This window comes from Microtus pennsylvanicus, chromosome 6 (genome assembly GCF_037038515.1).
Source record: "Microtus pennsylvanicus isolate mMicPen1 chromosome 6, mMicPen1.hap1, whole genome shotgun sequence".
NCBI lineage: Eukaryota > Metazoa > Chordata > Mammalia > Rodentia > Cricetidae > Microtus > Microtus pennsylvanicus.
The window spans coordinates 1,040,527-1,176,913 of record NC_134584.1 but is presented as its reverse complement, the minus strand read 5'-3'; the positions used below and the strand labels follow the sequence as shown (position 1 = coordinate 1,176,913).

Below are 136,387 nucleotides of genomic sequence, written 5' to 3'. Positions count from 1 at the left end.
TCAAGTATCAGCCCAGGCTGACTCACATGGAGGTGCCTGTCCACATACTGATGCTATTTATAGACGCCAGGCCAGGCTCTGGGATCAGGAGCCACTGGAGACAGGCTCGGTTCCTGTCTCCTCCCACAGCAGGGCTCTGTGGCTGGCTGGGACTTGGGGTATTGCGTTCTGCCCCACCTTGCAGAGCTGTGTAGGGCAGGTATCTGGGCACAGGAGCTCAGGAGCCCTAGAGGCTAGGCAGCCCACACCGCAGTCTGGAGTTCTAGTCTGCCTACCAAGTCCTGCTCTGCCCCCACCAGCAGAAGGGGCTGCAGAAAGGGCCTGGGGAGATTGCTCAACCATGAAGTCATGAAGTGTTTACCAACAGGACCTGAAAAAGATTCTCAGAACCCAAATCTATCTAGCAGCATGGTTCGACCCTGCCAGGGCAGCACCAGGGAGGCTGAGGCATTGCAACTGCAAGCCCCACTGTGCTGATGCAGCCTGAAACATCAAGGAGAGGGAGGGCAGTGGGTAGCTCAGTGGTTAGTGTTGGCCCCTCTCAGAGGACATGGTGCCTCACAACCATCTGTTACTCCTGACGCTACCTTCAGACCTCTGCAGGCACTGCAGACACACACACACACCAGCCACACAAAGAAAATCCCAAAATACATGGACTGGCATTTTGGAGCCCAGTATTTTGTCTGAGACAGCAGCTAGACGTGCTGCCCCGACCAGCCTGGACTCTGTGGAGACGGATGATGTCATCTCCTGGTCTCCTTGGGGACTGGAGACACACGTTGTGCAAAGACAACATGGATGCAAAACATCCACTCACAAAAACAAAATAGACCAAAAATAGTTCAAATCCTTATTTTATTTTTTTCTTTATATTTTATGTGCCTTGGTGTTTTGCCTGCATGTATATCTGTGTGAGGGTGTTAAATTTTCTGGAACTGCCATGTGGGTGCTGGGAATTGAACCCGGGTCCTCTGGAAGAGGAGCCAGTGTTCTAACCACTGAGCCATCGCTCCAGCCCCACTAATTGTATTTTTTGAGACAGTGCTCACTTTGTAGATTAGGCTGGCCTGGAACTCACAGATATCCACCAGCCTCTGCCTCTGGAATGCTGGGATTAGTCATGGATATTATGCCCGGTTTAAAAACTATTTTCTTAGCTGGGTGGCAGGCGGATCTCTGTGAGTTCGAGGTCAGCCTGGTCTACAGCACGAGTTCCAGGACAGGCAGGGCTACAAAGAGAAACCCTGTCTCAAAACAAAAACAAAGTAAAACCCCCCAAATCAAAAAAACCCTCATTTTTTTTACATGGGGGGAGCACACACCTGTGCCTGCACAAGTGCCACTGAGCACCTGGAGGAGCAGGACAATTGGCAGGAGTCAGTTCTGTCTCAGGCTTAGTGACAACTCCCCCCTGCCCACTGAGTTCTTTATCAGCCTTGTCCCTTGACATTTCTCCCTTCTGTGGGGACAGTACCTGATGATACAACTCCCCCCTGCCCACTGAGTTCTTTATCAGCCTTGTCCCTTGACATTTCTCCCTTCTGTGGGGACAGTACCTGATGATACAACTCCCCCCTGCCCACTGAGTTCTTTATCAGCCTTGTCCCTTGACATTTCTCCCTTCTGTGGGGACAGTACCTGATGATACTGACGTGTTCACTTCATTCCTCTCAGCTGAATGGCAGCTTCCTAAGTACACGGGGGCATGGGGACAACTTACATGTGTGACCCCCCCTCCCCTGGAAGACTCAGGGAGACATCTGGGACACGTGTTTGTCCCAGATCAGGGAGCTCCTGGGTAAGGGCAAGTGGAGTCTGCCGACACACAAAAGGCCCCAACCCCCATGGGGGAACCCAGACTGAGGTGCTTCCTAGGGCAGGTGGAGTCCTCAGACACCCAGAAGGCCCCAGCCCCCCCACCATGGGGGAACCCAGACTGAGGTGCTCCCTTGGGCGGGTGGGATGCAGGCAATGGCTGTCCTGGCCCCCTGCAGCAGCGAGAGAGGCAGGGCGCCAGGAGCTGCCTGCTGATCTCGCCTGCTGCACTAATAACTTCTGTTAGTGGAACACAAACACGCCCTGAGAGGCTGACATGTTATTACAGATCAGCAGTGAAGTTGGGCCGCCCTCCCCACCCTCTCCTCACATCCCGCTTTCTCCCTGCTGTGTCCCCACAGGAGGCGGTGTGTGTGGGTGGCCATGGGCGGTACCACCTCTCCAGTTATACCTGCGCGGTCAGAGGGACCACCCCGGGGAGGGGTCAGTGTGGTGCCAGGCAGGATGCTCACCCTGCTTCTTTGCACTCCAATATGAGATGTGACTGGTTTCACTGACATAAGCTCCAGACCGTGACCTGCTCGAGTCCTAGTCCACAGCACGGGGAGCCCGAGGGCCTCGTGAGTTCCCAGGCCCACTTCTTTGCCCACTACACCCGTGGCCAGGCAGGCCTGAGGAGTGATGGCGGATGTCTCCTGGGCCTGGGATCCCCACCCCTCCAAGGATGCTGCTACCTGGACCCGAAGGTCTGTAGGGGAGGCAGAAGCTCCCACAGTTGCCAGGGAGCTGGTGCTTGGGATGACTCTCAGAGATCAGAGGATTGATGGGGAGGGGACCAGGTCCATGGTGACAGGCACACAGGCTTGCTGGTGTTACCAGGGGCAGAGTAGTTGGTGCTGGGGAAAGGGTCCCACTTAATGCAGCCATAGGGGGTACAGTCTTCCTGCTGGGATGGTCAGACAGGGATCAGGCACGTCCTACTCGGTCGGGTATGGTCTTTTGTCACCTGCGCTGGCACAGTGGCTCCATGGGGCTCACCTGGGCTCAAGGGAAGATGTGGAACACTTAGATGTCCTATGGGTGTTATGTGGAGGGCGTAAGAAAAGCACTAGGGGAGTGCCAGGTGGCACTGTGGGCGTGTCCCCACACCTGCAGGGACGGGGTTAGACTTCATGGTATCAACAGTTGGTTCCTCCCTGGAGGCACCAGGTCCCGCACGCCCTGATGTCTGGAAGTGCCATGTGAACCCTGGCTTATTACAGCACTGAGGTGGCCCCGGCCCTGGGGCTCTGGGGACACCGCCTAAGGCCCGGTTGTCCCCAAGGCCCTGTTTTTTTTTTTTTGCTTTTTGTTTTTAGAGACAGGGTTTCTCTGTGGTTTTGGAGCCTGTCCTGGAACTAGCTCTTGTAGCCCAGGCTGGTCTCGAACTCACAGAGATCCGCCTGCCTCTGCCTCCCGAGTGCTGGGATTAAAGGCGTGCGCCACCACCGCCCGGCAGGCCCTGTTCTTTGTACCTCATATCTTCTGAGTAGGACCCAGGCAGGGGGTCACCTTGCCATGGTGATGGGGCACTAGGTAGGAGTCTGACATCCAGCCACCAAGGGGACAATGTTGAGGTGGTGCCTGGTGGACAGAGCCAAGGTCATGAAAAGGGGTAGCCTTAAGTCCCCAGAGGAAGAGTTCTCACTCAGGTTGTCCCAGGATGCTAGTGTTGCCATGGCGACAGGCACCATGGTTGCTAGGAGCTGAGTTCCTGCCTGCATCCTGGGAGTCTTCCCTTGTGTCTTTTGGAGACCCCAGTGGTGAGGACGTAACTCAGACATGACCACCAAGCCACTCTCCACGTCCCACTCCCTCCCAGGAGACCACACGCTTGGCCCTGGAGTCGCGGCCCCCATCCACTCTGGGAGCAAGAGTGGGTTCCTGAGGGCCCGGCCAGTGCTGGGCCGTCCCCTGGGAAGGAGGTCCTTGCTCATTTGATGCACCTGTCACACGGCATGCTGGAGCAACTGGAAAAACTCGGGTGACAATGGTGGGCAGGGCCTGCGCTACACAGAACATGTTGGGAACATGGGGTGGAGGGTGCAGCGGCTCCCCATGCTCCATCCCTGGTGGCTCAGCAGTGTTGGCAGGGACAGGTGGAGTGACGGGGACATGAGGTGACATGGCCACAAGGCTTTGGTAAAGAACTTTAAGACTTCTTTTGAAAGCATTATCAGTGGGTGGAGTGCGGGAAGCCCCGTGTGGGCCGTGGCCCTGGAGTGTGGCTGGCGCAGGACGTGACCTGTGTGTCCTGTGGAAACCCACAGCTCGGGTGGGCAGCAGGTGACAGGCAGGCTAGTGTCACCACTTGAGGAAGACCATGCCGGCCAGGACGGCATAGCCCAGCACGAGGAACAGCACCTTGAGCAGCTGCTCGCTCCTCTCCTCCAGCTCCTTGGCCAGGATTTCCAGGAAGGTGACGAAAAGGAAGGTGCCACCGGCCAGGCCCTGCAGCAGCGCCGAGGCCACACTGCTGCCCACGCTGCGGGCGCTCTCGATGCCCAGGCCCAGCCCGATGCCAACAGGGATCATGGCGCTCACGGTCACTGCCAGCTTGGCTGCGTCTCTCAGCGGCACTGCACTGCGGGCCATGCTGATGCCCAGGGCCACGGCCACCAGCGTCTCGTGGACAGCCACACCCACAAACAGGCTGATCACACGCTCACCCTCCTCCTGCAGCCCCAGCGCCAGGCCCTCGAACACCGAGTGTGCCGACAGCGCGAATACCAGGCTGAGCAGCCGCAGTGGGCCGGGGCGTCCTAGCTCCCGCAGCCGCAGCCCTGCACCATGTGTGTGCGCTGTGGGCTCGGGGAAAAGCCCGCGGCCGTGGCTGCCCGCACCTACAAACGGGCTCTCATACTCCGAGTCGCTCCCGGCGTCCGAGCCTGCGTTGAAGGTCTCCAGGTCAATGAAAGGCGGCCGCTCCCGGCGGAAGGTCAGCACCAGCTGCTCCACAAACACGGTGAGGAAAAAGCCCACCATCATGAGCGTCTCGGCCAGCGGGTAGTCTGTGCTGATGTGGCCCAGGCTCAGCACCTGCCGCAGCTGCGGGAACGGGGCTGAGTCAGCTGCAGGCCTCCCATTCCAGGCAGGGGACCCTCGGGAGGCGCTCAAGGGCAGCCTGGGCTGCGTGGAGACCCGGCCTGAAGGAGTCACTCGTGTGTGCCACGCAGAGCTGGTGTGGTGGCAGGCAACAGAAGACACAGCCCAGGTCACACCAAGGCTGAAACCCAGGGGGCCCAAGTGTGCCTGAGCATTTCCTCGCTCAGGTTCTGACACCAGCACCGCCAAAAACAAAGCATTTTTAGAAAAAAAAAGGGGGGGGGGAGGGGGAGGTGGCAAGACGGCCCAAGGGTGATGGTACTTGCAGCCAAGTCTGAAATTCTGAGTTCAAATCCGTGGGACCCACTGACTCCAGAAAGCCTCTGGCATCCACAAGCACTGGCACACACACAATAAATACTCAACTACTCAGGACACACATGCAAAGCTGCCCTCCGCCCTCCTGGGCTGCTGCAGCCATGGGACAGGGCGCCCTCTTCCCTCCCAGCAATGGATCCGACCACGAGAGGCAGCATCTGTGAACTCTGCTTGAGCCAAAGGATGCGTGGGGCCTACACCTAATGCGGTGAGGTGTCAGTGGACAGGGACTAGCAAGGCCACTGCACAAGTTCAGGCCTGGAGGAGGGGAAGGTACCTGAGGGCTGGGCGAGGCCAGGTCACACACTCACTGACAAAGAAAGTGGCTTGTGGTTCAGAAGGCAGAAGCTGGCCCTGATGGGCTGGGGCTTCGCAGAAAGAGCCAAGCCCCCCCACGCCCCGGAGGAGAACACCCCAGCCCAGGACTTCCTGAGCTCACTGTGGCCTTGAAAGAGACAGCCCAGGCTGCAGGACTGAGTCCCCAAGTCGCTGATGGTGAGGCAGCTGCTGGAAGGCCACGCCTACCCAGGCCCTTCTGTGAGACAATCCTTCACATGTGCCCAGCAGGGAGCCCCCACTAGCCCTCCGTCCAGCCCACCTGCAGGGTCTCACCTTGTCTCTCACTGCAGGCAGCAGTGCGTTGAAACACGTGGCCAGGAAGACACCACCCCCGAAGGTGTTACACAGAGAGAGGACCTTTTTCGAGCGGTGTGCCTTTTCGAAGTCGGCCTCAATGACCTTCACGGGCAACAGCGAGCCCAGCAGCATGAGGAAGAACATGCCCACCATGCAGAGGAGCTTCGCCACCAGGAGCTTAGTCATGGTGGCCACCAGGGTCACACCGGTCACCGCAGGGCCAAACCACACATGGAGTCACACACCAGAGCTTCAGGGGCTACCGGCCCCAGCCACAGGGCTGGGGGCTCATGGCTCTGCCCGGCAGCTGTGAGGACAACGGCAGCCACGTTAGCCATGGGAGTCACTAACCGGTCAGCCATGCTCGACTCACAGGCGGTTCCCGAGACCCTGCCTCCAAAACCAAGATGGCGAGGGGCTGAGGACAACACATGCGCACACACATGCACACTCACACAATTCACACTCACATGTGCACACACGCGCACACTCACACACACGCACATGCACATGCACACTCACGCAGGAAACATGAAACTCAATACTATTTAGCATATGGCCCCTGCTGCCATGTGCCTGGTAACCACCTTGGCCGAGTGGCTTCTGTGCTGTGCACAGGTACAGAATGCTCCCATCGGTGTCAGGACACTCTCAGGGCACTCTCTGGGGTCCTGCTGCCCTGACAAGGGACTCAGTCTGTTACCAGGAGGTTAGGCCTCAGCTCACCTCACACCAGTTTGCCTGTCTTGAACGACAGGCCTGTACCAGCCCCAGGGCCTCTGCACTGACCACTCCCTATATTCTGGAAGTTGGAACAGCCTCCTCTAGACACCTAAGCCACGCTCCCGACCCCTGATACCCACCTCAAGGCCTGGTGCAGAGCAGGCGTGAGGTGACAGGTGGCTGAGCGGATGTGGTGGCCAAAGTGTAGGCTGTTCCTATGTGATTCTGTAGATCCTGTCTCACAAAACATCAACACCGTCGTCCTGGCTGCTGACCGCAGTCCCCAGCTCTCCCCTGCAGTCAGGGCCTTCCCAGGGCCTGTCCAGCCCCGCCCCCTTCCTACGGCACCAGAAGGAACTATATACTTGGAGTTGTCCGGTACCTTGATGGCCAGGACGTGGTGCACACACATTGACCCAGTCAGGAGTTCTGGACTCAAGTGTGAGACCTTGCCCCAGTGTGCAAACAGAGGCTGGGAAGGATGTCAAAGTTAGGGCACCGGCTGCACCCACAGCTCTGGGAAACTGACGCCCCCTTCTGGTCACATATGGGATGCACAGACACGAATACAGAGAACACCCATTGTTTATAACTGAAGAAAGATCAATGAAGACACCGACACGGATGTCTGGACTATATACATGCGCACTCTCACAAAACGACCAATTACAAACTGTGCTGGGCCAGCCGGGGCAGCGCACACCTTTAATCCCAGCACATGGGAGGCAGAGACAGGAGGATCTCTGAGTTCAAAGTCAGCCAGGTCTACAGCGTGAGATCGAGGACATGTACAAATCTCAGCACAAGGGACAATGAGGTGGGAGAATTACCACCAAGTCTGAGATCAGCCTGGAAAACTCAGCAAGATCCTAATCCAAAATAAAATAATAAACCATAAATTCAGTTAAAAATTAGATAATGAAACAAAGCTCAAAGTGTAAATAAAGGTGCCACACCAAGTCTAAGGACCCGAGAAGACCCTGAGAGACGCGAGGAAGAGAGAGAATGGATCCTGCACGTTGTCCTGACTTTGCACACACCACTCTCCACAACAAATATGCACACTCCTTTAATCCCAGCACTTTGGAGGCAGATGCAGGCTGGTCTCTGAGTTTAAGGTCAGCCTGCTCTAGGTAGGGAGTTAAGTTCCAGGGCAGCTTGGGCTATGTAGGAAGACCCTGTCTCCAAAAGAAAAATAATTAAATGAAAAAATAATAAAATAGGACTGGAGAGACGGCTTAGCAGTTAAGAATGCCTGCATTCCACCCAGCCCCAGGGGATCCGACCCCTTTTCTGGCCACCGCCCACATGTGATGTACAGACAGACAGGCACACACCCATATACAAAATAATTTGAAACGAATTTCTTTTAAAGAAAATAACGAAATAAAATTAAGTAAAGTAAGATGAAATAAGGTAAGGCTAAAATTAACTTCGATTTTAAAATATTAAAAATGAATGATATAATTAAGTAAACTTTTAAAAAACCGAAAACAAATAGACCTTCCCACCGTGAACACAAGGCCTAGCGTATACAACAGGCACCCAACAAATGCCTGCTGTGTGTGGATGGCCCAGAGGCCATGCGGGCTGAGAATTGCTCGGGCAGCCGCTCCCTGGGGCCGACGGGGCGGGGTGGGGGCCGACGAGCTCCTTCTCTCGCTGAGCACTTATTGAGCGCCTACTGTGTGTCCCGCGCAGCCGCGCTAGGGAGCGCGGCCCCTCGGCCCCGCCCCGCCCCGAGCCCCTCGTACCTCCGCCAGGCCCCAGAGCCTCCGGCCGGTGCCGCCTGCCGCCTGCCGCCAACCGCCGCGCCGTCCGGACCCCGCCGCAGCGGACCAGCCGAGACCCCCGGGCCTGCAAGCCGCTGCCCACGCCCCGCCCACGCCAGCGTCTATTGGACGCTGTCAGCGCCATTCGACAGTCCCCTGATTTTATTGGTCCTCCCTGCTGCCAATCGTTCTGCAACGCCTACCGGCTCCGGAAAGCAGTCCACCTCCCAGCTATGAATGCAACTACCAAATGCTTCCGACAGGAAACAGGAAAGTGGACATATAGTTCCGGAAGGAGCTGCTTCCGGGAGCTGTCCAGGGGTGCATGGTGCTGAATGCCTGTGATTGATAGCGATTTCCTATAGATAATGAAACTTTCTTGAAGCCTCTCATGATGACTTAAGAAGATACGTGAGACCACCAAATAACTGTTGACAGCAGGCATAAATCCAAGCTCAAGAGATCTACTGTGCCCCGTAACAACCACAGTTAATGACAAGGTACTCCCTCTCACACACCTGCAGCCCAGGAACTGTCTCCTGAAATGCCGTGGCGCACCTGAACAGACTATAGATGCCAACAACATGGGCACTACCCATATGCTTTATTACCTTTTTCTCTTTTTTTTCCTTTTTTTTTTTTTGTTCAAGACAGGGTTACTCTGTGTAGTCCTGGTTTTCCTGGAACTCACTCGGTAGGCAGGCATGTCTCAAGCTCAGAGATACTCCTGCCTCTTCTTCCAGAGTGATCAGAGTTGTGTGCCACCACCACACAGCGATTTGATTTTACGTGTATGAGTGCTTTATCCACAAGTACATCTATGCGCCGTGTGTGTCTCTGGTGACCAAGGTCAGAAGAGCTGATCCCTGTGCACAGCACACCAAACATGTGTCCTCCACAGGAGCCGCTAGTACTCTTAACTGCCAAGCCATGTGTTTAGTCCTGGTTTCTTTTTTTATTGCTGAGTGTTATTCCATTGACTGGATCAATTAGATCTGCTTAGCTGTTGTTGGAGAGTCGGGATGTTTCCAGACAAAACCCTCTCTAAAGAATCTTACCTGCCATCACACGAAGAACTTCCCTCCATGGCTAACAGATGCGGCAGATGGGGCCTGCAGCACATCCTCGCTGCTGGGCATCTCCTCGTTAGAGCCGGAGTCACTCACACAATGACGTTTAAGCAAATAAGGTTGACAGCATCATTAATAATAATCTGAGTTCAACTTCTTGTCACTACAACAGATTCTCTGAACTGATCACCTTACTATTTAAAAAGATTCAGCAACCTGGAAAGTGTGTGGGGGGGTGAGGATTTCAAGGTCGGCCTTTTACTTTCTATGGTTAAGATCTGGTAAGGCCACGTGATGGCTACAGGGCAGAGAGATGGGGGCACTGAAATCTTCAGTGGGTCAAAGGATCTTGGCTCACAAGAATGATGACCTGAGGGCTGGAGAGATGGCTCAGAGGTTAAGAGCATTGCCTGCTCTTCCAAAGGTCCTGAGTTCAATTCCCAGCAACCACATGGTGGCTCACAACCATCTGTAATGAGATCTGGTACCCTCTTCTGGCCTGCAGAAATACACATAGACAGAATATTGTAAACATAATAAATAAATATTAAAAAAGAATGATGAGCTGAGTGTGATCCCTGGTCCCAAAGGTAGAACTGACTCTATAAGATTAACCTCTGGGGGCTGGAGAAATGGCTCAGAGGTTAAGAGCACTGACTGTCCTTCCAGAGGTCCTGAGATCAATTTCCAGCAATCACAATGTGGCTCACAACCATCTGTACTGGGATCTGGTGTCCTTTTCTGCCTTGCAGACACACAAGCTGGCAGAACACTGGATACATAATAAATACATCTTTAAAAAAAAAGATTGACCTCTGATCTTTATACATGCACCATGTCACACAGACACCTGCACACCGATGGTGCACACATGCACATCCTAAAAATAATAAATTTTTAAATGAGAGTTGGGATAAATCAGACAGAGTAGCACACACCTTTTATCCCAACTTTCAGGGAAAATAGGTGGATCTCCAAGTTCAGGCCAGCCTGGTCTACAAAGTAGGCCACGGCTACTCAGAGAAATCTGTCTCAAGAACAAAACAACAACAACAAAAAAGAAGTTGCCGTGGTCACGGTGCCTCTTCACAGCAACAGAAACCCAAACTAAGAAAACATATAAAAGAAACAAACAAAAATGACATATAGGGCTGGAGAGATGGCTCAGAGGTTAAGAGCACTGACTGCTCTTCCAGAGGACCCGGGTTCAATTCCCAGCATCCACATGGCAGCTCACAACTGTCTGTAACTTCAGTTCCAGGGGATCTGACATCTTCACACCAATGCACATAAAATAAAAAAATTAAATAAAACCATAAAAATAAATAAGCAAATTTTATAAAAAAAATGACATATATTACAAAGTTCCCAAACTTCTGTCAGAGACAAGATTCGAGAAAAATACCACTTACCAGGGCAGGGGCACTGGGTTCAGAAGAGTTAGTAAAGGATACAAGACGCAAGTAAAAATAATAAAACAGAAGCATAGGATAGTATTAGGAGGGAGTTACAATGAGTACTGAAATCGCCTGTGTTTAATTTCCAATTGCTTAAAATACCCCTGATACCAAAAGGTAGGAGTAGATGAAAAGAAACATGCATTAGCATACATAATAAAAGGAAATGAACAGACCAATTGAAGGTTTCAGGCTACCTTCTTAGATAAACACTCTGTTGCTACAAGAGGGCAAGTCACACTCACACCCTAGACCAAAACATCCTGCAGGCAAACCACTCCCTATGTCATCTCCCTAAAGAATAGGAACTTAGTGGATCCTTGGACTTTCTATCCCTGAAATACAAGGTCTGGATATTAGCCAACCCTATCGACAATAATCTCTCCCTCCAAATCTAAGTGGGACCTCTGTTTGAGAAACAGACAATAACCTTGAAGGAATATAAGTTCCAGCTCTCTGACCTCTGCTCAAGGTGGAAATAGGCTCACACACCTGGGACTCCACAAACTCCAACCCCGAACATTGATGAGCGGATAGAAATGTCGTGGTTTGTCCATACAGTGCAGAACCACGCAGCAATCAAAATGACTAAACTGTGTGCGATGACATCGTGTTAAGAGAGCCCAAAGGATGCAAAAGAATGTGCTAGGACCACAGCTCTAAAATATCCCAGGGAAAGGCAGCATTAGCTGAAGGAAAGCAGTTCATGGTGTGTTAAGAGAGCCCAAAGGATGCAAAAGAATGTGCTAGGACCACAGCTCTAAAATATCCCAGGGAAAGGCAGCGTTAGCTGAAGGAAAGCAGTTCATGGTGGGTCTGTAGGAGGTGAACTGTAACAAGCACCAGGGAAGTTTGCGGTGAAGGGTTTTGTTTTTTGTTTGTTTGGTTTTCCGAGACAGGGTTTGTCTGTAGCTTTGAAGCCTGTCCTGGAACTAGCTCTTATACACCAGGTTGGCCTCAAACTCAAAGATCCACCTGCCTCTGCCTCCCGAGAGCTGGGATTAAAGGCGTGCACCACCACCACCTGGCTGTAGTGAAGGTTACAGGAATGGTTTTTTTGTTGTGGTCCCCAAACTTACATAGCAATGGGAGGGAGGGAGGCCCCTCCTAGCCACCAGCAAGCGTGCAGACCATTGGCCTTTCTTGTCTGAATTCTTGAGACAGGGCCTAGCTCTATAGTCCACTCTGGCCCTGAACTTCTGATCCCTCTGCCGTTAGTCTTCCTAGTGTTGGGATGGCAGGAGTGAAACTGGTTCTGTGGTTTGGATCTTGAATGGAACAGGAGAAGCAGGAATCAGACACCCCTGAGAATAGGTCTAACCCAGTGGAGTTTGGGAGCTCCTTGCAGCTCCATCTGCAGCCCCAGTTCCTCGGGGAAGGGCTTTGTCTGCCCACTTTGTGAATGAATGGCCCACACCAGAGTGCTGGCCCCAGCTGAGACTCAGGGACATTTCATCCTGTTCCTGCAAGGAGAACCTGCAAGGCTCACATCGGGGCTGGTCAGGTCACACCAGGGTTGTTTCCAGGCTGAGGGCCTGATGCTGCAAGCCTTGGGAGCTAGAGACAGCAGCGTGGGGCTCCCCCTGCTGGCCACGATTGGAACGGTGCCGACCTCTCTAGTTTGATCTTAAATTCTGAAAACAAATTTTGTCAAACTTTTAAAAATAAATTTTGCCTGCAGGAAGGAGACACAGGAAAATCTACACAACCTCTGGTCATTTTCCCTTTTCTCTCTGTGTGTAGCCCTGGCGTCCCTGTAATTCACTCTGTAGACCAGGCTGTCCTTGAACTCCTGCCTCTGCATCCCCTGGGCTGGGACTCAGTTTATTACTTTTTGCCAGCATGTGTCTATGCACCATGTGCAGTGCTGTAGGAGGCCAGAATGGGACATCACATCCTCTGGAACTGGAGTTACAGTTGTGAGCCGCTGAGTGGGTGCTAGGAACAGAACCTAGGTCCTCTAGAACAGCCAACGCGCGTAAGCACTGAACCATTTCCTGCCCTGACATTGAAAGCCACTTTATTCCCAGCACTTGGGAGGCAGATATGTTTTATGCCAGCCTGATCTACATAGAGAAATCCTGTCTCAAAATAACCAAACCAAACCCAGCGCTGGTGTATAACATGCTGGGGATGGGCCAGGTTAGCACAGGCTCAAGTTATTCTCTGTGGGTTGTTTGGGCCCTGCAGTGTCCCTGGACCACACCAACTCTAGGCCAGGAAAGGACACTCAGTGTCAAGTAGCCATGTGTCCACACACACGACTTGAGCCCCAAAGTGTCATCATGTCACCACAGGCACAAAGTACAGGCAGAAGATAGCTGTGCAAATCCATACTACCCATGCCTTACTACCTAGCTATAGCTGGCCTTGAACTGATTCTCCTGCCTTCTCAAGGGCCAGGATAACAGGCTTGAGAGTCCCTGCCCCATTATTTAGCCCTTTTGTGGGTTGCTTGACTTCAAGGGTGCCATGGGCTATAATGGAGAGCGTGCACATAGTGAAGAAACCACCCAATGACATGGAGTCACGTTTTCCATAAGGCAAGGCTGAGCCAGGGTGTGATCTTGAAATCCTGTGGACCATTCTTCCAAGAGACAAGATGCTAAATAGAATGGCATGGCTGCTTCCTGGCTACACACTTTCTCTGAAACAGCGTTTGTTTGTTGTCCCTGGCTGTCCTGGAACTCACTCTGTAGCCCAGGCTGGCTCCAAATTCGAGATCCACCTGCCTCCGCCTCCTGAGTGCTGGGATTAAAAGCGGTGCCACGACCTTCACCCAAGGGCACACAGCTTGTTTCTGAGCATATTCTACTCCACTCCCCTCCCCCCATCAAAAATGAGGATCTTTATATAGGTGAATCAGTGTCCACGATGGCTGGCCTGGTACATACCCCCGAATTTGAAGAGTCTAGTTCCATCACTGAGTGCCACATGATAGGAGACACCTGACAGACATCACATGCATGTTGTGGCATGGACACACCAGAGAACCCCCCACCCTTTTTTAAAATTTCCTACTCAGGATTTTTGTGTGACCCTGGCTGTCCTGGAACTCGCTCTGTAGATGAGGCTGGTCTCCAACTCTCAGAGACCTCTGCCTCCCGAGTGCCAGGATCGCCACCATGAAGTTCTCACAGTTGCTAGCTCTGATGACAAATGAGAACGGCTGTCTTGGTAACAGGCAGACAGGTAGAAGTAGGTGTCTGTCGTCACCTGCAAGTCTCTCTCCAATACTAAGCACTACACCCCAAAAGCATGGCCTCCAAGGCAGATGATCACCAACACTGGGGACTATACAGTCAGGCCCTGGGGTTACTCACCCTGAAGACTACAGAACAGGCTAAGGCCATTCTCTGCAGTCACTCAGAAACACACAGAGATTGGTCCTAAAGGCCTGTGCCTCCATAGCCAAGAGCTTGCTGGGTACCGGCCTCCACCTGCCTCCCTGACAGGGCTTGGTTTCCTGTTGCCTGTGAAGCTGATAGCAGGGAAGGGACAGGGTAGCTGGCTGCAAGGCTGGGTCTTCAGGTCCGAGGGCAGGAACCCTATTTCCCATGGGTGCAGGCCCCACTCCCACGGACCTACCAGTAGCCTGCATCCAACTCTAACCAACCGTTTCCCATGTGTACAGTATCTGAGGGGCCTTGCCATGTCTCCTGTGTGCCAGGGGGACAGACTGACCCTCCAATCTGTGGTGTGTTATCAGGGGGACAGACTGACCCTCCAGGCTGTGGTGTGTCATCAGGTGGACAGACTGACCCTCCAGGCTGTGGTGTGTTAGTTGTCAGGTCCATGGGATTCAGGCTGACACGGGAGGCCAAGTATCACCCTTGTCTCTTTATTACCCAGGAGTTCTGTGCCCAGGTGGGCACTGCTGCGGCCTGCAAGTAGACGGCACTGGCCACAGGGCCCATCTTCTTCCTACTGGCTACCTACAACACACACAGCTGTCCTGTGATCTTGCCTCCCGCTCCTGGAGATGAGAGCGGGGGGTGGGGACAGCTACATGGCCTCACTCACTGTACAGACTGCCCCTGAACAAAAATGGTTCTGGTGGCTGTTTCAGGGCTCATCACATGGCACGGGGCCAACACCCCCAGACTGCCCACCAACCCGAGACACTGAATTCCCATGAGATGGAGGACAGGAGGGCACAGACGGGGCAGGATGCCCATGTCTTCTGTCCGGGCTGAGGATGGAGCAGGACTGCTGATGGCTATGAAGAAGAGACACGGACAGTCCACAAGTGGGGCAAAAGTCACAGATCTCGCCTGTGTGGCACAGGCCACTGAGATAAGTCAGGCAGGGGCACCTGTTGGGACCTGCAACCCAAGTGTGGGCACAGAACGCTGGCACCTGGCTGGGGCTGGCAGTGGATGCTTCCCAGGGGGCTGAGAGTCAACCATTCAAGTCCCTTTAAACCAGGCAGGGTAGGGCTTGGGACCCAAGGGCCCAGAACACACCCGTGGCTTCCGTGCTGCCCTGCACCCCCAGCAGCTTCCCTAGGTGCTGAAGGAGAGGGTGCTGGTGTGTGGCTGTCTGGTTGACTCTTCGGGGAAGGGATGGGAGCAGAAAGAATACAAAAAACGGAAGTGGGGGATTGGGAATGAAGAGAAACACAGGGGGCGAGTCCGTCTTAACATGCAGGTCCAGTCTCTCTCTCTTGGGCAGCCTGACGGAGGAAATGCTAAAACACCAGGAGGCCGAGGAGCGATGGGATCACCACACAGATGAGCTGTGGACAGAAGCCAGGGCAGTGAAAGCCAGGACCAGACTAGGGGTCCAGCAAAGGAGGCCAGACGGGGACACCCGGGTGCAGTATGGCTTCAGGGAAACTACCAGCAGTTGAATGTGGTGGCAGACACCTGTTGCCTGGTCTCTAGTTTGGGGACAGCTTTGGCAACTTGAGACCAAAAACCAAAATACAAAAACTAAACATGAGGGCTGGGGGACGGCTCAGCCTGTGAAGTGCTCACTTCTCTCACACCTGAGGACCTGAGTTCAGTCTCCAGAGCCACGCAAATAAATAATCAAGCAGCATGGAACGAGCCAGCAAACCCAGCAGTGTGACGCGGGAACTGGAGATAGAGGGAGCCTGGAGAACCTGACAAAGCTCCAGGCCAGTGACACCCCAAAGGCTGAGGTCTGAAGACCAACACCCGAGGTTAGCTCTGGACACAGACACTAATTCTCATGTAGACAGCAAATGGGGAACTTCTTATAGGCACTGACAAGCAGGGACAGGACAGCTCCACCGTCGGCACAGGTAGCACCACTGGCTTTACCGTCACTCTTGCTGCTCCTCGTGGCTGGCGCTGGGTGTCCGGCTGCGCACCACCTGGCTCCGGATCTGCTCCACAAACTCTGGGTTCTGCTGCTGCATCTGCTGTGCAAATTGCTGGCCCCTGTGGACACCCAGGAGACCAACTGTGCTTCCTGCAGCCCCCCTCTCTGGCCTGCCCCTCCCACCCGCGCAGCCTCTCCCTACCCCTCCTAGACCCACAGCAGCACTCACGCCTGGATGAGGCTGGCCAAGTCACTCTGCGATGAACTGCTGCCCGGGGTGCCCAAGGGGTTATGGCCGCCAGAGATCATGCCTGACATCCTGCAGGAGAAAGGACTAAGCACACGGCCTGTGCAGCCCTGCCTCTGTCCCAGGACCCATAGACAACTCGTCGGGTGAGCAGGCCCTTCCCACAGTTGTGCCCCCTCCTCTCGGGCTGTAAGCTGAGTCCACATGTGTTTGCCATGACTGACAATGTGGGGAGCTGGCAGGAATTGGAGGAGACCTCGGACACCCTATAGAGAATGAGCCAGCACCACCACATGCACAGCTGCATGGCAGACAGCAGTCAGGACAAATGGCTCCTGACAGCTCTCAACAGGAGGCTCTGACCCACACCATAGCGCCAGGGGACCCAAGGGATCTATGTCATTCAAGAGTCGGACACAGAGGCCCAGACACGACGCCATACGGGAAATAAATGCCCACAACTGGCCCACAGGGTCGAGAGGTCAACCTGTGGGTGCTGAGATGGGGAGAGAACGGGCTAAGCAGGCAGCAGTGCAGCAGCTGTGTGACAACCTGATGACACGTGACCTCTAGGACAGCAAGGCTGCATTTAATTCAGCACAGAGGTCAAGGCTGTTTTGGGTTACACCAAGGGCTCCAGCCCAGCTGGAGCTACACAGTGGGACCCTGCCTCAAAACATAAATACTAAAGCAGCCTTTGGATTTCTCTTATACAAATACAAACTAACAAACAAAAGCAACAACTCTGGCTTTCTCATAATAAAAAAAAATTGTAACAGGATGGAGAAATGATTCACAGTTAGAACACTGGCTGCTCCCATCAAAGTCCTGGGTTCTGTTCCCAGCACCCACACGGCAGCTCACAACCAACTCCAATCCCAGTTCCAGGGGATCTGACCCCTTCTGGCCTCACTGGGTCACGCACACATGTATTCCAAGCAGGGAAGGACAGCGGGGCAGTGTCACTTACAGCTGCTGCAGCTGGGGACTGTTCATTAAGCTGGAAGCCTGAAGAGGAAGAAGACAGACGCATTAGGAGGAGGCCAAGCCGGGGCCACAGTGGCCCCAGAGGATGGACAGTCCCAACAGATTTCTGACTTGACACAGGTTCCTTCCTTTGCAAGGCTGAGGAGGGCTCCAGGCCTCACACAGGCCAGTCCCCGCAGAGCCACACCCAACCCCACTATGTTCTCAGTGTCACTGCATAACAAGCGGGTCTGGAACTCCCTGTCCCAGCATCCCAGTGCTTGGCTTTCAGGCCTACACACCATGCCCAGGTACGATGAGCCTTCCAAGGTGAAAACCACTGCTCAACCCCAAACAGCCATGTTTGCCCGGAGACCACACATGGCTGGCGGGGGGGGGGGGGGGAAGCGGCAGCAAGGCCCAACCCCTTCTCCAAACGGCATGCCCACAGAGCCAGACACCCCAGAAGTGACACGTTCAGCAAGAACTGCAAACAATCCCTGCTGGCTGAGGCTGCAGTGCCCACAGTGCAGACACAGCGCACCACAGCCTCCTCACAGGGGTAGGCTTGGGGCGGGAACCCTGGTCTGGTCTGTGGAGGCTGAGCTGTGTACCTACCATGGTGATGAAGTGCGGGTTGTTCAGCAGACCGGCAATGTCCAGGCTGCCCACGCCTCCCGTCTGAAGGAGAAGCATCAGTTAGTGGTGTCTGGAGCCAGCCTAGCCACTCTGGGGAAAAGACAACTGGCCGCAGCCCTCAGGGTCTCGGAGGCTCTACACCATTCAGGGAGGGTCCTGCCAGGAGCCCCCAACAAGCCTGCCTGTCACTGTGAACCCCTGCACAGCCTGCACCCCACCACCTTGTCTGTGACCTTCAGACCTGTCACCATCACACAGACCACAGAGGGTCCTGCTCCATGTCCTCAGCTCCTCTATGACCTACATGGCCCCGGGGCCTACTCTGCCCCGTGTTCCTGAAAGCCCTCCCAGAGCAGGGGCTCCAGCATGGCCTCCCATCACCCCCTCTTGTAGAATAGGCTCACGGGACTCGGCGCCTCCCGCAGCTTCAGCTCCGCGATCTTAAGGTTGGACTTGTATGTGTCATTCTCAGGGTCGAGCTCCAGGGCCTTCTTATAGTAAGCCACGGCCTCAGCATGTTTGTTCAGGCTGGAGAGAGCAAGTCTGGAGACAAGCAGGTCAGGAGAGCTCAGCAGGCCAAGGAGACTCAGCACCAACCCTCTCCTGTCTCCTTTACGGGCTAGGCCAGGGCACCAGGGCTCCACAGAGGGTACTCCTCCTCTGGGGAGACTGAGGTGACACATGTCCAGCACTCAGGAGGCTGGGGTAGGCGGATCTCTGTGAGTTCGAGGCCAGCCTGGTCTACAGAGTGAGTTCCAGGACAGGCTCTAAAAAGCCCTAGCCTACATCTAAGAATGCTACTGAGGATACCTGGAGAGCCTGAGGCTGGTCTCCCAAAAGAACAAAGGGATGGGTCAGTGATGGCACACATCTAATCCCAGCACTAGGAAGAGGCAGGAGGATATCTAAGAGCTTGAGGCCAGTCTGGTCTACAGAGCAGATTGCAGGACAGCCAAGGCTATACAGAGAACAGAGAAACTCTGTCTCAAAAATAAAAAAAATTGATATTAAAAAGAGGGAGGGGCGGTGAGTGCTGGAGAGATGGTTCGAAGGGTAAGAGCACTGAATGCTCTTCCAGAGGTCCTGAATTGTATTCCCAGCAACCACATGGTGGCTCACAACCATCTGAATGAGATCTGGTGCCCTCTTCTGGCCTGCAGGCAGATATGTGGACAGAACCCTGTATACACAATAAATAAAATAAATCAATCTTTAAAAAGAAAAAAGAAAAACAAAAAGAGGGATGGCGACATACATTTTGTTCACTGCAGGAAGGCCTGCCTGGCTGCACTGCACACAAGGACAGGTGCTCCCAGGCACCTGCCTTGGCAATGAGCACACGGCACAGGTATCCAGTCTCCCTGTGCTGCAGCTGCTCGAGGAACGTGGTCCTGACCCTGTGGCACACACCGCAGCACCAGCTGCACTTACCCCATGCGGCCATAGGCTTTGCTGTAGCCTGGGTCGATGCCGATAGCACGTTCGCAGTCCTGCACGGCCCCCACGTAGTTCCCCAGCTTGCTGTAGGCTGCAGCTCTGGAGAGAGGGGTCAGTAAGCAGACACTCTGGCCCTCCTCACAGAGGACAGGCGCTGGTCACGATACCCCACTCCACTGGGGCCACAGAGGCTCCAGAGCCTACCACAGACCTTGACAGGGACACACGGCTATGTGTGACTCTGCACCACATAACGAAAAGCCAAAATAAAAAGGACAATAAATAATAGGGTGGGCTATCTGAGTCTCCAGCTGTCTGGTGCAGGGCTGCGCTTACCCAGCTCAGGGTCCTAGGTGAGAATCATACCATCTCAAAAGACACCAGTGTGGACTCTTCCCACACCCTGGGAGACCACCTGACCCTCGCTCTTCACTCGGAGCCATAGTTCAGCACAGTCCACACCTCCCAGATCCCCCACAGCTGCAACCATGCCCCTGGCCAGACCAGCACCTGTTACAGAAGTAGACGGCATTGGAGGGGTTGAGATCAATGGCTTTGCCGTAGAGGTGCACGGCTGCCTCAAAATTCTCCAGCTTCATCTGCTCGTTACCTGCGGAGCGAGAGAGGAACATAGGCTGGCCTTTGCTGCTGCAGGCTGACCCACATTGCCACAGGTTAGCCCATGCTGCCATCAACCCCTAGCTCCTCTGGGCTAATATTCCAAAAGGGAGAGCCGATGCCCAGGTGACACTGGGACTTCTTTTCAGATAAAGGGTCACGTATCCCAGGCTGGCCTCAAACTTACAACATAGGCAACTCCTGGCCCTCCTGCCTCTACCCCAGTGCTGGAACGAGAGGTGTGGCACTATGCCTGGGAAATGCGGTGCTGGGGGTAGAAGCCAGCTTCACGCAAGCTGGGTGGAGGCTCTGCCCACTGCTCCAGACAGAGGCAGTGCTGGGTATATGGCAGGCCCACTTGACAAGAATGCAGCCTGCACAGGCTCGTGTTCCAGCCAAGTGCATCTCACACAGAACCAAAGACAGGTAGGGCCAGTCACCTCCTAGGAGCCACAGATGGTTGCCTGTAGGGCCTGTGGTCTACCTGAGCTTTTCCTGAAAGCCATGGTTCACGCAGATCATTAAGTTTTATCCCCCCCCCCCACTTCCTGAGTGCTGGGAGTAAAGGCATGCTCCACACCGTCCATTTTATTATTATAATACATTAAAAAGGGCTGGAGAGATGGCTCAGCAGTTAGAGCACAGGCTGTTCTTCCAGTGGTCCTGAGTTCAATTCCTAGCAACCACATGGTGGCTCACAGCCATCATTTAAAGAAATATGGTGCCCCCTCCTGGCCTGCAGGCAGATATGCAGGCAGAACATTGTATATGTATACATAATAAAAAAAATCTTTAAAAAAACTTAAGTTTTGCACTCGGGAGGCAGAGGCAGGCGGATTTCTGGGAGTTCAAGGCCAGCCTGGTCTACAAGAGCTAGTTCCAGGACAGGCTCCAAAACCACAGAGAAACCCTGTCTCGAAAAAAAAAAACAACAAAAACCAAAAAACTTAAGTTTTGTTTTTGAGGGTTTTGCAATGGAATCCTGGCTGGCCTGGAACGCACCATGGGGACTGAGCTAATTTTGAACTCAAAGATGATATGCCTCTTGAATGCTAGGATAAATACATATTTTATTCCGAATTATTTGTGTGTAAGGGCATGCGGGTGCAGTGTCCACAGAGGCTAATGGATCCCCAGAGCTGCGCACAGAGCCAGCACGAGCTAACTGCTTGACAAAGGCACTGAGAACCGACCTAGGCCCTGCAAGGACAGTGCGAGCACCGTCCCTCCCGCCCACACAGGCTGCACCATCCCTCCAGCCCACACAGGCACTTTTAACATGCCCATGCCCCTGCCCCTCCCACTGACCACTCCCTCCGGCACCTTGCAGAGGCTCCCATGAGATATCTGTCTCTCTTACCTTCAGTTTTGAGGCGCTCTGCTTCAGCGGAGTCCTCCTCAGAGGGTGGTGTCCTGTCAGGGTCCCTCGGGTCCTGTGGCGTCTCCTGCTAGGGGGAAAACAATCCCACTGTGTCTAACTAAACCTGCCCTTGCAGGATGCTACCCAGCTCAGACGGCCGGGTGACCTGGGTAAAGTACCAAATGCCCACACACTGCCATCAGGGGAAGCCCGGGCTCACCTTGCTGGCAGCAGCTGCTTCAAATATCTCTGGCAGGGTCTGGGGGAGAGCTAGGTCACTGTCCTCCATTGTCACCCCAAAGGCTGTCTCCAGACACTGGATGGCAACTGTATGGTAGGGTAGATGAGCTGGCCCCTGGATTGTAGGGCTACCGGGCATGGGCCGGGGCCTACAGGTTCAGGCTGCCCTCTCGCTTCCAGCCCCACACTGAGTTCTGGTAACAGGTGTGCACCAGCACACCTGGTTTGAACCCGGGACTTCAGACAAGCTAGGTTGCATGTTCTACCCACTGAGCCCCTGCCCAGCACTCACGTGTCTTCAAACGTGTATCTAAAAACCCCAACCACCTATACCTATCTTCTCAGTAACCTTCAGTCGGCCTCAGGCATGCTCGCCTGACAGCAGGAGGCACACACGGAGGCCTGAGGGGGGAGACCTCTGGGAACAGTGCCTGTCTCCCCAGGGTGGGACCCCTGCTGTGGAGCAGACCGGTGCAGCAGGCTGGGCTCCTCAGGAAAGGACACTCCGGGCCACAACTGGGGAGCTGTCACCCATGCTGGGGTGAACTCTGGTGACACAGCTGTCTGAGTCATTTCTGCTCCTGTGAGTGACCTCACTGGCTTACAAGCTGGGCTATGGTGGTGTCTGTATTTGGCTTATCACTCCCTGTCTCAAGTGGACAAACATTGGTCACATCTCCCCAGGAACAGTGCCACACAATGAGGAAGGCGAGGAGGTCCACACAGGAGCCCAGCAGCCACGGAAACTGCCCGGAACCACTGTCCTCTACAAGACATATGGTACCAGGGAAGCAGAGGGAAGGATGCTGGATGCTGGCATCTGGGAGGCACAGTAAGGACAGCCATACTAGGGGCTGAACCTCGGCTGCCAGTAGGGAGATGATTAGAGCACAGTCACAAGGAACAGCAAAGGGAACCCTGGGCACCAGTGGGGTGCGGGGCACCTGCCACTCCCCTCATGAGCCATGGAAGGGAACAGATGCCCAGGCCGGGTATGCTTGCTGGCTACCTCCCGCTTCTGTGGTTGACAGGTGGGGGTATCGTGGCTCTGGACAGAGGCTGGCAGGGCATCAGCCACACCTACCCTCTAGGCTCTCCTGGGCATCAGGCGAGAGCCCGCCATGCCGCAGCTGGCCATGCAGGAACTGGATGATGGCATACGCCAGGCGCTTCCTGTTGTCCATCTTGAGGCTACTGAGGTGACGCTGCCTGCTCAGACCTGTGGGGACAGTCAAAGTGTAGGATGTGGGACTGGTGGTGGAGACCTGGCAGCCGACCACTACCAGAGCTGCTAGAGATCACCAGCCAGTCCTAGTCACAGTTGGTGACACCATGGCATGGAGCCACAGACCTATCTGCCACACGGAAACGACTGTCTCACAGGACACAGTGCTGGGGATGGATGGAGAGCAAGCCCAGGGCAAGTGTCATCTCTGAGCACTCTTTTCACAGCCCCTCCCGGGGTCAGGTGAGCACAGCTGTTTTCTGGGACCCAGGGTGAGGTGTCTAGTTCCTTGACCACCCATACACACCCAGAGCTTGGCAGGTGCTTCAGCTTACCCGTCCCAGTCCCCAAGACACCTGGTGACACTGCACAGTGACACCAGGACATCTCTGAACACCAGAGGGACCACGGGATGGGGCATTCCTGACCACCTTGGGGCTACTTCAGCCCAGGGAATCTTTGGAGGCAGTAATGAGCTCAGTCCCCTGGGGTAGGGTATTGAGGTCACGTCTCTGTAGGGAGCCGCGAGCACTGGCAGCACTGACAGAAACCCTCAAAGAGGGTGTGGCACCACAGCAGACACCACATGACAGGGCTACAAGCAGAGAGACCAGGGCAACAACAGCCCAGAGGTGAGGAGGGCAGGAAGAAAGATAGCTGGGGCATGAGGCTCTGCCATCAAAGTTCAGACTTGTGGTCTCCAGTCCAGGACAGAAGCTGCTAGAGTCTGGCACTTGGCGTGTGATCACATGATAGCCCTGCAAGTAATGGAAGGCCATGTGACTCTCAAAGCCAATGAGCTGGTTGCCCTGATGATCTCTCAGTTCCTACACCTGTCAAGTGGGGTAGACAGAAACCTCACAGCCACTGCACCACCAGGACAGTCCTCGGCCAGAGCAGGACCCACACTTGTCCCAATGTCACGATCCCTCTACACAGACCCAGACTGATAGCACTGTGAGGCCCCCAGGGACCAGCTCAGTATCCCGAGCCTCAGTTTCCTCCTGTGTCACTGAAAGTGGCACCAGCAGGCCTGGTGGTGCGTAAGAAGGGAGGACCCAGATCCTGGAATGGAGGAGGCAGTGTAGGACACATCCCTCTGCAGGCTCACAAGGTGTCCCTTGTGCCTGCCCGTCTCAACAGGCTGGGCAGCTCCTGCTTGAGAAGCCACTGCTGGCTATGCCTGATAGCACCCATGGGCTTTCTATGCCATCTCTCTTCTCCACTCACCACGACCACAAGGGCAGGGCTGGCCAACCTTCCCTTCCCCAGCATACACTGGTCCCTTCTGCCATGACCTTCATCCTGACACCCGACACGGGGTGCTCTTAGCAGTGGTGGGTGCTGGACACTGGCCAGGCACTCCACACATGCCTGCTGGACACAGACACCCCGGCCTGAGGACACACATGCTGGCTGCACCACAGTGATTGGCACTTTGCCATGAACATTCTAGAAGGCAGCCTCAGACCATGATCTGAAAGGGGCAGGGTCAATCTGGATTGAAGACTGAGACATGAAAACAGCACGGTGGGGGGCCTGCTCCCAGGCTGGCACCCAAGCCACAGAACCCACAAGCAGATACACTTTCCCCTTCACCTCTACACAGACCCCTGAACCCCGGAGCCCAAGTATGACTGACTGCCTTTGAAGACAGGGTCTTTGTAGAAGTGACCAGGTTAAAGTGAGGCCAAAGTGGGTCCTGATTCAGGGAAAGATTTAGGGCAGAGACCACAAGCCTGTGATCCTGGTACCCCTGTGGCTGAGGCAGGAGAATGACGCGTTCAAGGTCAGTCTGAGTAGACCAGAGGTCAGGGATTGAAAGTCCTGGCTCACGCTATTATTCCCAGCACTGAGGAGGCAGAGGCCAGCCATAGCCAACAAGGAGTCTCTGTTTCAAGATAACTAAATAAATATGGGGGCTGGGGAGATGATCTGATCCCCTCTGCTGGAGGGATGGATGGGGACACACACACCTTTAAACTCCGCAGGGGTTCTGCTCAGCTCCAAGCTCTTGCCTAGCATATACAAAGCCTGGAGCCCTAGTCACAAAACACTAACATGATGAAGATATGTGAAGACAGTGGTGGCAATAGTTGCCCCGTCTCAGAAGAAGCCATCCAGGCTCTGGGACGTCCCCTCACCTGAAAAGGACCCTTTCTCCTCTTACCAGCACCAGGGGAGAGAGGTCGCTGTGTTTAACACAGCCGGCTCAGACCTAGGCTTAGGGTCTGACTCTAAGGACAAATGGGCCACTAGGGACACAAACCAGGGACCAAATGACAGCGGTAGGCTGCGCACGGCAGAAAGCTAAGGCCGAGCAGGACCTCTGGCTTGTCCCAAGGGGAGCCTGGAATCCACACACCCACTCCATGCCTACCTGTCAGGCACGGGAAAGCCACTTCCCGTCCTAGCACTCTGGAGCTGAGGTCTGAGGACAGCACATTCCATGCTGGCCTGGGCTCTGACGAGACTCTGACTCAATAGACAAGTGAAGGGGTGAAGCAAGCTTTTAACCCCAGACTTGGGAGGCAGAGAGAGTTCAAGGCCAGCCTGGCCTACAGAGCGAGTTCCAGGACAGCCAGGCTACCCAGGGAAAGCCTGCCTTTAAAAAAAACAAGAAATACAAACACAAAACAAACAAATGAATAAAACAGGACCAGGGGTCAGCAAACTGGCTTAGTAGTGGAGTTTGCCACCAAGCTGGTAAACTAAGTTCCATCTCTGGGCCCACACGGAGGAAAGAGAGGCGGGACTCCTGAGCTGTCTTCTCCACAGCGCCCACACGTGCCCAGAATTGTAAACTACAGCTGGGAGATGGCACCGTGAGTGCAGTGTTTGCTGCTCCGCAAACGTGAGGACCCGAGTTCAAATTCCCAACGTCCATGTGAAAAGCTGAGCATGGTAACGCACTGTACTGCAGGGCTGGGGTGGGACGGGGATCTCTGGAGTCCACTAGCAGGGTTGCAGAAGGAAAACGTGGCATGTGGCCTCTGCACGAGCCTGCCTGCTCCAGGGTGACCTCCTGGAGTGGAGTGGGTGGAGACCAGGATGGCCCCACAAAGAACAGGTGTCTCCATAGTACAGGATGACTGGATTAGAAGACAGCTCTATGACAACATGGACCTGTCACCAAGAGGAGCAGCAGTGTCTGCCTTAGTCCCTCAATGATGGCTGCCTGGAATGTTGAATATTCTTGTCACTCAGCACCAATCCTGACAAACAAGCCCCCACCCCACCCAGCTGAGAGTCAAGGTCGCTTTAGACCGTGAATTCCCTCCCCACAGCCATTGGCCTTCCTCTGTGGCGCGTCCCAGGCGTGGAAGGTTGGGGAAGGTTCTGGCTGGAGGACGAGGCTCTCAAAGGCCCATTTCTCTGGAACAGTGAACCTTGAGTATAGCCGCCCACCATCCAGGACATAGTCCCAGGGTGCTCTAAGTGCCATCTCCACACCACTCTCCCCCACAGCAACAACACTATGAGTGTGCAGCACCAGACCCAGCTCACCCAGGACCAACACACCCGTGCACATCGCCGTGCCCGCTCACCCCTTCATCTCAGAACCAAAACCAAACCTAGGGTGGCTGAGTGGAAGGACCTGAGTTCAGATCCCCGGTACCCACCTAATGGCTGGTTGTGGTCATATGTGTGGGTTACCTGGTGCCAGGGCATGAGTGGAGACAGGAGGATGGCTGGGTCTTGCTGGCCACCAAGCTAACCCCAGGGTCGGGGTACCCTGCTTCAAGGAAAGAAGATGGCAAAGCCTTGCAGTTAGCCTCATCCATACGGCAAGTTCAGGACCAGCCAATAAGACCGTCTCAAATGAACTAAACCCACACCCAGCATAGCAGAGCTCACTAGCGTCCCCCCCTTACCTACGCTCCTGTCCAGGACAAAATGAAGGGTGTCACCTCTGAGCCCTACACAGGCCCTGCCCAACCTCACTACCCACAGCAGCTCCAAGAAGCACAGCCGTGCTCACCTGCAAAGCAAGCAGACGTCGCAGCACACATGAGCACTGTCTAGGCGTCAGGCAGGCCCTACGAGCACAGCTGCTGTGCATCCCAAACTTCCCAAAACTCAAGGGCAGCCCCCGCCCCATAGGTCCGCACCTACAAGTTCTACCTCGGACCTCATCTTGGGCTGTGCACCCCAGAGCACTCTGGACAGTTGTCAGCTGTCTTCTAGGCCGAAGCTCCAGGCGCCATCCACACAAGGTGGCAACCTGAGAGGGAGGGCCTATCTCCAAGCCATGCAATCCAGTCCCCCTTCTACGGCTATTGGTTTTCTTATAGAAACCTGGAGAGATGACTCAGAGGTTAAGAGCACTGGCTGCTCTTCCAGAGGTCCTGACTCCAATTCCCAGCAACCCCATGGTGGCTCACAACCATCTGTAATGAGATCTGGTGACCCCTTCTGGTGTGCAGGCATACATGGAGGCAAAATGTTGTATACATAATAAATAAAGCTTTTAAAAAAGAAAAAGAAACATAACAGAGCCAGGGTTGTGATCCCAGCATACGCAAGATTGCAGGAGACTGCTATAAGTTCAAAGCCAGCTGGGCTCCATCCTCAAAGAACAATGCAGGTGGCAGGGACAACACCGCATAGGAGCAGTGTTGCGGATGGTCAGTTCTCAGCACCCAGATAAGCCACTCACAGGGGCCTGAACCCCAGCTAGGGATGATCCGATGCCCTCTTCTGGCCTCCATGGGCACTGCATGCATGTGCACACACAGATGTGTACACAATTAAAAACCAATCTTTAAAACAATGAAAAACAATAAACAGAGTAGAGCATGTGGCACACTCTCATCCCCCCCAGCACTTGGGAGGTGGAGGCAGGAAGACCAGGATCAAGGACATTCTCCTACACAGTCTGAGGGCAGCCTGGGCTATCTGAACTCCTGTTTCAAATATAAAAATATGAAAATGTAGAGCTGACTCCCACATGAGGACCAAGAAACACAGAGCAGGACTCTGGCAGGGTGGCGAGTTTGTGATGTGAGTGGGAAGTAACCAGCCGGAGTCACGCTCCCTGCCAGGAAGCACCATGATAAATGCTTGGCTCAAGACCTTGGCAGGGCCGGGCGGTGGTGGCGCATGCCTTTAATCCCAGCACTTGGGAGGCAGAGGCAGGCGGATCTCTGTGAGTTCGAGACCAGCCTGGTCTACAAGAGCTAGTTCCAGGACAAGCTCCAAAACCACAGAGAAACCCTGTCTTGAAAAACCAAAAAAAAAGGGGGGGGGGGCTGGAAAGATGGCTCAGAGGTTAAGAGCATTGCCTGCTCTTCCAAAGGTCCTGAGTTCAATTCCTGGCAACCACATGGTGGCTCACAACCATCTGTAATGGCATACACACAGACAGAATATTGTATACATAATAAATAAATAAGTAAATATTTTTAAAAAAAAGACCTTGGCAGGGTCAGAACTTTCACATGCTAACTTACACGCACAGTGTGCACTACAGGATCCCTGGGAACACTCTGGACAGGCAAGGCTTGTCCTCCAACTCCAGCCAGGCCTCAACTCAAGCTGTCTGTCACCCAGCATATAGCAGGTTGCAGGACACTGCCAGAATAGAAAGCTAGCCTGGGCTAAAGTCCTCCCTGCCCCAACAAGTCCACAAGCCAAAGGTCAGTGTGGCAACTTCTCGGGTCTGGTGAGGCGCCTGGGGTGAGGGAAACCCCGTTTCAAAACAGAACTACAGGAAGGGCTTGAACACAGCTCAGCTAATGGAGCCGGTCCAGGATACAGAGTCCAGTGGGAAATCCTTTACCTTGCAAAACTGAGTGCACACACAATCTTGGGACCCACGTAATCTGCGCAGAGGCCTCAGTGGTGAGGAGAGACCGGACTAGGGTTTTAACACTAGTGCTAACTATGTAGCCAGGCTGGCCTCAAATTTAAGGCAATCCTCCAGTGTCTGCCTCCTGAGAGCTGGAATCATAGGCATGCTTCATCATTAGCATGCTCATGCATGCATGTGTGTGAGCATGTGTTCATACACCATCAACCTAGCATGTCCTTCCTCCAGCTACCACCTCGTTCTTTAGAAACAGCGTCTAACTGGGTGGTGATGGTGCTCACCTTTAATTCCAGCACTTGGGAGACAGAGGCAGGAGGATCTCTGTGAATTCAAGGCTAGCCTGGAACACAGGACTGAAAGACAGGCAAGAGGGCCCAGGGAATCTGCCCGTCTCTGGCCTCCTGGACCAAGAGGACAAGATTATCATCACTTGTGGCTTTTTACATGGGGGTGTAGGGACTCGAACTCAGAGCACAAACCCATCACTCACAGAGCTGTTTCCCCAGCCCAGCAGGAGCATCATTCATCTGTACAAGGTGTCTGACCTCTCCTCAGTGCAGAGGTCAGACCCTGCGGTCGCAGCAATCACAAGAGTCCCCAGACACTGCCCAGGGTTCTTGGGGACAAGAGTTGCCAGGGAGAGGAAAGATCACTCAAACAAATAACCACAGACAGGAACTGAGCAAAGCGGATTACCCGATGGGGACCCGTCAAGGCCAACGGGTCGGCAGGCCCTTGCAAGTGACAGACAAGGACATTTACAACCATTTCAGGGACTTGTTTTGGTTTCGCTGTTACTGCTGCCATTTCATTTTCTTGTTTGGTTTGATATGGTTTTCCAAGGCACGGTCTCTCAGTGTAGCCCAGCCTGGCCTCAGACTCAGAGATCCACCTGCCTCTGCCTCCCGAATACTGGGAATAAAGGCAAAGGTGTGGGCTGCCCCGTCTGGTTTCTGAGAGAGAAGAAACTCACTACATAGCTCAAGCTGGCTTTGAGTATCACTCCCATCCACCTGCCTCAGCCTCCCACAAGCTGGGAAGACAGCCAGCAAACCCTGTTTACACCTAAACTACTGGCTACGTTAACATCCTTTTCAAAATGAATTATGATGCCGGGTGTGGAGGTACACTTTAATCCCGGGCAGAGGCAGGAATCCGAGGCCAGCCTTGTCCACTCACTGAGGTCGAGGACAGCCAGGGATACATAAACACTGCCCAACAAACTGAGCTGGTCTCACATTGTGGTCCACATAACTTCTTGCGTAGTCCAGGCTGGGCCTTGAAAGTCTCTAGGTAGCCCAGGCTGGACCTGAACTCGCAGTGATCCGACTGCCTCACTCCCTCAAATGCAATACCGGATCATAGGTTTTGGAGCAAGCAGCTGTACTAGTCTTCGGCGCGACGGTTTTGGTTGTCGTTTCCTTGTCTTTGAGTGAAAAGTACAGAGTCCTGGCTGGCAGGAACTCACGCAGATCCTCCTGCCTCAGCCTCCACAGCGCTGACGCGACGGCAAGTGTGGCAGCAGCACTGCCTTACCGCTGCTCAGAGCGGGCAAGCCCGGCAGGCACGCCCCCCACCCTCACCCACCTCGGCGAGCGCCGAGCACCAACACCGCCCGCGCGGACAGCAGTGACGGCGTCCGCTGTCTACGAGGGGAAACTGAGGCTGAGCAAGGTCACCAGCGTGGCGAGCGGCGAAGCTGGGATGACATCCTGGCCCCGAGGGAACCCCGAGGATGCTGAGGTGGCCCCCACACCTAAACGCCCGCCTCTTCCTGAGAAAGCGCTACGGTGGACGCCGCCTGACTCAGTTTCTCCACTGCCGCCCGCTCACGTGACCGGCGGGGCGCAGAAGTTCGAAGCCCGAACCCCCTTTGTCTTAGGATCTCCCGAGCGCTGCGCAGCCCGAGCCACGGACCCCCACGGCCCCGGGGCGCGGCGGAGACCCCCGACTCACCACTCAGTAGACCGAAGCCCCAACCCACCGTCGGCTGCGCCTGCGCACCGCGGCGCGGCCAGGCCCCGCCCTTAGGCCCATGACGCCTGCGCAGGAGGAACCCATTGCTCCGCGATCGCGTTCTGCGCGTGCGCCTGAGTGCCGGCTGGGGTACGAGACGGAAGTGATGTCACACGGAGGCGGGCACAACCGGGTTGTTGGAAAATCTGACCTCGGAGGCGTAACGAAGGCCGGAAGTCAGTCTGACAGACCGAGGCGGACACGTGGTCCGGACCGGTCACGTGGCGCAGCGCCCCGCGTCGCGGCTCTGAATTTCCGCTACCCGGAGCCGCTAGGCTGTTTTGTCTGCAGCTTTGGAGCGTATCCTGGAACTCGCTCTGTGGACCCCGCAGATCCGCCTGCCTCTGCCCCCCGAGTGCGCCAACACTTGGTTTTTTTATTTAAATGAGAGTCTTTAACTGAACCTCCTCGGAAGTGCTGGCACACAGGCACAACCCGTTTTCTGTGCGCTTAGCCACTGACCAATCTATTTTGGCCGCTATATATATTTTTTAAAATTTTTTTAAACTTTATTTAATTTTATGTATGAGTACTCCGCATGTACACCTACGTGTCAGAAGAGGCCATCAGATCCCGTTGTAGATGGTCAAGAGCCACCATGTGGGTGCTGGGAATTGAACTCAGGACCTCTGGAAGAGCAGCAGGTGCTCTTAACCGCTGAACCGTCCCTCCAGCCCCCTTGGCCACTCTTATTTTATACATGGTCCCTTTTTAAAGATTTGCCTTTAACTTTTAATTTATGTATTGAAAAGTTTTATGTCCCAATAAACCTCTCCACCGACACATTAATCCAAATCAGACCAAATCAAGCCGAATTAGAAAAGGCCCAGGTTTCCTGGATGACAGCACTCAGGGTGGCCTTCCAGCCCAGCCAGGGAAGGAGATGGGAAGGAAGCCCGCGGAGACCACCTGTTCATTCTCTGGTGCACTTTAAATACCCGGGGTGGTCTTGAGCATCTCTGAGGAGGGGCCACCGTTTAGCAGGCTTCCTTGGAGGTGGAGTCTGGACTGAGGCAACTGGGGGCGGGACTTGTAATGGAACTTTCCACCCAAACATTGTAGACTCCTTGGCTATGTGGATGCCAGGGGCTCGGGTGAAGCCCTGACCCAGATATGTATGTCTTTGGTTGGGCGTGTGCATGGAAGTGCAGTGTCTCTGCACTGAAACCGAAGCGGGAGCTGGGAGCTGCTCGGATCCTCTGGAAGAGCTGCATACACTTTTATTTATTTATTCATTTATTTATTTTTTAGTGTTTTCAAGACAGGGTCGCATTAAACTCTGAGATCCTGCCTGCCTCTGTCTCCCAAGTTCAGGGATTAAAGGCGTGCACCAAGACGCCTAGCTTGCTATACATACTCTTAACTCTTGAGCTATCTCCTCTATTTTTGTTTCACTGTGTGCTCAAGCTAGCCTCACACCATCACAGTCTCTGTGGGCGATAACGACGATCACGTCTTTAATCCAAGCATGCAGGAGACAGGAAGGCAGATCTCTGAGTTCCAGGACAGCTTGATCTAAACAGAGAAATCCTGTCTTGGAAAATAAAAACATATGGCAACCCCCCTGCATCAGCCTCCAAATACTGAGATGTCAGACTTCTGCCATTCCCCCTATATACACACACGCCACTTTCAATATAGTGTGGTTATAATTACCAAACTGAGTGTTCTGGAAGTTTCTCCCCTGTCTGCCAGTTCCTGAATAACTTTGAGGCTTAATAATAGTTATAAACCATTTGGTCTATTAGCTCTATTAGCTCAGGCTTATTAATAACTAGCTCTTACAACTTAAGTAACCTTTTTCTATTATTCTTTATTTTACCATGAGGCATGTGGCTTGTTACCTCACATCTTGCTTCCCTGGTGGCTGCTGGCATCTCCCTGACTTTGCCGTCGTTCTCCCTATATTTAGTTCCACTTTCCCTCCTAGGTATTTTCTGCCCTGCTGTAGGCTAAAGTAGCTTTTTCTTTTTTTTCTTTTTTTCAAAGCAGCTTCTTTATTATTAAAAATATTCACAGCGGCCAGGTGGTGGTGGTGCACGCTTTTAATCCTAGCACTCAGGAGGCAGAGGCAGGTGGATCTCTGTGAGTTTGAGGCCAGCCTCGTCTACAAGAGCTAGTTCCAGGACAGGCTCCAAAGCCACAGAGAAGCCCTGTCTCAAAAAACATATATATTCACACCATACAAAAGGTTATCCTACATCATTTTCCCCCTTTCCATTGTTCTCTCTAATCAAAAAGGAAGGTATTAACTTTAACATGGTACAATTACATATAGTAAAACAGCTATCAAGCATGAATTACAATTACAATATTCAGTATATTTGTATTTGGCAAAATTAAAGAAAATACTCTATCATTTATCCTATCTTTGTGAGTCTAAAGTTTCATATCTAATTTATCTTCTTTTTTTTGGTTTGTCAGTCCATTTCTTCTATGTCCTGCAGAATGTCTGGCAGACTCTTCCATGAAGTAGGAGCCCTGAAGGACTGTCCCATCTTGTTTTGGCAAGTTCAGCAGTCATTTTCCTGTGGGTCCTGTAGACATGTGTGGTAGACAGGATAGAAAAACCAGGTATCTTTGAGGAATTGTGATGTGGGAGTGTCATCCATCTGTTGCTTTCATTGGTTAATTAATAAAGAAACTGCTTAGCCTTTGATAGGCCAGCCCTTAGGTGGGTGGAGTAGACAGAACAGAATTCTGGGAGAAAGAAAGCCGAGTCAAGCAGTCGCCATGATTCTCCCACCCGACATAGACGCAGGTTAAGATCTTCCCTGGTAAGCCACCTCGTGGTGCTACACACATTATTAGAAATGGGTTAAAGCAAGATGTGAGAGTTAGCCAGTAAGAGGCTAAAACTAATGGGCCAAGCAGTGTTTAAAAGAATACAGTTTCTGTGTAATTATTTCGGAGCATAAGCTAGCCATGCGGGCAGCTGGGCGCCAGGAACATAGCCCGCTGCTCCTACTACAGAATTGAGAAAAGGGAGGAAAAGCTGAAGCTGTCTTTAGCAGAGACTTCCCTGGCAGTTACCAACTGTTTAAGGTTTTTTTCCTACCAGAAACTGGAATTACAGGGAAAGTATACAAACTTACCTAAACCCCTGTGCAGCCCTGTGGCTTCTGCTTTCCCCCATCAGATTAGTTTTCACTGTCAACTTGAGACAACTTAGAATCGCTTAGCAAGAGGCTACATGGATTGTGTAGATCATGAGGGCTTGTGGGTCTGTCTGTAGAGAACTGTCTTGATTAAAACTAAGAGGTCTGAGAAGACCCAACCCACCGTGTGTTGTGGAATATTACTTTAACTGGGCAACAATGTGGTACATCCGTTTACACCGCATCTTTTTAAAGATGTGTTGCATTTTTTAAATTATGTAGAGATGTGCTGCCTGCCTAGGGCAGCTGACTTGTCTAACGAAAAGCTGAACAGCCAATAGCTGGGCAGTGGAGGGACATGTGGGGCTAGGGGGCAGAGAGAATTAGGAGGAGGAAGTTGAAGCGAGAGAGAACAAGAGGAAGAAGAAAGAGAGGGAAACGGGGGGGGGGCTGGAGAGATGGAAGAGCACTGGCTGCTCTTCCAAAGGTCCTGAGTTCAATTCCCAGGAACTACATAGTGGCTCACAACCATCTGTAATGAGATCTGGTGCCCTCTTCTGGTGTGCAGACATCCATGCAGACAGAATGCTGTATACATAATAAATAAATAATCTTAAAAAAAAAAGAGGGAAATGCTTGGGGCCAGCCAGGCATGGAGCATGACATACAGAATGAAAGGCAAAAAGGCCTGAGGCAAAAATAGATGAAGAGAAATAGGATAAAATAAGACTGAGAGCTGGTGAGACAGACCTAAGATGAGACTGAGACTCCGTAATGAATAATAAGTCCCTGTCTCATAATCTGGGGGCTGGCACCATGGGTGACAACATTCCCTAGGTGAGGTGATGTGAACACTAAAGGGGAAGAGCGGGGGGGGGCAGCCTACAGCTGTCTCTTTCTGCACACTGGATGTGGTGTGGATGGTGTCACCTCGTCACACCCAGCTGTGCTCCACGAACTAGCCATTCCCGGATTCTTCCCACGTCCAATTCATAAATCTCTGTGTGATCTGTAGCCATGTCCTGGGGCTGCAGAGCGGGACGGTGTGGCGATGGCGTCTCTGACTCTTCACAGCTAACAAATGGAAAAATCTGAAAGGAAAAAAAATAAACTAAACACCCAAGGCGCAGGGAACAGAATCTGAGAATACAATCTAGGACGAAAATTCTCAAGCTATGGGGGAAAAGAAGTCCCAAATTGTGGCCCATATGTACACTGGGGGAAACTGAGGCAGGATGATCATTAAGCCAGGGCTACTGAATGAAATGATGTGTCAAATGCCACATACACACATACATAAACACATACACACATATGCACATACACACATATGCATATACACACTCACACACACGTTCACACATACGCACATGCACACATACACATACACATAAACACATACACACATATGTATATACATACATACACACATACGTATATACACACATGCACACATGCACATACACACTCACACACATACATAAACACATACACACATGCATATACACACATACACAAACATTCACACATATACACACATACACACGTGCACGCATGCACATACACACTCATACACATATACACATACACACATGCACACATACACACTCGCACACATGCACATACACAAATGCACACACACATGCACACATACACATATGCACACACACACAGATAAAATTATGATGAGACCTTCCCAGTGTTGAAGTTGCTGACTAGGGGGCAGTGGATAGAGCCCTGGGCAAGCATGTGCATGAAGCACTGGGTTTCATTCCCAGGAGTATAAAAACCAGATGCATAAGTGCATGCCTGCCATGAACACTCTGGGGATGGAGGCAGGAGGGTAAGGAGTTAAAGGCTATCCTCATAGCAAATTCCAGGTCAGCCTGGGCTATTGAGACCCTGTCTCAAAGACAACAAAACAAACAAACAAAAAGCCCAAAACCAAAGACAAATGAACAAATAAAGAAAAAAAAACCAGCAGGGCAGGACTGGAGAGATGGTTCAGTGGTTAAGCACACTGGCTATTCTTCCAAAGGACCTCTGTTCAAGTCACAGCACCCAGAAGGCAGCTTACAGCCATTTGTTCACCCCAGTTCCAGACGCCCTCTTCTGACTGCTGTGAGTACTGCATGTAGGTGGTGTGGCAGACAAAACACCAGATCCACAAATGCACATGAACATGCATACACACAGTCACCCTGGGGCATGCACACTCACACCAGGGCTGCCAAGGGGTCTTAACTGGAATGGTAAAAACACTTGCCACTCTTCCTTCCTGCTTGCAGCCTGAGTTCCTTCCTTTTCTGTCTCCCTCTCGAAGAGGCAGCTTCTGTCTCTCCCTTTTCTCTCCCCTCCTCTCTCTTCTCTCTCTCTCTCTCTCTCTCTCTCTCTCTCTCTGCCTCTCTGTTCTTCTACTCTTCTCCCTTACTCCTCCATAACCCACTAAATAAATATTCAACCTCACTCTGAAAAAACAAAACAAAACAAAAAACACTTGCCACCGACCCCACAGACCCTAGATCCGTTCCCAAAACCACATGCTGATGGCAGAGGACTGACTCCCACAAGTCCTTTTGCTGCTTTCGACGCCCTTCCTGCTCCCCCCATCAGCAGGTCCCGCGTTGGTCCGTGGGTTGTGTGTGTGTGTGTGTGTGTGTTGAAGCATGTTTAACATGCTCATGGCAGCCCGAGGTTGAGGTTGCTCTCTATTTTGCATATTAAGTAAAAAAATCTCTCAGGAGAGATGGTTCAGAGGCTGAGAGCACTGACTGTTCTTCCAGAGGTCCTGGGTTCAATTCCCAGCACCCACACGGCAGCTCACACCTGTCTGTAACAGTTCTGTTCTGCAAGGGCATGCATGCGGTGCACAGACATACCCAGGCACAACACCAAACACATAAAATGATACAATTAAGAGAAAAATCTCTGGCTTAAAGCCAGATCCTGGGCTGGAGAGATGGCTCAGCGGTTAAGAGCATTGCCTGCTCTTCCAAAGGTCCTGAGTTCAATTCCCGGCAACCACATGGTGGCTCACAACCATCTGTAATGAGGTCTGGTGCCCTCTTCTGGCCTGCAGGCATACATGTAGAAAGAATATTGTATACATAATAAATAAATAAATATTTAAAAAAAGCCAGATCCTGCAGAGTCTTCTGGTCTAACCTTGGCATTTCCTCCAGGGTTCTCCTATATAACCCCCTCCTGTTGCCCTTTGTGGGTGCTGGGGCCTGCAGATCCACCCACCACGCCCCAGGCTGGTATTTTCTGTAGGTAAGCGTGACGATCAGTGTGACCTATCAAGCTGATTGGATCTCGAATCCCTAGGGAGATGGCTCCTGTGTCCTCCTGGGAGGATTAGATTCATTACGCCATTGAGGAGGACTCTGAGCAGTCCGTTCCCTGGGTGGGAATCCTGAACTGTGCAAAATGGAGAAAGCGAGCAGATCAAAAGCTCGCAGACCTTGCCATTTCTAGGCGTGCACGTGCTTCGGGCTCCCGTGCCCTTGATTTCCCCAGGGAAGCTGTGCCGTGAGATGGGAGCTAAAAATGGTCTCCCTTAAGCTGTGTTTGTGTATTTATTTATTTATTTATTTAGGTTTTCCAAGACAGAGTCTCTCTATGTAGCCCTGGCTGTCCTAGAACTCGCTCTGTAGATCAGCCTGGCCTTGAACTCGGAGAGATCTGCCTGCCTCCGCCTCTCTAAGCTACTGTTTAAAGGATGTATTTATGATTGTGTGCATGTGTTCCACGCGCACGCAGTGCCTGCAGAAGCCAGAGAGAACATCATGTCCCCTGGAACTGTGAGCTCTGTGGGTTCTGGGATCTAAAGTCCTCTCGATGTCACTGCTCTTACCCCCAAGCCAGCTCCCCAGCCCCTGCTTTATCACAGCACTGCGAAAAGACACTGTGTATTGCTAGAGATGATTCATTTAAGTTTTATTGTTTTTTTTCCAGACAGGATATGTAGCTCAGGCTACCCCTTCAGGTTGCAGTTTGGCCCGCTTCTACTTAGCTAGCACTAGAACTGCGTGTGTGTGCCATCACACTCAGCTCAGGAAAAGAAAAAGCAGACGGATCTGGAGTTCAAGGTCATCCATGGCTACGTGGCGAGTGTGAGGCTAGCCTGGGCTGCACGAACCGAAGAACGTAAAGAACTAAAATGAACAGGGTAAGGGCAAATGCACAGGGTCTGCACGGGGCCACATCCGAACAGAAGAGGGCGGTGTTAGGTTTCCATAGAAACAGCATCCCAGCAGCTTTGCGGCCCCGCCTACCAGCCTTTGACAGCCAATCACGGCCTCAGTGGTGATGTTCGTGCGCAGAGCCGCGCGCATGCGCGCTCCCGACGCCCGCGCTCAGGAGCTTTCCCAGCGTGCCCCGAGCGCGCGGGCGGCTGGCGCCTCGGTGCGGGAGCTGAGGCGAGGCGGCTGGCAGAGGCCGGGAGCTTCCGAGGAGACCGGGCGTCCGAGCTGAGCACCGGAGCAGGGCCGTGCGCGCGCAGCACTCCGCCATGAAGCCCCCCGCAGGTACCGGCCCCCCCTCGTCCCGATCCCGGGTCCGCACACCTCCCCCCGCGGGTAGAGCCCGTGGGGTCCCCGACCCCCTCATCTGCAAAATGAATGACCCCACTTCCCGTGACTTCATCCGCTTGGCAGACAGGATTTAAAAAGATTAAAACAACTTTTCTCGTGCTCGCTCCCTGCAGCTCTAACTAGAGTGAGGGGAGCTGCCGTGCTTTCTGGAGGGCTGCGTGGAGACGGTGGCTTGGGAACCCTGGTGCCAGGGCCGTGGGCCGTCTATCATCTAGCGATGTCAGGGGACCTCCTCCAATTAGGTCCTTTTTCTTTCAAGGATTTATTATGTGTGATTATGTGTCTATGTGTGGGTACGTGCACGTGTGTGCGGCACCCACGGAGTGGCCTTTCAGTGGTGCTGGGACCCGAACTCGGGTTCTCTGAAGAGCGGCACGCACGCACCCTTCACCTCTGAGCTCCTCTCCTACCCAAGCCTCTTAGCGCCGGGCACGAGGGTGCGTGCAGGCCCATCGGGAGACTCATCTTTCTCTCCTAGGCTCTGAGGAGGAGCCGCCAGGCCAGGATGGGGGCAGGGATTCCAGTGACAGGTGTAGACAGCGCAAAAAGTTTGATTTAAAAAAAAAAAGCATTATTTAGTCTGTTCGTGTGGTGAGTCGGTGTTCTCTTTCCACCTCGTGAGTCTGGGGTCCTCAGGGTTGGCCACAAGTGCCTTCAGCTGCTTCCGTCTGGGTGTCCCCTGGATTTGCTTAATCCAGAAAACGGACTGGTTCAGCCGGCGTAGATTGCAAGACTAGCCAGGGCAACTTGGCAAGATCCTATCTTAAACAGTCCCGAGGGCTGGGGATGCTGTGTGGCCCCTGGTGTGTGGCAGCTCCTTTGCATTTTCTCGTATCTGCACATAGTCCCCCAGTTGTGATCGTGGTAACAGGAATAGAGTTACTCTTGCCTCAGCCAGAAGGTGACCTGAAATGGAGGCAGTAATCCAGATGTTTACAGAAAGATGTTGAAATCCTAGCTTCTCCAGAATTTTAGGACTCTCTCGGTTCTCACAGCTGGCCCCGCCCCCATTCCTAAAGCCCTTTGCTTCTGTGTGCCTGCGCATAGGCGTGTGGAGGAGGGGTTGATATCAGTATTTTCCTCAGTAGCTGCCCACCATATTTATTTTTGCTTTTGAGGCAGTGTTTCTCACAATGGTGGCACACGCCTTGATTCTCTGTGTAGCTGGGGTTAAAGGTGTGCACCCCTATACCCATCCATGGTTTTGGATTTTGAGACAGGGTCTCTGTACCCCAGGCTGACCTCATACTTGATATGTAGCCGTGGATGACCCCAAACTCTTTGTCCTCCTGTCTCACTGCACACCAGGCAAGTGCTCTAACCCGTTGTAGCTCCTGTCCCTAATTCTGTCTTTATTTGTGAGAAACTTGACTGTGCTATGGTCTCTCTTTGAGCCTCAAACATTGAACCATCCTGCCTCAGCCTCTTGAGCGCTGAGAACAGGAACGCGGTCTACCTTTGTGAAAACACAGTTCTGGTGGGCCGGCTCCTTGCTCGTGCCTTCCCACCCCATCTCCTGAGAGCCAGCCCATCTTTGTTTTACATGGCCCTGAATTATAGATGAATTATCACAGGACACAGAGCGCTATGGCCCTGCCCAGCTGCCTCACGTTGTCACGATTGAACAAATGTTGGGGCTGTTGGGTCAGTGGGTGCTGGCAGCAGCTGGTGTCCACTGCCCTGTTCAGGCCACAGCACCTGCCATTGAGCCCTTCCCCTTCTGGTCATCCCAGTGCCGCCTGCCAGCCCCACCTCCACACCTTCATTTGTCGGTGAGGCCTGATGTGGGCAGGAATGGCCTTAATTATATCTTGGCAACACTGGGGGGGGGGGTTGTAGAGGGCCACACCTAATCCAGAATGACAGGCTGCTAGATGACAGTGTGGTGCAACCATTCCGTGGAGAACAGGGGACCCCTCAGGGCTGACCTCTCCAGACCTTGAGAGGGTGAAGCTGGCCAGAACCTGTGTGCTTACATTTCCAGGACAACATTTGCCTCAGCAGTAGAACCCCTACCTAGAGTCCCAGTGAGAGGCTGGGGCGTGGTCAGGGTGGAGCCCCACCTAGAATCCCCAGTGAGGGACTGGAGGCGTGGCCAGGGTGAAGCCCCTGCATACAGTATCCCTCCACACATGAAGGTTTGGACTAGGGTTCTGTCCTTGGTCTGCACATGCTCCCTGCAGGTCCTGGGAGGAGGATGGTGGGCTAGCTCTTCTGGCTAGAGACTCAGTGCTTCCCACAAGCCCCTGGGCCTCTTGCTTATGACCCTGCTGACCAGTCGTCCCAATCTTCTCTTTCCTGCAGCCTGTGCGAGGGACGTCGTGGATGCGGCGTCCCCGTGCTCCAAGGTGAATTATCTACGCTGGGACCTGAATGCACAGCAGATCCAGGCCCTGACCAAGGAGCTCATTGAGCAAACCAAGTGTGTGTATGACCGTGTGGGTGCCCAGGACTTCGAGGAGGTGTCCTACGAGAGCACACTGAAGGCCCTGGCTGATGTGGAGGTGACCTACACGGGTGAGCTTGGTGACGAGTGGGAGGCAGTGGGGTGGCCTGCTGAGGTGGATGTGACAGGTAGACAGGTGGGCCAGCCTCTCTGCAGCGTGGGCGGACGGAGCCAGCTCAGCTGTCAAGTCCTGCCTGAGCTGCCCAGCAGGCCTCGTCTAAGTTTGTTTTCTTTCTTCTAAAGATTTGTTTGTTTTTAGTCTGGGCTTTGTGGCACACACCCTTTAATCCCAGCACTTAGGAGTCAGACTCAGGTAAATCTCTGAGTTTGAGGCTAGCCTGGTCTACCTAGTAAACCTGCAACAGTCTGGTCTACATAGAAAGACCCTGTCTAATAAACAGAAGCAGAAAAAAAATACACAACAAAAATATTTTTATTTTTTGTGTATGGATATTGCCTCTGTGTGCGCGTGTGCACAAGCGGTACCCACTGAGGCCAGAGGGGGGCATGGGTCCCCTGGAGCTAGAGTCACAGACAGTTGTGAGCCACCATGTGGATGCTGGGAATCAAATCTGGGTTCTCTGCAGGGGCAGCCGCTGCACTGACTGCTCAATCGCCTGCCTGTTTCTTTGTTTCCTTTCCTGAGACAGCATCTTACAATGTAGCCAGTGTGGCCTCAAATTTGCGGTCCTCCTGCCTCAGCCCCTGCATGCTTGGATGACTAGTGTGTGTCCATGCTTGTGTGTGTGCAAGCACAGCTGTATCTGTGCTCGTGTGTGTGTGTGTGTGTGGAGCACAGCTGTGTCTGTGCTCGTGTGTGTGTGTGTGTGTGTGTGTGTAACACAGCTGTGTCTGTGCTCGTGTGTGTGTGTGTGTGTGTGTGTGTGTGTGGAGCACAGCTGTGTCTGTGCTCGTGTGTGTGTGTGTGTGTGGAGCACAGCTGTGTCTGTGCTCGTGTGTGTGTGTGTGTGTAACACAGCTGTGTCTGTGCTCGTGTGTGTGTGTGTGTGTAGCACAGCTGTGTCCGTGCTCCTGTGTGTGTGTGTGTGTGTGTGTGTGTGTGGAGCACAGCTGTGTTCGTGCTTCTGTGTGTGTGTGTGTAGCACAGCTGTGAACTGTGTCAGTGCTCGTGTGTGTGTGTGTGTAGCACAGCTGTGTCCGTGCTCCTGTGTGTGTGTGTGTGTGTGTGTGTGTAGCACAGCTGTGTTCGTGCTTCTGTGTGTGTGTGTGTAGCACAGCTGTGAACTGTGTCAGTGCTCGTGTGTGTGTGTGTGTGTGTAGCACAGCTGTGTCCGTGCTCCTGTGTGTGTGTGTGTGTGTGTGTAGCACAGCTGTGTCTGTGCTCGTGTGTGTGTAGCACAGCTGTGTCCGTGCTCCTGTGTGTGTGTGTGTGTGTGTGTGTGTGTAGCACAGCTGTGTTCGTGCTTCTGTGTGTGTGTGTGGAGCACAGCTGTGAACTGTGTCAGTGCTCGTGTGTGTGTGTGTGTGTGTGTGGAGCACAGCTGTGTTCGTGCTTCTGTGTGTGTGTGTGTAGCACAGCTGTGAACTGTGTCAGTGCTCGTGTGTGTGTGTGTGTGTGTAGCACAGCTGTGTCCGTGCTCCTGTGTGTGTGTGTGTGTGTGTGTGTGGAGCACAGCTGTGTTCGTGCTTCTGTGTGTGTGTGTGTGTAGCACAGCTGTGTCCGTGCTCCTGTGTGTGTGTGTGTGTGTGTGTGTGTGTGTGTGGAGCACAGCTGTGTTCGTGCTTCTGTGTGTGTGTGTGTAGCACAGCTGTGTCCGTGCTCCTGTGTGTGTGTGTGTGTGTGTGTGGAGCACAGCTGTGTTCGTGCTTCTGTGTGTGTGTGTGTAGCACAGCTGTGAACTGTGTCAGTGCTCGTGTGTGTGTGTGTGTAGCACAGCTGTGTCCGTGCTCCTGTGTGTGTGTGTGTGTGTGTGTGTGTAGCACAGCTGTGTTCGTGCTTCTGTGTGTGTGTGTGTAGCACAGCTGTGAACTGTGTCAGTGCTCGTGTGTGTGTGTGTGTGTAGCACAGCTGTGTCCGTGCTCCTGTGTGTGTGTGTGTGTGTGTGTGTGTGTGTGTGTGTAGCACAGCTGTGTTCGTGCTTCTGTGTGTGTGTGTGTAGCACAGCTGTGAACTGTGTCAGTGCTCGTGTGTGTGTGTGTGTGTGGAGCACAGCTGTGTCCGTGCTCCTGTGTGTGTGTGTGTGTGTGTGTGTGTGTGTGTGTGGAGCACAGCTGTGTTTCTGCTCATGAGTCCGTGCTTGTGTGTGTGTGTGTGTGTGTGTGTGTGTAGCACGGCTTGTATTCTTCCACTCCTCTTCTCGTGGTCTGGATCTTGCCCAGTCTGTCGGACCTGGTGACAGACACATTATTCACTTTCCTAGCTCACTGGCCCTTATTTTATTTTGAGTTGACTTCTCTGTGCCTCCTAGACTGTTCCCTGCCTCAGTGTGTCCTAGAGCAAACCTGCACATTCTCAGTGGGGCGTCTGCTTTTGTTTTCTGTTACTAGGCAGCATTCCTGGTGCTGGGGGTTTATGGTCATCCACATGGAGGCCCCTCAAAGCTGAGCCCTCGCCGTCGGTGTGGATTTGGGCTGCTCACAGCACCCCTTTTCATGTCTCCACGTGGCACCCCGCCTCTACTCTTTGTCTCTAACATGATGCTCGGTGTTCTGTTGCCACCTAGCACGGCAGCTGACCCAGGATCCGAGGGCCACCGTGTCCCGGTCCCCTCCATGTGGAAATGGGCAGGAAAGGCATGTTCAGGCCACGGAGGCCTCTGCCTCAGATCCAGCAGGGCTCTTCCTCCTACATCCAGGTGTGGTCCAGATGGGCCTGCCACCAGCTTCCTGCGGCTCCCCCAGCTGGCTCTGGCCTTACCTACCCCTTAGATGCAGCTGGCTTCCTTTCCCTCACCTGCGCTGGTGACCCTAGCCTCAGTTTCCCCTCATGCATCAAGCCATGTCTTCCTCTGGTCAGGTGGGAATCTCACGCAGTGGTGCCCCTTGGCACCCCTTCCCTTGGTCTGGCGTTGCTGTACCAGGCGCTCTTCGATATCCCTGCTGGCCTGTTCTGCACGTCTTCCTTCCGCCCAGTGTGGTGGCTCTCGGCATGCTGAGGCAATAGGAATACCACAAGTTCAGGCCTCACCTGGGCTGTAGCAAGACCTTGTTCAAGAACAAAGAGAGAAACAAGTGTGTCTGGGCTGTCCCATGAACTCTGCGTGGAGGTCGTGTCCTTTGTCCTCCCCTCTTAGGCCTCTTGGTCCTCCAGACCCTTCCCACCCCTGCGCATGTGCCGGGGCTCCAGTCACTTAGTTTATGGGCAGCTAAAGTACTCAAGGGACCAGGTTCCTTCCTGCACTGGCTAGTGTCAATCACTGTAAACTAGGACTCGGTATGACCTAAGCATACAGGGCCATCACCGCCTGGAATGACCCTCCATCCTTTTGCCAGAATGTTGTCTCTTTCCCATCCCGCACACACATCCACACATCCGCTTTGTCTTGGGATGTTTCTTGTTGTGGAGTCCCAGTGCCCTGTGAGTGTCAGGCTCACTCCGGCATGCGAGCGGGATTGCAGGGTTTCCCTCCCTTTGGCTGTTGTGGGTCCTGCAGTGGCGCGTGCACAAGACCTGATAGACCTGTGCTCTTTTTTTTTTTTTTTGGTTTTTCGAGACAGGGTTTCTCTGTGGCTTTGGAGCCTGTCCTGGAACTAGCTCTGTAGACCAGGGTAGTCTCGAACTCACGGAGATCCACCTGCCTCTGCCTCCCGAGTGCTGGGATTAAAGGCGTGCGCCACCATCGCCCGGCTAGACCTGTGCTCTTATTCCTCTTGGCTTCACGCCTGGGCAGGGGACTGTGTCACAGGGCAAGCGTGTGTGACCCCACACTGGCTCCAGATTCAGGCATGCTCCTGCCTCAGCTCTATGGTACTGGGATGGCAGGCAGAAGCACCAGCCCCGTGAGTGGGTCAGCCATGGAACCATTGTCCTGAGGCTGCGGGTTACTGCACTCCCTTTGTCTCCAGTGCCTCAGCCTGGCTGGCCTCTCATCGTGTCCCCATATCTCACTCTCAGTACAGAGGAACATTCTGGACTTCCCCCAGCACGTGTCCCCGTCCAAGGACATCCGCACAGCCAGCACAGAGGCCGACAAGAGGCTCTCGGAGTTCGATGTGGAGATGAGCATGAGGCAGGACGTGTACCAGAGGGTCGTGTGGCTGCAGGTGTGTGTGGGGCTGCTGGCTCTTCACTGGTGTACGACTCCTTACTGCCCACGGCAGCCTGTACACACGAGTCCCGGCGTGCTGAGGCTTTGCTGTGGTCGAGGCTGTCGGTGAAGGACTTGTAACAATCACACAGCTGTAAATGTGAGGCAGGGCCCGGTGTGTGTGACCCTGGGCTGTCACTGCAGCGCTTGGCAGGCTGGGGAAGCACGCGCTCCAGGGTAGCCATGCCACATGGGATACAACATGCTGTCATGGCACACCCTTCTCACCCCAGCACTCAGTGGGCAGAGACTGAGTTCAAAGCCTTCCCGAGATCCTGTCCACAGTGGGAAAACCTGCTAGAACCCCCAATGAGGGGCTAGGGGCGTGGTCAGGGCGGACCCTCCTAGAGTCCTCCAGAGGGAGGCTGGGGCGTGGTTGTGAGTGAAGTGCCTGTCCTCCAAGATTACATCCCACCACCAAAAGAAGAAAAAGAAGGTGCTGGCTCGGGTTCCCGCCAACCTTATTAGCCTCTGTCCACTGCACAGATTGGTACCTTTGTACACCCAGGAGCACCATGGCCACACCTGAGGCAGCCTGTGGTTGATATTGGGGTTCCGTGGTGTTGGTAGAGGGGTGCTCTCTGTAGTCTGTGCTGACTGGGAACTAGGGTCCTCCCTCTCTGTCTCTGAGAGCCTGGCTCTTTCCCGGGGATGAGAAGCCTCTGGAAGCATTCTTCTCTCCCACCGTCTGTGTCCCAGGGACTGAACTCTGACTTGACCGCGATCTCCTCCTTTGCCCTCGGAGCCGTCTGTCTTGTGATCAGATCATGGGGGGTTTTTTAATTCATTTTAAGATGTTTGGGTTTTTGATTGCGTGTATGTTTTCCTGTCTGTGTGGGTGTGCTCACATGTGCTCTGCCCGTGGAGGCTGGAAGCAAGCGCTGTGTTTCCTGGGCTGTTGCCCAGGGTTTGACGTGAGCTTCTGATGGGCTCTTCCAGGAGAAAGTCTCCAAGGATTCCCTGCGGCCAGAGGCAGCTCGCTACCTGGAGCGGCTGATCAAGCTGGGACGGAGGAATGGGCTCCACTTACCTCAGGACACGCAGGAGGTGGGTTGCTCTCCCAAATGCACTCAGTCAAGGCCCGCATTGTCCCCATCCTCTGGGGCCTGAGCCTAGGGAAGCATGTCTGTCTGTGCACGGTGCTTGGCAGCTGCCTGCCCATCTGCTTGGCTGGGCCTGGAGTGTCTCGTGGCTTTCATCCAGACCCCACGTAGGCCACACATGGTCCCCAACACCTGTCCCGGTAGTCCCTGTTGAGTAAGCTGTGCTGGGGTTTCTGGAGCCCTACTGCCCTTTTGCTGACAGCAGGGTAAAGTCACAGCCTGCAGCCTTGATTGTTGTCCCTGTCCATTTGACAGCATGTCCCTGAGCTGATTCCCACCCTAGACCTGGCTCTAGCAGACATAGATATAGCCCCGTCTGCTCGGCCAGAACTCAGGCTGCAGGCTGACAGCTCGGAGGCCTGGGGTGTGGGAGAGGCATGGCAGCGCCTCCTGTCCTTTGCTTGGTGGTTGTAGGAGGGGTGGCCTGGAGGTCTGGCAAGGCTGGTGCCCCTTCCCCCCATTGCCGTGTGGGGACGGCCTGGAGGTCCAATGGAGGTCAGCGTCCCCCTCACTGCTCTCTGCAGAAGATCAAGGAGATCAAGAAGAAGTTGAGCCTGCTGTGCATCGACTTCAACAAGAACTTGAATGAGGACACCACCTTCCTGCCCTTCACACGCGAGGAGCTGGGTGAGTGTGCTGTGGGGGAGGGTGTCCTCACAGCTGCCAAGGACACTGGGGACATCCTTGGGAGGTGAGAACTGGGTTCTGCTGGCCCAGATCCTGTCCACAGCAGGAGCCCTGAGCTGGGCGGCAGCTGGGGCCCTCCTAGCCTGGCACTGTTAGCGGTTCCCCTGGACTCCACAGGCCCCCGCCACACAGCGTGGGTTTCAGCTCAGGATAAGGGATGGTGAATCTCTGCCCAGGCCTGGAACCTTGGTGGATTAGCACCTTCATGTGGTCTCTGGGCTTTCGCCCTGTGGCTGTGATGCCCCTGCCTCTCTGGTGCCCCCATCGTCTTTGGTGTTGAGGTCCTCAGGAACCTCCCCGGCATCTTACATGCCTGAGACGGTGGCCCAGTGTTCCCCACCACTCTTCAGCTGTCCCCACACGGGGTCAGGGTTGAGTATCCTCACTGCATTCACAGGCGGCCTTCCCGAGGACTTCCTGAACTCTCTGGAGAAGACAGAGGATGGCAAGCTGAAGGTCACTCTCAAGTACCCGCATTACTTCCCGCTGCTGAAGAAGTGCCATGTGCCTGAGACACGGCGCCTGGTGGAGGAGGCCTTCAACTGCCGCTGCAAGGAGGTAGGGCTGCAGCACTCACAGCCCCCCAGGCACCCTGCTGCAGGCTGTCCCTCTGCAGCTGCCCATGGGGCCCTGCGCTTGGGCGCTCACTGTCACGAGGACACCTGGTAGCCCTGGTGTGGGTGTGGGCAGTCTGCACTTAGCTCTTGAGCAGGTGAGGGGTCTGAGCTGAAGGGGGACAGAGCAGGGAATGGAGGTAACTTGTCACTTCCATGGGCTTTAGGGTGACTGCAGCCTGGGTGCTTCACCTCCTGTGGCTACAGTTTGAGGTGGGCACCTGACTTCTGTGGACGGCAGACGCACTGTCCATGAACTGTGGGCCGTGGATTGGAGAGGGACTTTTACCCTCGTCCTCGGGGCTCCTCACCCCTGAACTCCTGAGGGCTCTCGTATGTGGCTGGTGCTGCCTCCAGCAGGCCTGCTGTCCACCCTCCCGGGCAGTCCGTCCTCCCCAGGCACAGTCCCTGCTGTCTGTTGTACCATCTCTGTGGCAGGTCCGCCTTCTGTGTGATTAGGTTTGTGGCGCCTCTCTCTGTACCCGTGGTCCTGTCTGGGTGGTGCAGAGGTGGATCCACCTGCTGTCTGTGTCCCTGCAGGAGAATTGCGCCATCCTAAAGGAGCTGGTGTCCTTGCGGGCACAGAAGTCCAGCCTCCTGGGGTTCCGTACACATGCTGACTACGTCCTGGAGATGAATATGGCCAAGACCAGCCAAACAGTAGCCACCTTCCTAGGTAGTGCTCGCCCTGCCCTGGCCATGGACTCCCGTCCCGTACACACACACTCGCACTCTCGTGGCTCCTGGGCTCTGGGTGACCTTGGTGCCTCTGCAGATGAGCTGGCGCAGAAGCTGAAGCCGCTGGGCGAGCAGGAGCGCGCGGTGATCCTGGAGCTGAAGGAGGCAGAGTGCACCAAGCGGGGGCTGCCGTTCGATGGGCGCATCCACGCATGGGACATGCGCTATTACATGAACCAGGTGGAGGAGACACACTACCGCGTGGACCAGAACCTACTGAAGGAGTACTTCCCTATGCAAGTGGTCACGCGTGGGCTGCTGGCCATCTACCAGGAGCTGCTGGGACTGACCTTCACGCTGGAGGAGGGGGCTGCCGCCTGGCACGAAGACGTGCAGCTCTACTCGGTGCGCGACGCTGCCTCTAGAGAGGAGATTGGCAAGTTCTACCTCGACCTGTACCCCAGGTGCGCTCGGTCCCACACGGCACCCAGGTCACTGTTGCTCCACTGTCTGCAGGGGGGTAGAGGAGGAGGGACCCAGGGCGACGTGGAGCTCGCTCTGGCTGTCTGGGTGTCTCTTGTCCCTGTCCTGACCTCACCGTATCATCAGGGAAGGGAAGTACGGCCATGCGGCCTGCTTCGGCCTACAGCCTGGCTGCCTACGGCAGGATGGTAGCCGGCAGCTGGCCATCGCAGCCATGGTGGCCAACTTCACCAAGCCGACCCCTGACACGCCTTCCCTGCTGCAGCACGACGAAGTGGAGACGTACTTCCATGAGTTTGGCCATGTCATGCACCAGCTCTGCTCCCAGGTGAGCGACGTGGGGCACCTGGGGCTCAGTGCGAGGCTGGGCCAGTGCCATGGACAGGCACATTCACCCCTCTTGGCACAGGCTGGCCTTTGGCCTTCTGGTCTGCGTAAGTTGATTTTACATTTGCTGCTTTTGTGGGGCGGGGGGCTGTGTGCATGCATGGGCCATGCCTTGCGTATGCAGACAGAGGACAGTTGCTCCCTTACCCGCTACACCGTCACTGGCCCACCTCTCCCTCCTGCCCTGTCTGGTGTAATGGTGGCCTGCAGTAGTCCCGCGCCCTCACCACGCTGCCGTCCACCCACATATCTGAGATGGCTTTGGGAGTACGGTGCAGCCCAGCCTCTCCCAACAGTGAACTCTTGTGTGTGCCTGCAAGGACTGGAGGCATGGGCGGAGCCGGGACCTCGTGAGTCTTAGCGTGAGGCCTAGGGACCCAAAGACATGAGCGGCACAGTCTCTGGCCTCAGCGGCTGGTGTGCAGGAGCCTGTGGAGCTGGCAGCTGCTGGGACTGCCCAGGGGCTGAGGCCTTTCCTGCTTGTGCCCTGTGTAGGCGGAGTTCGCCATGTTCAGTGGGACCCATGTGGAGCGTGACTTCGTGGAGGCACCATCGCAGATGCTGGAGAACTGGGTGTGGGAGAAGGAGCCGCTGATGCGCATGTCTCAGCACTACCGCACGGGCAGCGCTGCTCCCCAGGAGCTGCTCGAGAAGCTCATCAGGTCCCGCCAGGCCAACGCGGGCCTCTTCAACCTGCGGCAGATCGTCCTCGCCAAGGTGGACCAGGCCCTGCACACACAGACAGACGCCGACCCGGCTGAGGAGTATGCCCGGCTGTGCCAGGAGATCCTCGGGGTGCCAGCCACACCAGGTAACTGCAGGGGGCTGCCTGACTGCACCTTAACCCATGTTCACAACCCAGTACCTGCCACGGGCGTCACCCCAGGGGCTGCACAACCTCAGAGCATCTGGGACACGTCACCAGAGGCCCCACACTGTCCCCGCCCAGTCTGTCCTTCCCCGGGGGTGGACACTACAGCCTGCACCTCACTGTGTCTGTCCAGGGACCAACATGCCAGCTACCTTTGGCCACCTGGCTGGCGGCTACGACGCACAGTACTACGGCTATCTGTGGAGTGAGGTGTATTCCATGGACATGTTCCACACGCGCTTCAAACAAGAGGGCGTCCTGAGCCCCAAGGTGAGTCTCAGTGCACTGCCCTCGGCTACCTGTGGTGGGAGCCAAGGACGGGCCCTACTGCATGCGCTCCCAGCTAGGCAACCCCTGGGGTCTGCCTCTGCACATGCGCTCAGCCACTGAGCCTCGGCCTACAGAGCTTCCCCTTGGCATAGGGAACCCCAGTGCCAGCCCCACCCCCTCTGACCCTAATCTCCTTTGCCCCCAGGTCGGCATGGATTACCGGACCAACATCCTGAGGCCGGGGGGCTCTGAGGATGCCAGCATCATGCTGAAGCGGTTCCTAGGCCGTGACCCTAAGCAGGATGCCTTTCTCCTGAGCAAGGGCCTGCAGGTGGAAGGCAACGAGCCGCCTGCCTGCTGACTGCAAACCAGCCCGCTGCCCTGTGCCTTAGCCTAGCCCAGGCAGGGCGGCCTCAGCAGCTCAAGGTCCCCCTGTCCTCAGGGTCTGGCCTCAGGCTGCCCTGTGGCCTCCTTCTTGCACTAGCCCCTCTCCAGTACCTGGTGTTGGACATGGTTCTCTGGTGCAGCCATTAAACTTCACACAGGGCCCCTGCCTGCTCCTCCCTCCGCTGCTCTGCCCGCAGGCTTCGCCTGCCACATCCCAGAGCTCAACTGTGACATTCTTGGGTCACATTACAGTCCAGCTATTTGAGGGTGCTAAGGGACAGTGCCAGGGTCACCTGCTCAGTGTGTCACTCAGGGTCATTGTGTCTGTTCTCAACAACCAGCTGGACCTTTCTAGGGCAGGTGGGGTGAAGACGGAGAGGGCTCTGCCACCTGCTGGCTGTATGCAGTATTGCAACCTCTAGCCACCATTAAATCTACATTTAAAGAAAAAGACAGGACCTCGTGTAGCACACAACTGGAAAGCTACTAGCCATGGCAAAAGGGAGCCAGTGAGATTAAAACCCCAATCCTCAGTTCACACAAGATGCCATACTAGTCACATGAAGACACGGAGCCACCCTCTTCAGACAGTGACACAGCCGGTGTCTCACACACACAGGCCTGCTGGCCTGAGTTAATCCCCAGCACTGTGTGAATGGCTGTGCCGGATGTCCTCGTTAGAACACTGGCTGCTCTTGCAGGGTACCCCGGTTAAATTTCCAGCACGCACAAGATGGCTCATGACCACCCATAACCCCAGTTCAGGGGGGAATTAGTGCCCTCTCCTGGCCTCCAAGGGCACTGTTCTCACACATCTCCATGCATGGGGGGGGGGGGGGGCTGGACAAGTTGCTCACTGGTTAGAGCACTCACCAAGCTTGCAGACAGGCTCAGGACTCCTCTTGCTGTAGCTCACCTCACCCCCATGGCACATAAAGACTGAAAGAAGGGATGGCTACAACTTTCAGATAGGGTTAGATGCAGATCGTGGGGCATGTCCAAGGGGATGAGGTATCGCAGACAGTGAGCTGGAGCCCTGAGTGGACTCAACAGATGTACCCCAAAAGAAAAAGTACATGGGATGCAGGGGCTGCATGTTTCACCCCAGCATTGGGCGGGGGGGGGGGTAGCTCTGAGTTCCAACCAGGCAGGGCCACACGTGTGTTGTGTGCGTCCATGTGTGGGCTAGTGCAGGCCCCTGTCTCTGTCCAGACCCCTTTTCCTTTCCCTTGACTGAGGATCTCTGGCTTTGTCTGACGCCTGCCCTTCCATAAGGCTGGCCAGTCCAGGCACCTCAGGCGCTGCCCACGCTGGCCTTGAACTCACAGTGATCCTCCTGCCCCTGAGTGCTGACTGTCTTTTCAGTGACCGCCACATCCCTGGCTGTTAGACAGTCCACAACACCAAATGCCTCATTTATTCTAACGCTGGGCTGGCTCATTGCATGCTCCAGCTTCTTCACTGTAAACACAGCAGAATGGGCAACCGAGATCCAGGGGTAGGTGGGCTCCGGGAGATGGGCGGAGGCTCTGCCGGCCTCCCTGCCGCTCTCCAAGGTGCTGAAGTCACCTAGGTCTAGGAGGCCGGTCAAACCCCATGTTAGGCTGCCTGCCAGAGCCCCAGCCTCTGAATTAACATACACTATACCACTTATTCTCTCACAATACTGTGTGTGTAGACAGGGTCTAGTGTAGCCCAGGCTAGCCTCAAAGTCCCTGCAGACCCAAAGATGATCTCGAACTCCTTTTTTTTTTTTTTTTTGGAAGTGTGGTCTCACTCTGCACACCAGACACCTGGTGGTGCCTCCTGAGTCTCGGGACGACAGGTGTGTGCCCACCGAGCCACAGCCTATATATTGTCAAAATACTTTATTGATGGTCACAACAGTCTTAGAAAAGGGGGTGTTTGGGTGGTGGTGGCTCATGGCTTTAACTTGGCACCCAGGAGGCAGAGGCAGGAGAATCTTTGAGTTTGAGACCAGCCTGGTCTGCAGATTAAGACCCTGTCCCTACAAGAAAAAAGGGAGGTGGATGTCTGTGCGCTGGGTCCACTGTAAAGTTCGCATGCTGGTGTTGGGGAGCCCAGGTCCCCAGTGATCAGGGGACAGGGAAGGCTTCATGGGTTGAGGGGTCATGGCTCAGGTGTGAGTGCCTGTCAGGGTCAGTATGAGTAAAGGCATCTAGTTCTTGTCCTGCGCAAGGGTCTCTGCCTGAACCTGGCGGCCCCACTCTGATGAGATGTGTGGGGGATCAGATTATGGAGGAGGCGCTGTGAGTCTGGGCCTGCTACTGCCGGTCACAGCACCTCCAGGGAACCCCGCACCAGAGGAACCCTGAGCCATCTTGGTACCCAGGACAGCCACATCTCCACCCCTGGCATCTCCAGCCCTACCCGGCCTGGGCTGAGCAGAGATTCCAAAGCGACCCAGTCCAGCAGGGTGGCCGCGCCCAGGTCCTCCGTGGCATTGACCAGCACCAGGGTAGAGTTGTCTAGCTCTTCTGTCGAGTTGCTCAGCATTGGTATTTCCAGAAAATTCCCCCAGTCTGCACCAAGGCTGCTAGAAGGAGAGCCTTTGTGGGGTGTGCCAACGTCTGGCCAGGGTCCTGGGCCCTCGGAGCCTGGGGCGCTGTCGGGAGCCACGCGGGATGCAGCGTGATTGTGAAGGGTTCTGGAAAACACTGGAGAGAATTGCGGAGTTGGGAGGAGAACACGGAGGCAGAGTCCCGGGCTTCATTCCCTGACCCCAGCTTTGGGGGCCTCTCCTGCCCCAAGTGGCCAGGATGCAATGGGGACTGTGTCCCCTGGGTTTGTCACACTCATTTCCATTGTGTGCACTGTAAATTTGAGGAGTACCACAGCACCCCTGTGTGGGCCTGAGGCCAGCTTTGCATGACTTTGTTCTTCCCTTGTGGACCTGGGAATTGAACTCAGGTCGTCAGCTTGGCAGCAGGTGCCACTCTACCCCGTCCCCTGACGGGATTTGGTTTTGGTGCATGTGTATTTATTTGTTGGCATTTTTGTCAGGGGTCTCATGTAGCCCAGGCTGTCCTGGGTAGCCTAGAATAACCCAGAACTGATCCCCTGCCTCTACCTCTCTGATGACAGGCCTGTACCATCATCTGATTTCTACGGTGCTAGGGATGGGAGCCAGGGGCTCCCATGCCAAGCCAGCACTCTGCCCACTGAGCCCCGCCCTCACCCTGGGACCAGGGGGCGGGGACCACCTACCTCGCACTGGCACAAAGTCTCCAGGGCTGTCGGCCTTGTTGGAGTCGAAAGGGCTGATGGAGGGGAGGATGATCAGGACGAAGGACAGCAGAAGGACCTGCCAGACATGGGGCGGGGTCACCCCATCCTTCCCCTTCCCCTGTGAGCACACCTGAGCTCACAGGCAGGGAAACTGAGGTCCCACTAGCAGAGAGTGGATGTGACTTTTTTTTTTTTTGTTTTTTGTTTTTCGAGACAGGGTTTCTCTGTAGCTTTGGTGCCTGTCCCGGAACTAGCTCTTGTAGACCAGGCTGGCCTCGAACTCCCAGAGATCCGCCTGCCTCTGCCTCCCTAGTGCTGGGATTAAAGGCATGCGCCACCACCACCCGGCTTGGATGTGACTTTTTATTTTATTTAGACGGCAGTGGGTTTATTGAGACAGCGCCTTCTTCGTAGCCTAGGCTGACCTGTAACTCACAGCAATCCCCCTGTCTCTCCTTCCTGAGGTTTATGACAACTAGCCTGTCCCCCCATGCCAGGCTCCAAGGTTCTACTATTAAAGACACTCATCTCCCCCACTACCCATTCGACTAAGGCCAAGCACTACCACAGCCCCAGTCTTGGGGACTCCATGAGCGCCCGCAGATGGGACTCACCGCTATGCAGGTGCCTGCATGGGCGGACTTGCTGGTCGACTGGACCACAAGAGCCTGTAGGTGTTTCAGCTGCTCCAGAAGAGACCTTGCAGGGAGATGACATTCAAGCTGAGCCCTGCAGGCCTCCTTGCTCCTTGGCCCTTTCTGAAACCCCTCAGCCTCCTTGGTGCACTAAGTCCACCCTTGCTAGGATACCCTCCCTGCCTCCCTCCTGCCGCTTTGCCCTGTGTTCCTCTATCCTGCCACACTGTAGACTCCGTCCAGCCTCAGGGTCTTTCTCCACGCTTTGCCCCCTGCACCAAGGACATTGTTTCCACAGACAGGTCTGAGCTGGTTTGTTCTTGCTCACCCCACAGGACTTTGTATATGCCAATTCCTCTCTAAACAACTCTTTCTTTCTTTGTTTTTGCTTTTCCTTTTCCAGACAGGGTTTCTCTGTGTAGCCCTGGCTGTCCTGGAATTCACTCTTGTAGAACAGGCTGGCCTTAAACTCAGGGAGATCCATCTGCCTCTGCCTCCTGAGTGCTGGGACTAAGGTGTGCACCACCACCCGGCTTCTAGCCAACTCTTACACACCTGTCACAGCCCCAACACAAATCCCCTCCTTGGCAAACAGAGGTCTCATTCCTGATCTCCTGCAACTGCTATGGGGTTTTGTCCCTGGAGCTCCTCCGTGGGCAAAGCGTAGGACCCTCCCGCTCTCAGTACACTCACAGATTCTGCTTTTCTAGATGCAGGACCTTCCTCTGCAGCTCCTGGTTCTGGGCGGTACACGCTGACATCCTGGAAAGACAAGGACCCGGTGACACTGAGACCGTGCCTGTCACCCACCAGCCCCACAGACACTTCCCACTTTACACACAGGGACCCGGTGACACTGAGAGCTCAGCCACAATGCCGCTGTAACATGTTTGTTACTTGTGTGTCCTCTGGTGTGTGCATGCCTGTGGAGCCTGGAAGGGACTCGGAGTGGCTCCTTCAATCTCCATGGGTTTTGTTGTTGTTGTTCTGTTTTGTTTTTGATTTTTTTTAAAATAAGAGACATGGTTTCTGTGTGTAGACCAGGCTGCCCTTGAACTCAGAGATCCGCCTGCCTCTGCCTCCTGAGTGCTGGGATGGATTAAAAGTGCGTGCGATAACCACCTGGCTCTCTCGGCTTTATTTTTTTATTTTTTGGTTTTTCGAGACAGGGTTTCTCTGTGGCTTTGGAGCCTGTCCTGAAACTAGCTCTGTAGACCAGGCTGGTCTTGAACTCACAGAGATCCGCCTGCCTCTGCCTCCCGAGTGCTGGGATTAAAGGCGTGCGCCACCATCACCCGGCTCGGCTTTATTTTTGTTTTAAAATATGTGTTAGCCGGCGGTGCAGGTGCTCATAGCAAAAGCAGCATGGTGTCCCAGTGGCTGTGAGCCTCCAGGTGCTGGAAATCAAACTTGGGGCTCATGAGGAAGCTGCAAGCACCTGTACACGGTGAACCATCTCACCGGCCTCACCTGCTCAGCTAGGCTGGCTAGCCAGTGAGCCCCAAAGAATCCCCTGCCTCGGTTTCTCGAGTGCTGGCATGGTGGGCATGAGCCCACACACCAGGCTGCAGTGCCCCGCCTCCTACCTGAGCCCATCCTAACATCCTCTGTCTCATGCTAAGGCCTCATGACACTCAGGCAAAGACAGAGTGCCCTGACCACACACAGCCCCCTCCTTCATCAGCGCCATTTCCCCTACCCCCCCCCAGCCCCTGTCATTCATACCCTCTGACTCCTGTCAGTCAATTCCTCTGACTGCTATCATTCCCACCCCTCAGTGCATGCAGACAGCAAAGTCTCCTGACCCAAGTGTGACTCCCACAGACCCCCATGCGAGAAGCAGAGAGCCGACCTCCACAGGTGTATGGTGGTGTGCCTGTGTCCACGCCCACAAACCAATCAGTCACTGCTCAGGCCCTCCCTAGCCATCCTTGGACTCCTGACATTTGTTCCTAAGTGGGACACCAACCCCAATTTTGTTAAGCTGTAAAAACTTGGACTATCTCTGCCTCAGTTTCCCTTAGGCTTGTGTGGCCGTGGTGCCCACCTTACCGGTTCTCCAGACCATCGATGTATTCCTTCTTCTTCTTCCTGCTTTCCTGAGCTGATTGTTTATTCCGGATCTTTCTGCGGATTTTCTTCAACACTCTCTCCTCATACTGCAGAGTGAATGGGGAGGGGTGTCCTGTCAGCCTAACCCCATCCCCAACCAGTGATCTGCTTGTTTGCATGAGACAGGGGCTCATGTAGCCCAGGCTAGCCTCTAACCCACGTGACGTTGAACTTCTCATGCTCCTGCCTCCCCCTCCTGAGTGCTGGGGTGATAGGCCTGGGGCACCCTGCCTGGTTTCTGTGGTACTGCGGATGGCGCCCAGGGCCTCGTGCATGCTAGGAGAGCTGCATGGAGCTGCACGAGCAACCCTCCCCTCCCCTTGCATTCTTGCTTCATCCCTAGAGTATTCCAGAGCTCTGATGCTTTCCTGGCTGCGCGCACAGTGGAGAGACCCATCTGAGAAAATGTGTGCTCACCATCTTGACGCTGGCTCAGGCCACATCGCCACCTGGTGGCAATGCTTGGGAACAACGCTTTACCGTCAGTGTAAATGGAAGGTAGGCGGATCTCTGTGAGTTTGAGGCCAGCCTGGTCTACAGAGTGAGTTCCAGACCAATCAGGGCTACATAATGGTTCCATCTACAGGGTCACATACCCCAGGCATGGTAGTGCACCCCTGTCAGCACTCATGAGGCGGAGGCAGAGGGATAAGAGTTTGAGAACAGCCCCAACTATAGGGTGAGTTGTAGACACAGCCCACAAACCTTGGTGAGAGGCAGCTGGGTGGAAAGGGTCACCCCCTCTTTAGCCAGCAGCTTCTTCTCGTCCTCTGTCAGTACCAGCTCCTGGCAGTGCCCACTCCCAGATCCCAGCAGCTGGGAGGAAGCCAAGGAATGCTGTTGCTGTGGAAATGAGGGGATGTCCATTAGAGATGTACAGACCCTGAACTGTCACCTGCCGGGGAAAGTGAGTAAGACCCTGTCCCCCAAAATAAAAAGAGGGGTGTGGCTCAGGGCTGGGAGTGGGGCTCAAGGCTGAGGGTGGGGCTCAGGGCTGGGAGTGGGGCTCAGGTCTGGGGTGGGGCTCAGGGCTGGAGGCGGGGTTCAGGGCTGGAGGTGGGGCTCAAGGCTGGAGGTGGGGCTCGGGGCTGGAGGTGGGGCTCAGGGCTAGGAGTGGGACTCAGGGATGGGGGTGGGGCTCAGGGCTGGGAGTGGGGCTCAGGGCTGGAGGTGGGGCTCAGGAATGGGAGTGGGGCTCAGGTCTGGGAGTGGGACTCAGGGCTGGGGGTGGGGCTCAGGGATGGGGTGGGGCTCAGGGCTGGAGGTAGAGCCCAGGGTTGAGGGAGGCCCAGGGTTGGGGGTGGAGCCCAGAGCTGGGAAGGATCGATTGATTGGCAGGTGCAGCGATCCTGCTTCATCACCAGTAAATGAATGTTGTCATTGCTTCCAATAGTTTCTCTCCTAACGCTGTTTCCAGGCTCCTGAACTCACCGTGGCTTCCCCACTCCCTCTCCCTTTACTGGAGAGTATACTAGCCCGGGAGAGCAGACAGGACATTGCAGGACTGTCTGGGAGCAAGGTACGCCCAGGTCCTCTCTGCCAGGTCCCAGGCTGTACGAGGCAGACAGGAGGGTGACCTGAGGCAACGGGGCGGGGGTGAAGGTGCCTACCAAGTCCCCGCCGCCGGAGAGCAGCAGTTCCTTCACTGTGAGGTTGAATCTGGAAGGCGAACCGGACTGCTCCTCCGGGTACAGTGTGTCTGTGCTCCACATGTCTACCAGAAGGGGAGGGACAGAGAGGACATCAGGCCCTCAGTCTCGGTGCCCAGCCCCCAGCAAGTCCTGGATGGCAGCCTGAAAAAGCCTTTTTTTCCATATTAAAACAGGGTCTCTCTGTGTAGCCCTGGCTGTCCAGGAACTAGCTCTTGTGGACCAGGCTGACCTCGAACTCACAGAGATCCACCTGCCTCTGCCTTGCTCCCAAGTGCTGGGATTAGAGGTGTGTGCCACCATGCCCAGAGCCTGAAGGGGAGGGTACATGATCCCACGTCTCAGTTTCCCTCTGGTATAAGACACAACACAAACTCAGTGTATGGATCTGGGTCAGAGACACAGGGTATTGTAGGGGACTTACAGCCAGTACAACAAGGAGTGGCTGCCACTCAGGGGTACAGGACTGGGACAAGGTCCATGTCATATCTGGCCTGTCCCTCTTGATGGCCTACACGCCATAGGCATGCTATTGAACACCACAAATATTGTGGCAGTAAACTCTGGCTTCTGATCAGACAGAGCAGAGCTGTGTGACCCTAGGAAAGGAGCTTCACCTCTCTGAACCTAGACTTTATCAGGAACAAAGACTTAATGGGAGAAATGAGCACCTTGCAAATCTTCAGATACAGAGCTTGGAGATGTGATCAAGGTAGAACCCCGAGCCGGGCCGTGGTAGCGCACGCCTTTAATCCTCAGGAGGCAGAGGCAGGCAGATCTCTGTGAGTCTGAGGCCAGTCTGGTCTACAGAGCTAGTTCCAGGACAGGCTCCAAAACCACAGAGAAACCCTGTCTGGGGGGGGGAGGGAGGAGTAGAACCCTGCCTAGTATCTCCCAGTGAAGGGCTGGGCCGTGGTCAGAGGGTAGAGCCTAGCCAGTTGCAGCCCCGCGTCCTCTTGCTGGCTAGGGGTGCTGATCGATGTCTGGAAGTCAATCATTGATCTGTAGGGGTGGCCTCTGATAAGCTGTCCTTCAGGGCAGAACCCTCGCCTGTGCCAGGGGCTCTGGACTCTCCCATGCTTTCACCAAGCACCCTGCCGTGTTAGCCACACTTGGACAAACCAAGATCCAGGCCACTCTCTGGCCTCCACCCTGGCTGCCTGGTGTCTGAGTCACCCGTGGGAGATCGTGGCACTGGACTGAGGCTGGTGACACCCTCATCTGTGAAATGGTCCCGTGGTGTCCCCCACCCCAGAGGTGTTTCTCTGTCCCGTACTCACCCAGGTCAATAGCCACCGAGGACTCCAGGGCCTGAGTCCTGGCAGGTGCAGGACACGGGGCGCCGGGCAGGTAGGAGGAGCAGGGCCCCTTGCTGTGCCTGCTCGGATGATACCTGGCTGCAGTGTTAGCCGCTCCGGGGCTGCTACGAGGAGGGGTGTCCTGGGGATCCGAGGGTAGATCCTCAGACAGTCCACTGTCACTCTCAGCAGGGGACCATATGGGGGAGCTGGGGTCAGAGTCTCCAGGTCCCAGGATGGAATTTAGGAAGTCATCAGAGTCAGAATGTGGTAGAACCTTATAGAAGGGACGTGGATTGAGAGACACATGCTTATTCAGAGCGCTGTGTGAGTCTGGACAAAGCCCTGACTCTCCCTGTGCCTTAGGGACACTGCCATCCTTTCTCTCTGAGCGTCCAAGATGCAACAGCAGAGAGGTGACAAACAGGGAAAGACGCCTCTGAGTCCTGGGTTTGAATCTGAACTCAGTTCAAAGTTGGCTGTGTGACTCAGGGTGCACGCCATGCCCTCTCTGAGCCTCCACCCTGACCCCCATTAGAAGGAACTTCTAACCACACATTAAAAGGTTGAATAAGAAGCTATGGGCTGCCCAGTGCCCCCCGCCAGCCCCGCACTGTAGCTGGAAGCGTTACCAAGGGGACCCTCACTTGCTCCTCCCCGGTGTGGTTCCAGGCCTCAGCCAGCTCTACATTTCTTAGAATACCATCCTGCTGGTCAAACAAGAGGTCTAGGAGTTCCAGACTGTCCAGAGGACCCATGCCACAGGCAGGGGACGACATCTGAATGAGGAGAGAGAGGGGGGCAGGTCACACTGCATCCTTCACACACAGTATCCCACCTCCTTCTGGGCTCCCGGCCCCTGAGCAGTCTTCATCTGCAAATCTGCCCCAAGGGCTGACAGAGTTGTGTCGGGATAGCCTGGAGCCTTTAAACAGCCACGGTAGGAGGAGGCTATGATCTGAGTTCTCAGGAAGCTGAGGCAGGAGAATGGCAGGAGGATCCAGGCCAGCCTGGGCTACCACTAGCAAGACTCAAAACCACCAAGCAAACATATGAAATCTTGGGACTCGTATGGCTAGTGTGAAGCGGCCCACATTCTACTATAATTTAAAATTGTTAATATAGATGTTGTAAAAACTTCTGGAGGTTGGAGCCTGGATCAAACCTGTCCTGAATTCCCTGGGAGACTGAGGGGTCCCACTGCACCCCTCTCCAGCCGTCCTCCCGCCGGTGTGAGGGAACCCTGTCAGCCTGGGACCCTCCTCAGCTAACTCCCCCATGGCCCCTCACCTTTCCCGTCGCTATGTCTCCATCCATGTCCCGACCTGTGGCAGCCCCTTCCCGGGTCCCTGTCGCCGCCTCCTGCTCCTTTTGCCACGTCTCCACCCCCAAAGGATGCTGAAATACCGGGCCCGCCGCTCCCGGCCCAACCCTCGCTGCAACTGGGCGCCGAGGATGACAGACAGGACCTCGGGCCAGTGGCGAGCGGCGGCGGGAGAGGGCGGGACGGCCGTTATCATTCTGTTTTGTGCTTTTCCAGGGAGCAAAGAACAAAGTCTGGGACGGTGGGTCTGCGTGACCTCTCCCCTACTTACAGCCACTGCGTCTGTCTGGCCTCACCCGGTGCTGGGTCCGCAGCAAAACCCAGGGTTCTCTGTGGGTCGTGCCTGCCCCTGCGACAGAAGACAACATTACAGCTGCCACTTGGGCTGGGATTCTGTCCCCTCAAGAATGGTGACAACTCCTCACCTGCTGCGCGTCCTCCACTGTCCCACGTGGGTAATCAGTTCCTGTGGGAATCACCTGGCCTGCATGTATTTAGCCAACAAACATTTATACAGACTGCACTTTCCGGGTGGCAGGGCCTTTGCTCCTACGACAGTTGCCCTGTCGCGTGAGCAACTCTGTCACGTTGCTTCCTTGACCAACCTGAGCTCCCAGTCATTCTGCAGCTAAGGATGATCTTGAACTCCTGATCCTTCTGCCCCCCACCTCCTGGGCTGACAGGTGTGTGGGTCGCCACACCTGGCTTCTCTAGGACTAGCAAACTCTCCACCAACCCCTTCACAGCCTTCAAAGGAAGTCCTGTCTGCGACATCCATCTGCTTCCTGCTTCCCTTCCATTTTCTGTCTCCCTTGAGCTGCAGCCCCTACCCCACCCTGCCCCGGCTCTTGCCACAGCAGGCGCCATTGGTGGCCAGGATAAACTCTCTAGGTCGTTGCTAGCTGCTGGTGTCCAGAGAAGGGTCCGTCGGTATACAGTTGATGCTCAATCCATGCTTGCTCACTGAACACCTCCTGTGTACCAGCAGCTGGTTTAGGCATGACCAATCCAGTCCGCGAGGGCCCGGACTGAGATGGGAAGAGAGATGAGTGACAGCCCTGTTATGGACTTGCTGAGCCCGAGAGACAAATGCCACCAAGAAACCAAAGAACTCATAGTAAGAAGCAAGGGACCCCGGAGTCCTGAATGGCAGACTGAGTTAGCTGAGGGGAGAGCGGCTGAAAGGTGCTTGCTGCTGAAGAGATCATCTGTGCAAAGACCCTGGGGCAGGATAGAGATGCAAGCTGAGGACCCTCCTGCGAAGGGGGGATGGTGGACTGGGAGGAGAGGGAAGAGGAGGGCAAGAACCTGCCCTCGAGATAACAATCTGGGATGGGGGCGTGAGTACTAAGCAATGGGTAGCCAGGCAGTGATGGCGCACGCCTTTAATCCCAGCACTTGGGAGGCAGAGGCAGGCGGATCTCTGTGAGTTCGAGACCAGCCTGGTCTACAAAGGGAGTTCCAGGACAGGCTCCAAAGCTACAGAGAAACCCTGTCTTGAAAAACCAAATAAATAAATAAATAAACTAAGCAGTGGGTAAACACACAGGCTACCGCTAACTGCTCCGGAAAACACATATGCGACCGCTAACTGCTCCAGAAAACACACAGACTACTGCTAACTGCTCCAGAAAACACATATGCGACTGCTAACTGCTCCAGAAAACACACAGACTACTGCTAACTGCTCCAGAAAACACACAGGCTACCGCTAACTGCTCCAGAAAACACACAGGCGACTGCTAACTGCTCCAGAAAACACACAGGCGACCGCTAACTGCTCCAGAAAACACACAGGCGACCGCTAACTGCTCCAGCAAACACATAGGCCACTGCTAACTGCTCCAGAAAACACACAGGCGACTGCTAACTGCTCCAGAAAACACACAGGCGACTGCTAACTGCTCCAGAAAACACACAGGCGACTGCTAACTGCTCCAGAAAACACACAGGCGACTGCTAACTGCTCCAGAAAACACATATGAACTGCTCCGGAAAACACATATGCGGCCGCTAACTGCTCCAGAAAACACATATACGACCGCTAACTGCTCCAGAAAACACACAGACTACTGCTAACTGCTCCAGAAAACACACAGACCACCGCTAACTGCTCCAGAAAACACACAGGCGACTGCTAACTGCTCCAGAAAACACACAGGCAACTGCTAACTGCTCCAGAAAACACATAGGCCACCTCTAACTGCTCCAGAAAACACACAGGCGACTGCTAACTGCTCCAGAAAACACAGGTGACCGCTAACTGCTCCAGAAAGGCATAAAGCAGAAGGCTGAACCCCCAGGCACAGCTTGAATGAAGAGGTCCAGGAGAATTCTCTGGGGAGGGACATTTGAGTTGAGGCCTGGAAAGAGAGGGTGGCAGAGCCAGAATTAGCGGAGGGAGGAGAGGAGGAAGGAAATGGCTGCAAAGGACATGCAGGACTTTGAGGGTCACCAAGGAGTTTAGCATGGACTGAATCTAGCAGGAAGTTGTTGGAACCAGGGAGTGGATGAGATGCCAAGGGCAGCACCAGGAGAAATGGACTCAAGTGAGTGGAGGCCAGGGACGTGCTCTGTGCCCTGCAGGAGCCAGGATGTACCGCAGAGCACACAGACCTTCTGGATGGCACGACCACAGACTCCTTGGACTTGATTTTCTCACAGTCCCCAGAGGCCTGTGTGTTTGTCTCCTTGGGTTTGGTTTGGCCAGAAAGTGAGATCTCCAGTGAATGACATTTAGTCGTCTGTTTGATGGGTTCTTGCCACACTGCTTCTGCCAGAGGATGAGGTCGATGTTCCCAGCTCCTTCAGAGGAGGAGACAGGAAGATTTTAAATGCAGGAGAGCCTGGCATGCTTGGGACTCGCCTTTAATCCCAGCACTCAGGAGGCAGAGGCAGGCGGATCCAGGACAGCCAGCGCTACACTGAGAAACCCTGTCTCAAAAAAAGAAAAAGAAAAACAACTAATTAACTACTAAAAAAATTAAAGCAAAAAGAGAGCCTGGGGCATAGCGTAGCTCCAGAGCATACCCCTCCCCAGAATTCCCCACTGAGGGGCTGGGGGCGTGGCTGAGCTCTTCCCCATCCTACCCAGGCACAGAGCTCTGTGCCTAGTTCTGCAAAAGTTAAAGCCAGTAATTAATTAATTTGTAATTAACTAGGTTTGTCCTTTGCTGGCTACTTTACGAGAAGGTGTGTCTGTCAGAAACTCACAGCCGCCGTCTCGTGACGGTGACTCTCGGGGCTGTCTCTGTCCCTCCTCAGTCCTGCCGGGTGCTGGGTGTGTCAGGACAGACTGCACTGTAGGAGGGACAGTGGACCTGACTCACCCTGGCCCCTGCTGCCGGGCCAGGCCACACCCAGGTCCGCTGTATTGAGCTAGTCGTCCTGGTCTGCTCACCTGAGCTTCCCACCTTTGCATCTGGGACCGCTGCTGGGGAGGATGGAGAGTCCAGGCCACCAAGACCTCCCTGCCCCTTCTCCTTCCCCTCCAGGTTCCCTCCTTGGAACACTGCTGGGTGTGAATAACCCCCTTGTGATAGTGACAGGGGTGTGGCTGAGTGGCCACAGGGGACTCTGCTCTCTCTTGGGTAACTCTATCAGGCTTCATGGCTCCAGGAAGGCGTGTGGCGTCCCACCCCCCACTCTGCGGGAGCTCTGGCTCTTAATTTTATTCTACAAGCACTTTACCAGCTAAGTCATTCCTCTGACCCACGGGCCACTTCTGGGGACACAGAAGACTTAACTAAGAAATTGTTCCCCATTTCCCATGCCTGTAGATGACACAGATACCCCCAAAAGATTCATGGTAGAGCCAGCGTTCCAGCACTCATGAGGTGGAGGCACAGGGATCAAGGGTTTGAGGGATGACGGTGGGAGGCCTGGCCCTGTGGCTGTCACAGGCATGAGCCAGGTGGGTGGAGGAGTGTCTAGATCCAGGAAGAGCCTGTGTGAAGGCCCCGAGGCTTGAGGATAACCTCAGAGACCCGTGGGGTTGCAATGGGTGAGTTGGGGACAAAGTGCTGGAGAGGACAGGGTGGGCAGGTGACCAAGGGTCTGGTGCCAAGGACTACAGGATTGTAGAGGGGTCCTTCAGGGTCAGTCCCATGACGGGGAGACTCTCACTCCTCCTAGCTGAGAAGATGAAGGGGGTGGCCAGCTTCTGCCCAGGTCAGCGCTGCACAGGGGGAGCCTCAGGTCCACCTCCCAATCCACACCCTGCTGGCTCTGCTCCAGCCCCGCGGCACCTAGCTGTCCTCTGGTCAGTGATTGCTTCATGGCTGAGGGGTGAGAAGGCTACAGTGAACCCCGATGCCAGGCAAAGGGGGCCGCAGGGACCAGATGCTGACTCTCAGGTGCAGCTGGGCCCTGGTGCCGCAGGGGCGTGGGGCCACCTGGGGGTCGCCTGGCGGCTTACAGACGGGGCACACTTATGTTTGTTTGTAACAGGGACTCACTCTTCCTGCCTCAGCCTTCCAAGTGCTAGGGTGACAGACATGTGTCATGACACCTGCTAAGGTGAGATTGAGTTCTACACCACTTTAGAAGGACCTCATTTTGCTAGGCGGTGGTGGCACACGTCTTTAATCCCAGTTCTCGGGAGGCAGAGGCAGGCGGATCTCTGTGAGTTCGATGCCAGCCTGATCTACAGAGCTAGTTCCAGGACAGGCTCCAAAGCTACAGAGAAACCCTGTCTCAAAAAAAAAAAAGGAACAACACACACCTTCTAGATTTATGTCTGCACACCGTGTGCGTTCAGAGTCCCTGCAGGGGCCAGTAAGAGGCATCAGGTCCCCAGGAGCTGGAGTTATAGACAGTCTGGATCCTCCGTGAGTGCTCTAAACACTGTGCCCTCGCTCCCCGGTTCATTGGTGCTCAGTTTAGAGCACCTCTGTGTCTGTGCATCATGTGTGCACCTGGTCTCCACAGAGGGCACTGATTCCTCTGGAGCTGCAGATGGTTGTGAGCCACCATGAGGGTGCTAGGAACTGAACCTGGGTCCTCTGGAAGAGCAGCCAGTGCTCTCAACTACTGAGCCATCCCTTCAGCCCCCTCTTTTGTTTGTTTTTGACACTAGGTTTCCCTATGTATCACTGGCTCTCCTGAAACTTAAACTTATAGACATCCACCTGCATTTGCCTCCCAAGTAACAGGATTAAGGCCTGAATCACACCTAATGGTGGGGAAGCTTAGAGGCAAAATGGGAACCCCACTCTCCCTGGCCACCCAGGTCCTCACACTCGCCCTGGCCACCCAGGTCCTCACACTCGCCCTGGCCACCCAGGTCCTCACACTCGCCCTGGCCACCCAGGTCCTCACACTCGCCCTGGCCACCCAGGTCCTCACACTTGCCACTTCAAAAGTTCCAAAAATCATGTCAGCCCTGGACGTGGACAGACTTACCCCTCCTTGTTAATATTCTGTAACCAGTTGGGTGGTCTGAGTTATTATCTAGACATCTTTACAATTTGGAGCGATGGGACAGCTCAGTGGCTTACACTGTGTCTGCAAAGGATCAGAGTTCTGTTCCCACGTGCAAACACACACACACACAAATGAAGGCACCAGGCAGTGGTGGCGCACACCTTTAATCCCAGCTCTTGGGAGGCAGAGGCAGGAGGATCTCTGTGAGTTTGAGGCCAGCCTGGTCTATAAGAGCTAGTTCCAGGACAGGCTCCAAAGCTACAGAGAGAAACCCTGTCTCAAACAAACAAACAAACAAAAGGTAAATATTTTAACTGGTGGTGTTAGTGCATACCTTTAGTCTCAGTACTCGGAAGACAGTGATTTCTGTGAGTTTGAGGTCAGTCTGGGTTACAGAAAGAGCAGGATCATGTCACCAAATAAAATAAAATAAAATGTAATTGGAAAGATGATGTCCAACTAGTTAAGTCATTTTTCAGAGAATCGTGTGTGAGTGTGTGTGTATGTGCGCGTGTGTGAGTATGTAAGCATAAGTATGTGAGTGTGTGAGTGAGTGTGTGTGTGTGTATGTGTGCGTGTGAGCGTGAGTGTGTGGGTGAGTGTGAGCGTGTGAGTGTGAGCTTGTGAGCGTGATCGTGTGAGCGTGAGTGTGTGTATGTGTGCATGTGAACGTGAGCGTGTGAGCGTGAGTGTGTGAGTGAGTGTGTGCTCATGAGACTGTGTGAATATGAGTGTGTGTGTGAGTGTGTGTATGTGTGCATGTGAGCGTAAGCGTGAGCGTGTGAGCGTGAGTGTGTGTATGTGTGCATGTGAGCGTGAGCGTGTGAGCATGAGCGTGTGAGCATGAATGTGTGAGTGTGTGTGCACACGCGTGTGTATGAGTGTGTGAGTGTGTGTGAGTGTGAGTGAGTGTGTACTGCCCACATACCAGCCGGCCCCCTGTCTCCACTAGGACTGCTGGGATTGTGCACACTCCACATGGACTTTATGGGCCTGCCAGGGTTTGAACTCAGGTCTTCAGGCTTGTGTGGCAAGTGCTCACCCACAGAGCCCTCTCCCCAGGCCTCGTATTGAAGAAGTAACTCACAGCAGAGCAGCCATCACCCACAGTTCACCACATCCAGCCTGGCTCCCCTCCTCCTCTCCCGGTACCTGTTGGTCCAGACAGACACAAGCATGAGCCAGGAAACAGACAAGTGCTTCCTGTCTGTGGTTCAGGACAACTGGACAGACGCACGGCACAACCTTCAGGGCTTAGTCGCAAGCAGGCAGTCTTTGCATATTCTGTTCCCTGCCCCCATTGTTCCTTCTGAGCTGGCCAATCTCAGGGTGCACTGACCCAAGACAGAGCTGGGCCTTTGCATCGTGTGACATGATTGGTGGGGAGCCGTACGCCTTAGGAACAACCCCTGCTGTCCCAGGGTGAACATGACGCAAATGTTTGCTGACTGGCTCTTCCAGACGGTACAGAGACATGTCCCTTCTCCACTGAGTAAACCGAGTGGGACATGGGTTTCACCTAAGGATTGGTCCTAGGAACCGGAACTGTACCTGTGTCTGTGTGTGCTGGGCAATGAAGCCTATGTGAGTGTGCCCACATGAAACAGGCTTGGTGGCACATGCCTGTCATTCCAGCACTCAAGAGGATCCTGAGTTCAAGGTCAGGCTTGGCCACCTAGGGAGTTGCAGGCTAGCCTGGTCTGTATAAGACTCCATTGCCAGGTGTGGTGGCCAAGTCTTTTCTGGGGAGTCAGAAGCAAGGAAATTTCTTTCTTTCTTTTTTTTTTTTTGGTTTTTTGAGACAGGGTTTCTCTGTAGCTTTGGTGCCTGTCCCAGAACTAGCTCTTGTAGAACAGGCTGGCCTCGAACTCCCAGAGATCTGCCTGCCTCTGCCTCCCGAGTGCTGGGATTAAAGGCGGGCGCCACCACCGCTCGTCTAGCAAGGGAATTTCTGCAAGCCCCTGACCACCCTGGTCGACACACAGCTCTCGCGATGCACTACGTGAGAGCCTGCCACTGTCCTCGTGTGTCCTCTGTCTCAGAGGGAGGCAGGTCTGAAGCCTGAGCGAGGGCCAGTGAGCGAGCAGCAACCCTCAGGGCTGACATCCTATAATGCATGTGTCCATTTGCGAGCACGTAGTTTCTCAGGGCAGGAACACGTTCACATCAGACCCCTCCCTCTCTCATCTTTATCCAGTTCAGGACCCCAGCCCACCCCAGCCCACAGGATGGGGCCCTCACATTGCCTGGCTCCACCCCTTATCAACTCAAACAAAATGGGTTTTTGCTTTTCCTTTCAGACAGGGTCTCACTTTATAGACCAGGCTGACCTCAGACTCAAAGAGATCCTCCTGCCTCTCTGTCTCTAGTGCGGGGATTAAACACCACCAGCAGCCTGTGGCCATCTCATCATACAAAATGCATTCAGTCCCGCTTCAAAATCCCCATCGCCAGCCAGCACTCGGGAGGCAGAGGCAGGAGGATCTCTAAGTTTGAGGCCAGTCTGGTCTACAGAGTGAGTTCTGGGACAACCAGGGCTACACGGAGTAACCCTTTCTGGAAAAGAGAGAGTTTTCATGGTCTGTAAGTGTCTCAACACAACTCAAAAGTACAAAGCATCTCCTGAAGTTGAACGCAATTTCCTAACTGCAACTCCCTGTGAGGTAAAAACAGTGCACAGAGTGAACATCCTCCTGATTTGATGACAAATCAGAACACAGCAAAGAATTAGCCAACCAAAGCAAGACCAACACCCAGCAGGGCAAACCCCAAATCCTGCAGCTCCATGTCCTGCCTCTGTGACTCACGATAGAGTCATCTGGGCTCCTTGGGGCCTGGGGAGCCCCACCCCTCTCTGCCCATGCAGCCCACGTGGGTTCTCCTTGCCGCTTGTCTGCTGCTTACCTCAGCAGATGCACAGTCTGGCGTCACCGTAGCGCGGGGCATTTTGTCAACTTGACACAAGCTAGAGTCAGCTGGGAAGGAGGGAGCCTCTCGGGATGATTTGCCACAGATCTATGGGAAAGTCTATGGGTCTTGATTGATGATTGACACGAGGGTCCCGCTCATTGTGGGCAGGACCATTCCTGGGCTGGCGGTCCTGGGTTCTGAACAAGCCATGACAAGCAAGCCAGTGAGCAGCATCCTCCATTGCCTTTGTGTTCACTCCTGCCTCCAGGTTCCTGCCCCACTTCAGTTTCTGTCCTGACTTCCTTAGACGAAATAAACCCCTTCTCCCAAGTTGTTTTTGGTTCGTGTTCTATCACAGTTGTGGAAACCCAACCATGGCAGCCTGGGTCCCCACTGTAACCTAGGCCTCACCCACACCCTCCTTCACAGAGTGGACTCTCCAGACTCCATTTGTGGACTTCAGCCTGCCACACCTTCCTTGGCCTCAGTAGCTCTTGATCACCGTGCAGCAGGACACCATGATCCTTTCAAGAAATGTCGCAGAACTGGTACCAAGTGGGAGAGGCTGCGGAGGGCAAAGGCATGTCAGGAAGGCATCTGGTCACCTGGGGCCACAGCCTCAGCCCGTCTGTGTGCTGGTCCTGGGCTCCTGAGGAGCTTGTGTTTTGGCGGGGAAGGGACAGGGACAGTTTGGAAGGAATGAGTCATTCAGCTTCTGGGTTTTCACAAACTGGAGCCTTTGCCGAGGTGGTCCGACCCTCGGGACGCCTTCCCGCTGTCCTGCGGCATAATGTCAGGTTTCATTTCAGTCCTGTCCTCCGCAGCATCTGAAGCTTTGAACGTGCCTCACATAGAATTCCTCCCCAAACTGTGCCCTTTTCGGCTCTTCCTCACTGAAAATCTAAACATGGTACAGAGGGCAGCAACCATGCCACTGCCAGAATATTCTCCTGCCTTGAAGTCCCCTCACCCGGCGGGTTATTCCATCACGGTTCCAGGACACACTTCTAACAAACAGTCGCAGTGCGTGACAGCTAGCCCCATCCTTGATGCCCCCTCCTCTGAAAAACCATCTGTGTTTCTCGGCCCTTACCCTCCCCTCCCATCAACACCCGAAAGTGAGCGGATGGCGTTCAAGTTTTAATTTTAAAAATTATTATTTCTGTTATTATTTATTATTACTATCAAGACAGGGTATCTTTATATAGCATAGCCCTGGCTGTGCTGGAACTCACCATGTAGACAAGGCTGGCCTCGAACTCACAAAGATCCACCTGCCTCTGTTTCTCAAATGCTGTGATTAGAGACCTGTGCCACCACCGCCTAGCAAAAAACAAGTTTTTTTTTAATAGAAGTGTTAATTCTGACTTAGTGCAAGGATACAGTCCATCGTGGTGACTGGACAAAGGACACAGGACACAGTCCCCCGTGGGACTGGACACAGGACACAGTCAGCCGTGGGACTGGGCACAGGACACAGTCCGCCGTGGGACTGGGCACAGGACACAGTCCGCCGTGGGACTGGGCACAGGACACAGTCCCCCGTGGGACTGGGCACAGGACACAGTCCGCCGTGGGACTGGGCACAGGACACAGTCCCCCGTGGGACTGGGCACAGGACACAGTCCGCCGTGGGACTGGGCACAGGACACAGTCCCCCGTGGGACTGGGCACAGGACACAGTCAGCCGTGGGACTGGGCACAGGACACAGTCAGCCGTGGGACTGGGCACAGGACACAGTCCGCTGTGGGACTGGGCACAGGACACACAGTCCATGATGGTGACAGGAAACAGTCTGTCATGGTGGCCTGAGCTACAGGAGACACTGCCCCCCCTACTTACTTACTGAAGACAATCTCTTGCATACAGGCCCAGAGGCTTGTCTCCGTGGTAACTCTAGATTCCATGAAATTGATGATCAGTGCCAACCACTACACTGTTTGCTGCCATTTTGTGGAGATGGCTTGCCCGTGTGACCCACGTTGGATCCAGATCACGAGCCTTAGCCTCCCCTATGCTGGGTTGATGCCCGAGCTGCAAAGGCGGGAGTTTGCATATGTGTGTGTGTGTGTGTGTGTGTGTGTGTGTGTGTGTGTGCGTGTGTGTGCGTGCGTGTGTGTGCAGTATGTGTGTGCGCTGCTGTGCGTGTGTATGTGTTCACACGTGTGTGCCACACTGTTCCTATGGAGGCTGGACAATAACTCCCAGGGCTCATTTCTCCCTGTGTGTGCCAGGGACTGTACTCAGGCCCTTGAGTTGAGGGTCAGTGTCTTTGTCCTCAGAGCCAACCCTAGGTTCTATTTGTTTTCTTTCTTTCTTTTTTTTTTTTTTTTTGGTTTTGGTTTTGGTTTTTCAAGACAGGGTTTCTCTGTGGCTTTGGAGCCTGTCCTGGAACTAGCTCTTGTAGACCAGGCTGGTCTTGAACTCACAGAGATCCGCCTATCTCTGCCTCCTGAGTGCTGGGATTAATTAAGGCGTGTGCCACCACTGCCTGGCAGGTTCTATTTTTTTCAAGCAATTATTTTAGGGCATTCAACATTTATTGACAACCAGGGTCTCTTTCGTGTCGTGAGGTGGTTCCTGGGTGTGGAATTCAGTCCTTACACAGATGCGCGTGCAGTGCATGTGCCCACAGATCCACTCTCACCCTCCAGTAGCCCTTTGCATCTGATTAACTTATTTCTTTCAGCACCGAGAAGCAAGCTAGAGCCTTACGTATGCTAGTCAAGCCCTCCGCCACCGAGTCCTGCTCCAGAACCATCAGAACTACTTAAAAATAGACAATGAATGTCACAATCCAGCTGGGCAATGGTGGCGCACACCTTTAATCCCAGCACTCGGGAGGCAGAGGCAGGCAGATCTCTGTGAGTCCAAAGCCAGCCTGGTCTACAGAGCGAGCTCCAGGACAGTCAGGAGTACACAGAGAAACTCTGTCTTGAAAAACAAAATAAGTTGGGCTGTGGTGGTGCACACCTTTAATCCCAGTACTTGGGAGGCAGAGGCAGGGGGATCTCTGTGAGTTTGAGGCCAGCCTGGTCTACCAAGGCACAATCCCCATGTCTGTACAGCTATTGTCACCACACCATTCCAGGATTCTCCACCTTGCCATACGGAAGCTGTGTTCCTCTTCTGCAACTGCATCCCAGGCTCCAGAACTGGACATCCCTGTGTCCTTGGAGTGGAGCCTGCTTCCTGCGCCTCGTCCTGCCACTGAGCGCTGTCTCCCTGAGGCCCATCAAGCTCCACTAAATGTGTATTTCCTTTCTTTTTTCGTTTCTTGTTTATTTATTTTTGAGAAATGGTACTTTTCTTTTTAAAAATGTTTTTATTGAGCTATACGTTTTTCTCCACTCCCCTCCCTTCTTCTCCACTCCCCTCCTACCCTCTCCCATGGTCCCCATGCTCCCAATTTACTCAGGAAATCTTGTCTTTTTCTACTTCCCGTGTACATTGGATCCATGTATGTCTCTCTTAGGGTCCTTGTTGTTGTCTAGATTCTCTGGGATTGTGAATTGTAGGCTGCTTTTTTTCTTTCTTTCTTTTTTTTAGTTTTTTGAGACAGGGTTTCTCTGTAGCTTTTTGGTTCTTGTCCTGGAACTAGCTCTTATAGACCAGGCTGGTCTCGAACTCACAGAGATCCACCTACCTCTGCCTCCCAAGTGCTGGGATTAAAGGCACGCGCTACCACCGCCCGGCATGTTTTTTTTTTCTTTATGTCTAAAAGAGAAATGTCTTTCTACATTGTCCTGGCTAACCTGGAACTCACAGAGATCCTCTTTCAGAATTGTGAGCCACTGGGTTCGACTCCTTGCTGTTTGTTTATACCAGTGTCTCCTGTAGCTCAGGCTATCCGCTCATTAGATAACGAGGAGGACCTTAAAATTCTGATCCTCCCACGTCTACCTCCAGGGTGCTGAGGGGCACTTGTCACTACTGTACCTGGCTCATGGAGTGCTGGGTTAGAACCTAGGTTCTTGTGTGCTGGGTGAGCTCTGCCCACTGGGCCCCACGTCCTATACCTGTCCCATTTGGAGCTAGGTTTCTGAATATTGCCTAGGCTGGCCTGCAGCTGGACAGGTGCACACACCTTCTCCTCAGCCTTGCTGCCTTCTGAGCATCTTCTCCCAAATGGTGAACTGTGTCGAGTCATTTTCATTCAATACGAATGGGGGCCGGAAGAGCAGTGTGGGAGATCCTCACAGGGCCCTCCAACCCCCACACACACTCTGTGGTGTACGCATGCTCACCCATATGTCTACAAGTAAGAAAGTGGCGATGATGGTACACACCTTTAATCCCATCACTCTGGAGGTGGGAGCAGGCGGCTCTGTGAGTTTCAGGAAAGACAGGCTGCACAGAGACATCCTGCCTCAAAGTAAAACAACACAAGCAAACCGTGAAACCTTGTATCTTCTGTTTATGTTCAGGAATGGATTTAGCTGGGGCGTTAATCACTGCCCAGCAGGGTCCTTCAGTGTCCAGACGGGAGAAGACGGTTTTCCAGCAACCTCAGCCACCACACAGGTGAGTCGTTCCACGTTCCACTTCAGCTCAGCAAGACAAGGGTCACCTTGAGTTAGCGCTATCAGGAAAGCCATGACACAATTATTCCTCGGAGTGTCTGGAACAAGGTGCCCGGAGGATGTTATTGGGGCTGGTGATAAGTCAGATATGGGCTGGGAAAGATCAGAGGTAAGGCAGGCAACAGCGAGGTGAGACGCCCTGCGCCCTCAGTCATATAAACCTGCGAAGGGCTGAAAGGGCTAGAAAACGGGGGAGGGTCAGCACACAGCCACCGGAGACAGGAGTGCCCAGTGCACACACCATTCCCACATCCACCGTGTCCACTGAGCTGGATAGAGGCAGACACACCTCTGACATCCCAGTTCTCCCTTAGACTAGTCAGAGCCACAAAACTCGGCTAACAGGAGCCTGGCCAGAGGTCCACAGCAAGGACCAGTGATCTTCAAAGGCATAACAGCAGTTCAGTTTTTGTTATTATTATTTAGTGCCAGGCATTAAGCCCAGGGTTTTCTAGAGCTCCACCCCTGAGCACGTCCCCAGCCCCCAAAGGGGATTCTAAGGGGGGGGTGGGGGGGAGGGTTTCCACCCTGACCACGCCCCAGCCCCTCACTGGGGGAATTCTAGGTGGGGCTCCATCCTGACCACGCCCCCAGCCTCCTCTCTGGGAGGATTCTGGGCGGGGCTCCACAATGACCACGCCCCTATCCCCTCACCGGGGATTCTAGGTGGGACTTCCCTGACCACGCCCCGGCCGCCAGGTATACTTTTGTTGTTTTGGCAGAGGACACAGCTGGTCTGCAACTGACTACGGTAGAGCAGGCTGGCCTTGAATTCTAGGAGCTCTGTCAGCCCCTACCTCCTAAGTTCTGGAACTTAAGGCATGGGCCACCACACCTGACCGCTCTTTGCTGTGACAGTGTCTGTATTTATTTGCTCTTTGTAACCTAGAGGCCTTTGAACTTGTTAAGTTCCTGCTTCTGCCCTTCAGGGTCCTTCCTTAGTGCAAGTGCAGTGATAATCTCTGACCATTGCACCACTGCCCGTCATGGGCAGAAGTGGAACAGCCCAAGAGACAAGACTCATCCAGCTTGGGGCGGAATGGCTCCATGGGTGTGCGCTGCCGTAAAAGTTCCTGAAATTACACCTTCCAGAGGCTGCATTTATTACAGTCCATCAATAACAGAGTCCATGGAGCTGAAGTTCAGCTGGAGCTGCGGGAAGACACGCGTTGCGTTCCTGTCGCGCAGCCTGAGATCCCAGCCTGGAAGTGCATCTGTGTTTGGCTACCAGGGAGGAGGCAGCTGGAGATGAGCCTGAGGGTCAGCAGGTAGAGGACCCGAGTTTGCTCCCCAAGACAGAGGGAAACAGGAACCGGGTCCCAGACCTGCTCCAGGTGGAGCTGCTGGAGGACTTCCCGCGGGGCACCTGTGGCGACGTCACTCTGAGCGCAGTACTTTCCTACGCAGCACCTGGGCCTGTGAACGACTTGACAAACTTATAAAACAATAACTGAGTGTGTTGGGGTGGGGTGGGGTCTCATGGGCTGAGCGCTCGTCTAGGTTCCGTTGCTGGGCTGGACCCCAACCCTTGATTGATTTCTGAGACAGTCTCAGTATGTACCCCAGGCTAGCCCCTTCTTCCTCAGCCTCCTGAGGGTTGGGGGACAGGTGACTTCTCTATAGTCTGTGACTGAGCTCTGTTGGATTTACTTCTTTATCTATTTAGAGACAGCCTGACTGCATAGCCCTTCCCGTCCAGCATGGAGCTCACTGAGATCTTCCCAGGCGTGTGTCACCACGCCGGAGCCTTTGGTTTAACAATGGCATGGTGGCCGGGCAGTGGCCGCAGACACCTTTAATCCCAGCACTCGGGAGGCAGAGACTGGCGGATCTCTGTAAATTCAAGGCCACCCTGGCCTACCGAGGAAGTTCCAGGACAGCCTGGGCTACATAGACAAACCCTGTCTTGAAAAACCAAGAAAAACAAAAAAGTCTTGAATTGATTCTCAAAAACATGAAAGTGCATGGAGCTGGGGGTGCGGCTGGGAGGTGGTGTGTCTGCATGGCATGGTGGAGCTTCAGAGAAGGCTGTGTGACACATGTCTTTGTGCCAAGTCATAACAATACCTAAATCAATAAACAGAAGCAAACCTGCAACCCTGATTTCCATGTGGCTGCTCAGAAGAGGCAAGAGCAGGGGCTCAATGAGGCATTTGTTCACTCCCAAACACCAGAGCATGACCCGAGACAAATGAACAAGCCCCCAGCAGGACGTCCACTGCGATGGAGTATTATTCTATCCTCTGGTCTCTGTGAAATGAATCAGACAGAAAGTGACCCTAATCACAGGCCGTCGTCCGATTCAGACGAAAATTGGAATGGTTGGCTGCCAGGGACTGGGAAGGAAAGTGGAGTTCATGTTTTAGCCCAACAGGAGCTTCTGGTGAGGCGATGGGGAAGGTCTGGGGTGTTAGCCTTCAGGCATTGTGTTGGACTGACCTGCTGGGTCCTGACAGTCATCAGCAAAGTCCCCTCAGAAAGGGCTTCCGCCAGCCTCCTCTCTCTTCCCCCCCTCCACGTGAGCACTGTCACACGACGGACTCTCCCTCTCTCCTCCTCCCTCCGTGGATGGTTGCACAACAGTGGAAACATACTAGATGCTGAGGCCAGAGGATTGGTGGGGGTGGGAGAGAAGCCCGACAACACAGTAACTTCCAGGACAGTGTGAGGTACTGAGACCCTATCTTAAAATAAAAAACAAACAGGAAGTACGGTTTAGTGGGCAGCACTCTTGCCCATCGGACACGACGCCCACGACGCCCTAGCACCACAGACCCAAGCAAGATGGCTCAGGCCTACCATCCGGACACTCGGGAGGATGAGGCAGGAGGATCAGAGGTTGAAAAGCCAGCTTCAACTACACAGTGACCGGGAAGCCAAGCCTAGCCTAGGAAAAACACTAAAACCAGACAAGCCTGACTTGATTGATATTGCTCACACGAGGTCTGGAATGTTCCTGCTGGGCACTCCCTACACCCACACCCTGGAGCCCAGTTCTGGTGCAGCCCGTCAGTCAGCGCTCCTAATCCCGCCCCGCCCCTGCGACGCGTGCGCAGCCGCGCGTGGGAGCCGGCCGATCACACGTGCTCAGACGTAGCCCAGCGTCCGCCCTTTCTCCTGCAAGAGCAGGGGCGCAACAGCGCGCATGCACCTTAATTGAGGGCGGAGCCTCGCGGGGGACGATCTCGCGAGAACCCGGCCGGCAATCTCGTGGACGCCCCCTGCTCCTCGGCCTCCCGGCTGGGGTGCAGCGTCAGCTTCGCTCGGCCTCGGCGGCGGTTCGCTCACCTCGGCTCTTCGAGCTCGGCCGCCCTCCGCCGCCCGCCTGCCTAGGCCGCAGCCCCTGGCTCGCGTTGCGCCGCCCCCTATGGGCCCCGGCTGAGGTGCCGCCACCGGCCGCGGAGCCCTGATGCTGGCCCGGAGGAAGCCGGTCCTACCGGCGCTCACCATCAACCCCGCCATCGCGGAGGGCCCGTCCCCCACCAGCGAGGGCGCCTCCGAGTGAGTGGGCGTGGCCTCAGAGGGAGGGGGCGGGGCCAGAGGCTGGGGCTCTGGTCTGAGGGGAAAGTGCAGTGGACGGAGGGGAGAGGGGCGTGGCCTCTGAGGACCAGAACAAAGCCCCCGTGGGGGCGGGGCCAGAGGGGTGAAGGGCGGGGCCTAAGGTGAGAGCCCTGTGGCCTGTGAGCTTAGAGGGGCGGGACCTGCGATGGGTGGGCGTGGCCGTAAGCACCCTGACTTAAGAAGAAATGGTCCAAAGTAACCAAGGGGTCTGGAGATGGGGACAAGGGGCAGTGTCCGACAGGGTGGCTCTTTGCGTACAACTCTGCTGGGAAACTGAGGGGGCGGGTGAGCACGAGAGAAAGGCATGCGTGAGTGTGTTGGGGCCACGAAAGAGGGATGGAGAGGAGCATAAGAGGAGGCGGGGCAGTTGGAGACCCAAGAAGGGGGAAGGGATGTGACACCTGGAGGGTCCGGGAGAGCGAGGCTTTCCAGGTGCGAGTGGGGTGTGGTTAGAGTGTGACAGAGGAAAGGGCTGGCTAGCTCAGTCACATGAAGAGAGTGGAGCCTGCAGTGTCTGGCTGAAGTCCCAGGAGGCAGGAGGTCCTGGCTTGCAGGGGCCGTGGTGACCTAGTGGGAAGTGGGCGGTGCCCTGAGAGGTAGGCAGGGGTAAGTGACTCACTGTGGTGGGGTGGGATGAGGGGTCCAGAAAGAGGATCATCAAAGAAGGTTGGGTATAAGGGTTTCCTGGGGGAAAAGGGGAAGGCTGGGCTTCCTGAGGTGAGAGGGGTGTGTCCTAGGACAGGGTACCAGACCAGGGGATCCTCTGTAAGGAGAGCTGAGGTGAGGCCCCCCCTCTGTGGGAATATTGGTGTGACGGAAGGCCTCCCCACAGTACGCAGAGTGGGGACTGTGGCATTACCTGAGAAGTAGGGTAGAGGGTCTTGGATGGCCTGGGGTGCTGGAGTTCTGGGAAAGGGTGTGGAGCTTTCCAGTCCTGAAGTCATAGTAAGGACATGAGGTGGGGGAAGAGCCTTGAGACCCGAGCCCGCAGTGACGTCCTGGTGGTGCTGAGGATTCCCAGGGCTGGGTGCAGCCTGAGGTCCTGTGAGGCTGACCAGTATATCTCCATCCTAGGGCGCTCACTGTGTGTGGGAGAACAGGGTGGGGTGTTGGCTTATTTGAGGGTACCACTTCCCCATGGGTGGAGACAAGTGGTGGGAACAAAGTTCTCTCAACTGTAAAAGCGGAGCCCGTGAGGCTGAGGCAGGCAGATCGCTAGTTCAAGCCAACTTCAGGCAAGTTCAGAGGCAGTCTGGATAACTTTTAGACCCATCCTAAAAAAGTGTCCCTGCCTAGAATCCCCCAGAGGGGCTGGCAGAGGTCATGCCTAGTGTGGGAGGCCTCAGGTTTTGATAGCATAATCACACACAAAATTAAATCACAGGCATGGCTGCTGCCACCTTAGTCTCCTGCCTCTTAGCCTGGTCCTTGGCTGCAAAGCTACTTGAGATTCCCTCAGCAAAGACCTGATGTGGTCTGGAGGTGTCGTGGGTTCTCTAGAGCAGCTTATCACGACGCCTCCATACCTGGGGATTCAACCTCCATGTTTGGTAATCTGTGTCCCTTTCCCACATGGAATGCAAGCATGGGTTTTGGGTATTTGGCTTACCCTCTACTCCTGGGGCTCTGCAGGGCGAACCTGGTGGACCTGCAGAAGAAGCTGGAAGAGCTGGACCTGGATGAGCAGCAGAGGAAGCGGCTGGAGGCCTTCCTGACCCAGAAGGCCAAGGTTGGCGAACTCAAGGACGACGACTTTGAGAGGATCTCAGAGCTGGGTGCTGGCAATGGCGGCGTGGTCACTAAGGCCCAGCACAGGCCATCAGGCCTCATCATGGCCAGAAAGGTGAGGAGCTCAGGGTGGGTGCTCATGCATTCTTCAGCTTCTCGTCAGTCTTGTGATGGTAGGGCAGGGTCTCACTGTGTATCCCTGGCTGTCTTAGAACTTGCTGTGTTAACCTGGAACTCACAGATTGCTTGCCCCTTCCACACTCTAGAGCTGAGGGTGTGGAGTATTGGGGAGTGCTGGCCTAGCATGCTCCAGACCCTAGGTGTTGTAGCAGGACTTCCCACGCCACCCAGGCTCTTCCTCACCCAAGACAAACCATCGCCAGGACTGGACTGTGAACTACTGACCGCTGGCTAGAAAACGGCCTCATGTGGAGTTCGTGTGTCAGTGTGGTAGCCTTGGCCCAGTGGGACAACTGGACCTGGGTTCAGTTCCCAGCACCCATATGGTGGCTCGTGGCCGTGGTTGCAGGGATCTGACACCCGCACAGTGCCACACATGCAGTCAGGCACCAGTGCACATGAAACAGCAACAAGCAAGAGTACAATGTCCTCCTCATCTGCGTGTGGCGTGCTGGGCCAACCCGGCTGCATAAGACCCTGCATGAGACTGAGCCAGTCCAGCACTCTGGTCTGCAGAGGAGCAGTGCTGGGGCCTGCACATGCGCACAGCAGGAGCGCTGGGGCCTCTGGAGCAGGGGGGTTAACCCAAGCCTCCAGACACCAGACAGACTCTGACTGTGGAGAATGAGCAAGTGCCTGTGATGCAGGGTCGGCCTCTATGTTGCAGCCTCAGAGGAACCCTGAAGGCACTTTGGAGTGGTGTCCCTGCTTCCCACCCCCTGTTGATTGGATGAGGCCCACCCTGTCACCTTTTGGTCGCCTGCTTTTCTTTGTTTTGAAAGCACACAGCCTTTGCCTCACAGAGTGCCATTCCAGCACAAGGAGGCTGGTTCAGGAGCATGCTGGGCCCCAGGGCTTCGGCTGCAGGATTCCAGCCAGCTGAAGAGGAACCGGCCTGCCTGCCAGGAGGTGAGATAAGGATACAGCCAGTGGTGAGTTGCTGGGGAAACCGCATCTTCCCTGCCCGGGGTCTCTTGACCAGTATGCACTGCTGCACCCTGGAACCTCCTCCTGCTTCACACAGAGAACCGCTGTGGCACTCAGAGGGCAGCAGGGGACCCTGAAGAGGTGGCCCAAGTCCTTGTGGGGACCCAGGAGCTCCCTGACATCTGGATGCAGGTCACCTCTGTCTGGAGCCACTTTGAGAGTTGTCCACACTGCCCCTTGGCCACGTGTGATTATCTGCCGTGATGGACCATACAGAAGACCCAATATGTCTGCACTCTCCACTTTGGCTTTCTGTGACTAGTCCCACCTCCAGTGACATCCTTGACCTACAGTCCCAGTCCCCTTGTGACTTGGGCCAGGCAGGATCAGTGGAACTCAAGTGGCGCTGTAACACACCTGGGTTGGAAGCAGCTTCTTCATGACAAGTGACTTTTCTGCCCAAAGCTTGTGTAACGCAGAGGCCACATCTCAGTGCCAGCTGCTCCCTGACAAGGGCAGATGTGCAGAGCTGGCGTGTGATTACCGGAAGCTGATGTCAGGCCTATGGCACGATGAGAGGGAGCCTGGGACTGCATTAGGATTCCATGCTCTTGGAAACGTCCGTATTCCGTGATCCAAGCTCTGCACCGGCTGTCAAGACATTTGTCAAAGGTGGGGGCCTCCTGAATCTATTGCACTGTAGGCTCCGCCCATCTTGCTGACTCTGCTTCTAATCACAGGAAGTGATGTCCAACCCTTTCATCTCATCTCCCTAGTGGAGGAGGATGGCCCTACTTAAGGGCTGTCCCCACTGCCAGCAGGGGACACACAGAGACTCACAGTCAGGCTCCTACCAGAGGCAGTTCAGGTGTTTACACACAGATCCAGGTCCCCTGGGAAGCTTCTGGGGCAGCAGTGATCTGAGTGCCCAGGATTGTGTTCAAGCTGCACAACAAGATGGCATCCTTACCTCCTAGTCATCACTGTCATTGCTGAGCAACCCCTCCGTGCCGGGAAGCAGCCCCAGTCCTGGCTCACCTACTTGGCAGCGGCTGCCATTGGGAGCTGGACATCAGTGGACGAGACGGTGGTAACACCTGCACCTGCTTCTCTTCAGGCTGGTGTTCCTCTGGGAACTCACTGTGCCGCCCTTGTTCCTGTCCGTGCACCTCTGATGTCACACAGGCACCTGACAACTGAGAGCCTCCCTCATCTGCAGCCGTGCCCAACTCGGAAGGTCTGCTGCACCCCGGGTCTCTGCTCTGCATTCACTTCTAGCTCTCCCGAGGTTCTCAGAGCGGACCTGGACCCCCACAGGTCCTGGTCATGTGAGCACCAGGAGATGCAGGCCCACCACTGGAGTTCCTGGGACTGAGGCAGACAGCTTGGGCTTACCATGGTTGTGGGGTGAGCCAAGTCGGTGAAGCGTGGGAGGCAGAGCCAGCCTGGGCTACTCTTCTAGGCCTGCTTGAGCATTTGGGGTTCTGAAATATTTGTGGTTCTCATGAGGGCTGCTCGTCCTTTGTGTGTAGAACACTGTTTCCACTTGTTGTGCCTGCTTCTGTAGTGGTGTGGCTTTGAGGAAAGATCTTTTTTGTTTTGTTCTTTTGAGACAGTATCTTGCTATGTAGCTGTGGTTGGTTATTTTATTTTATTTTTAATATTTATTTTATTTATTTATTATGTATACAATATTCTGTCTGTGTGTATGCCTGCAGGCCGGAAGAGGGCACCAGACCTCTTTACAGATGGTTGTGAGCCACCATGTGGTTGCCGGGAATTGAACTCAGGACCTTTGGAAGAGCAGGCAATGCTCTTAACCACTGAGCCATCTCTCCAGCCCCCGGTTGGTTATTTTAAAACTTGCTCTGTAGACCAGGCTGGCCCCAAACTCAGAGATCCACCTGCCTCTGCCTCCCGAGTGCTGGAATTGAAGGGACGGCATGGTTTTAACTTTTCAAAAGATAATAAACATAGAAAAGTGTGTCTGTGGGTGCCCAGAGGCTAGAAGAGGGCACTGGCTCCTCTGCAGTCCTCTGCAGGTAGAGTTCCATGTGGCTGTGAGTGGCTGCATGGGTGCCAGAAGCACCTCAGGACCCATGCAAGAGTAGGAAGTACCCTTAACCACTGAGCCGTCTCTGTTTTGAACCCCAGAGTGACTGTCTTGTTGGCTTCTGATGAAATAGGCTGTGGGACAGCAGGCTCTGCCCAAGTCCCCAGATAGAGGGGCCCCAGAGCCTTTTCGGTGTGTGGGTGTGTGCTGGGATGCTCTCACTGTGTGACCCTGGGGAGGACGGAGCATCAGGAAGCATTCCTTTGGCCTGCTGGGATGACTGGCGGGGTGGTGCTGGGCACCCTTGTTGGGGTCAGCCTTAGTTACAGATCTTTGCAGGACCTACAGGGACCACAAGGTCACGGGGGTACTTCCTAGGCATCTCCGCAATGGCTATGGCCACCAGAGTCACCCTCACATGTCCTAAGCTCAGCTGGCTCCCTCATGCTCCAGTGCCCCCCCACTTTTTTTTTTTTTTTTTTTTTTTTTTTTTTTTTTTTTTTTTGGTTTTTTGAGACAGGGTTTCTCTGTGGTTTTGGAGCCTGTCCTGGAACTAGCTCTTGTAGACCAGGCTGGTCTCAAACTCACAGAGATCCGCCTGTCTCTGCCTCCCAAGTGTTGGGATTAAAGGCATGCGCCACCACCGCCCGGCTCATGCCTAGGTGTCTCTTTGTCCCCTGCGAAAAGACCTCCCCAGTTTGCCCCACCACCCTTCCTGCTCACTAGCCACGCTAGTGACACCTGATTGCGGTTTCTGTGCTGGTCAACAGCGGGCATTTCTACCTCAGCCCATCTCTCCCCAACCTCTGACCCCTGTGGCGGACTTCTTGACCGGTGAAGGAAGAACGACCACCACACCAGGATTCCACTCAGATCACGCTTTATTGGCGTACCCTTGATTGATGGGGAGCAGGGAACGAGAGGGCAGGAAAACGAGGGACAGGGAGCGGAGGGCAGGGAGCGAAGAGGAGAGGCAGCAGGAAGCAGAGGGAAGGGGTGCACTTAGGCAGCCGCTTAAATAGGGAATTGGCACACAGGTCGCCCTGTGATTGGCTGCCACCAACAGCTGACACCAGACCGCATCGGGATAGGCTCAAGAATCTACATCCACCTCGCATGCGGGAAGTGGGGAGCGCAGCTCTCAAAGCCATAGCCAAATATGGAGTTGTTTGTAACCAACAAGACAGGATGTCGGCGCCATCTTGTAATGGCGATCCTGTCCGGCTCACTACAGACCCCTGCCTTGCCCATGCAGAGACTTCCTTTGTCTCTGGGCCAGCCACGTGCCCTTGGCCTTCTGTGGAGCAGGGGAGTGCCTCGTTTTTCCTGATGCTGCCCCATGGGCCCTGGGGTGCCCTGTGGACCTTACAGGCTCCACGTGTGTTTCCTGATAAGCCACATCAGCTTCTGGTGGTGACACCTGGACTCCCCTGGCAGATTTAGAGACTTCAGTATCTCCTTGTGGCTGATGTGCCTGGCCATGGCTGCTTGCCCTGGGCGCCAGGGTCCAGGCCTTTGCACTCTAGCTGCTCTCACAGCGCTCTGGACTCCTGGGAGGGCGGGAGGGCGAGTGGACCTGGCCTCTGAGCAGAGCTTTGCTCTGGAAATGGCGGGCCTGTAGGAAGATAGGGTGCTGCTATTGCCTGGTGCATGGGGTAGCTTGGCTCACATGTGATTCACGTGAGCATGGTACATTTTCCCCCACAAGAATACAACAGTGACTTCCCCCCTTTTGTTTTTTTTGTTTTGTTCGTTTGTTTGATTTGTTGGTTTTTGGTTTTCCTGAGACCGGGTTTCTCTGTGTAACAATCCTGTCTGTTCCTGGAACTCACGCTGTAGCCCAGGCTGGCCTCAAACTCATAATGATCCTCCTGCCTCTGCCTCCCAAGTGCTGGGATTAAAGGCATGTACATCGTGACCGCCTAGCTCTACTTCCCCCCCTCTTTTTAAAAAATTATTTATTTATTTATAGGCCTGCGGGCCAGAAGAGGGCACCAGGTCTCATTACTGATGGTTGTGAGCCACCATGTGGGTGCTGGGAATTGAACTCAGGACCTTTGGAAGAGCAGCCAGTGCTCTTAACCACTGAGCCATCTCTCCAGCCCTACTTTCCCTTTTTTGAGTCTTCATTTTAAGCCAATTTTACTGAAAGACACCTATTTTAGACATTTCATTGAGTGTCAGCTGCCTCCTACTCGTGGTGAATAATGTCCCAGTGTGTGGACAAGCGTGCTGTGTGCCCGTCATCCATCTGGGGACCTAGTCTTACCCACTCACTGAGAGCCCGTGTAGGCGATGTCCTCCCTCTCACAGGCACATGTCCGGGATTGGTGGGGGCTTGGTGGCCAGAACACCCCTCCCTCCTCTGAGCAGCTGCCCTTCCTCCTTGCAGCTGATCCACCTGGAGATCAAGCCAGCTGTCCGCAACCAGATCATCCGGGAGCTGCAGGTGCTGCACGAGTGCAACTCGCCCTACATCGTGGGCTTCTACGGGGCCTTCTACAGCGACGGCGAGATCAGCATCTGCATGGAGCACATGGTGAGGCTCTGTCCCCACACTAAGCCCGTGGGAAGTGGGTTCCTGCTCCAGTAGGTGTTTGTACTCTCTGGGCTGGTGAGAACACAGTTAGGTAAGTGGCCCTCAGCTCTCTAGACTGTTACAGTCTGGGTCTTCAGGCTTGGGCAGGATGGAGGGTTGGGGGCAGTGAGAATCCTGCCCAGTCCCTGCTGAGCCAGGTACCAGACCTCTGAGACTCTGAGATTCCCTTGCAAGGATTGGTGGCTGCTGTGGCCCCTGAGGTAGGCTGTCCTCACTTGGTATTAGGGGTGTGCACGCATGTACCCTGAGAACCTGTCACTCACAGGAGCATGCAGCTGTGGCCTCTGATGCAGCTCTGTAACTCCCATGTTATGGTGGCTCATATTCACAAGACCTTGGGAAGGGCACAACACCCGGCCCTAGCTGTGTCTATGTACTGAGGCCTGGCCCTGGGCTGACAGGACCTCTGGTCTCCACCCGCAGCTTGTGTACACAGAGAGCTTGTCCAGCTCCAGTTTGAGAGAAGGCTCCTGTGGGCAGAGCTGCTCGCCCCACACCTAGATACCAAGGAGAAGGGAAGGGAGAAGCTGGGTCCTGCTGTGCCCATCCAAGACCACTTCCTACAAGGGCCACCTCTCAGAGGGCCTGCCTCCCACCACCACCACACTGCAGACCCAGCTGTTACTGTAGACAAGAAGCTGTGCGTGTCATTATTGCCGCACGCCTGCTTGAAGCCCGCTGGAGAGTTGAAACTGTCCTTGCGGTGTGCATGGCAGCTGCAGAGGGATGGAAGGCACTGAAGGAACACCATGTCAGGGAAAGCCCTCAGCCTGACTTACCTGTGTTTGAGTCCCTCGAAGGAAAATGTGATTCTCTCTGATGTAGTTGGCATTTTCCTTGGGTAGTCCGTCAGCTCCTAAATAAAGACACAGAGACTTACCAGTTATGAATGATCAGCCTTAGCTTAGGCTTGTCCCACTAATTCTTTTAACTCAATTTAACCTGTTTCTTTCATCTACGATTTGCAGTGGGGCTTTTTACCTTCCTTTCTGTATGTACTACTGTGTGGCTGGCTGAGTGGCCCCTGGTGGTCCCCCCTCCCCCCAAACCTAAATTCCTCCTCTTATTCAGTCTCTCTGCCTGAAACTCCCTCCTATACTTCTCCCTCACTATTGGCCATTCAGCTTTTTATTAGACCAGTCAGGTGCCTTAGGCAGGCAAGGTGAAACAGCAGCATGTCTTTCCATAATTAAACAAATGCAACATAGACACATGTAACACGTGCTTGCTTCGTTAGTAGATATTCTGCAACACTCTGATGGTGGCAGTCTCTAGAGCACTGGGCACGTGCAGGGACCAGCAGGCGGCATCTGCAGTTCCCTGTCTTGCTCTGGGACACTATGATCAAGCTGTGATCATCTGAACTCACTCCCAGGGACTTTGAGCCATGCCTGGGGATGTGTGTAACTGTCACGCTAGGGGAGCTCAGGTGTCGAGTCAGGGACAGGTCAGTCAGGCCTCAACAACACCCTGCAGGGCCCAGGGTGGGCTAACAGAAGCCTTGGCCCTTACTGCCCTCAGTAGGCAGCGGCCTGTTCTTTCCGGTGTCCAGCCAGCGTCACCTCCAATCTCCCAGTTCGTAGCGACAGAGCGTAGGGCTCCAGTGACCCAAGACCCAGTCGCACAGGTCCACCTGGTGATAGTCTACCTGTCGTTCAGCAGCTTCAGAGATGGCCAGGTCTTCTGCATCTACCTTGTGTATCCCACTGAGCACTGGGGAGGCAGGGGGCAGGGGAATATACACGGGGCTCAGGAGCACAGGAAGGGGCCCGTTTTAACTTCATTTTCTGACGTCCTGTTTTCCTGTGTCAATTTGGAAATGCACGTAGGTGTGACAACCTGGCAGTGACTGCCCAGTGTCCTGGCCCAGCTAGAGTCAGGGCCATGTCCTGGGTCTGAGAACCAGCCAGGGCAGATGACTGTGAGCCAGGCCTGTCCCATCCTGCCCACCATTTTCCCTCGTTGTCCTGGTGTGAGGAGCTGGCTCTCGACAGAGGTTCAGGGTTCTGCAGCCTCCCATAGCATATGCCTGCTTGAGCGCCTGTGGAGAGTGCAGGCTGCTGGTGGTTGGGTTTCTTGACAAGGCTGCTGTCTCTGCGTGCAGGATGGTGGCTCTCTGGATCAGGTTCTGAAGGAGGCCAAGCGGATCCCTGAGGACATCTTGGGGAAGGTCAGCATTGCGGTGAGTTCTCCAGCTGCTGTTGCTCCGACAGCAGCCTCTCCCTGGGAGACTAAGCAGGTCATGTCCTAATCCACTTGGGGTCCTCTGCTCTCCCCTCCATGACTACACCGAGCTGAGTGTGGTGGCATGCACCCACCTAGCGTTCAGAAGCCAGGGGCAGCCTGATCTATGTAGCGAGTTCCAGGTCAGCTAGGGTTACAGAAAAAATTCCAGGCCTGGTACCACACACCTGTCATCTCAATAGTTGAAGGGCCAAGGCAGGAGGATTGCAGTGAGTTTGAGGCTACCCTCCACCCTGGACTTTTAAATACAGACAGTGACCATGTGCTTGCCAAGGATGGCTATGAGGGGCTTGGGGCCTTAATGTGTCACCCACCTGCCATGGCTGGGGAGGTTCATCACAGCCCAGAGCTGGTGCCATTGGCACAGAAGCTACCCAGGTCTGACCCAACTGGTGGGTCACCATGCTGTCTTCCCTGCAGGTGCTCCGGGGCCTGGCATACCTGCGCGAGAAGCACCAGATCATGCACAGAGGTGAGTGGGTCCAGGCTTGTGTGGGCAGGGCCTGGGCACAGAGGTGAGTGGGTCCAGGCTTGTGTGGGCAGGGCCTGGGCACAGCCTCATCCCGGTACTCTCTCTAGACGTGAAGCCCTCCAACATTCTGGTGAACTCTCGAGGCGAGATCAAGTTGTGTGACTTCGGGGTGAGCGGCCAGCTGATTGACTCCATGGCCAACTCATTTGTGGGGACACGCTCCTACATGTCTGTGAGTGTCCTGGCCCCCCTGCACATCCTCACCGGGGTCCATATGTGGTTGTGTGCATGGCCCCTGTCTGGTTTTGCCAACCCCAGCTCTGTCCCTGTCTCCTCCGACAGCCAGAGCGGCTGCAGGGCACGCATTACTCTGTGCAGTCAGACATCTGGAGCATGGGACTGTCGCTGGTGGAGCTGGCCATCGGAAGGTACCCCATTCCCCCACCTGATGCCAAGGAATTAGAGGTCAGCTTTGGCCGGCCTGTGGTCGATGGCGCAGATGGAGAGCCCCATAGTGTCTCACCGCGGCCCAGGCCGCCCGGACGCCCCATCAGCGGTATGGGACAGGGCAGCTAGCTGGGGAGGGACGGGTAGGGGACCAGCTGCTGCTCTCCTGTCCCTTGGCCAGGGCAGGCTGTAGTTGCAGTCCTCAGACTCCTGGGCTTCCTGGGGACAGAGCTGCAGGCAGCAAGCGCCTCGTCAGCTGCCCAGGGCAGCCACACCTGTTGTTGCCAGCTGAAAGGCCCGGAACTCCACTCTGGGTCAGGCCTTGGTCAGCTGCTAGATTTCCCAGCATTTCCTCGTGAAACTGTGTAAATGGGGACTGGGGTGCAAAAGGAGCCAGCCATTGCCTGCAGCCTGCCCCTCAACCCAGTGCCATCCCGGTGCTGGGGCCTCCGCTGGCACAGGAAGGGCAGACCAGTTGCCAGGAGTCCTGGGGATTCAGTCCAGCCCTTTGAGTAGCCACCTTGGCCACTGAGGGTCAGGGACAGAGTCCTAGTGTGGGGATGGAGCCTCTGCAGAGCACTGGGTGCTGGAATAGCAACTTGTCGGGTGTGCTTGTCTTTGTGACTGCTGAGACAGGACAGGCCTGTCTTCCTGAAGGCCCTGCTGCCCCTGCTCCCTCTAGCTGGTTCTAGAACATGCGACCTCTCCTAAAGGAGGTCATACTCTTATGTGTGCTGTCACCCGGCCCCAGTCACCTTTGGACCTTTTCGGTGCCATGGTCTTACTAAGCACAGTGTTTGGGAGGTCCCCACATATGGCTGTACCTGCTGGGTGGGCGGTGTGTGATTCTTGTGCCCTTAATGAGCCACTCCCCACCCTGTACTCGCTGGCTGTTTACCCTTACCCTGGATTGCAGGCCATGCTCCTCAGTTAACCCCTTCTTGATGGTACCAGGGGTCCCAATCCCCTGGTGAGCTGGGGTGGTGACAACAGGCCAGCTCCCTGGCCAGCACCTTCTCTGCCTAAGTCCCAAAGCGGCACCCTATGGCAGGATGGGCAAACAACCCAGTTCAGCTGCTGGCCACCAGGGCCTTGGGCAAGGGTCACCACCCGCCAGCCTCCTGTTCCAGGTCCTCAGCAGCTGCTCTGCAAGGTCACATCAGTGTCCTTGCTTGGTCACCAGACCCTCCCCCACCTGCCAGGCCTGCAGAAGCCGGGGCTGCGACTGAGGGACTGGAAGCATCCCCAGCCTGTACAAGTGCAGGGGTGAGGCCAGACAGGGCCACCCTTTAAGTTTTGTCTCCCACCCCCAGTTATCTGTTTTTTGTCCTGCCAAGTAGGTCATGGGATGGACAGCCGACCTGCCATGGCCATCTTTGAACTGCTGGACTACATAGTGAACGAGGTGTGTGCCCCTGGGCTTCGGGCACTTTGCTCGGGAGTTAGCTGTGGGTGGGAGGGAACTGTCATCCTGCTGTTGCCCCTGCTGTGGCCATCTCCATAGAAAGAGGGTGGAGGCCACGGAAGAGCTCCTGCCTAGAATCCCCCAGTGAGGGTGAGGGGCTGGATTAGCTCCTCCGTGTTCCCGCCTCCTCCTCTGGGAAGTTGCTGCCCTCCCTCCTATTTGGGCTCAGAGAGCTCCTAAGGCAGGCTAGCTTCTAACCAGACTGAGGCAGGGGCATTGAGTTTAGTCACATAGTGACTTGCAGGTAAATCTTGGCTACAATATGAGACCCTAACTCAGAAGCATAAACAGCGGATAATGGAACAAAAACTCCAAGCAGGTCTCCAGAAAGGACAAGGTCTAGGAACACTGGCAGACATGAGCTTTGGACCCTGCTTGCCTGCTGTTTCTGAGCCTGGGTGGGGATGTGGCTTGTGACAGGATGGCCACTGTTCCTGGCTTTGACTCCAGTTCAGCCAGCACTTGTCCCAGGAAGTCCTGGAGCCACCCTTCACAGGAAGGACTCAGCCTTTGCACAGGGTGTCCCTGCCCGCCTACTTGATAGTGTTGAGAAGCTGAACTACAGGAACCCAGCACAGTGAAGGAGTGGCCAGCATCCCTGCAGACCCCAGTGACCCTTCCCTTCCTCCACAGCCGCCTCCCAAACTGCCCAGCGGTGTGTTCAGCTCGGACTTCCAGGAGTTTGTGAACAAATGGTGAGGTGGGCCCAGGGGTGGTGAGGCAGCCGCAGTCCACTGTGCTGTCAGGGACACATGTCCCCACACCTGGGGGCATAGACACAGCTCTCACCCAGTGGACATTTGGGGGGTCAGCCAAGCCGTTTGATCCCCAACCGTTGAAGTATGGTCAGTTGTGGTGAGGTATTTCCCAAGCACAGTGGCCAGCTGCTTGTGTGCTGGGCAGTAGAGTTGCCAGCCCTTTCTTTGCCTTTGCTAGTTCATTAAAAACTTAGCTATAGCCGGGCGGTGGTGGCGCATGCCTTTAATCCCAGCACTCGGAGGCAGAGGCAGGCGGATCTCTGGGAGTTTGAGGACAGCCTGGTTTACAAGAGTTAGTTCCAGGACAGCTAGGTTGTTACATAGAGAACCGTCTTGAAAAAGAAAAATGAAAATCAGGGGCTACTGGTGGGCAGACCCCCACCCACCCACACCCACCCCTTAGAACGCCTAAGCATAGGCTGCTGAGTGACTTTCGTATCTTATCCCCGTGCTAGCCTCATTAAGAACCCAGCGGAGCGGGCGGATCTGAAGATGCTGATGGTGAGTGGAGGTGCCCGAAGCCTGGGGTCTGATGGCCCTGAGGCTGGCATTGTCTGGACGCGAAAGACTCTCTAGGCCTACGCCCTGGAAGGCCCCTCCCCCAGGGTGGGACTTAGGACAGACCTCAGCACCCCCACCGGACAGGCCTAATCTGAGTTAAGCTCCATCTGTCTATTTCTTAGGCTCCTGAGAAAGAAAACGGTGCTGGTTATGGGTGTGTGCACCCCTGCCCACTCCAGAGATGGACGCAGGCCTCATAGCTGGGTGTGGTGGCACATGCCTGCCATGCCAGCCTAGGGAACTCAGCTCATGCACACACCTTTCTGGCACTCAGGGAGTTTAGGCTCTAGGATCAGAATTTGAAGGTCGTCTTTGACTACATAGACATGTAAGGTTAACATGGACCATGTTTGACTCTGTCGAGAGAGAGAGAGAGAGAGAGAGAGAGAGAGAGAGAGAGAGAGAGAGAGAGAGAGAGAGAGAGAGAGAGAAATCCAAGATGGAGCAGTAGGGTGGCCTTGCCCCCTGTGACCAGGCTGTGCCCTTCTGTGTCCTATCTCACCCAAACTACCGCGTGAAGGGCGTGGCCATCCTGCCCCAGCACACCCTCAGCCAGCCTTGGAGATGAGCCGCTGTACATGCCAGGGACACCCACCTGAACAGGGCTGGGGTCCGGGCCCTGACTGGCGCCTCCTCTCTTTCAGAACCATGCCTTCATCAAGCGCTCGGAGGGGGAGGAGGTGGACTTCGCAGGCTGGCTGTGCCGAACCCTGCGGCTGAAGCAGCCCAGCACACCCACGCGTACCGCAGTGTGACTGCCATTGCCCAGCAGCCTCTGTGCCCTTGTCCCTGTCAGCACGGTGGCCGCCTCTGGGGACAGTGAAGCTGTGTGTTGTGCAGGGGACCTGCTTCCTGCATCTGAAAACCAAACAAATGGAGAGAGAAAGCTGCCCCTGTGCTCCTGGCCCATTGCTCGCTCTCTGCGCTCGCTCGCTCATGGGGTGGAAGAAGGTGGGGCCTCCTTCCCAGAAAGGGTATGGGAGCAGGGTTGCCTTCTGTGCCCTGTGCCGAGCTGTTGGAGCGCCGTGCACAGAAAGTGCCCTGCTGCGCTCGGGCAGAGACCCCAGCCAGTCTTGGCGGCCCTGTCACCTCTGACCACCCACCAAGCAGAGTCAAACTCAGCCCCAGTGGGCTGTGAGAAAAGTGGAGAGGCCTCTTGCAGTTCCCACAGCTGCGGCTGAGCACGCCTCCCACGTGCAGAGGTCACACGTGCTGATGTGGGCTTGGACCCAGAGCCAGCACTGTAGAAGTGCTGGAACTTGGGATCCACAAAAGTCCTGAAGCGGGTTCTGTCTTCCACCAACACTGCTGTGGTCCTGCCCAGCTCAGCTGCAGAGCCCCCAATTGCTAGGAATGGGAGACCCCGAGAGGGGTCAAGAAACAGAGTATACAGTACAAAGGGGGGGGATGGGACATCCCTCCACCTCACTGCCGTGAATCTTGTGCGAAGGCTAAGGCAGGAGGATGGCACGTTCTAGGCTAGCCTGGGTTCCATAGTGAGAGCACACCAGGAATTGGGCTCTTACAGGTTTGTGTTTTCTTGTTTGTTTTTCCAGACAGGATTTCTCGGTATAGCCCTGGTTCTCTTGGAACTTGCTCTGTAGACTGTGCTGGCCTTGAGCCCAGAGAGATCTGCCTCCCAAGCCTGCCTTTGTGTTGGAGACACAAGGTCTCTACAGCCTAGGCTAGCCTAGAGATGGAGTTTCCCCTGCCTCAGCCTCCTGAATAGTGCAGAGGTAGGCATGAGCCATAGCTAGCAGCCTTTCTTCTCCACGTATCTCTCCTGTGTGCAATTTTGATTTTTTTATTTTGCTTTTGATGCAGAGACTCCACATAGCCCGGCTGTCTTGAAAGTCATTACATAGACCAGGCTGACCTTGAACTCAGAGATCTGCCTGCCTTCCCTGGTGCCAAATTAAAGGTGTGCACTACACCCTGGCAATTAATCTTTTTTGAGACAGGCGTAGCCTAGACTAACTTGTGACTCATACTGCCCCCACCTCCTCAGTGCTGGGGGTAGACCCCGAGACCCTAGCAGCACTCTGAAGCATTTGGTCAGGAGCACCTGGACCACCAGTAGTCTGTTTTATTTAAAACGTGTCTCCTGGAATGTACTGTATGAACCAGCCTTTCCTCTACTGTCCTGTGCCCAGCCCTCCACAGAGAGCAGTGACACAAGCCACTCAGCACGTCCACCTGCCTTGGCCGACACCCGGCCTTCTGCCTCAGGACACCACTGGCTGGTTGTCCCCATGTCTCACTCGCTGCACTATCCCCATCCACTGCCTTAGCCTTGACTGGACTTGGGGTTCATAATTGTGCAGGCAAGCCTAGGGACCTGAGTTCAGATCCCAAGTGCACAGCTAAGTCAGGCGTGGCCATGTGGACCTGAACACTAGGTGTTTGGAGGGTCCTGGGTGCTCAGCATCCAGCCATCCTGTGTTTGGGTGCAGAGGCAGGTGGTCACCCAGGGCTACCCAGCCAGGTGCGGTGCCCAGGAAATACACGTGGGGTCTGCTGGATGGGGTGGCTCTCAGCACTAGGAAAACTGAGGCAGGAGGATTGTTACAAGTTTGAGACCAGCCTACAGAGTGAGACAGTCGCGGGCAATAATGAGACCAAGAACCAGCTGCAGCGGTGGCATTCGCTTGTCCTCCCAGCCGTTGGGATGCAGAGGCTGGGGGATTGGGTTCTATGCCCTGGTTTACATACGTGGTGAGCTCAGAGGTTAGCCTCAACTATGTGACAGGAAGCCAAGAAGGGGTCATGCAATTTGTGTTGTCACCCCGTTCCACCCCCAGCTGTAAGTGATCACCAGGTAGTTCAGTGTGACAGCTGACATCCCTGGTGCCCTCCACCACAGCTAGGGACGTGGGATATATGCAGAACAGTTCTTGCCTGGGAGTACCAGGGATGTTTCTCAGCATCTCAGAGCAGTGGTGTTCCTTGGCCAGTGCTCCCAAGTCTCTATGTCCAGACTCTGATACCCAATACGGTGTAGGTACACAAGGAGAAGCATCTTGGAACCTTCTGGAAGGTGGACAGCAGCTGCCACCACCACCAGAACCGAGTTGTGGGCATCAGCAGCTTTCCAGAAGACAGGCTACTGCTGGCTCCCTCTTCCCTGTCTTCCCAGAGCAGCCTAGTCACCTCTCAGGCACCTGCATCTACAGGCCAAGTGGCTCTGGGCACAGGTGCAAACCATGCTTGTGTTACCATGACTCCAGAGAGGGGTGACAGCGGGGCTCTGGTTTCTACTGGCTTCCGGGGAAAGGAGGGGTCTGTAGGGCCAGCGGTGGGTCTCTCAGAACAATAGGCAGGTGAGGGAGGAGCCTTTCTCATGGGGCAATGCCTGGCGCTGTCACCTGCAACGTAGCTGTGCCCACACAGTGGCTCTGGTTCACTGGGCAGGTAGAGGTGTAAGGGGGAGGGAGTTGAATATCAAGCCAAAGCCTCACAGTTCAGGAACCTGAGGAAAACCTGGCACTTTGCCTGCCTCAGTTTCCCTGTCCTTAAAGAGTGGAGCACACTGACCTGGAAGCTAACCGTGGCTACATGAGACCTTACCTGGCCTGGGGGGGGGGGGTCAGTGTTTTGGTGTGTACCATTAATCCCAGCACTTAGGAGGTAGAGGCAGGCGGATTTCTGTGAGTTCAAGGCCAGCCTGGTCTACAGAGCAAGTTCCAGGACAGCCAGGGCTACACAGAGAAACCCTGTTCAAAAAAAAAGTTGGCTATGGTGCTGGTCCTACCTCTGTGGTGGGCATTCCAGTGCCAAGAGAAAGCCTCCTATAATTCAGGATTTGGTAGACTAGGCACAATTGTCCTGAGTTCTAGGCCAGGCTGTGCTATGGAGAGTGCCCCTGTTTCAGAAAATAAAATAGGGATTGGTGAGTTGACCTGGTCTGTGAAGTGCATGTGAAGTCGTGGACTCGCAAACCCTCAGAAAACCAGGCACGGCAGTGCACTCCTGAAACCCAGCACCATCGGGACTGAGGCAGGAGGACCCCTCTGCTCAGCAGCCAGGCAGCTTCTGTGCACACACACAAACAAATCGAGATAATTGCAGAGCCGGGCAGTGATGGCGCACATCTTCAATCCCAGCACTCGGGAGGCAGAGGCATGTGGATCTCTGTGAGTTTGAATCCAGCCTGGTCTACAGAGTGAGTTCCAGGACAACCACGACTACAAAACCTCAAAAAAAATAAAAGAAAAAGTAATAGCAGCATGGTACCACATGTCTGTCATCCGTGTGTGGACCCTGAGCATGACTGATGGCAAGTCTACAAGTCACAGCCACAGAATATGTTTCCTCTGAAACAAAGACTCTGGCCTGGAGTTGGGTGGTCCCTGGGCAGCAGACCTGTGCCCACGTCCCTCCCACAGACTCCCTCAGACCTTGGGGCCCAGGGTGGGGTGGTCCCCTGGTAGCTGACCTATGCCCACAGACTTCCTCAGACCTTGGGGAAACTTTTGGGGTTTTTTTTTGGAGGTCTATTGTTTTCAGTTATGTGTGTTTGCACATCTGCAGTGCCCAGAAGAGGGCATCAGATCCAGGAGCTAGAATTACAGGTGGTTGTGAGCCTCTGATATAGATGCTGGGAACCAAATTTGGGTCCTTTGCAAGAGTCACAAGTGTCCTAACAGCTGGTTATTATCATTTTATCTGTCTGTCTATGTATTTATTGCAGGACGACTCTTGGGAATCCCCTCACCACGTCAAGCTCGGGTCTTCATGCCTGTTTACAGCACCTTCAGCTGCTTAGCCATCTCAGTGGCCTCTTGGGGACTCAGCTCTTTGATACCCATTCCCTGCTTCTCCTTGGGATGCCCCCTTACTGTGTCCCAGACCTCAGCCTTTGTTTGTTCTGTTGTTCCGCATGGGGCCCTGTGACCCGCCATGCAGGGAAGCAGGCTCTTAGGGCCTCAGTTTCATGGGAGCTGGGCTCTCCTGAAAGAGAAGGCTGCAGAGAGTGAGCGGGCAGCCCCGTGTCTCATGCTTGGAACTTCAAGGGAGGTGTGCTGTCTCAGATCCACAGCCCACAAGAAAGAGCCGGAAGTGCAGGAGGAAGCCCCAGCGTGGTGTAGACCCAGCCTCCCCCCTTCTCACCCCATCACTCTTCCTCCTATGTCTCAGTGAGCCCCAGAGGCAGCCCCTGTCTGTCCTCACTTTTGCTGGGGTCCCCCTGAGCCAGCCCAGCTAGGAGGGTTTGTCAGGGGCCCTGTCTCCTGCACTGGACAGTTTTCTATAGTTTTTGTGTTCCTATTTATTTGGTTATTTAACTTACAGGAGACGGACCACCTTTGCACGTGACAAATACTGAGCTCAATTCTTACAAGCTCAGTTCTTCCGTATGGATGTGTGTGTGAATATGTGTGCATTTGTGTGTATTTTTATCGATGGATAGAGTTTTGGAGACAGGATCTTACTATGTAGCCCAGGCTGACTTGGAACTCACAGAGGCCCCATCTTTATGAGACTTCAAGAGCTTATGCTCCGGTCCCAGTCAGGGACCAAGTGAGCTGACTGGCAGAGCTCCTCCTCCTCACCCTCCAACCTGAACTTGACACTGATTTGTCCAGGCCGACCAGTGAGTCCCAAGAATCCTGTTTCCGCCTCCCTGGGAACAAAGGCAGGGGCTGTCATTCCTCAACTTTCTCTGTGGGTGCCAGGGATTCGAACTCAGGTCTTCTTGCCTGTCTATGCTGGGGGTGGGGAATCGAGGCTTCCATTGAGGGAGACAGAATGTTCTGGAATCGTTGTGCCACCCTGAGGACGTGTGAAAATGTGTTGATGGAGTTCTGAGTGTTTAGAGAGTAAATAGTGAGCTCTGCTCACTCCGCGGAGCCTTTCAGCAAAGCTCCGCCTACCCACTTGACCTCACACTGCACAGGCAGTGTCATCCCCCAGGTGGCCGGTCACACCTTCACCTGACACAGCACCTGTCCAGGCGCGATCAAGCCCCACGGGGGCGCTAGGGCACTCAGGTACGTGGGCGTGTTGTCCCTGGCTGCCCTCCAGGCTTACCCAAGGGTGTGTCTGTCCCCAAGGCCAGGGAACAGGTAGGCAGGCCAGGCCCAGTCCCCACCTGCAGGAAAGGACATGGGGGTGGGGCGGGGTGGGCTCCCGAGAGAACAAACACCCGGTCTGGGACACAGGTGCTGAGTGTGTGTGTGTGTGAGACTCTGTGCATGTGTGTTTCTGTGTGTGTGTCTGTGTGTGAATGTGTGTATGAGGAGTGTGTGTGTCTGAGTTGTGTCTGTAGCTGTGTGACTGTGTGTGAGACTCTGTGCATGTGAGTGTGTTTCTGTGTGTTTGTAGCTGTGTGGCTGTGTGTGAGTCTGTGTGTGAATGTGTGTATGAGGAGTGTGTGTGTCTAAGTTGTGTCTGTAGCTGTGTGTCTGTGTGTGTGTCTGTGTGTGAATATGTGTATGAGGAGTGTGTGTCTGTGGTTCTGTGTGTATCTGTAGCTGTGTGACTGTGTGTGTGTGAATGTGTGTGTCAGTGTCGTCTGTGTGTCTGTGTGTGTTTTGAGTCAGGGTCTTTCTAGAAGCCTGGCCTTTCTGCACCGCAGGCTGCTGGGGACAGTCCTGAGCTGCGTCAGGTCCCGGTGGACTCTGGACCTACGGACGGTGTCCCAGGCTGGGACACTTTGGTGACCCACATCCTGTTCTGCTCGGGACGTTGCCCCGCCCCTCCCACTGGGTGGGAAAGGGACTTTCGGGTGCGGGGGGAGGCGGCCACACTTCCTAGATAAGTCACTGGGTGGGTTCCCCAGCACCCCGCCCGCCCGCTTACGGGACGACCCTGGGCCTCAGGTGACTGACAGCGCTACTTGGGGAGAGTTTGACCTTGACCCCTTAACCTTGGCGCAGAAGGCTGTGTGTGGGGTGGGGGCGAGCTGAGTGCCACCGGGTGGGCCGGGGGCACGGGCGAGCGCTCTGCACCTGCTGTCCCGGCTCTGTCCCTCCGGGTCCTTCTCTCTCCACAGCTTGAAACTGAAACCGCGGCAGCGAAATGAAACCAGAGCCCAGGAGCCCAGGCCCTGCAGCCCGCGGGAGGGGACAGCACCACAGACGCCGGCCCACGTGGCAGGCCACTGCGAGTGGGGGCGCTGCCTAAACTGCGGTGATTTTTTTTTTTTTTTTAAGGAACCGGTGGGGACAACTGCCCCTGCCGCCACGTCCTCTCCCGCATCACCCGCCGGGCAGTCCCAGGGTGGCTTCTGACTGCTGCATAATCGGGGTACAAGGCAACCGACCTCACTCATTTGGGAGACCTTCTTCAGTCTCCACCGGTCACCCCAGATAAGAGAATTCAGGTCTGCCTTCCAGTGAGGCCGCAGGAGAGGGAAAGCAGCTAAAGACCCCATTAGGAAAGGAACTATCAGAAAGACAACTACAGCAGCATGCAAGACTGAAGTTAGACTCCAGCCAGCTCCTCCTCTGCACTGTGGACTCCGGTCCAGGACATAGGCTCTGACACATCTTGGGTCCTGCAAGGTGCCCAGCAAGGTCCCCCTGGCCTCCACACATCTTGCTGGGAGTTCCCAGTCTCCCACGTCCCCAGGCCTGGCTGAGGTTCTCTAGGATAGTGGCTACGCAGGCCCCACCCCAGTGTAGAGAAGGAAGAGAGGCCATTTGCCTAAGCGTGTGGGGAGCCACCAGAGTTAAACACAGCCCTCCTGTAGCTCAGGCTGGCTCAAACTCACAAGTAGCTAAGGATGACCTCCTGCCTCCACCTCCCCAGTACTGGGATGACAGGCACTTGCCACCGTACCTGCCTTTTGTTTGTTTGGGTGCGAGATCTGCCTGCTCTACAAAGTGAGCTCCAGGAAAATGAGGTCCATGTAGTGAGACCCTGACTCAAATAAAAAAAAAATAATAAGTAAGAAAGGAAAATATTTTCTTGGGGCCAAGACAGTGGGCAGAGTGCTTGCCTGACGTTCCAGTACAAGAGTCAGAAGTTAAAGGTTATCCTCTGCTACGTGGTGAGTCCCAGGCCAGCCTGGGCTACATAAGATCCTGTCTTTAAAAGAAAAATCCAGGCCTTTAATCCCAGCACTTGGGAGGCAGAGGCAGGCGGATCTCTGGGAGTTCGAGGCCAGCCTGGTCGACTAAAATAGTTTTCCCTTCCAGTGGCACTCCTGTGTCTGCTGGCGAGACTCAGCTCTGCCCCGGAGCCTTTACCTGGGCTAGCCTGAGAACCCGGAAGCCCCACTTTCCAGCCTCTCAGACACATATCGCCTGTGGGACAGCTACCTACCTGGATGGATGATGATTTAAAGATCTTAGCCGGATTGTAGTGGTGCACACCTTTGATTCCTGTAGAGGCAGGAGGATTTATTGAGTTCGAGGCCAGCCTAGTCCACAGAGTGAGTTCCAGAACAGTCAGGGATACACAGAGAAACCCAGTCTCGGAAAAAGCAAAATAAATAAAAATAAATCTTGTCCCAGAGCAAAGCTGAGTGCTGTGTGATGCTGTAGCCTCTCTGTGCTTTATGCATATCACACGGACACGCGAGCACAATTACATAGACACATGCATGAGCTACTTCACAGCACCAACAGCCACAATGCCTTCATCAGAGGAACAGCACACTGACACTACAGAAGGGGCACCTTCTCCAGCAACCCCGCAAAATCCCCTTGTGCCTCCAGGGTGCTCCCGGAATGCTTAGCGAAGGGCCTACATCACCTGATTTCCTCCACACCTACGGTGTCCAACTTCTAATGTGTGAGCAATTGTATTCATTCCCTAAAAATGGGAAGTAACAGCCGGGCGGTGGTGGCGCACGCCTTTAATCCCAGCACTCGGGAGGCAGAGGCAGGCAGATCTCTGTGAGTTCGAGGCCAGCCTGGTCTACAGAGCTAGTTCCAGGACAGGCTCCAAAACCACAGAGAAACCCTGTCTCAAAAAACAAAACAAAAACAAAAAAATGGGAAGTAACAGGGAGATAGTGGTGCAAGCCTAGCACCTCAGCCAGCACTTGCAAGGTGGAGGCAGGAGGAGGATCACAAATTCAGGGTCATCCTCCACTACGTAAAGAGTTGGAGGCCAACCTGGGCTACAGTAATAGAACATTTGTGCCAGGTGGTGGTGGCGCACGCCTTTAATCCCAGCACTCGGGGAGGCAGAGGCAGGCAGATCTCTGTGAGTTCGAGGCCAGCCTGGTCTACAGAGCTAGTTCCAGGACAGCAACAGCCAGGGCTACACAGAGAAACCCTGTCTCAGAAAAAAATTAAAGAAATCCCCCAAATTCAATACTTTGGGGCTGGAGAGATGGCTCAGCGGTTAGAGCACTGGCTGTTCTTCCTTCAGGTCCCAGAACCCACACGGTAGCTCACACTTGTCTGTAACTCGATTTTACACCAATTCACTTAAAGTTAAATAAATCATAAAATAAAAATAAAAAAGTCGCGAATTTGCATCGCATGTTCCAGGACCTATGCTCTGTCAACAGTGCCGCAGACTGATTAAGGGCAGTACTCCATTGTGTAAATGCGCCACATTGTCCTCATCCACGGGAAGCAGAGAAAGACGAGATCTCCTGAGTAAATTGCAAGAGGGCTGAAGGGGAGGGGAGAGGCAGGGAGGAGAGCTCAATAAAAAATCAATAAAAATAAATTAAGGGGTAAAATGTCCCACAGACCCTAGCACATCTCCTCGCTCTGATTTATATTTTAATCGCATTAACGTTTTGCTGCCTTATAATTATTATTTTATTGTTGTTTTATCGAGACAGGGTTTCCCTGTGTAGCCCTGGCTGTGCTGGAACTCATTCTGTAGACCAGGCTGGCCTCTGCCCCCAGAGGGCTCCAATTAAGGTTGCCCTGCTGTCACCAGGCAATTTACTTTTGAGCTGGGGACCCGAGGAGCCCTGGTAGGTCAAATTTGTAAGTAGTTGAGGGTGACCTTGAACTAATTCCTGGTTCTCCAGGCCTCCGACCTGCAGGGCTCACAGGTCTGTGTCACCTCACCCACAGCAGTAAATTAGATTAGATTTAGATTTAGATTAGATTTTTCCCCCTGAGACAGGGTTTTTCTGTAGCCCTCACGTTCTGGGCCAGACTCAAAAGAGCTCCACCTGTCTGTCCCAAGTGCTGGAATTAAAGGCGTGTACCACTACCCGGCCCTAGATTCGATTTTAATTTATTTACTTTTTCCCTTTTAGAGAAGATCCCCACGCGTAGTCCTGCGTGACCTAGGACTCGCTATGTTGACCAGGCTAGCCTCAGGACTCTTAGAATCCTCCTGTCTCTTCCTCAGAATTAAAATCCAAGCTTCATCGGTCATCCTATTGATTGCTGCCAGGTCGTGAAAGCTGCCCAGGCCAGCCCTTTCTAGCCTTCTCCTCCAGTTCTCTCCTGACTCACCCCGCCCCCATCCTCCCACCCGGCCTGGACCCCTTTCGGACTTATTAGAAAACTGGGGAGATATGGTCCAAGGTGCTCTGCAGGTGATGCTGGTCTGTCCAGGCCCCTAGGGAGGGTCCAGCCTGAGGTGACCGCTGGAGCTGCACCAGTCTCTGGGGAAATCGAGGCATGTGGGAGGAGCTTCAGCCGTGGGCGTGGAAAGCGCCCTCAGTGAATTCCGGGAGACACGGGTAACCCCGCCCCCTGTGGCCCCGGCCGATCCAGGAGGGCGTGGCACCCCGGTGCTTAAGGAAGGGTTCCACGGCCAAGGTTCCGGGTCCCCACCCCACTCCAGTCGGGCTCACGTGGCTGCCCACCTTCTTGGGTGGTGTCACTGCCTGGCGCGGGGCTACCACTTCCCCTGTGGAGGACCTCCTGGGTTTCCCCTTAGAAGGCAATTTATTAATATAAAACGCGAATCCCGACTGCTTGGGTGTTGAAAGGCATTTTTATTTATATTTTTGAGGCAGAGTGTCACTACGTAGTCCCGGCTGTCCTGAAACTCATTCTGTAGACGAGGCTGGCCTAGAACTCACAGAGATCCACCTGCCTCTATCTGCCTCCCATAGATCCAGGTGAACTGTACTTTTAAAGATGTGTTGGAGACGGGGGGGGGGGGGGGGGGGGAGGGGTCGATGCTTTGATGTAAAAAACAAAATAAACATATTAGGACAATCTGTAAAAAATATTGATAACAGTAATACCAATGAATGAAAAATATCCTAAAGTAAGGACCCAAATATTTGGAGGCTGACATCCCATGCGGTCCATCAGAAGGGGCGGAAGGGGAAACTGAGGCCTGGAGTACGCTCTTACTCCGCCCCCTCCCGCGAGCTGCGGACCCACAGCCGGGTTGTCGGGTAGCGTGGTGGAGCCCAAACCCAGCAGGCCTGGTGAACCGGGATATTGCTTGTCCCCTCCTCTCCCTTCCCCTCCCTCTCCGGACCTCTCCCACGACCGGAGAGGAAATGGGAGAGAAAAAGACACGGGGGTGAAAAAGGAAAACAAGAAATAAAGCTGGGTTGGATCCGCGCTTCCCGACTCCCCACCTCCGTCCTGCTCCGGGATTGCGCGACGCTCCAGCGAGGGTCCGGGTCCACGCCCCACCTCAGCCAGGCCAGCCAGCCGGCTACGGGGAAAATTACAAGGCCTGGAAAACAACCGTCCTTCCCCGCCCCTCGCCAACCCCTTCCCCGCGCTACGCCCCTGGCACAGCCGGGTGGAGGCGACTGTTTTATGTAATCGCGGGGCGGCAGGTTTGCTGGCTGGCTGCAACGGTGAGGGAGGGACCCCCCGAGCTGAGCTGCCACCTCGGGGCCCTGCAAGCCTAACCCTGGGGGGGTCCCTGGCACGGCTTTGGGTAAACTGAGGCCCAGATGGGGTAGATGGAGACCCGACTCTCTGAAACAACTTAGCCATACTTGCAAACAGCTCCCCCTCCTCTGGCTTCGTCGCAGTTTGGGTAAACTGAGGCTTAAGGTGGGGGCTGGGGGACCCAGAGCTCAGATGCAGGTTCCTGACGCTAGCAAATACCCTCCTTCTTCCTCTCCTGGGCCGCTTGGACTTCTTGGGTAAACTGAGGCTCAGGGTGAAGGTACGGAAAGCCAGAGCTCCGAGGCAACTTCGCCGTCTTTGCAACAACCCCATCCTTCTCCCTCCAGTCCCTTGCAACACTTGGGGAAACTGAGGCCCAGGGGAGGGCGATGAGAAATCGTGCCATCGCCCTGGTGGCCCAGGAGAGAGGTGTGGCGGTGGAGGACCGTCACTTCCTCGCCTTCCCCTCAGCTCCCGGGTCCAGCGCGCCCCCCACGCTCCAGCAGTGGGTCCTCCGGGTGCGCACCGCGCTCCCGCCCCCGCTGCCAACCCGCCCCACCCTGCCCCGGGCGTCGGGGGCACAGCTCGCGCCCCCTGCACCCCACCCAGCGCGCACAGGCTGGGGCTGTTTATCTGCGGCCCCCACCCCTTACACCCGAGGGGCCCCTCTTGCCCGCCCCCAGCACCCCGGGGTGCTCCGGGCCGTAGATAAGCCAGCAGGCTGGCACGGCGCCGCGCACGGGGCGGAGAGGTCACGGGCTTGCCAGGGGAGGGGCCGATGGGTCGGGGCTGCGCCCCCCGCCCGCCCGGCACCCCCAAATCCCTAATCGCAGCCGGATCTGCTCTCGCGGCGCAGCCCCGCGGGACGTGGCAAGAGCCGACCTGCAGAGCCTGTTCTGGCCGCGGCGGCCGGGGGGGGCGGGCTGGGCGTGGGGGTGCTGGCGCTGCGGCACCTTTAAGACGAGGGAGGACCCCTCTTGCCCTCGGACAAACCAGGAAGGGAGTCGAGAGCATCATACGGGGCTTTGCGTACTGTACGGCTACTGTAGGGGCAGTGACGCCGCCGCCCGCCCGAGCGAGGTCCGCGCCGCGGGCAGCCCCGATCGCGCGTCCTCCGGGCCCGGGTCCCCGCGAGGTAAGCCGCCCGGGCTGAAGGGGAGCCCTCTCGGAGAGGTGGGTTTTGTTTTTGTTTCTTTCTTTCTATTTTTTTTTTAAATTTCCTTGCAGGGTGGGGACGCGGCCGGGGGCGCAGTGCGCACCCGGAACGCCCAAAGAGAGCAGAGACGGGCTGGATGAGGGATCTGGGGCGCCTCCGCAGCTCCGGGGTTCTAGAAACCAGGGGGTGCCCGGTTACAGCCGGAGGCTAGTGAGGGGGGGCTCCGCCCGGGTCCCTCCGGGGCGAAGGGCACGAGCCTGCGCTCGCTCCCCTCCTCCCGACTCGGGCTGCCCAGCCTCGGGGCTCCGGGCGCGCGGGGCGCGGGGGAGGGGAGCCGGGCCGCACCGCGGGCGGAGGTGGGGGCAGAGGGGCGCGTCGCGTGCTAAGTTTGCAGTAGGGCCCGGGGCGCGCGCCGTTCCCCTTTCCGAGTGGTCGTGGGCAGGCGGGGGGGGGGGGGCTATCCGGGACTGCGCGCAGACGTTGTAGTTGGACGCAGGATGGAGCTCCATGGGGGAGGGGGAAGGGGGCTGAAAAAACAGGGAGGGGGGCTTTGCAGAAAGAAAAAAAAAGCGAGAGGCGGGGGGGAAGGGGTGGGGTGTCCGGGGGGCGGGCGCGGCCTCTCTCGGTTCTCCTGGGCGCTGTAGTTCTTTCTCTTACCTTCAGGGCTTGGCGTCTCGTAAGGTGGTCAGGGAGTTTGGACTACAAGTCCCAGAATGCTCCGCGATGCCACCGGTCAGGGAGGGGCGTTGCAGAGGAGGGGCGGTGAGCGGCGGGCCAGAGGGCCAATGGAAGGGAGAAGCCGTCCGGCGCGGCGCAGTATGAGGGTGGACCCCGCGTCGAGGGGCGGGGTCTTGCGGGAGGGGCGGAGCTTCCGTGGCTCCCTCGCCGGGGGCCGGTGGCGGTCCCGGCTTCCGGCTGCCGCCCCTCCCCTCCTGTTGTGTAACCGTCCCTAGGCCCCCCCTTTGTTTCGCTATTTTATTTTTTTTCCCGTTTCCGTTTAGTTCCGGACGCTCCGGGACGAGGAGAAAGGTTCCTCCGCAAGACGAGACGTTCCCTCCCAGGGGGAGGGTGTGGTGTCGGGGCCTCGGGGCTTCAGGCGAGGCCGGGGATGCGCGGCCTGGCGCGGGCCGGGCCGGGCGCGGGGGAGGTGACGGGCGGACCCAGATCCGGGGTAATTTGCATCGCCCTCCCCCCAGCCCGGGTGGGGATTGGCCGGGCGGCGGCGGAGGGTGGCGCGGGGCCGGGCTCAGCGTCGCCCGCCGGGGCTCGGAGCCGCCAGCCCGCCGCAGCCATCGTCACGGTCGCCGGGGCCCTCGCGCCGCCCGGGAAGGAGGTAGGAGCCGCGCGGCCTCGGGGCCGCCGTCCTGTCCCTTCCTTCTTCCCTTCGTCCTCCTTCCCGTCGCCATCGCCACCACGTGCGCCCCCGCTGCCGTCCCCACCTGGGCCTGGCACCCAAGGGTGCTTCTTTAGTGGCGGAAGTGAGAGAGAGAGACAGATGGCTTCCCTGGTTCCCTCCTCTCCTTTCCCTCCCTTTCCAAGCAGACCTACTTAGCTCAGCACCCGTGAATCACTAAGCCCAGCACCCATGGGTGACAGACTTGGCGGAAACCCTATGTCTCCCCCCCCCTCCTTGCCACAGCTGCTTCCCCCGCGAGGGTGTCTCCGGCCTCCGATGTCAGCAAGCCAACCCCCCCACCTTCCCCCAAGCCCGGGCCCAGGGCGTCACCCTGAGTGGCCGCTCCCACGCTGAGGAGGGGGGAGCCCCCCCCAGGCACCAAGCTGATTACTTGCTATTGGCAGGACTGAGGTGGGAGAGGTCCCCAGGCCTTCCCTCCCTCCCTCGGCTCAGGCTAGGCCCTGGGTTGCAAGAGGGTTCTCTCAGCCTGGGGACGTCTGCTCATCCCAGGGTCACCTCCCCACCCCACACCTTTCCCGGAGGGCCTCCAGTGGCTCCCCCAGCTAGGCCCTGGCACCTCTCCGGGGCTGGGCTCGGGGCTCTGTTTACCGGCAGGCATCGCTGTGGAGACGGCCTGGGGGAGAGAGGGAGGGGGCAGCCTGGGCTGGAAGACAGGCAGGAAACAGGATCCAACCGGGACACTGAAATTTTAATTTGCCGGTCACTTTGGGGATGGGGGTATTTATTATTTAGTTGAAATTGGCCGAGGCCAGGCAGCTCCCTGTTCAGGAAGGGGAGCTATACACCCAGGGTCTCAGGCGTTTGGGGACACTGAGGCCAGAGAGGCAGAGTCCTGTGTGGCCTGGTGTGGGGACGGTTTCTGGGCAGGAGTGCCTCGTCCTTGGTGGCTTTTGGGTGCATTCTGTTCTTTTCCTTGAGGCTGTGTGACCTGTAACTCAGTCCTTGTCACATAGAAGGAAACCCAGGCTTGGAGTGAGGAGGGTTCTGGTAAGCGGGGGTCTTCGAGGCCAGAGGGATAGAGGGACTGGGAGGCACAGGGGATAGACTCAAGGTCATGTCCCTGGTGGTCTCTCCCTGAGGGTAGGGGGTCTTTCCAAAAGTGCCCTAGTGTTCCAGGGGACTCTCTTCCAAAAGATTGGGAGGCTGGTGTCTGGGACTGGATGCCGTAACTAACACCTGTCATGCCTAGGGATCCTGCCCACAATGACATTGAGCCCAGAGAGGGACAGTGAGACTCCAAGGTCACACAGCTGGAACCCTAGTCTGTCCCCTGGTCCCATGCATCTGCCACCCTGGGGACTGGGCACACGGTGGGCAGTGTACATCTGGGTTCCAGGTTTACAGTGCCACAGTTGCACCCCTGGTCCCCAGGGCCTGACGCGGGGAGGGCCCACAACTCTTGTCTCAGATTCTTAACCTGTGTCTGTGTGTCCTCTTGGGTTGGGTTTCCCCAGGGTCTGCTTGGGGCACCCCAGGGTCTTTGCCACCTGAGCCACCCTGGCCTTCCCCCATCACAGGCCCTGCAGCAAGTCAGGAGAGCAAGCTGAGGCAGGGTCTGCAGCCCACCAAGAGGGGCCAAATTCTCCCTCTGCCTCAGTTTCCCTGACTGTGTCCTCATCCCTACTTCCCGCCGCCAACCTGAACAGGTTTGGAGGGACTGATGGGCGGGAGCGACTCTGCCGTCCTGAACTGGCAGAGGGACCCCCGTCCTGCCAGCCCCCCAGGGTGTGAGGGCAGCGCCCCTGTGCCCTGAGCTCCCTGGGGGCTGTGTCGGGGGAGGGGAGAGGCGCCCTGGGAAGAACGAGTTAGGCAAGACCAGCCAGGTTCAAATTCCAGCTGGCTCTGTGGCCCTGGGCCCTGGCCTCCCCTCTCTGATCTTGTCCCCCGTGTGTTGAGGGAGGGGCCCCGGTTCCAGACCCTCTCCCAGCAGTGTCCCCTGTCCTCAGGTGGGATGAGGGTGGTCAGCCCTCCTCCAGCACTGTCTCAGGGTCCGGCCTCCTTTCTTGTCCACTCTGTGGGATCTGGAGTGTGGCCTGAGGCCCGGCCCCTCCATCTGTCCCCTCAGCAGGCTGGGGTTGGGCCACTCACTGGCCCTCCCCACCCACACCCTTCTGGTTAGACGGGAAATAGGCCGGGCCCACCTTGAGCCAGTATGAGTCTGGGGAGGGAGGTGGCGGATTCTGCAAGCCCCTGAGCCAGCCAGGGACCTTCTGGGGAGCATTTGCAGGTGGCTACAGGTGGCAGGAGAGTCTTGCCAGGCCCCCTCAGCCTTGCTTTCTGAGGGCATCCTGGATAACAGGTGCAGCTAAGCTCAGTTCTGTCCATTCAGGGTCCTTTCGGTCTGACTTGGTTGCCCCCAGCAGCAGGAGCCTCACCCCTCCATGGCGGGGAAGGTCTTCCTTTGCACTTGGAACTAGGCCTCACTTCTGGCTTTCCTGGATGAGTGGCACTCGGAGCGTGGGAACAGGGTGGGCCTGGGCCCCACCCTGGAGCTGGGCTCCCCACAGGCCTGCCTGTCCCCGCCCCCACACTCACACACTTCCCACTGGGCCGGCTGCCTTCCTGCCTCTGGCCCTTTAAGGCCCCCCGGGCAGGAAGCCCCTCCCCATTATGGCAATAAATGCACAGTAAATGGCGGGGCCTGAGTGAATCCTGCCTGGCCCTCTGCTGCTCCTTAGTCGGGTTGGGGAGGCCACCCCTGCGCCCCCAATGAATTCCTGTCCAATTAGACCAGGCCAGGCGGGCATTGGCATCAGGTCACAGGGCTCTGTAACCCGTAGGGACCAACCCTTGCAACACAGGCTGGGGAGGGGGCGGGGGCCGCGGGGCAGGGCTGTACCTGCTGCCAGGCTTGCTGTGTGACCTTGGGGTGGCTGCCCACCCTTTCTGGGCCTAGTGAAGGCCAGGGTGAAAAGCCCCAGAGCCCCAAGGGGTTGATGGGCGCACCTGAGCAGGGGTGCGGTGTGCGACCTCAGGCCAGAGTCCCCAAGGAAACTGAGGCCCAGAGGGGCGTGGCCTCCTGCAGGAGCTCACGCAGGAACCCTGGCAACCTCATCTGCCGCCTGGGCCCTGCCCCAGGAATGTGAATAAGGTGGTGGGTGGCAAGTTTTCCGCCCGGCCCCTTCCCAGAAGCCCCCTCTTTCTTCCTGAGGACCTGGAGGCCAGTCCTAGCCTTCACCTGTGTGACCTTGGAAAGACCCCAGCCCTAGGCTTCCACCCCTCCCCCACTTCCAGACCCTTGGTCCTGAGTACCCTTCCTCAGCCCCTGGGGCCCTCGCAGGTACTGTGTGGCCTTGGCTGGAAAGGGCAGCCGGTAGTCCTCGGTGAGAGGAGAAGTGGGGCCAGCAGCTGTCCCCTGATACTGGGTGTGTCAGCCTTCCAGGTGGGTGGAGCAGGGTGTGGGCCTGGGTCTTTGGTTCATCTGACCTTTTGCTTGACCCTACTGTACGGTTGGCCTCAGGAGAGGGTGCCCCAGCTCTCTAACCCAGAAGGGGCCTGCCAGGGCCTGCCCCTTGCCCAGCCGCCGACTCAGCACTGAAGAGCCCCAGAAATCCCACAGAGGCAGGCACAGGCAGGAACTCTTGTGTGGGGACCCCAGTTATCGTTGGGAAGGTCTCCCTGAGGAGGGACATAGGCCTGGAGTCCAGCGGAGGTTGTTGGCGCCCTGTGTGCCCCAGGAGCTATGGCTGTTCTCGGGGCCTGCTCCTCACCTGAGGCCTCCAGAGGCCCAGGGCGTGGCGAGGCAGGTGTCTGCTGGGGCCCTGGGCACCCTGTCACCTTTGTGGGGGGTGGATGTGATACGGGGCTGGCTTCTGTGGCCCCGTGTCTCCAGGCCTGGCCCAGCCACAACTCAGAGACTGGAGCCTGGGCACCTTCGCACTTAAAATAGGGCTCGGCAGCCCCTGGCCCTGGAGCGCAGCGCCTGGTGGGAAGCCAGGGTGGCCGTGCCCAGGGCAGCAGCTAGGCTGACTCATTTGGACTTTTTCAGGCCCTGGGGGCCCCTGCAGGGACACTTTTGAGCCATCTCTCAAGGGACCTGGGTCACCCTGGGTGGGGGACATCTTTGGGGTCACGTGCCCCCCTCCCTCTCCGTGGCTGGCTGTGGCTGGAGGGGACAGGCTTGTCTTGTCTGCCCACATTCTACCCAAGGCCCAGGGCCAGACAGCAGGTGGTGGGAGGGGGTGGAAACCACCAATGGGGGCTCCTCGAAGCTTCCCAGGGTTGTGCCTTGGTCACCCCCTCTGGCCCCCTAGTCCCTACAATCACATCTGAGTCGTCCCTCCCCTGTCCAGGGTGTGTGTGTGGGGTTCTGTTCAAGCAGCTAGCTGGTGGGGCGGGAAGAGAGGGTGGGCGGTGGCCGAGGGGCACAAAGGAGTCTCCTGTGAGGGGAGACCCACCATGGACGGTGCCTCCCTCTTGAACCTCTGGGTGAGCACCAGGCCAGGCATGGGACAGGAGGGCCCCAGAAGCCTCAGGAAGCTGAAGAGGGTGCAGCTTGGGCCCTGTCCCTTCTAAGGACGGCCTGCAGTGGCCCTTGGCCCTACAATGGCAGGCAGGAGGATCTGGAGGAATGTGGGCCTTGTTGGGTGGCGAAGGGCAGCCTGGCTCCCTGGAGAGGGCGGAGGGGTGGGGACAGCGCCAGAGGGTTGCACAAGGCCGTGGGCAGATGAGTCACAGCTGGGGGGGGGCAGAGATGAGGAGGGATGGGGACGGGTGGGACAGCCTGATACCCCTCTGCCAGGGTCCTCCAGGAGTGGTTGCCCATTTGTCAGATGGGGAGACTGAGGCCTGGCATGTGTTGAGTGCCATCCTGGGGAACAACCAAGACAGAAGGCCCTGTCCTGTGTGGGGGCGTGGCCTGGTTGGCAGTTTGGTTTCCCCTGTTACTCACTGGCCTGACTTCACTGTGGGGTCATGGATGGGTGGCCTCCCTCTACAGGACCCAGGTCTGGTCTGCAGGCACAGGGAGTCCAGCCATTCTCTGGTGACACCTTCCTCTACCTGAGGGTCCCCTCGGCTGATAGCCGCCTTTCCCTCTCCCTGCAGGTGTCGGCGGGGAAGATGGCTGGCGGCGTGGACGGCCCCATCGGGATCCCGTTCCCGGACCACAGCAGCGACATCCTGAGCGGCCTGAATGAGCAGCGGACACAGGGGTTGCTGTGTGACGTGGTGATCCTGGTGGAGGGCCGCGAGTTCCCCACGCACCGCTCCGTGCTGGCCGCCTGCAGCCAGTACTTCAAGAAGTTGTTCACGTCGGGCGCCGTCGTGGACCAGCAGAACGTGTACGAGATCGACTTCGTGAGCGCCGAGGCGCTGACGGCGCTCATGGACTTCGCCTACACCGCCACGCTCACGGTCAGCACGGCCAACGTGGGCGACATCCTGAGCGCCGCCCGGTTGCTGGAGATCCCGGCCGTGAGCCACGTGTGCGCAGACCTGCTGGAGCGCCAGATCCTGGCGGCCGACGATGTGGGAGATGCAGGCCAGCCCGACGGGGCGGGCCCCACGGACCAGCGCAACCTGCTGCGCGCCAAGGAGTACCTGGAGTTCTTCCGCAGCAACCCCATGAACAGCCTGCCCCCCGCCGCCTTCCCATGGCCCGGCTTTGGCGCCCCTGAAGACGACCTCGATGCCACTAAGGACGCCGTGGCTGCCGCCGTTGCCGCCGTGGCTGCGGGCGACTGCAATGGCTTGGACTTCTACGGCCCGGGGCCCCCCGCCGAGCGGCCACCCCCGGGCGACGGGGACGAGGGCAACAGCACCCCAGGGCTGTGGCCTGAGCGGGACGAGGACGCCCCGGCCGGGGGACTCTTCCCGCCACCCACCGCCCCGCCGGCCGCCACACAGAACGGCCACTATGGCCGCGCTGGAGAGGAGGAGGCAGCATCGTTGTCCGAGGCGGCCCCCGAGCCTGGCGACTCCCCAGGCTTCCTGTCGGGCGCAGCCGAGGGCGAGGATGGCGACGCTGCCGATGTGGATGGGCTAGCGGCCAGCACGCTGCTACAGCAGATGATGTCGTCGGTGGGCCGAGGGGACAGTGATGAGGAGTCCCGCGCAGATGACAAGGGTGTCATGGACTACTACCTGAAGTACTTCAGCGGCGCTCACGATGGCGACGTGTACCCGGCCTGGTCACAGAAGGGCGAGAAGAAGATCCGGGCCAAGGCCTTCCAGAAGTGTCCCATCTGCGAGAAGGTGATCCAGGGTGCAGGCAAGCTGCCCCGCCACATCCGCACGCACACGGGCGAGAAGCCCTACGAATGCAACATCTGCAAAGTTCGCTTCACCAGGTGAGCAGGCAGGGTAGGACGTGGGGGGGGCAGGGCTCGACTCTCAGGGCCTCCCTGCATCGCCCGCCCGCGTCTGTTCACTGGGATCCATCAGCCTCCACGATGTTTTCTCTGATTTTTTTGTTTAAAGGCGGTGGTGGCGCACGCCTTTAATCCCAGCACTCGGGAGGCAGAGGCAGGCGGATCTCTGTGAGTTCGAGACCAGCCTGGTCTACAAGAGCTAGTTCCAGGACAGGCTCCAAAACCACAGAGAAACCCTGTCTCGAAAAACCACAAAAAAAAAAAAAAAAAAAAAGACAGGGAAAGAACTGGGAAGGAGTTCCGGAGAGTTCAAGGGCAGTCTGGGGCTATTTGTGATTGCATTTGAGCAGTCCAGAGGTAGTTCCTGAGCTGTGTGGACCCAGGGCAGACTAGACCTGTGTGTGGCAGGCAGGGGTGCAGCCAGGCCCAGTGACTCAGCTGTTACCCCCTGCCCTGGGGTTCCCCCAGCCACGCCTACGAGGCCTGAAGAAAGAAGCCATTGTCCTAACTTCCTGGCCCCACCCGGCCCCCTCCCCAGAACCCTGGCCCCCTCCTCAGAGGGCAGGGGAGGAGGGTGCGGCAGGGCTCCGGTGCCCAGGAGTGCCAGGTGGGGACAAAGAGCACCACGGAGGCGGTTGCTTTAGTGGGTGAGACTAGCGGTGGGGAATCTCCGCCCCCGGGGAGTGGCCTGGGGGACCGTGGGCCCCTCCTTTGGACTAGGCTCTGCAGGGACCAGCATGGTGGAGCTCCTGGCCTGCCAGCTGCCACCCAGCACTCTCCCTTCTCACCAGGTGTGCACCTGGCTCCACCCAGGCTTAGGGCTGGCTCTTCCCCACAGAGAAACTGAGGCCCAGGGAGGGGTGCCTAGTGAGGCCTTTTCTCCCGTGGCCTGCATGCTCACCCCTTCTCTGGGGCCTTCCCCGCCCCCACCCCCAACCGCCCCCTCCAGGCCTGGAGCCCAGGGGCCCCTGTGACTCACAGTGAGCATTGAGTAAGCCAGGCCTGTGGCAGCCGGGGCTATAATTACCCAGGCCGGGGCTTGGGGTGATGAAACTGGGGCTGCCTCCCACCCCCTCCCTGCTTCTGTGTGGCCCCTGTCCTGCTGTGCAACCCCAGGCCATCCAGTTCCCCCTCTGAGCCTTCTAGGGAACTCTCCCTTACACATCTAGAAAATCGTTAAACACTGGTGTGCTGGGTGGGTGGGGCCTGTGCAGGGGGACTGCCGAAGAAACCCCCAATAGTTGATGCAGATCTTGGGAGGGAAGTACAGAGGGTGGGGTGGGGTTCACCTCATGCATGTTCTCTTGGTACAGCTGAGGCAGAGGACCGGTGGCTTTGTCCTTCTGGCGGTAGGGAGCCATGGAGGGCGCAGGGGTGGCAGCCTGGGCTGTGCCAGAGATGGAGCCCAAGCAGGAGCCAGGTGCCCAGGGTTTGGCAAAGGCAGAGGGGCCATAGGGCCTGAACAGGGGTTATTGTCCCTCGTGATCAAAGACGCCATCTGGGTTGCTGGAAGATTATGAGGGGAGTCCATGCCTCAGAACAGGACAGACAGAACTAAGAACTGTCACACAAGTCAGCAAGTGAGGGCTGGGAGAAAGTCACCATCTCAGTGAGTGCACCCCCGGGCTCTGCGGGACTGTGGTCCTGCCAGTTGTCCCAGCACCGGGCTGTGTCTCAGGTACAGGGGCACAGAAGGGAAGCCAGCCAAGATGCATGTGAGGCTTTGGGGTGTGGGGAGCTGTGGAGCAGGGTCACTGTGAGGGTCTAGGAGGCCCCAGAGGGTGGCTGGGGTGCTGCTGTCCTTCCATGCATGTTTTTGAGATGTAATACTTTCCTTAGAGGGTCTCTCAAGGTGTAGACCAGGCTGTACAGAACTGACTGTAGCCCAGGATAGCTCCAACTCACACAGAGCCACCTGCTTCTGCCCCCTAGTGCTGGGATTAAAGGCCACCACCTCCCGGCCGGCATAAAAGTCTTTCTGGGCCAGAGCACCCATAGCCCTGGGCCCCTTTTCCCGGTGGCATTTTCAGGGCCTGACATCCAGCAGGTGCCGAGTAAATCAGTACTGTTGTGCGAAGGGGCACACCTGCGCTTGCCCGCCTCAGGAAAGGGAAGGTGATTTGATTGAGCTTAGCATTTTCCTGGGGTTGCACAACAGTGTCCCTTAGTGTACAGGCTTTGGGTGGGGCTGGGGTCTTCGGATGCCTGCTGACTGTGCCCCCACCCACTCGCCCGCAGGCAGGACAAGCTGAAGGTGCACATGCGGAAGCACACAGGCGAGAAGCCGTACCTGTGCCAGCAGTGCGGTGCGGCTTTCGCGCACAACTACGACCTGAAGAACCACATGCGGGTGCACACAGGGCTGCGGCCCTACCAGTGCGACAGCTGCTGCAAGACCTTCGTGCGCTCCGACCACCTGCACAGACACCTCAAGAAAGACGGCTGCAACGGGGTTCCCTCGCGCCGCGGCCGCAAGCCCCGCGTGCGGGGTGTGCCCCCCGATGTCCCCACTGGGGCCGCCGCACCCCCCGGGCTCCCCGACACCCCGCGCAATGGCCAGGAGAAGCACTTTAAGGACGAGGATGAGGACGAGGACGAGGCCAGCCCCGACGGCTCGGGCCGCCTGAATGTAGCAGGCAGCGGCAGCGATGGTGCAGGTGGCCCTGCTGTGGCCACTGCGGAGGGTAACTTTGCAACCTGACTCATATTCAAAACAAACCAAAACCAAAACAAACTTAAGAGAGAAGAGAGAAAAAACATACCCACCCTAGCACCACAGCTGTCTGTCCAGACGCCCTCCATCCATCCACGCGCGGACCTGTGTGCGTGTATATATCCATGGCCGTTGTGGGCACGCCTGCCTTTCACAGATTCTTAGGACGTGGCCGCACCCACTCCCGTGCCCCTCGCCCCTGTCCGCGTGGGGTCCCACCCCGGGGGCCTCCCTGCCTGCTCCTGGCTAAGGTGAGGGTGATGGGGACCCCCAGGACAGGCGCCCGGCTCCTTGCTGGTTGGTTTTAGGGGTCTCAGACAGACCTTAAATGCTTTCTGTCCACTGTGAGTGGACGTTAAAATGGTCCCCGGCTCCCCACCCTCCTTCCTCAGGGCACTTACTAAAGAGGGGGGTGTCCCCTCGGCCTCCCTGCTCCCGTCCCGCCTGTGGCCTCGCACCTCTGCACACCCCTACCCTGGCCACCACTGACATACAAGTCTATTTATTCCCAAGCCTGGGTGGCCAGAGCTGGGATTTGGGGGGCCGCTGGGGTCCCGCCACCTTCTTTCACGGCACTTACACCTGGTGGGGTCCTCGGGGCCACTGCTCAGGGCGACCCCCCCGACCCTTCTGTCTCCGCTAGCCTGACCCCGCCCCATGTTCAGAGATTGAAAATTCGTCTTCACCCTGCGCCCCACTTTTTAAAGCACTTTTTAGATCTATTTCCCCTTTTCCTCCTTAAAGACAGTTTATATAGAGATATATATAGAGAGATATATATAAAATATTCTTTTCCTCAGAGGAGCCGGCAGCAGGCAGCAGTTTTGGGGGGGTGTAGCCAAGATCAGAGGGAACCCCAGGGACTCAGGCAGGGACAGGGGAGGGGGCAAGAGAGGCCACAGCTTAATGTCACAAAACAGCAATAAAACCCCAAGATTTTACTAAATACGAAGGGAAAACAAAAACTTAAAAAAAAAAATCAGCTAAAGCGGCGACAGCCACGTGGGGATCTTGGCACTTTGTAACTGAACGGGTACTTTTCATTCTTAAGAAAATGTTTACAAGTTGCGCCCAGCTTCTATGAAAAATTGGAGAGAGAGCGAGAGAGAGAGAGAGCGAGAGAGAGCGAGCAAGCAGTGGAAAGTAACTAAGTCAATTTATTTTTGTATAAAATAAAGAAACCCAACCCATTGCTCCGGCAGAATCCACGTGTGTTCCCGAGGCTCAGGGCGGGGAGGCCAGGACGCCGTGGGAAGGGACCCAGGGTCCCCGAGTCTGCCAGGCCCCCTTTCCCCAGCCCAGTTGATTTTCTCTTGTCTCTGTTGGAGACCACAGGCCTGGGAGCCAGGGCTGCTGTCCCCTTCGGCTCGCCAATTTGCTTCCCAGCTCAGGGATGTCCCCGAGAGAGAGGGAGAGAGGGGCTGGTCCCTGGCCAGCCAGACCCCACGACTCCTGCCCGGCCCCCCCTTCCCGTGTGGTAGTACCTCCTAGGCACCCCCTTTTTACTCAAAGGCACTGACTGTAACCCAGGGGCCGGCACCTGACCCCCCACGCCCCCAAACTCTGGCTCCTCCCCAAAGGCCCGGTGTGACCGAGCCACAGGCCACGGACAGGGGCCGGGGTTGGGGACGATGCTGCCGGGTGCCGGCATGGGTGGAGGTGCCCCGTGTGTCTATTGACAAATGTCTTGTTCTTTGGCTCTAAAGTAAAGGGAAGCTCGATAAGAAGGCCACTTCCAGTCTCTAACAGAGAGGTTTTCCTTTTCATCCCCTCCCATCCCGCGAGCCTCCCCAAATGTCTCAGGATCCCCCTTGGGGCCAGCAGAAGGGGCAGGCCCAGGGGCGGGGTGGTGCTGGCCTCCCTTGCACCCCACTCCCATCGAGAGCTGTCCCGGGAACCGGGCTGTGGCCAAGCAGGGCCCAGCAGTCCCCACTGCTCCACCCTCGCAATAAAACCAACCTTAATCACATGTCATCCTGGCCAGTGGCCACCAGACTTGGGGCGGGTGGAGCCCTTGGGGACTGTGGTGGGGGGTGCCCCATAGCCCGCCAGCGACAACGCAAACCCCCTTGGGAATTGCACTAAACCCTTGCCCCCAGCTCTGCGCTCAGCTTCTGCCCACCCACACCCACCTTGCCTTAACCACCAGCCCTTCCTGGGGGGCCGCAGCCACCGCATGGGCCCATCGCCGGGACAACCCCAAGGCCCGCCCCCTGCTCCCCATATTGCAATCACACACTGTATATAGAATGTGGATCGATTTTTACAAATTTTTATTTAAATTAAGGCCGTGATAAAAGTTGCCAAAGAGAATTGTGGAATTCACTAGAGGTTTGAGCGGAGGGTGCTGTAGAGAGAGGTTTTGTTTGGTTGTTTGGGGTTTATTTTTGTGTGTGTGCTCTTTTTTTTTTTTTCTTCTTTTTTTTCTTTTCAAATGCCTGGTACCAACGACAAAAAGCAAAAAAATCGGAAAAAAGATAACAAACTTGTTACTTCCATTATGGTGAATTTTCGTGTGTTTGAGTGAGTGAGAGAGAGAGAGAGGGCCCAGCCAGGGGGGTTCCGGGGACCCCAGGACTGGGGAGGGGACTGGCCTTCAGCTGTCCCCAGCCTGTGACCTGAGCATAGGCCACGCCTGCTGAGTAGTTGCTGCTCTTTGCCTTCCTACCCCACTGGCCTTTCGAGATTAAGAAAAAAAAATAAAAAGGCAAAAAAATAATAAAACTGAAAAAAAAATCTATATATATATCTATATATATATATAGAAACCAATGAATGTAAATGACAGACCTGGCCCAGCCATGGCCCTGCCAAGCTGGGCTCGAGTGGGCCGAACCAAAGCGGGTGCCCTGGGGTGGTCACTCAGGAGGACCCCTCCCTCCAGCGGCCACCACCCTGTCACCCTGTCCGAGCACAGTTGACCTTCCTCGGGTGCTCCCGTGGGTCCTCTGGGTGGGCGGCCGGGGGACGCTCCTGCTGAGGCAGCACAGGTGGGCATCAGGCCGGCTGTCAGGGACTCCTGGGTGTCCACAGTGCGAATTGGGATTGTAAATGGGGACACAGGCTGAAAGGAAAAATAGAAAAAAATAAAAAAAGGCAAAAACCGACAAAAAAATAAAAAAGAGAGCAAAATCCTATTTTTTGAGAAAGAAAGATATTTATATTTGCAGTTTTATTTTAAAAAGTTATTTAAGCTGAGGAAACAGCCTTCCCGGAGTTCGGGGTGGCTGGCACCGGACGGGTCAGGGGTCTTGGGGAGCTCCTCACCCCAGGAATGATTATCTCAGTTCAGAACTAGCTCGCACTAAATATTGACTTATCTTGGTGGGGGCACGGGGTTCAGGAGACAGAGGGCCAGGGGTGCCCCGCCCCAGGTCCAGAATGAGGTGCCTTGGATTTTTAGGGCCCAGGCCTGGTGTGTAGGGTCCGGAGCACAGAACAGACATTCCACTGACAGAATGTAAGAATCTTTATAAAGTAAAGTGGGGGAGGCAGAAAGAAAACAAATCAATTGATTTAAAAAAATGCACTTTTTGGGGGTGGGGGGACAAAATTTAAAAGTAATAAAAAACATACAAACAAAAGATTATGAAAGAAATCCGAAAAAATAGAACTCATTTTCTTGTACATAAAAGAAAAACCCAACCACTAAATGCAGCCTGTTACGACGTCTCCTTGCCTGGTCATTGTGTTCTGTCTTGGTTTTTTTTTTTTTGGGTGGGTGGGGGAGTGTCTGGGAGACACCCAGTATCTGCCCAGTTTCACATGCCCTGAGGGTGGGGCCTGACAGAGGGACCCAGGGGGTTCCAGGGTGGGTGTTAGGTTTTTCCAGGCAAAGATGGGTCACCTGGGCTGGTGACCTCAAAATCCTGGGTGTTTCAGGCCCTGGTGGCCTGTGCCTGGACAATAGGAAGCCCCCAAGTTGCTGTCCCCAGCTGGTCTCCAGTGACCTTATCGGGCCTAGGGGGCCGGAAACCTCAGCTGGCTGTGGACAACTTCCTGTCCCCAGGAGGAAGTGGGAACTGGGGCCCTGTCACTAGGGAAAGGGGATGGGGTAGGCATGGGGTATCCAGGGCAGTGGAGCCGTGGATGGGTGGCGTGCACTTGGGTCCCGGGTGTCGGGAACCCACTAAGTCTGCCTGGACGTGTGCCCACCGGAGTGGCTGTTGCTTGCCCTGCAGGGCTGTCTGCTGGACGGCTCCAGGCCGTCCATTCCCAGATGGGAACCATGGGCGTTGCTTGGGCTCTCCTGGCCAGTGTTCCCAGGCCTGACCTGAGCGGGACAGGCTTCTGGGCCTAGAGGGTGCAATGCTCACACATGCTCACGTGTAGGATTGGCTCTATCGTGCTGAGGTTTTCTGTTAGATCATACTATCTAAGGCGCAATGCTCACACATGCTCACGTGTAGGATTGGCTCTATCGTGCTGAGGTTTTCTGTTAGATCATACTATCTAAGGCTTGCTTGCATGGTCCACCAGCCTCCTCCACTTGGGCGGTCACAGCAAATGGGTGGGTCTCACTGAGCACTATGCCTTGCTCCTGTTCAGGGTCGAGTAATACTCCAGTGTGTGTTTCTACACCCAGAGACCCGCCCATATTTAACCTGAGGGGCCTCCTGGTGACATCATCTAACAAGTCCCCTCCAGCCTTTAGCTCAGGGGAGGACAGGCAGGTTACAAAGAAACAAAACAAAACCCACAGATGGCCAGGACTGGCTACTCTTGGTTTTTTTTTTTTAATTTTATTTGCATTTTTAAAAAACAATTAAATTAGAATACAAATATTAGAAAAGAGTGCCGCGCGGCTGGCCAGGGCCCCCGACCTCCCGGCGAGTTCATGCGGTGACACCGCCAGGCCGCCCGCTCCGGACCAAACCCGGTATTGCTTCCTGACAGAGTCCGGTGGGGAGGGCGACGGGCGGTGGAAGAGCGAGCCTCCCGCGGGCTGGGAGGCAGCTGAGGAGCCCGAGCCCGCGGCAGGGCTGCCCCGTGGGGAAGTGAACCTGAATGAATTGGAGTTACCGAGGTAGCTGGCTAGAAAACGACACCCCCCACGCCACGCGGGTCCGCGACACCACGTTATTGCACATTGTGGCTGCTGTCCCCGGCCCGCTGCCCCACCATGGCTTCTCAACTAAAGACGCTTGTGGCCAGGCCAGTGCTCCAGGCTCGGCCTCAATGCAGGAAAAGCAGAACAGCCAAGCGCGGCCGTTGCCTGTCCAGTGTCCGAGATCCCTCCTGTGCCCCGTGGGGCCTGCTCCGGGAGGTGGCCCGTGGGCTGCCGGCCTGTGTTGTGTTGATTTGCTCTTGTTTTTTCTCGTTTTGTACTTTTCTCATTTTTGTCACTTTACTGTTTTTTTTTTAAATCCCCCCAAGAGGAGAGTCCAGAGATACGGGAGCCAGGGAGGGGTGGGCAGGGGAGGCTGGCGCGTCAGCAGGCGGGCACGAGACCCTTCTGGAATGGGCAGCGGCGCTTCGGCCGGGGGCCCTCATCGTCATCCTCGTCATCCTCGTCATCGTCCTCGTCGTCCTCCGAGGAAGACGAGCTGTCCAGTGTGAGGTCGACCACATCGGCGCCAGGCTTCCCGTTCTCTGGGCCGCCTGCCGCCCCTGCCCCGCTGCCCACACCGCCCAGTGCGCTGCTCATGCTGCCTCCCACGCCGGGGCTGCTGGAGGCCTGCGGGAGCCCGTTGGCGTCCGAGGTGCCTGCGGGGACAGGGACAGTGCTCAGCTGCTGGCCAGGCTGGCTGGCACACTTCAGGGGCGGTGTGCAGGCACTCACCAAGTACCAGGATAGGTCCCTGCGGGCTGCAGCTCGGCTCCTTCTCGGCACGGATTGGGCGCCAGGAGCCTTCGGCCAGGAACTCGATCTCATCCGCATCCTCGCACTCACTCAGGATCTTTGACAGCAGCCTTGGGGGCAGCAGAGTGGACGGGGTTGGGTCTGGGCAAACTCCACTGCCTGAGCTGGAAGAACTACACATCCTCTGGGGGCCTGCGGTCTGCTAATTTCCCACGGCCCAGGGCTGTTGGCTACCAACCTGAGCCTTCCTCCAGACAGCCCCTCTCCACTGGGGTGCAAGGGCAGAGGCACCTGCTGAGTCTGCCTCGAGCCCTGGGCTAGGGACGGCCTGGGCGGAAGAGCACAGCTGGGCAAGAACAGAAGGCAATTGAATGCAGCCCGCATGCGCAGTCCCAGGGTGGCACTCACTCCACCCAATGCTAGAGCTCGGCAGGGAAGCAAGTGGCCCATCCAGCCAGGACCCTGGCAAAGCCCAGTGCCTGCTGAAGGAGTTGGGTTGGGAGCAGCCTCAGTTTCCTTCCTGGGAGCATGGCAGGTTAAACGCTGACCTGGGACTCCCCAGGGTCTGCTAGGGACACACTGAAGTCTCCCAGCCAAGCCCAAGGACAGGCAGAAAGCACCTAGGGTCCCAGGCAAGAGGCCGCCTGTGGTGGCTCTGGGGATACAGAGCTGCAGGTGGCGCCTGGCAGGAGCCTCAGGTACCACAGACAGCAGACGCAGTGTCTGGAGTGGAGAGCTGAGCCGTCCCAAGGGGAAGCACGACCCCTCCCTTTCTGCTGTGGGGCAGAGTCCTGCAAGGCAGTCAGGACTGCAGGTGGCCACTTGCAAAGACTGAGGTCACAAGATCACAGGCACAAGGGACTCCAGGCAGAGCGAAACTAAGATACAATGACCACCTCCATAACAAAGGCTCCAACAAGTCCTACAAGCCAGGCCACAGGCCCCACTGTCCCGCTGGAGTCTCCAGCGCGCAGAGCCCGTCAGACTCACCCGTCTATGATCAGCTGGTCGTAGGCGGCGGGCTTGTCACACACAGGGCACATCCACGTGGGCTTCTTCTCGTTCATCTGCAGGTAGAAGACTGCATCGAAGCACTGCAGGTGTGCACAGGTCTCTGCGCGGCAGGGGACCGACAGCCGCATCTTCACCAGCTGTCAGGGAAAGGACAGGGCTGTGAGGACACCGTCCCACATGAGGCCGACCACCCATGTGGCTGGGGACAGATGGGGACTCACTGGGCAGATAAGGGACACTCGCACTCCAGTAGTGGCGATCTCACTGTCGGGGTCTAGGCGAAGCTTCTCTTTGACTGTGAGGTGACAGAGGGGACAGAAGTCAGAGGGCGGGGTCTCTCCACAGCTGAAGGAGACTGTAGGAACTCATGGAGGCCAGGTTGGCCTCCACATCTCCCTGAGCCTTATCTTTCTGCCACCAGTTCCCGAGCGCCAGCCCACAAACCCTGCTCACTCCACACAGGGACCCCGTGGGCTCCCAAGACCTGCAGGGCGTTTTTGCAAAGTCCCAGGCAGCACAACCTGCTAATGCCACACAGCCTGGAGTACTCAGCTGTGGGCAGCATGGAGACCCTTTAACCCAGGCCATGCAGCTCCAGGGACACTGAGCAGGCTCAGCCCTGGCACAGACAGCACATCTGTGAATGCTGTCCCACCCTGGCCACCAAATAATAAAGTTGGTGGCCTTGGTCTGCAAAGCTTGCCTTCAACTCTCCAGGTATAAGCCACCCCCAGGGGGCCTGGACCACGTCCTCCTGGTCAGGAATCTTGGCCCAGCACGGTCAACCCCAGTTTGGAAGGGTGACAACGGGCCTGGATGCCTCCGAGGTGGCTTGGACCTGTCCTGCAGAGAAATGGCCACCGGCGACATTCAGGGCCTCTGAGGCCCCATCAGCCAAGTGTGGGTGGGCGTTGTGGGCTGCCGCCGCAGAAACTCTGTCTTTCACAACCACACTGTCTCATCCGAAAACCCCTTGTCACAGCCGGGTGACAGTGGCCCCACGCCTCGGGAGGCAGAGGCAGGAGGATCTCTGTGAGTTCGAGTACAGCCTGAGCTACAGTGCTGGTTCCTGGACAGCCAGGGCTCCACAGAGAAACCCTGTCTCCACAAACCAAGCACCATCACAAGTGCCCTGGCCTGGATCTCTGGTGTCACCTGCCTCCCAGATTGCCCAGCTGCCCTTGCTCTCCAACTGTCTAAGTCAGGAGGCCTGAGCTCACAGACTGGACCCTGAAACCCCCACATCCAGATCCAGAACCCCGAGCGCAGGTTGACACTGTGTCTTTGCCCCGAGTCCCTCAGCCACCCTTGCACACACCACGGGTGCTGCACAACCTGGAACAGAGCAGGTCCCACCGGGCACAGCCAGGCCCTGGGGCCCCAGCTGCTCACCCAGAGCCTTGCAGAGTTCTGGATGCTTCACACCGATCGTCTTCAACCTCTGCAGCAGGTCTGAGGAGGTCAGCTGCCGCACCAGGTACAAGGCTACGGAGTAGCTCTGTGGACAGAGCGGCTGCAGCATCAGGGTGCTGAACGCAGGGTGGATGGGGTCAATGTGGGATGGACAGGGTGCACATAGGGCAGTGGGGCTCGGGCACAGGGGCTCACCTTGCCGTAGTTGCCCCAGGTGACAGTGATGCGGTTGGTGGCCGAGGACAAATACATGAGGTGGGTGAGGTTGATGGGTCGACAGGGTCTCTTGGGTTCCACACCAGGCTTGTTGGAGGGGTAGTAGCCCTGTGAACAGAGATGTGCTCTACCCCACCAGGTCCCATCCTTACCCTGCGTCCATGTCACCCCGCGCCCTGGCTGCTGTCGGCTGGCTCACCGGCACTGAGCAGTAGCTGTGGTTAACCTTGACAGCGATGTTTGGTGGGTACTGATCCTCCTGTGGGCAGCTGGTGTCAGAGTAGCAGATCCTGGAGAGACAGGGGACACAGGGGGCTGTGAAGACAAGCAGCAGAGGTCCCAACAATGACAACAGATGGTAGAGGTACAGGGGTGGACAGGATGAGGCTGTGTGTGCAGAGTGATGGCCACAGGAGAGGCGGGGGCCAGGGCACTGCTTGCGTACCTCAGCACCACCTGCACGGCTTTCACTCCAGGCTGCAGCTCTCTGTGGGCAGGGCACAAGGCAGGAGTCAGTGGGCAGAACAGACCACCCTGGAGCCCTCCCCATCATCACCAGATGAGTAATAGGCAACAGGACAGAGCATTCCTGGCCCATGCCAGGAAGAATCTGTGTCCATCGTAGGGGTGAGGAAGGAGGCAGGCACAGGACCTGGCCATACCCCAGCCTGACCTCTGTTCTGCCAAATGGCGTAGGGACAGTCACAACTGTAAACACAGCTTGGCTGTGCTGTCCTGGCCACACCCTCAGAAAGTTTATTCATACCCATCTTTCCCAGGGAACCCTGGTGACATCTAGATGAATGTAGCTGGGCTCTCCTGGCATGGAGTGATGGGTGCTCGTGAGCCTGCGGGGCCCACATGTCCCAGCACAGGAGGGCACATGACAAGGGAGCTGCTCGTGGTGGACGCACCTGGAGTTGCGGATCATCTCCACCTGCCGCGGCGTCAGCGCAAAGATGCATGGGCTCTCCTGCAGCTTCTCTGCGTTCTGTGGGACTGAATGCATATGGGTCAGGCTGCTTGGCTACAGCTCCCTAGCCACAGGGCAAGAGGCCAACCCTCTCTGCCTGGGACTCAGGGGACACATTCTGGCCCCTCCCACTCTGGGTCCCTTTAGAAGAGGGTGCCCCAAAGGCAGAAGGGTAGCACTTATATCCTGAGGCCACCGTGGCTCCAGGAGAGACTGCTGGCCTAGTGTGCCCCAGTTCCTTCCCCAGCAGAGGGCTCTGACCATGTGGACATGTGACTCAGCAGTGGCCTGCAGTGTATCCACAACAGGCCTCTGAGGGGCAGGAGGAGGGAGTTCAGAGCTAGCTACCCTAGTAAGCAGTAGGCTTGAGCAGAAGGGCAGCTGGCTGCTGGGAGCAGGCCCCAAGTTCCACCCAACACTGCGAGATCAACCAGTGCCCCACCAGATGGCGTTCCCTGTCTAGCCACAAGCACTGCTAGCAGGTGAGGCCCCCAGAAGCCAAGTTCCTGTGACACCCTGTTTACAAGGAATGCTGACACTGGGTTGGACTGGCCTGGGACCGTCTCAACTAGACGCTGTGGGACCAGTCGCAGTGAGTGTAGGCAGGTTCAGGGCTGGGAGGTGGAGTTACTCCAGTGAGGGGAATCACACCTGCCCGACCAGGATCGTGGAGAGAGCCCATGGGTGCTTGGGTGGCAGGCGGCCGCTGCTGAGCAAATCTATAGGTCCTGAAGGACGAGCTGGAACAATCCGCCATAAGGGAGGCTGGGTAGCTTCTGTGGCATAGGACCCAGGCTGCTGGGTGAGTACACTGCTGGGGTGGGTCCCACACCCTAGCAGTCAGCTGAGGCATGACCCACCCTATGCTGTTCCCCAGGCCAGGACCTCTGCCATGGCTGTTGGTCCCCTCATCCATCAGCCAGGCCCTACAGCTATAGCCCCGCCAGATCTGAGACACTGAGGGCAAGGTCTCCTCAGCAGCACCAGCTGGGAACTCCTCCTTGGTGGCCTTACAAACCAGGCGCACCCTTGCCTTAAGGCCTCTGTACCTCGTTGTCCCACCCCCACCCGTCTCCCCCAAGAGAGGGTCTCACTTTATGACCTGGCTGGCCTTGAACCTGCCATCCTCCTGAGAACCTGAGTAAACGCCAGGACTTGTTGGGAGGAGCTCAAGGCCAACCTGGCAAGCAGGCACACACACAGCAACCTTGCTCCATCTGCCCCCCCATCAACTACTTTCCCTTTCTCTCTGGCCCACTGCAGCATGGGCGCGGGTAGAGGTCCGCACCAGACACGACACACACTACACATGGACAGCCCAAGCACAGAAGCTAAGGAACCCACAGTTGCCACCCCCACCATGCCTGAGGTGGGCGAATATCAAGGGATCATGAAGGGTCAACAGGGACAGGTGGGGACCAGGACAGAGCACTCAGGGTCATGGACCACAATGCCCCTCTTAGCCTTGCGCACTCCAGGACTGGAAGGTGGACCAGTGGGGACCCAAGGCGACCTAAAACTTTTGGGTACCTCAGCACCACGAGAAAGCAACACCGCGTCACCAGCTCAGGCAACCTAACAGGGCAGCACTGCGGGCTTGAGTGTCCCCCAGCTGCACCCCAGCCTGCACGCAGAGTTGGGGCAGCATGGAGACTAGCTCTGCAGACAGGGTACCAGTCAGCTCCACTGTGCTGCTGACCTGCTTCAAATCAGTGACCCGAATTGGGTATCAGAGAGCAAGGGTCTCGCCAGGTGCAATGGCACATCCCTGTCAGCACAGGCTAGGGAGGTAGAAGCAGGCGGGTCAGAGGTTCAAGGCCACCTTGGGCTAAGACCCTGCCTCAAAACACAGCACACACACAAAAAATCATGCAAAAGATGAAGACAGACAAAGGCCGTGTTGGAAGGGAACCACAGTGGAGGAGACGTCAAAAGGACAGGGCAGGGCAGGTCATTCAGGGCAGTGGTGGTGCATACCTTTAATCCCAGCACTCAGGAGGCAGAGACAGGCGGATGTCTGTGAGTTCGAGCCAGCCTGGTCTTTAAGAACTAACTCTAGGACAGGCTTTCTAAAGCCTGTCTCTCTGTAGAGAAACCTTGTCTCTAAAATACCAAAAGGACAGGGCAGGCAGTGGGTTGTGACCTTGAGGACAGAGACAGCAACCAAAGGCTTGGGGGGTGAGGAGCCACAGTCCTGCAAAGACCCTGGGGCAGAAGGAATCTGACAGGCCTTCCCAGTCAGCAAGTGCTATCGGGTGGCTCTGATCCTAGCACTGCAAGGCCTCAGGCTAGTGCAGTGGTTCTCAACCTGTGGGGTGTGACCTCTCTGGGGGGTTATTTTGACCCTTTCATAGGGGTCACAAAAACAAAAACCCCACTGGAAACCACCGATCTACATTACAATTTTAACAGTAGCAAAATTACACTTATGAAGTAGCAACAAAGTAACTTCACGGTTGGGGTCACACAACGTGAGCAACTGTGTTAAAGGTCGCAGCAAGAAGAGGGTTGAGAACCTCGGACCTAGAGCATCATAGGCTCCAGGCCAGTCTGGGTACACTGTTAGCCCTGTCTCAAAAACCGCATCAACAAACCAAGAAAGACAGCATGGTAGCCAGGGAACATGGATCCATGTGGGCAGCAAGGGGAAAGGGGTAGGGCTGAAGAAGCTGACATCCTAGGGACCTGAGGGTCACCGGCCCTGGCCACCTCCTCAGGTCCAGGCACTATCTCTACATTTCCGACCACAGATGCCCAGGACACCCTCCAGCGGCACAGCCCTGGGGTGGGGGAGAGGAGACACAACCCTCCCCATCCAGTCCTGCGCTGTCCTCACTTCTGCTGCCCTGGGCCTGCTTGGCCCAGGAGTGGGGAAACAGCAGACAAGGGTGGGGGGGCGGGCAGGAACTCAGGTTGCCGTGTGTTAGCTTATGAGCCCCTTGCCCTCTCTGGTTAGCAGCCCTCTTTAAACGGGATGTTAGTGGGCCCTGGTCTGCAGCTGGCCTGTGGCCCTCCTCCCTCCCACTCTGCGTGCTCAGGTGATTTACGGGCTCTGTCTGCCTGATGCATGATGAGCAGGCAGCTTTTCCGGGGAATCCTGAAGGAGCATGGGGCTCATTCTGGCCTGGGCAAGGGGCTGACTACCATGAACTGTGTTGGAGGGCCCAGGTCAGGGCAGGGCAGGCCTGTGAAATAATGGAGCTTAGAGCTTGAGGGATCATGGTCTTAGGCCCAGGATCAGAGCTCCTGATCCGGGAGCCCCTCAGGGTGTGGGACCCAGGGAAGGGGGTACCCTGGTGGGAAGGCAGGTGAGGCGGGCTAGTCCTCTTTGTTCAAGCTGCTGGGGTAGACAGGGGAGCATGCTCTCCCGGAGATCAGGTGACCAGGGTCCCTGGGGGCTCAGGGCACAGCATTGCATTGTGGGGCAGAGTGACGGCTGGCTTGCTCTGGGAAGCCCTCCATGCAGGCTGGCAGGCAGGGGGACCAATTCCCTGGCACTTGGGTCATCCTCAAGATGATACCCAGCAGCTTGGCCCCTAGCTGCCAAGGGCTGTGGAAACCTTGGAGAAGGCAAGATTGCAGTACTTGAAGCATGGCAAGAAGGTGGCAGGGCCAGAAGGCTCTGCCATAAGCCAGCTTCAGTGCCATGGAGGGTGGAGTCTCAGGCTAGGGGTGGAGCCTCGAACCAGGGGGTGGAGCCTCAGGTCACAGAAGCAGCCCTCAGACAGGCCAAGTACCACCCTTCCTCAGGTGCTTGCAGCAGTCCCAATTAAACAGAACTCCCCGCCGGGTGGTGGTGGCGCACGCCTTTAATCCCAGCACTTGGGAGGCAGAGGCAGGTGGATCTCTGTGAGTTCGAGACCAGCCTGGTCTACAAGAGCTAGTTCCAGGGACCACTCAGTGGAGAACAGGCCACAGGGATGTGAGGGTGAGTCTGCCAAGTGCTGGGACCAACCTCTGGGCTCTAGGCAGGAGAGACCTAGATGTGGGTCTCCCAGGGCCATCTGTGCCCCACAGACGGTGGTCTGATGGTCGAGGCCACCTGACAACCTAACCTGACAGCTTGGAACACAGCTAGCTCCACTTACATCTGCTTTTCTTGAGACAGGGTCTCAAACTGGTAGAGCAGCTAGTCGAGTGACCTTGAACTGCTGATCTTCTGCATCTCCCCCCAAGTGCTGTGATAACTTGAGTTTGCCACCATGCCCAGCTTTTTTTTTTCTTTTTTAAAAATCGGAATCTATTTGCCAAGGCTAACCTCAGACTCACGGCACTCCCCTTGTCGAGCTGGGAGGAGAGGTACACGCTGCCAGGCCTCGGTGCTGGTCAGCAGGCCAGTGAATGCTCTGCTCACTACGGTACCTACGTCCTCAGTCATTGCTGTTTTTTAAAAACAGTTTCGCCCTGTAGCCCAGAACTCACAATAATACTGCCTCAGCCCCTAAATGCTGAGATGACCAGTGTGACCTGCCATGCCTTCCTATGGCACGTGGCCCAGTGGCTGAGCCTACTGTGGGGATCCCCCAGCCGATACCCACCACTTACCCAGCTCGGTGGGCTTCAGCAACTCGTCCAGCATGTTGAAGAAGGGCAACTTCACCAGGCGCACTTCAGGCTTAAGGGCCTTGGTGGGCAGGCGTCCCAGTCCATTCAAGTACTTCCCGTACAACACGGGGTAGTCCACGGTGGGCCCTGACAGGGGAGTCCTGGGCATGGAGTGCAGAGCCAGGGGGTCCAGGGGCCGTGGCGCCTGTGGGCTGGGATCCACGTTCTTCTTGGCGTAGCGTGTCTCATATAGCTCTTTGATCTTCTTGAAGAGCTCGGGGCTGCAGTCGAACTGCACCAGCTGCAAGGCCCTGGTCACCAGCTCATGCTTCAACCCACTCTTGCTGCGGCCCACAAAGCCCAGAAGCATCTGTAGGTCCGACACTCGGAAGCTCATCACCATGTTCTGTGGAAGGGTGACCACAGCGGCTCTCAGCGGTTGCCCTCTAACATGCCTGGGTGCCAGCCACCAGAACCCCTTCCCGTCCCTCACAGCCTCCTCTTCTGGTGTGACGTATACATGAAACAGAAGGACTGCCTGCCTTGGCTACGGCAGGGGCATGGCTGTGTCCTAAGACAGCACTCCTGGGCAGAGGTGTCAGGACTGAACCCTGGGGAGGCCTCTTAAACCCCTTTCCATGTGTGCTACCCAGACTAGGTAGGATTTGCTAGTCTCGGGCAAGGCCCCCAGGGCACTGTGGACTGGACCCTGTACCTGGTCTCCATCCAACCATGCCAGTTCCCCGGGCATCACCCAGGGTGCCTAGGAGCAGGATGGGCCTACATGAGAACAGCTGGTGCCTGAAACCAAGCAGCTGCACAGGTCAGTGACCAAGCTGATGACACAGTATTAGATGACAGAAAGGCCCAGGGACAGATGTATGGGGGTCCCTCGGGTGGGGCCTGCATTTACAATAGCTGACATGAGGGCATGGCAGACCCCCCAGGTGGAAGGACCAAGGCTCCCTGAGGGACAGCCCAGCCAGGCCCTGGGCCTCCTGTGTTAAGTTCTGCAGCTGGATTGAATTCAATGAAAATTGGAGATAGAGAGGGACTTCCATGGAACTGGCTGATGGTCCAAGTGGCTGGAGGGGACACAGGCAGCTGACTCAGGCCATGAGCCCCAAAGAAGCCTGCAAGACACAGAAAGCACACCTGACCAGCCCAGAGGTCCTAGTCTCAGGAATCCATCACATTTGGTACCCACCTGATCACTTGGGGCACATGGCCCTTGGGAGCAAGAGCAGTGTCCCAGGAGGCTCCCAGAGCATCTGGGACTTGGGTTGCCAACTATGACAACATGATGTGAGGCCTCTTGGTACAATGGGCTGGGACGGAGTTTGGCCAGTGGCTACCAGGCTTTAGACCTCTTGCTGGGGAGCCCTGACTCTCCAGGGACTCCAGGGTATGTGGCCCTTGGGCACCCTCAAAGGAGCCTTGACTTCCTACCTCATGCAGGGCCACGCAGCACACACAGCATGTAGTTAGCACGTTTGTACTAGAACAAGTCCAAGCCCTAAAGACTGAGGAGAGGGGTGCCAGAGCCAGGGGGAGTCCCGTCACCCATGACGGATGGCAAACATCCCAGCACCCAGGTTGTTGCCATATGGTCTGGGTCGGGTTTCCCAGCAGCCTGCTAGGGACAGCATGGCACTAGGACAGGACACAGCAAGATGTCTCCATCTATTGCCCAGAGTGCACCTCCCGCCCGGGCATGGCTACCAGGGCAGGGTTTATAAACAGTGTCAGCTCCATGGTGTCTAAAGCTTTCCACTTGGGGCTCAATGAGAGGCAACAGTCACTAGACCAGGCTCTTCGGAAAGCCAAGACCCCTGACAAAGGATGAAGGCAGCCTACAAGCCTGCCACGGGGCCTGCTGAATGGTCCAGTCATCCTCAAATGCCACCATCGCCTCCGATAAGCCCCAGTGGACCGCAAAGGACAGAATCTCCAGCCCACTGTGACAGATAGATGGAGGAGTCTCCATTACACTTAATGTTCTCTGAGGGGCTGTGATGGGGTCCCCCTGGACCATCACAGAGCTTCAAAAAAGAGGGTCAAGTTCAACTAAGGTGGGGCTGGAGGTCCAGAGGGTCCAGTAGAGAGGGACCACACCCCTGCCTGAGGAATGAGGTGGGCAAAGAGGCTTGGCCTCCCCGGAATGCTCCAGGATGCTACAAAGGGGGCTTTAAGCAGTAAGACTGTGCCTGGGGGGCTGGAGAGATGGCTCAGTGGTTAAGAGCATTGCCTGCTCTTCCAAAGGTCCTGAGTTCAATTCCCAGCAACCACATGGTGGCTCACAACCATCTGTAAAGAGGTCTGGTGCCCTCTTCTGGCCTTCAGGCATACAGACAGAATATTGTATACATAATAAATAAATAAATAAATATTAAAAAAAAAAAGACTGTGCCTGGGACCTTCACAGTTCACATGTTCCCATTTTGAGTATTCCAAAACTCTGACTATGAATATGGTGTACATTTTGGGTGAATGAACGGGGGGGAGGGGGGAGAGGGATACATTTTTTAATTGGAATCTCTAGAATACCCCAAAAGGTCCAAGTGGGACAGGGATGAGCCATGTAACAGGAGAATCAGGAAAGAAGTGGTACAAGTTGTGACTTTATAGGTGGGAAGATGCCTGAGGGAGGCTGACTGAGGTCCAGCAGGAACTCAGGAGGGATGAGTGTGCTGGGAGACAGGACAGCACTGAAAGGTGGCGATGCTGAGCCACGCCTCAGGGAGGTTTAATGGGGACTCACCCGGTGGAGGGACAGAGCCCTGGCACCTCAAAGCAGAAATGGGGGGGGGAAGGCCTAAGCAGTCCTCCCTTGGACTCAGTTCAGGGATCAATCCGGGGAGCAACACAGGAAAAAAGGGGGTGGTGGGTCGGGTGGGCTGTCAGGGAGCCCAAAACCCTGGAAGATGATTCGCCAGGATGTCGAGATTAAAGGTGGAGTACAGTGTAAGGATTACTGGAGAATGTGGTACCCCACTGCTGACTGGACCCCCGAAGGCAACAGAGGGGGCTGGGGACCTTCCCAGGAGGACAGGGGACAGCCAGTGTGTAAGGGACGGAGGGGCGGTTCTCGGCGACTCGGAGACTCTAAAATGAACCCCGGAACTCATAGCTGGACTGAGTCTGGAGTCTTACTTATTCACTAGGGGGAAGTGCCAATGGGGACCCCGAGAATCAGGGGACTTGTGGCACTCCCTGCAGACCTTCCCCATGCTGTCCCGTAGGCGAGGAGAGATGCTGGGACCCGGACCTGAGTCCTCCTCGTTGCCTTGGAGACGGGATGGAAAAGTCACTCTCTGCATTCCTTAGGCTTGGGAGACCACAGGGGACCCTCCAGGCCTGTCCCAGTGGGGCTGTCCCAAAGGAAGGGACAGCGCCTGCACCGGGGAAGCTGCGTCCCCACACGGTAGGGACTTCCAGCTCCGATCGGAAATGGAGTGACAGGAGCCGACGGCGACACTCCGAAAACGGTGCTGGCGACCCCGCCCCCGGTCTCCCCGCCCCCCGCTCGCAGCCTCAGCCCGCGTCCCGGTCGCGCCCCGGTCGACCCGCACTCCCACACCCCTCAGCTCGCCCTCCCGGCTGGCTGCGAGGCGCCGTCCGCACCGCGCCACCCGCCGGCCCCAGCCCGCGCCGCCGCCGCTCACTCACTTTGGCCTCCACCAGCTCCGCCGCCATCTTGGCCACTAGCGTCCCCCGCGCCGGGAGGCCCCAGCCGTCGCGTCACGTGACGGCCCTCCACCGGAGGGCGGGGCTTGAGCGAGAGCCAATAAAAGCGGTATCTGGCTCCTCCCCCCCCCCCCCGGCCCCCGCCGAGAGGCGGGAGCTGCGTGCTGCGCAAGCGCGCCCGAGCGCCACCGCCCGAGGATCTGACCAATCGCCCCCACCCGCCCCTGTGCTTATTTTTTTAAGGCGCTGGCTTTGGTCACGCCCACTAGGGGGTGGAGTCTAACTTCTTAAAGGAGAAGTTAGCCCTACCTCCGCCTCATTTTCCTCGCGCTCGCGCAGTACAATCCGCGTTTTCTCTGGCTTCGGTTAAAAAATTACAAATACTTATTCATTTGGTGTGTACATGAGTGGAAGTCAGAGCAGTTCAGGAAAGTAGGTTCTCTCCTTCCACCCTGTAGGTCCCAGGTAGAGATCCTAAGGCTTGGGGGCAACGGCCTTCCTGCCTCGTGCCTTCTCGCTGGCCCCACCTTTTCTTAAGTGTTCATGCTGGGGCCCCCTGCCTGGTTTTCAATCGGACTCCGTGCACCCCGCCTTTTCTGGAATTTGTTGTGTAGACCACTCGCCTCCGCCTCCAGAGTGTTGGAATTAAAGGTGTGCCCCACCACGCCCCATTAGTCTGGCTTCTGAAGGGTTTAGAAGCCCTCCCGAACCTGGTGGTGGCGGTGCAGGCCTTTAATCCGAGCTCTGCTCGAGGCCAGGCTGATTTACAGTTTACAGAGTGAGTTCCAGGACTGGCTCCATAGTTGAGATACCCTGTCTCAAAAAAAAAAAAAAAAAAGCAGGGCGGTGGTGGCGCACGTCTTTAATCCCACCACCCAGCACTCAGGAGGCAGAGGCAGGTGGATCTCTGGGAGTTCGAGGCCAACCTGATCTACAAGAGCTAGTTCCAGGACAGCTAGGGCTGTGACACGTTAGAGACCCTGTCTTGAAAAACCAAAACCCTAAAAAACCTCCAGTTGCCTCCTATTTTTGTTGGCTCGAGGCCATGCGATCTTTTTTTTTTTGTAAAGATTTATTCATTTACTATGTACACAATGTTCAGCCTCCATGCCTGCAGGCCAGAAGAGGGCACCAGACCTCATTACAGATGGTTGTGAGCCACCATGTGGTTGTTGGGAATTGAACTCAGGACCTCCGGAAGAGCAGTCAGTGCTCTTAACCTCTGAGCCATCTTTCCAGTCCCACGGTCTCTTTTCTTTAGAGAGCATAGGTTGGGGAGACGCACATATGTTTGTGGGCGTCAAAAGACAACATTTACGAGATGGTTTTTCATCTTCCACCGTATGGGTTCGGTCAGGTTTGGAGACGAGTTCGCGGGGGTGTGGGTGCGTGCCTTCCACGCCTGCCACCTGGATGTCGGCGGACATTTTGCTGGAATTACTTCCTTTAATCATGGGTCCCACATGAGTCCCGAGGATCGAACCCCTGGTAGTCATGCTTGAGAGTAAGCACCCCTTCCGGGGTGAGCCATTTCTCAGGTCCCTCCTTGGCCACCCAATACACAGAAGTCCCGCCCCCTCCCGGTTCCCCTTACTAGCGCTGCGGCCACGCCCACTCCAGCTCCGCCCCGCCCCGCGCCTTTTCACGGGGAGCGGGGCTCGCTCGCCCCCGAGGGCGCTCCTTAAAGGCGTCGGTTCTTCCCCTCACGGTGCGTTGGGTGACTCTCGCTTGTGGTGATGCTTTGGAGGAAGACTTGGGGTGAACAGGACACGGTCGGGCAGGTGTCGCTGTTCCCGCGAGCGGCTGCTGGCAGGTGCAGGGCTTGCTTGGCCTGTGGTACTGGCATGGTGTGCTCAGCCGGTCCTGCACATCAGGGCTCCGCGTGCACATGGCTGGCCTCCTCCAAAGCACACAGACGCAGACCCCCCCCCCCCAAAAGCTGCCAATATAGCTGTTAGGGATTTCTTAAGACGGACCTCTCCGCCCACGCAAATAATTGCAATCAGACCAAATGAAACCGAATAAAAGATGCCCATGTTTAATGCAATGCTCGGGTAAAAAAAACTGTCGTGTTTTTTTTGTTTTTTTGTTTTTTTTTTTTTTAGTTTTTTCGAGACAGGGTTTCTCTGTAGCTTTGGAGCCTGTCCTGGCACTAGCTCTTATAGACCAGGCTGGCCTCGAACTCACAGAGATCTGCCTGCCTCTGCCTCCCTAGTGTTGGGATTAATGGCGTGCACCACCTCAGCCACACTCCACTTTGTTTTCTGGACAGATTTTCTCACTGAACCTGCCGCTCAATGACTGAGCTAGGTTTGCGGCCACGGAGCTTCAGGGATCCCTATCTCAGTTTTCCTTGTGGTGTACGGCGATGACAGGCTAGCCACCACACCTGGTTCTTTGCATAGTTTAGGGATTCAAACTTATTTCCGTCTGCGTGTGCAGTAAACTCATTCCCCACTGAAATGTCTCCTGGCTTACTAACCTCAACGAAGTCCAACACTTCAGTTACCTCAGTCAATTTCCCTTTTAAGTAGCCTTTCCAGAGTGGACTACATTTCCCAGGATCCAGCAGCGAGCTGTGGTCACATGACTAGAATTCGGCCAATAGCGGAGGTGATGCATCTTTTATCTTTTCCTCCTTCCTCTTCGACCCAGGCTGGGATGGTGTACCAAATACTGGACCTTGAGAAAGGAGACTATTCTCCAGGCAGCTTAAAAGACAGCTAGGAAGAGATTTTCCTACATTAAGTATTTTTCTGTTTTAGAGAGAGACAGGGTTTCTCTGTGTACCGCTGGTTGTTTCCCTGGGTAGCTTTGGAACAGAGATCCGCCCGCTTCTGACTCCCTAGGGCTGGGATTAAAAGGCGTGGTCACCACACCCGGTTTTCTTGTATTAGTTTTAAACTGTGTATACACACGAGTGCCGTGCCTCAGGAGTCCAGAAGAGGGCGTCGGACCCCCTGAGCCTTCCGATATGGGTGCTGGGAATCCAACGAGGATCTTCTGTAATATCGGCCCTCCTACCCATTGAGCCATCTCCCCCGTCTCCAGATGAACCTTAATTCTTCTTCATTTCAGCTATTTTAATTACTTTACATTTTTTTCTTTGTTGTGTGTATATGCTGGTACATGTTTGTGTGCAGACATTTGTGTGTGTACAGGTCAGAGGTGGACATCGGATGGCTTTCTTGATCTTTTATCTTTTTTTTCTTTTGTTTTTTTTTGTTTTTTTGTTTTTTTGAGACAGGGTTTCTCTGTAGCTTTGGAGCCTGTCCTGGAACCCCCTTTGTAGACCAGACTCTGGCCTCGACCTCACAGAGTTCCGCCTGCCTCTGCCTCCCGAGTGCTGGGATTAAAGGCGTGTGCCACCACCGCCCAACTGCTTTCTTGATCTTTTATCTTCTTTCCTTTTTCTTTTTCTTTTTTCTTTTTTTTTCAGGCCGGGACAGGAGGATTCCTGATACTAGCTGGCAGGCTAGCCTCCTAGAAGAACTCTAGATCCAGCGAGGGCATGTGCCATCATGCCTAACTTCTTACACAGGAACTTGGAATTGAACACAGTTTTTTGTTTGTTTGTTATCTGGTTTTCAGAGACAGCTTTGTAGCCTGTCCTAGAACTAACTCTTGTAGACCAGGCCTGTCCCGAACTCCCGGAGATCCACCTGCCTCTGCCTCCCAAGTGCTGGGATTAAAGGCGTGCGCCACCACCTCCCGGCTTTGAGCACAGATTTTTATGCTTGTGTGACAAGGACTTCACCAATTTGCTGTTTTGTTTTTGTTGTGAACTCCGGATCCCAGGCCTTCCTCTTTCTGAAGTGACAGACGTACCATCAGTCGTGTGACGTTGGTGACTACGGCTTGGGGCTTGCTAGGCTGCCCCTGTGCCTTCTGAGTTCCATTTTTTTATTTTCTTTTTTTTTAAAGTTTTATTTATTTGTTATATACAGTGTTCTGCATGCGTACCTACGCCCCAGAAGAGGGCACCAGATTTCTTTATAGATGGTTGTGAGCCACCATGTGGTTGCTGGGAATTGAACTCAGAATCTCTGGAAGAACAGTCAGTGTTTTTAACCGCTGGGCCATCTCTCCAGCCCCCAACTTTTTATTTCTTTAGTCTTACAAGTACCACATAAATTAGGTTATTATTCAGCCTAAAGACCGGAGACATCCATTAACTCACCCAAGGTCTCATAACACATTAAAGCGGAACCAGAATTTAAACTCACGCCGCAGCTAACCAAACCCTGAATCTGAGCCCTGCAGTGGTGGTGCACGCCTTTAATCCCAGCACTTGGGAGGTAGAGACAGGTGACCTCTTTGAGTCAGCCTGCTCTTCAAGAGCTAAGATCCACAAAGACCCCCCCGCCCCCCAAAAAAAACAAGGAGACAGAGTCTTGTATGTAAAAGCAAAGAGCCTTTATTTTATGCAAGTTTGCAAACTCGGTCTCTCTGCACGTCCAACGTATTGGAATAAACAGAGAGCCCCGAGCTCAGTTAGGGTAAGGTTTTTATAGGAGTAAAGGTGGGGGTGAGGGGTTTCTGAGGTTCAGGACCTCTGATTGGCTGACATTTGTCTAGGGGTGTCCTGGTGAATG

At 55.8% G+C, this 136,387-nt stretch overlaps 7 protein-coding genes across 15 annotated transcripts; 3 read left to right on the top strand and 4 right to left on the bottom strand.

Moving 5' to 3' along the window:
• Positions 1-856: 856 nt before the first annotated feature.
• Slc39a3 (solute carrier family 39 member 3) lies at positions 857-9,020 on the bottom strand. Of its 4 annotated transcripts, none has more exons than XR_012910845.1 (5): positions 8,355-9,019; positions 6,741-6,834; positions 5,854-6,184; positions 1,642-4,866; positions 857-1,559 (listed from the first exon to the last, which is right to left on the bottom strand). XR_012910845.1 is itself a non-coding variant. In XM_075975396.1 (5 exons), exons 4-5 carry the CDS (start codon positions 6,061-6,063, stop codon positions 4,123-4,125), a joined length of 954 nt encoding a protein of 317 aa, XP_075831511.1. In that variant the 5' UTR covers positions 6,064-6,184; positions 6,741-6,834; positions 6,983-7,137; positions 8,355-9,019; the 3' UTR covers positions 857-4,122. The 4 variants fall into 4 exon arrangements, 3 of the variants coding, with proteins under 3 accessions (XP_075831511.1, XP_075831510.1, XP_075831512.1); XM_075975396.1 differs by adding an exon at positions 6,983-7,137 and having other exon boundaries at positions 857-4,866; XM_075975395.1 differs by having other exon boundaries at positions 857-4,866.
• Positions 9,021-12,540: 3,520 nt separating this feature from the next.
• Sgta (small glutamine rich tetratricopeptide repeat co-chaperone alpha) lies at positions 12,541-30,822 on the bottom strand. Of its 2 annotated transcripts, none has more exons than XM_075975399.1 (12): positions 30,689-30,750; positions 22,780-22,914; positions 21,676-21,782; positions 21,456-21,543; positions 19,988-20,087; positions 19,472-19,576; positions 18,445-18,583; positions 18,020-18,082; positions 17,406-17,443; positions 16,418-16,507; positions 16,188-16,307; positions 12,541-15,637 (listed from the first exon to the last, which is right to left on the bottom strand). In XM_075975399.1, exons 2-11 carry the CDS (start codon positions 22,877-22,879, stop codon positions 16,190-16,192), a joined length of 948 nt encoding a protein of 315 aa, XP_075831514.1. In that variant the 5' UTR covers positions 22,880-22,914; positions 30,689-30,750; the 3' UTR covers positions 12,541-15,637; positions 16,188-16,189. The 2 variants fall into 2 exon arrangements, with proteins under 2 accessions (XP_075831514.1, XP_075831513.1); XM_075975398.1 differs by having other exon boundaries at positions 14,721-15,637; positions 21,456-21,540; positions 30,689-30,822.
• Positions 30,823-38,224: 7,402 nt separating this feature from the next.
• On the top strand, positions 38,225-51,077 carry Thop1 (thimet oligopeptidase 1). The gene is made up of 12 exons (XM_075975391.1): positions 38,225-38,375; positions 40,746-40,958; positions 44,963-45,111; positions 46,095-46,202; positions 46,783-46,885; positions 47,343-47,503; positions 48,100-48,235; positions 48,335-48,701; positions 48,847-49,048; positions 49,603-49,918; positions 50,112-50,248; positions 50,454-51,077. Exons 1-12 carry the CDS (start codon positions 38,360-38,362, stop codon positions 50,607-50,609), a joined length of 2,064 nt encoding a protein of 687 aa, XP_075831506.1. The 5' UTR covers positions 38,225-38,359; the 3' UTR covers positions 50,610-51,077.
• Positions 51,078-52,488: 1,411 nt separating this feature from the next.
• On the bottom strand, positions 52,489-61,454 carry Creb3l3 (cAMP responsive element binding protein 3 like 3). Of its 2 annotated transcripts, XM_075975394.1 has the most exons (11): positions 61,328-61,454; positions 61,174-61,251; positions 60,226-60,357; positions 59,561-59,855; positions 58,242-58,345; positions 57,337-57,474; positions 56,572-56,678; positions 55,213-55,281; positions 54,499-54,583; positions 53,864-53,960; positions 52,855-53,313 (listed from the first exon to the last, which is right to left on the bottom strand). In XM_075975394.1, the coding sequence occupies exons 3-11, from the start codon at positions 60,355-60,357 to the stop codon at positions 52,931-52,933; spliced, it is 1,410 nt and encodes a 469-aa protein (XP_075831509.1). In that variant the 5' UTR covers positions 61,174-61,251; positions 61,328-61,454; the 3' UTR covers positions 52,855-52,930. The 2 variants fall into 2 exon arrangements, with proteins under 2 accessions (XP_075831508.1, XP_075831509.1); XM_075975393.1 differs by lacking the exons at positions 61,174-61,251; positions 61,328-61,454 and adding an exon at positions 60,869-60,965 and having other exon boundaries at positions 52,489-53,313.
• A 15,545-nt stretch (positions 61,455-76,999) lies between these two features.
• On the top strand, positions 77,000-91,705 carry Map2k2 (mitogen-activated protein kinase kinase 2). Its single transcript, XM_075975390.1, has 11 exons — positions 77,000-77,321; positions 79,014-79,224; positions 84,662-84,808; positions 86,973-87,050; positions 87,533-87,584; positions 87,692-87,816; positions 87,927-88,140; positions 89,372-89,436; positions 90,130-90,191; positions 90,710-90,755; positions 91,460-91,705. The coding sequence occupies exons 1-11, from the start codon at positions 77,230-77,232 to the stop codon at positions 91,568-91,570; spliced, it is 1,203 nt and encodes a 400-aa protein (XP_075831505.1). The 5' UTR covers positions 77,000-77,229; the 3' UTR covers positions 91,571-91,705.
• Positions 91,706-102,460: 10,755 nt separating this feature from the next.
• Positions 102,461-117,813, top strand: Zbtb7a (zinc finger and BTB domain containing 7A). 4 transcript variants are annotated; one of them, XM_075975388.1, is made up of 3 exons: positions 102,461-102,507; positions 110,164-111,407; positions 113,667-117,813. In XM_075975388.1, the coding sequence occupies exons 2-3, from the start codon at positions 110,179-110,181 to the stop codon at positions 114,127-114,129; spliced, it is 1,692 nt and encodes a 563-aa protein (XP_075831503.1). In that variant the 5' UTR covers positions 102,461-102,507; positions 110,164-110,178; the 3' UTR covers positions 114,130-117,813. The 4 variants fall into 4 exon arrangements, with proteins under 4 accessions (XP_075831503.1, XP_075831500.1, XP_075831502.1 ...); XM_075975385.1 differs by lacking the exon at positions 102,461-102,507 and adding an exon at positions 103,284-103,679; XM_075975387.1 differs by lacking the exon at positions 102,461-102,507 and adding an exon at positions 103,551-103,717.
• A 1,050-nt stretch (positions 117,814-118,863) lies between these two features.
• Pias4 (protein inhibitor of activated STAT 4) lies at positions 118,864-131,863 on the bottom strand. Its single transcript, XM_075975389.1, has 11 exons — positions 131,775-131,863; positions 128,106-128,511; positions 123,502-123,586; positions 123,033-123,074; positions 122,787-122,877; positions 122,567-122,695; positions 122,351-122,456; positions 121,180-121,253; positions 120,935-121,095; positions 119,924-120,054; positions 118,864-119,847 (listed from the first exon to the last, which is right to left on the bottom strand). Exons 1-11 carry the CDS (start codon positions 131,799-131,801, stop codon positions 119,573-119,575), a joined length of 1,527 nt encoding a protein of 508 aa, XP_075831504.1. The 5' UTR covers positions 131,802-131,863; the 3' UTR covers positions 118,864-119,572.
• Positions 131,864-136,387: the final 4,524 nt, after the last annotated feature.

Bases quoted from the DNA above. Each gene is read 5' to 3' on its own strand.
- Sgta (XM_075975399.1), bottom strand. From the start codon at position 22,879: ATGGACAACAGGAAGCGCCTGGCGTATGCCATCATCCAGTTCCTGCAT. The intron at 19,577-19,987 runs GTGCTGGTCTGG...CCCTCTCTCCAG, and splicing joins GCCGTCTACTTCTGTAACAG to AGCTGCAGCCTACAGCAAGC. The intron at 16,508-17,405 runs GTAAGTGACACT...TTTCTCCTGCAG, and splicing joins AGTCCCCAGCTGCAGCAGCT to GATGTCAGGCATGATCTCTG.
- Map2k2 (XM_075975390.1), top strand. From the start codon at position 77,230: ATGCTGGCCCGGAGGAAGCCGGTCCTACCGGCGCTCACCATCAACCCC. The intron at 87,051-87,532 runs GTGAGTTCTCCA...TCTTCCCTGCAG, and splicing joins TGGGGAAGGTCAGCATTGCG to GTGCTCCGGGGCCTGGCATA. The intron at 87,585-87,691 runs GTGAGTGGGTCC...TACTCTCTCTAG, and splicing joins GCACCAGATCATGCACAGAG to ACGTGAAGCCCTCCAACATT.
- Creb3l3 (XM_075975393.1), bottom strand. From the start codon at position 60,895: ATGGATGGAGACATAGCGACGGGAAAG. The intron at 58,346-59,560 runs GTGAGTACGGGA...CCCTTCTGGTAG, and splicing joins CTCGGTGGCTATTGACCTGG to ACATGTGGAGCACAGACACA. The intron at 53,961-54,498 runs GTGAGTCCCATC...CATGTCTGGCAG, and splicing joins ATGCAGGCACCTGCATAGCG to GTCCTTCTGCTGTCCTTCGT.
- Zbtb7a (XM_075975385.1), top strand. From the start codon at position 103,323: ATGGGTCGGGGCTGCGCCCCCCGCCCGCCCGGCACCCCCAAATCCCTA. The intron at 103,680-110,163 runs GTAAGCCGCCCG...CTCTCCCTGCAG, and splicing joins CGGGCCCGGGTCCCCGCGAG to GTGTCGGCGGGGAAGATGGC. The intron at 111,408-113,666 runs GTGAGCAGGCAG...ACTCGCCCGCAG, and splicing joins TGCAAAGTTCGCTTCACCAG to GCAGGACAAGCTGAAGGTGC.
- Pias4 (XM_075975389.1), bottom strand. From the start codon at position 131,801: ATGGCGGCGGAGCTGGTGGAGGCCAAA. The intron at 123,075-123,501 runs GTGCGTCCACCA...CCCTGCCCACAG, and splicing joins GAGATGATCCGCAACTCCAG to AGAGCTGCAGCCTGGAGTGA. The intron at 121,254-122,350 runs GTGAGCAGCTGG...GTCACCTCACAG, and splicing joins AGAACTCTGCAAGGCTCTGG to TCAAAGAGAAGCTTCGCCTA.
- Slc39a3 (XM_075975397.1), bottom strand. From the start codon at position 6,063: ATGACTAAGCTCCTGGTGGCGAAGCTCCTCTGCATGGTGGGCATGTTC. The intron at 4,867-5,853 runs GTGAGACCCTGC...CCGTTCCCGCAG, and splicing joins TGCCTGCAGTGAGAGACAAG to CTGCGGCAGGTGCTGAGCCT.
- Thop1 (XM_075975391.1), top strand. The intron at 47,504-48,099 runs GTAGGGCTGCAG...GTGTCCCTGCAG, and splicing joins TCAACTGCCGCTGCAAGGAG to GAGAATTGCGCCATCCTAAA. The intron at 49,919-50,111 runs GTAACTGCAGGG...GTGTCTGTCCAG, and splicing joins CGGGGTGCCAGCCACACCAG to GGACCAACATGCCAGCTACC.